Source organism: Amblyomma americanum, chromosome 1, assembly GCF_052857255.1.
Source record: "Amblyomma americanum isolate KBUSLIRL-KWMA chromosome 1, ASM5285725v1, whole genome shotgun sequence".
Lineage (NCBI taxonomy): Eukaryota > Metazoa > Arthropoda > Arachnida > Ixodida > Ixodidae > Amblyomma > Amblyomma americanum.
In genome coordinates, this window is record NC_135497.1 from 31,116,733 (window position 1) to 31,239,795 (window position 123,063).

At 46.8% G+C, this 123,063-nt stretch overlaps 2 long non-coding RNA genes and 1 pseudogene across 3 annotated transcripts; 2 read left to right on the plus strand and 1 right to left on the minus strand.

Annotated features, from left to right (window-relative positions):
* Positions 1-234: 234 nt before the first annotated feature.
* Positions 235-63,241, minus strand: LOC144112528 (carboxy-terminal domain RNA polymerase II polypeptide A small phosphatase 1-like; annotated as a pseudogene). The gene is made up of 8 exons (XR_013310299.1): positions 63,000-63,241; positions 62,203-62,327; positions 52,961-53,107; positions 48,422-48,523; positions 48,220-48,369; positions 38,882-38,980; positions 18,470-18,556; positions 235-786 (listed from the first exon to the last, which is right to left on the minus strand). The product of XR_013310299.1 is annotated as a carboxy-terminal domain RNA polymerase II polypeptide A small phosphatase 1-like (transcript).
* A 4,955-nt stretch (positions 63,242-68,196) lies between these two features.
* On the plus strand, positions 68,197-70,867 carry LOC144131980 (uncharacterized). The gene is made up of 3 exons (XR_013314716.1): positions 68,197-68,463; positions 69,214-69,307; positions 70,570-70,867. It is a non-coding gene; the product is annotated as an uncharacterized LOC144131980 (long non-coding RNA).
* A 4,837-nt stretch (positions 70,868-75,704) lies between these two features.
* LOC144112538 (uncharacterized) lies at positions 75,705-83,333 on the plus strand. Its single transcript, XR_013310301.1, has 3 exons — positions 75,705-76,145; positions 76,998-77,086; positions 78,997-83,333. It is a non-coding gene; the product is annotated as an uncharacterized LOC144112538 (long non-coding RNA).
* Positions 83,334-123,063: the final 39,730 nt, after the last annotated feature.

Here is a 123,063-nt window from a genome sequence, read left to right on the forward strand (position 1 = left end):
GTGCAGGGCCGCCACAAATACACAGCCACGGAGGAGATGGTAGGAGCAAATGGTAGAAATAGAGAAAATGGTAGGAGCATTCCTGGCTGGTGCATTCGTGGCCAACCATCGAGGCACAACGCGGCGCGTGCATTGGCTGACCAAAACGCTAGATGCTTTTGCTGTGTGCTGAAAATCGGCCACGAGCAGACAGACAATGCAGAGTCGTGGCAGTGAAGCAGACAAGGGCAGGTGTGCAAGCTGAAATAGTCCTCTTTAATCTATGATACAGGTGAGATTATGGAACACTGTTATTATACAAACTCTCCGGTGCGCACCGGGGAAGAAACAAGGCACAAAGGAGCAGCCGGCCTCCCCCCCTCCCACTTTAAGTAGGCTGCCCGAAAGCTCCCGGGCGGCAAGAGTCTTTCGACTAGCACGGGACCCGTAAGCGCTTTGTACTGCCGGCGGAGGAGGGGGGGCTATTGCACTGCTGCACAAGACAGGGAGCATCGCGCGTGCGTGTTTAATGGCGGGCCACTGCCCCACCATGGGGTCCTTTGTCTGGCGAAATGCTAGGAGCCACCACCAGCATGCAGCGCTGCACCGTTCATGAGCAGCGGTGCCGGGAAGGCTGGTGAGCCGCCGCCGCCGCCGCCACTGCCGCCGCCGCCACCGCCTGCAGCATTGTTGGAGTTTCGCAGCACCGTGTACACATCTTCGACACGGCTCAGTTTGTCGAAGAATGGCATCAGGTCCCGCAGCTCTGTGTCCGACATGTCGTCGAACCAGGACCCCCACAGGCACCTGCAAAGAACAGCAAGAAGTCATCAAAAACGCCACAAAACCAGCAAAAAACATGAAATGCTAGTGTGCACCAACAGCCTTTCCTGGTCTGCTTGGTGTTTTTTTTTTTTGTTAGGAATGGAAATGGCGCAGCAACTCTCACTTCTCGGTGGACACCTTAACCACTTCCTAAGAAAAGGGAAAAACGTGGGAGTGAAAAGAAGAGGTGCCGTGGTGGAGGGCTCCGGCATAATTTCGACCACCTGAGGATCTTTAGTGTGCACTGACATTGCACGGCACATGGGTGCCTTTTGAGTTTCGCCTCGATGGAAAACACAGCCCGCCACAGTCAGGTTCGAACCCGCATACTCCAGACTCATTACTTGCAGACTGTCCACTTGCAAGAGGGATTGCAGCTAGCAAAGGTGATCCAAGACGTGATGTTGTATCTCCGTTGCGGTTCACAGTGAGGCCAAGTGCAGTGCTTGCCATGGTGCATTTTAAACAGTTTATAGCCATACCACTTTGCCATGACTGCTTCCTTACATGTTGTTGTGTTAATAACAGCCACTGCAGCCTAAGTAAAATTTCAGTCAAGATGGCCTTAATACTTCAAAGGCCCATTGGAGCGTATTATGTGAGCGATGGGTTGCACAAAAAGTTGCTTTTTCAGCTGATTGTGTGAGTGTTTTATGGCCAGAGGGAAGTGTGACGTCGACTGAGGCAAACGATTCCAGCCTGTACTAAACCAAGCACGAAACAAGACCACTTACATAATAACTTAAGCTTCAATAATTCTCCTCTGTTCAAAGCCACTTGCCTGTAGTTTTTGACAACTCCATCAACAATTTCCTAGTTAACTTTGCCTGTAGTTTTTGACAACTCCATCAACAATTTCCTAGTTAACTTCAGCTCACACAACTGCTTACACCGTTGCATGCACCAACAAAGACTGTGAAATGTGAAATAAGGAATGCCTGTCATATTTACTCGCATAATTTGCACATCCCCAATTTATTACCCGGGTCTATCACATATTTTACACTCCCTGCTATGCCAGACCACCAGCATGCATGTGGTTGCACGCTTGGTAGTCTTGGGAAGACCGGCGTGGCCGTGTTTCCGTGTGCGGCTACAAAAATGAGAGGCGAGGGGACGCCACCACTCCATTCGAGGGAAGATGCCACTGCCAAAGCCAGGCCAAAGCGAAGTCATACCTTCGGAACAAAAGTGCTTTGTTTTGATTGTTAACTAGTTTGTAAACTGATTCCGGCAAAAAAAAATCTAATTGTGCGCCGTTTACTCCACTCACTTGCCCTGGCAGTCCACTTTCCCAATGAACAGCTGTGAGAGAAAACTTCCGGTAGCCTCCAGCACGCTAGGGAACCTTAAACTACTGAATCGTTTACTCTTCAGTTTACCGCTCGTCAGGCAGCCCGGGCAGCACGCGAGGGTGCCATTTTATCGCCTTTTATCGCCATTTGCCTCTGCCTGCTGGCTTTGCAATTTTAAAGTTGTGCGTTTGTTGCTTTGAGCTGCTCACGCACCGTCATGCCATCCCGTGGGGAACTACAAAATGTAGGGCAAGGCGGCAGAGAGGGGGTTATGTAGACTTACATTTGGAGTCAACTTTTTTGGTCCGCGAGGTAGAGGGGGAGGGGGGGTCGACGTATAGGCAGCAATATACAATTATGTTCTTTGTAGAGTTTTTTTTTTAGGACATGGTGGCAAAATCTAGGTGAAATTTTCGCACCCCCTTTTTGAAGCCTTATTTTAAAGGAAAAATAGAAAATGGGCGCAAATAAGCATTTTGTTTGAAGTGTTTATGCAACCAGCAGACAAACGCAGCATGGCACCCATGCAGCCAAACTTAAATCACTGCACATCTACAAATCCTTTTGCATATTCTAGGATGCTAACTAATGGTGTCGGTTGATGCTGAGCGGGGTATTAAAGCCGGTCCCATTGAAAATGTTGTGCAAATATATAGCACTAAAGTTCGCATTTATTCGTTCACAAGAATATTCTTCGTGGTGAAGGTGTGCCACGGCCCTACAAGTGGCGCTTCACATAAAAGGTGATCACTTGCCCGCGGAGACGGGTCATATGTGTTGGCTTGGAGACTTACAGGAAGCGCTAGCACAGTGAAACCGCATGACGAGGTGAACATAGGGTATGCGTGAGGGTAGCCTTCATTCCATGCGGGAAAGGCAGCATTCGGTGCTTAGCTTGTCGTGCGATGAAGCCAACCTAAATGACCGAAGCCTAGCGGCGCCCCTCACCTGGATTTCTTCGTTCACTTGGCTGCCAAAGGACTTAAACTGCACCTTAACTTTAATCGGAGATTGTTCTATTTTTAGCACGCTGGTATCATGATTCGACGTCTTATGATTGGCAGTGGCTAGTTTATAGCACGCTGGTATCATGATTTGACGTCTTATGATTGGCAGTGGCTAGTTTGAAAGCACTGTCCCCTGTGGCTTTGATGCAAAGCAGGCTAGGCCTAGAGACTCCTAGCGAGCAGTGCACTGTCAGCACACCGGTGGGCGCACATCACTGTAAGAAAGGTGCCACTAGCGTGGATGCACAGTATTCTTGATTCTAGGTTATATATAAGCATACATACTGCCGTCCCCTTTGAGTTCGATATACCCGGGATTGACTTTATATGCATGCAATAGAAACAGAATCCAGCAAAAGGCAACTGAACCTTGAAGAGGTCATGACACCATTTTTAGACCGTAGAAGCTGTTTATTCATTTTGTTCGCTATGCATCTCGGAACAACTGGAGCAAAATATGATCTCATTTGATGCAGCGAGTAATTCGTAATTGAATTTTTAAAAGTTCCCCTGAACCGTGTAGCAGTCGGGCAACACTGGCGCGCTCGCGACCCACGATGACATACAGACGGTACAGTTAACAAGTATTGGGAAGTGGAAAAAGTGGCGGCCCCTCACGAGGTGTGTGTACAAACTCATCAGATGGCGCACGTGGTCAATTCCCAAAAAACTGGCTTACCCGGGCAGCGGGCAAGGCGCGACGAGCGCCTCGGCATGTTTTTGGTGCGAAAGCGCTACTTAGTGATCATTAGCAAAACTGGAAAACCCGACATATGTGCAAAGCTTCAACCTTTGACGGAGCCCAAGCGCCAGAGGCCTTGCGCAGCTGCTCCGTCAATGCGGGGAATTGGCATCCCCCCTCCCCCCACAACCCCCGCGCATCGCAGCCGATAGTGGGTGCAAGTGTTTTCGTGCGTCCTACTCAGTTTAACTCTTTCCTTACCGCACCATAGGCAATGGGCCATATATAGCCCACAGTTTGAACCTGCCCCCCAAAATTCAAGATTGCGCTCCTTGACAAGCTGCACCATCTAGTTTGCTTCTATAACACCATCTTTTATTTCAGATTTTTTTCCTTTCCTAAGGCGAGGAGACGAGGGTAAAAAAAGAAAAAGACCGGATTTAAGTTGGGTTCACACTGGAGTCGCGGAGGTCGTGCGACAGGTTTAAGTCAATTTGCTGCGCTCCCTCCCCGCTTTACTACGGAAACCATAACTAACTGCACGAAATCGGTCCTAGTGTGCACGGTCCAGTGAATCTGCCTTTAGTCTGCGGTATCAAGGTGCGGTATCATGGTTTCGTGGCGCATTCCTGCAAGACCAAAGGCTACATTGAGCACACGGAGACTGGGGAGCGCTAGATTCTAGACAAGGGAACAACAGCACATAGGAACACCACGAGACACGAGAGTTTTTGCGCTCATGTCTCGTGGTGTTCCTATGTGGTGTTGTTCCCTTGTCATGAATCTAGCGCTCCCCAGTCTCAGTATGCACGACCAACTAGACCCCTACAAAGCTTTACACTGAGCACTCTTGTGGGTTCTTATGCTGTCTTTTTTTTTTAATGGGAGAGCATTAGTTGGCTCCTTGCAGGAAAACCCCCTCCTGGAGCAACAGGTCACAAGGAAGGAGTAGATGCAGAAATCCAGAAAGGAAGTTGACTTCGCCCCTCCTCCTCCTCCTTGGAGTGCTATACAATACAGAGTGCCCTCAAGATGGGGGGGGGGGGGGCAGAAGCATGGCCTGCCAAGGATTTCACCTCTCCTGGAGCAATAGGCCACCACAAGGGAAGGGTAGATGTTGGCAGTAACGCGTTGCAAGTAATGGCGCTACCGGTAATGGGTTACTTTTTTTGGTAACTTAGCAACGCACTTGTTATCATTTCTGAACTGTAACGGGTAACGTCCTTACGTTAACATTTTTACTAGTTACTTTTCGTTCCAGTTGTGACCTACTCCGCCCCCTTATTTAGAATAAAAAAAAAGTGCTGAGCAACTAAAGTGATGGTGTAAATAAACAAAATGAACAGGTGCTCTCGATGACCCTTGTTGCGGCTCGCATGCATGCCAGAAAACACCTGCCCTTGACAACGCACCCAACTAAAAGAAAAAGACAGAATAGCCATAAAACACGAAATGCTTGCACAAACACGCATTCACACACTTGCCTTCACCTACCTCCCCTTCCCAAACCACTCAAACAACTCTCTAAAGAGTGGAAGCATGTACAGCACTTTGGAACATCACATTTTTAATAATTACCTTAAATTTATTGAGAGTTCAGCAATGTTTTCTTCGTGAAGGTAGAATTGATGATGAAATGTCATTTTGTGTTTAATATCAAATTCAGAAAATGGCTTCACCATGTGCCACAGAGTCAGAAGCTATCACATGTAACTCTACCGGCAACTTTAGGCCACTATAACATTGCTTAGCTCCGGCACATTTGTGCAAAGTATTCTCGTTAAATCAGGATTTCGCGTAAAATCTTGTTTGGGGCACAAGTTTCATGTGAAATGTGAGCTTTATAAAATTGTTATCTGAAGTTCTTAATTCCAGGACTAATTAAAATGAATGGCCATAAAGTAACCGCACAGTAATGTGCACTACTTTTTTTCAGGGGCAACACTGGCTATAGACCTCCTGCATGTTTGTAAACAAACTAGGTGGCGCTGCAGTCGCTAGCGGGCTCGTGGTAGGCAAAAGGCCAGGGAGTGTCGTTGCGGAGAGGCGTTGAGCGCGGGTTTTCAAGGCTTGTAGGCGCGTTTTCAGTTTCTGCGAATCACAGCAATGGTTGATGTTTACAGCTTAGTAATTTCTTGAAGTACACCAGCTCGCGTTGGCCACGTGCGGCGTATTCAGAGAAATAGTTCGCCACTGTGTATTGTATATATGGTTAGTAGTAAACATAAAGCGTTTCTGGAGTTGATTTCTACGCTAGGCATTGAATAAAATAGAAAGTTTTTGACACTCTGCTCTAGCCAGAATAATTTACTTCGGGACAGTAGTGAGAGAATGTGCTGGCGTTCTTTCGGCGGAGCAGACGTGCGCTCACCGTCTGCTGACATACGTAGGAGTCGTGCTGTGCGAAAGTGGGGACAGCGTCCTGTCCCCATTCTCCTCTAGCTGCCCCGCTTAAGCGCTGTTTTTATCCGCAGGATCACGCAACAGCCAGGCCGACTTCTCCCCTTGTTAAACTGGTCGATTTGGTGAACATTTTTGATTTCTGGAATTACTTTTCTTAGCCCTGGGGTGTTTTGTTTCGTCACGAAAAATTATACCTTAATATTCAGTAGAAATTTATAAAGTACGCTTTCGAAATGCGTGGTCGTCGAAAATTGTGAGGTAATTTCTTTGAGGCTTTCTTTTAATTCAAGGCCGCATTTCTTTGACCAAAGCGCAAGCGAAGAGGCCAAAAACGAGGAAGTAAACGTTAAGGTTCGTTTTCTGGCCTTTCACATTTTCTGCGATTGGCATCACTCACATCTTCGTAATTTCGTAACGCATGAAAATAGAATGATTCTATTTGTCGCAAACGATTCTTGAGATGTTGAGGAGTGTAATTTATCTCTCGATTTTTTTTCCTACACGTGCAGTATTATGTTCGTTATTTTTGTAAGAAACATTTTCACGTAACTATCCATGCATAAGTACATGAACGTCTAAAAAAAGAAGTAATAGCGTCATATGCAGAACAGGGCTTTGGGAACATGCTGGCATAAAAAAATTGCACACTTTCTACTCAATTATTTAACACCTTGAGGTGACTTGACGAGGGTGTTAATTATAATTACCCAAGAACTGCACCAGGTATAGCTAAAAATAAAAGGCATTACAGAAACTAGCGTAGCAATTTCATATTTGCACCAAATTTAGTTTCATATCGCGTGCATAAATAACGAAAACACTTTTCATTGCCGCGCCCCCTCTCAATCTCCGCGCCCCCTCTCAATCTCGACACGTCTGTTCGTAGCACGCCTGCGGCTGCTTCTTTCCAAACAACCTTCGCGGTCATGGACTGCATCATGAAACATGACGCATGCATGATGCAATGAAAAAGCATGTGGCTTTTAGCACAGTTAATGTACGCTATTCTAAGCAAGCCAACGTGACCGCGCATGAACTTGTCAGATTTCTTTCTACTCGAATCAAATAATTACGTCTGTCATATTAAGAAACATTTTCAAGTAAATATCAAATGCCGTAAAACGTGCCATTAAAACATGCTGTGCTATTAAAAAAAGAACGCATTCCTTGGGGGCGAGTGAACCTGCCGGCAGGGGCACCGTGCACACCGGCTCAAGGTGATAAATGCGTGCGCAGCTACATACGTGCTTTTTTTCCTTCCGCAGTTATAAGCGTACTATGCTGATGTTCAGGTGAATGAATGCAGTAACTTATATGCTATTAAGTACATTGAGTGGCAGTGCCGATCGACTCCAGACTTCGTGCTTTAGTACCTGTAGTAGCTGTAGCAGCTGCGTTAGGCACCGGCTGGCGGTAGCTGTTTTGCCTACTATGCGAAAGTCGCTGCTGACATCAGCACCACCGCATCTTCGTGACGTCGCGGGGTGAAGGAGGTCCATACAATACCAAACAGACTGCCCTCAGGGGGGGGAGTCAACTTTTGCAGTGAATGGAAACAGGTCTGGAGGCACCTCTCCTCCTCCCAGCAGTGGCTATACAATACCGTATAAGCTGAATAAGAAAACAGACTACCCTCAAAATGGGGGTGGCTAGACCAACACCCTCTAGAGGAGTTAAGGCCTTCTGGCTGTCCCCCCCCCCTCCCCCGAGCTGTCAGGCAAAAAGAGGCCTGCACAGAAGTTCCCTGCATTGTAAATGAGGCAAGGAATACAATGCAGAGTCTAGGCCTATATGCATAACAAGTGCTGCGTGCCCATTTGCCGGACTAATTAAAAATCGCGCCTCAAAAATCATGTCTTCAAGTTTCCCCGGGATGAAGAATAGAATGCCTGGATTAGGGCAATACCACGAGCGAATTTCGTTGTGCCACTGCACTGGAGTGTCTTCAAATAAAGTCACTTCTGAAAGATAGGGTAGACTTAGCGCTGCATTTATGAGTGTCTTTAAACCAGGAACCTTGTTACAATTTTAAGCGGTGAATGTAGCATTTCAAGAGATAGCTCCCTTGCCAAGTTACAGCTGCTGTTTAAACGAAATTGAACTTCCCTCTAGGTTTAACTTCACTTTATTGAGATCGACATCGTGCAAGAGGCCTCCTACATCGCCGAGCTTACAGGGAGCACCACCACTGCACCACTTTCGCACAGGCGCAATCCCATCAGTTTCCAGTCTGGTCTTTCTCAGCCATGCACCTCAAGGGATGTCCCCGACTCAAAGTGAACGCCTCTCAAGTCTGCTGCTTTGAAGAAGCACTTGAAGAGTCTGCCGAAGTATTCCGTAAAAATCAGGAAGCGGATAAATTTCAAAACCTAAGACTTACCGGAATATGTAGCCAGCAAGAAGTCCACATTCTAGCATATTATGTAAGCAATTGAATGCCTCATTTACTGCACACATTGAAGACCAAGCTTCATGAATCAAATATCCAGTTGCAGTAAAAGCTGACTTTATTATGACAGTTTACTTTGTAAAGACACCGATAACAAAAATGGAAATCAATTCCTCCATTCCATATATAGGAAAACAGCAAGAAATTGGTGGCAGAGCTACTTGTGACCACTGAGAAGAGCTGCACCGACCTCAGTCGAAGTTCTAAATCTACAAATGAAGACACCTGCTAGCTATGTTGTAATTACGTGGACAGCGGAAATGTATATATTTGTCTTGAGAGCAAAACTATAATAAATACACAGATGGTGGAACGAGTGAAACTGATGCAGGACAAGAACAAGGAGGCACACACACAACACCGCCGTGTGCCTCCTTTGTCCTGCGTCAGTTTCACTGGTTCCACCTTCTGTGCATTATGAACCGACTAGCCCAGCAGTTTACCCTACTGAACTATAATAAATAGATGTGTCCCCAATAAAACTGTACATACGAAGCTGTGAAGCAAATCGAGTGTGTTTCATTTCGGATTAAAGGTGCGCTCCATAAAACTGTACATACAGAACTAAGGAAGGTAAAGATTTAGAACATAGGTAAATTTATTTAAGTAATGTATAAAGAAACATTTAATGAGAAACACAAGAACGCGCAATGCGACAAAGCTGCTGACATTGGTACCTATATACAACCTTTGCAAAGCTCGTTAATGGCTACTGCCTCTAAATAAATGTCCCATTAAGTGCCTGCTTTTTATTCTAGCATTTAGCTGAAGAAACAGTGTGGATTGACCAATAGAAGCTTATTGCTACTAGGTGATCCCAGCGGAGATTCCTCGAACTCCGCCGCTGGAGGAATCCGCCATTGCAGCGGCATTACTTGGCGAGATTAAAATTCTAGCTAGAAGCAAAGATAGATTAGCTCGGGAACTGGCCGAAGCCTTTTTTATCAAAGAGTGAGGTGGCATGTGCGTCAGCACCACTTCTATCTCCCTACGAGAAAGTGAGCATAGATTGCTAAAGAATATGCAATAATGAGTAGGTTTGGTTTGAGTGCTTTTTTGTTTTTATTTATTTATATATTTTTCCTTTTTTACCGTGTAAGAAGTGTGCATGCGTTCACCTTCTTCGGGCTATATATATGCAACATGTGGCTTTCAACAAACATAGTTTGAGTCAGCACCCATCCTGTCTGGTCTTTCTGTGTGGTTTGTGTAAAAATTAGCGCTGTTTTTACTTTTGTTACACATGAGCTCCCACGGAGATCGAGCATCTTAATCGGCAGCATTTGCCAAAAGAGACCAGTCTAGTCTGCACTGAAGACTGCAGCAGGCGAAAACTTTGCAGCGATTTTCGGCTACTCCTCTGAAACCCACTGCTGAATCTCCTGGCTGCTGACAGCCCCACTTTCGCCTGAAATGGCTTTTCGCCCAATGCTGTGGCAGTTTTTAAACCGTTGCAGCCACCCAGTGCTACCGAAAAAGTTCTCTTCACCAAGAGCCGTGGCAAACCAATTGGCCTTCTCCATTCACATGGGGCCATCCACAGGGATATTTTTCGCTTGGACTTCCGAGAAACCATGCATACAGCGCCTTCTGAACATTGTCAAAAGCAGCAGGGTGCACACGACGTGCTCCCGACCGACTTTGCTCACCTGCTTTGAGCGTGATGTCCTGCTTGTTTTTTAACAGCCTACTTAGAGTGCTCCGCGGAATGCCGAATGCGTGTGCTGCGGAGGACTTCTTTTCACCATTCTTGACGTGCCAGATCACCTCAAGCTTTGTTGCGTGTTGCGAACTCCAGATTCTTTCTCTTTTTTACGTCCGTGGGTGCCATAGCTCATTAGATGACAGCAGTCACGCACGCTACAATCGGAGCGTTGAAACAGACATGCACAAGAAAAATGCGACAGCCTCGCACTGGCCGATGGAGTCCACTGACGTCGGTCGAGTCGGGGAGTCAGCAAGAGTCAACGAAGGAATGACAAAGGCACAAAGGGAAATGAAGGAGAGAGAGGAAGAAAACTCAGCGGAAATAAGCCGTTGGTGCTAGTTGTGCCAGTCATAGGGCACCGCGGGCGCAACCACTACCTGGCTCTTTCCAGTTCTCATCTACCTCACCAGTGAGGAGGCACTGCCATCACTTATGACCAGTTTTCTCTCTTTCCCGAGGAAAAATGGCTTGCAAACGTCTCCGCTCGCCCTCCGTGCCACGCATTGAGCGACCGGAGATGCGAGTGTCTTTGGGGAGAGCGCACCTTGCAGGGGCCCGGCGCGGCGTTCGAAATATCAAACAGCCGGCGAAACTGGAGTTCGATATACTACGCAACTGTCCTACACTTTTACATAGTATTTTCAAGAGGATAATCTTTGTGTTCGATACAGACAATAATTCGAAATATGCGGGTATGATATATCCGGATTTGACTGTAGGCAGAATTCAAGCTGACTGAAAAATATTTATTTCCAGGTATCTACCACGCAGTACCTGTTCTATGCAACGTCCTGGTGCTCTTCCATGATGCGTGAATGGCCTTCATCACGCTTGCTCAAGTTCACCTTTGCAAGTTCACCTTTGCAATAGCTGTTCCACGCGCGTAGCGCAAGACAGTGGGAAACTTAACGAGCACTAAGGGACCTGCCACATTTGCTTCGTGAAATTAAGTGCCCGTGAAATATTCATAAAATGCTATTTTAACCATATTCAAGCTATGATAAGCTGCAGAAAATAAATTTACAGTATTTTGTACTTATATCAGTCATGACAATGTATCTAGAGTAACTACCACAGCATACAAACAACCACAGCCACCACACCTGCATCATCCCTTCTGAAACTTGGAATTGCGGCCCGGCGCACAACTGTTCATTTCTTTGGCATAAATGACAGCCATCTTGAATGTAGCCGTGAACGAGCACTGAACACTTACCAGCCTCAGAGCACAAATGACGACTGACGAAGCACTACATTAAAAACTGGTAAAACTTGGCCAGCAGTCAAGTCAAATGCATCAAACAGAGCCAAAGAGAAACCATGCGTAAGCGCAAAGGCTCTTCCATCAGCTAGAGACACTCCCCGGAAGCACTGCTGTACCGAGTGGCGGCGCCGCCGTGATTGGAACGGTGGCCCTTCCATCAACTATTGTTGACACTCCCATAAACGCAGAGTGTGCACTTAAAATAAAAAAAAAATAAAAATCCTTCTGAACAAGCACGCAGAACAGCTGAATGCTACTGGACAGAGCCGTAGAGCAAACATAAAAGTGAACCATGCTGTAGCACCCCTGACATCGTCTGTCTCACCTTTATTTATGGTACTATGCTTTGGCTTCGATTGTATGTTGACCCCTCCATTTCAGATTTAAAAAAAAAATAAAAGGTCAACTCAAAATCGTGTAAATATCGTATGTTTCTTATTTGGTTAGTATTCGGTTAGAGAAATTGACACTTGAGAATTTCTGAATATTCAGTAGCAATCGATTACCGCGTCAACTTTGATAAATCTGTCTGTGGCATAACCACAATACTGGGGCAAATTATCCCAAATTCGAGTTCAGAAAAACAGTACAGAGGCATCCGCTCCAATTTCTTTGTTGTTGTTTATTGTGTGGACTGATCACATTCGGATGCTTCTAGGCTTGGAACTCGTGTGAAATTCTGCAAGTGGGCTTTTACACATATCACACACGACGAGGAGGATGGCCGACCACCGGCGTCCAACAATCACAATGTGAAAGCAGTGCGGTGTTTTCTTGGGCCCTTCCATAATGTACTACAGTCGAACCTCGTTATAACGAACACTGATATAGCGAATTATCGGTTATAGCGAACTAATTACGAATTTTGGGTGGTCATGCTTCATTTCAGTGACATTTATTCTTTTATAACGAAACCGAAAACGCGAGATCCGCCGCGATATCGGCTGTAACGAAGAAATATTTGGTTTACACGAGGCTCAGAACTTGAAAGTAGCATAAAAAAAAACAAAAACCAAAATGAAAATCGAAGGCCGATACACAGCTGAATTTTTTTTTTTATCGTTTGAAAAAGTTTTGCCATCTGGCACAAAAATCGCGTTTGGATGGTCGCGCCACCTGTGAACAGAGCGCGAAAACTCTGAAAGCTCATGACATGACAGAGGGCCGAAAGGCGGCGCCACTTGTCCAGCGGTAAAGAAAGGCAAGCGCAGCAACATTGGCAACTTTGAGGCCGGCGTTCTGACATCAGCACAGCGGCCAGTCTTGTTGTTGCAGCGCTCGAAATGGCATCGAAGAGGAAAGCGATCTCGCTCCAGACAAAGCTGCAGATACTGAGAGCTGTGGACAGTGTCCGCAAGAAAAAGGATATTGCTTCGGAATTCGGCGTTCCTCCAAGTACGTTATCCACCATTTTGGCCACTAGAAAGAAGATTGAGGGCAACACCGAGGACGCCATAAAAGCCGACCGTAAACGAGTTAGGCCTTGCCATCACCCGGACGTGGAAGCGGCTTTGCTTTCTTGGTTTAAAGATGTGAGGGCGCGAAATTTGCCGGTGTCGGGAGCACTTCTTCAACAGAAGGCCCACAGCCTGGCCTGCGTACTGGGGCATGACGATTTCTGTGCAAGCAGCGGTTGGCTGCAACGTTTCAAAGATAGGCACGAGATCGCGTGCCACACTTTGTCTGGCGAAGGGTCCGCTGTCGACATGGAGACATGTCAAACGTGGCTGGAGAATTTTCGTCCTCTGCTCCAGGAGTACGACGAGTGCGACGTATACAACGTCGACGAAACCGGCGTGTTTTTCAAGTTGTTGCCAGAGCGGTCACTGGCGATGAAGAACGAGACCTGCCATGGGGGCAAGAAAAACAAAGACCGGGTGACTGTCGTCGTTGCCGTGAACATGGACGGCTCCGACAAAAGACGGCTCACCGTCATCGGCAAGTCGGCACATCCGAGGTGCCTGAAAGGCGTCCGGAATTTGCAGGTTCAATACACGTCGAACAAAAAAGCGTGGATGACGACCAAGCTTTTCGAGGACTGGCTGAGAGCGTTCGACCAGGACATGGAGAGGCAGCACAGGAAGGTCCTGTTGCTTTTGGACAACTGTTCGGCGCATAAAGTTTCGATCGTGCTGAAGGCAGTTCGCTTGCAGTTTTTGCCACCGAACGCAACTTCTGCTTTGCAGCCTTTAGACAAAGGCATTATTCGTTCTCTTAAGTGCAATTATAGGAAGCGTTTGGTGACGCAACTGGTGTTTGACATCGATCGACATAGATCGACAACAATAAACATCAAGACGACACTCGAAATGTTGTACGGGTCGTGGAATGAGGTGAGGCAGTCGACAATAAGGAACTGTTTCGCGGATGCCGGTTTTGTTCTGCCTGCCGACGAAGAAGTGCAGCCCGAAGACCAGGCAGAGCTGGACAGAACTTGGGATCGGCTGGCAGTCCCAGGCGTCGAATTCGACGATTTCGTTTCGGCCGATGAGAACTTGGCCGTGGCGCCCGAGCTGACGGATCAAGAAATTGTGGATCGCGTTTTGTTGCCCGAGGATGACAGCAGCAGCGACAGCGGTGAGAGTGAACGGGATGAACCAACGATGAGCAGTGCGGATGCCGCGGACATGGCCAGGAGGCTGAAAGGATATTTGGAAAAACTCCCGACGACGAAAACTGCTGACGTAGAAAAGGCCCTCTTGAGCATGGACAATGTAGAAAACTTCATTCTGCGCAGCGCTGTGAAAAGCCACCAGACGAAGATAACATCTTTCTTCAAATGAACGAATGCAAACCTGTTTGGCTGATCCCGGGCTGGCGTTGCATATGTCTCCTCGCCCAACGCCGCCTCTCCTCCTTCTCTTCTCGCCCAACGCCCCCTCTCCTCCTCCTCCTCTTCTCTCAAAGCTGCTTTGGCAGCTTTTTTTTTTCAACGGTCCCTCTCGGGGCCACCAATCGCGCTTCGGCAGAGCACGCAGGCGCGATGGTTCCCGCTGTGTCTCACTCGAGTTCCTCTCTCTACACCAAGTCGCCTATGCGCAGACACATGGTGCAGTCGTTTCGCGCCACGCACTTTCACGTGCGCGGCGACGTAAGAACAGTCGTGTCAACCTTCCCATATTCCGGCCTATTTTGATTGAATGCCACAAGGAGACAGGTAAGGATTACCACGTTTGTAGTGGGTTCAAAGCCAAGTATATAATGCATTTTAGTGTCTAGAATATTTGCGCGAGCCAAATTACGAATTTGTCACAGCCGATATTTATGTCTACTGTTACAACGAATATCGGATATAACGAACTGATTTACGGTCCCGATGCTACTTCGTTATAACGAGGTTCGACTGTACATGCTTAATGCTCACACCCATCGTACTCATCCTCTTGCCTACACAACTCTTGTAGAGTGAGCTCCACCACCTCGTTTTAGGCAACTACGATATGCAGAATAGCCCACTAGCAGAATTTCGCACTGGGCTCCCTACGGGAACCAGAGTAGAGGTGTCACGAAAGACCGCCTCCTGCAAGGTGCACTGAAAAATGTGTGCACCTGTGACGTGCACACAACGGCAGGCATGACAACAATAGGAGGGCACATGTCGCTACGCCAAAAAATCACCTGGCCACATAGTTTCGCCTAAAGCAACATTGGCTATCGGTCGCGCATTCGCTAGCCATCTAATCTAGCTGTGTGCTGCTTTCAAATGCCAACTGGCGTATCAGTGGTCATTTATTTTCTTCTAGAGCGCAGCTCTTATGCACCCGATCCTGGGTTGAGCCGCGTAACCGAACGAGTGCAGTGGAAGATGAAAGATGGCGACAGCAAAAACAATTGTGTTGTGTTGGGTTTAATGGCACATAAGCAACCAATGCTATCATGCGCCAAACAGCAAAAACAGCACTAAAAGGAAAGCGAAGGAGGAGGGTGCAGCGATAGCATGAAGGCAGGTTGGACAACGGCAACCCGCAACACCCGAGTAGCCTCACCGATCGCATCGTAGGTAAGGTATGTGTCGCTAGCTAGAGATGGCACAAGGATAGCACATGCTGTGAACGTGCTGGCCATTCGCCCAGAAGAGGTTCATCGGCAGCAGAACGCTATGCACGGTGCTCAAATCGAAACCCAGAGCAGCCTCCATTTGGCACTATGTGTTCCATGTGCAGTCGCCTATGGTTCGAGTGTCGCAGCAGCCACACTTAAAAATCGCATTACCAAGAAGCGTAATCGTCGGCTAATTTTTCTGAAGGAGTCCCGCCATTCTCATGCCAATGTGCATTCCCCTAATTAGGTCAGAGTTTTTCTTCCAGCACACCAAAACTGCACGCTCGTCACAAAGTTTTTGCCGTTTTGTGCAATCCAGCCCTCTCACACAAGGCATCACTGCATTTTCGGCATTTTCATTTTCTTGAGGGGGCCGGAGGGGCATTAATAACTTGACCTTTGGATAATTCGGGTATTTGCTGCAGTCCCTTGAAGTCCGTACAAATGAGGTCATGTTTTCTGTGGTCAATTGTTTTTTTTAAATATAGTGCTGAGCCAGTTTAGTTGTGCTCATTTCGATTGCAAAGACAATACACTATGTAAAAAGTGAAGGACAACATTTGCCCATTTACTTTTTCCTGAAATTTTATTCATACAGAACAGATATTCAATATTCGAAGGCATTTTTTCTTCATACTTGTGTCTGATTCATATTTGAGGATGTCAAAATTAGCACACCCCTATTTTTTGCGCTTCACTTGGTTTATGGTTTATGCGGTTTAACATCCCAAAGCGACTCGTATTATGAGGGATGCCGCAGTGGGGTACTCCGGAAGTTTCGACCACCTGGGGTTCTTTAACGTGCACTGACATCGCACAGTACACGGTCCTCTATAATTTTGCCTCCATCGAAATGAGACTGCCATGGCCGGAATCCACATCTTTCAGGTCAGCAACGACAGATGGCGTGTCGGACGTCCTGCGCATGCGTTTCTACAGACACAGCCAACTTGGCGTGACTCATCACCACCGGCGCATGCCTCTGCACCGAGAACATCCGAATACAATGCCCCTTTGTGGAATCTGATCGCAATTGCGTCTCCCACATGTGTCTGTTTTCAACCAGTAGCAGATGTATTTTTGCCACTCCCCAGAGAGCACCACATCTTTCAAAAAAGGCAGATTTGGCCACCTCACGTGCACTTGGTGTTCCTGGAACTTGTGTTCGTGGCTGGCAGAAACAGAGAGACAGGATTTTCGACAAGTCGACTCTGAAGGGTTTCAACGGACCAAAGTAGGGCCTCTTCCCAGAAATAGAAGTTTGCCGACTTCATGCAACAACTGCGAGCAGACCACAGGTCTGTGACTACAGAAGTGTTAAAAGTTAGGGCTATGCAGCTGGTGCAGCAGAAATGACTAATGCGGATGGAATTCCAAGTCAGAAGGTGCTGGATTATAAACTTTATGAAAAGGTGTGGATTTCCGCTCAAAAGGCAAACGGGAATATGCTAGAAATTGCGAACAGAACATGAACGCTTTTCAGTGTTATGTCCCGAGTCTGCATCATAAGCACAGCTACCAGCTCGTGCAAATTGAAAATGCTAACCAAACACCACTCTACTTCGACATGCCAGCCACCCCAACTGTGGAGACCAAGTGGGCAAAACAAGTGCACGTTTCATCTGTTGGTGAAGAGAAGATAAGCGTCACCGTAATGCTTTGCTGCATGCCTCCATTCCTAGTTTCCAAACGCAAGATGCTCCCTAAAGGCACAGTGTACCCAAGCGATGATATTGTGCCCACCAATCAGAAAGGGTGGATAGACGCGTACCTCATCCTGAACTGGACGAGCGCTCCATGTATGCAACACTGACCTTGATGCCATACTCTGACATGACACTACAGCTGCAGCAGCTGCATGTCTGCCTCAACAAGCCGGTGAAGGAGAGGTTTTGGGCACTCTACACAGAGTGGTTTGTAGATGGCTGCCACACATTTCACACCAACCAACAAGACGAAGCATGCCATGTTGCAGGAGACTTGGCGGGATGGGTAAATGTCCTATCACATCTGGCATGGTCAACAAGGCCTTCAAGATGTGCGAAAGTTCAAATGTCATGGACAGCACCAAGGATGAAATGCTTAGGGCCATTGAGAGCAACAAGGAGGCATTGACAGCGACGATAAGTGATGACCGTTTTGCCAGCCAGATGGGGAAAAGCGAGCGAGGTGGCAGCCCGGTTTACTTCTTCGTGACATTACAGTGGTTGCTATTGAGTAAAGGTTGTTCAAAGTGAGAATCAAAGTAAGAAGATTCATTTCTTTAAGCATGAAAATCTGACGCACATTGCAATCGTCAAAAATAGGCGCTCATAACAATCAAGGGCGTGTTAGAACCGGGTTAATACAGTACACTAGCTGCAAGTCAGCACTCGTCACTCGTGTGCCTTTTGGTTCTATGCCTTTTTGTGCTGTTCGTTAAAGTGCGAATCAGTACCAACTCCCCTAGCTCTCTGCCTTGCATACCTGTGTATGAACAGGTATGCAAGGTGGTTACAAACATGTTCAGAAGATATGAAGAGAAGTAAATGCATCCAGAAAACAGAATTAGCCACTTGTATGTGCACCTATTTCAGTGCACCCGTTGCACTATATGCGAAAGCCACAAAGCAATTTGTGTTGGCACAAAGTCGCCTGCACATATCTGAAACCAAAGCATGAACCTAAACAAATGCACACAGTGCTATGACCCAGCGATGCTAGCATGTTCTCATCTTTCCAACCTCTGTGCAATGCTTGCAAACAATGTGAGGCATAGCCATCACCAATACCTAATTCTTGCCAAAGATGGCATTTGTACAAGAGAAGCCACTCACTGCATTGTCCGGGTGGAAGATGTAAGAGGCAGGAGAGTTGTCGATGATCACCACCCGGTGCAGGTCCCGGCCCAGCCGGCCCAGGTCCTGCACACGAGAAATCAGTTCATTCACAGGGGGACACCAGCAAACAAAAAGAGCTGAAGCTGCTCTACAGAACATCTGTAAATGCCTAAATAACAATTTTACAAGTATTAAGGCTACTTGCACGTTCTTTTCCTGCAGCAATACAATAGGAGTGCACTTAACACAACAAGACTGCAACAGAGCTAAAAGCCATGGCATTACAGTGGCTGGCTTCCTCAAAACTTCACAAAGCAAGGCCACACAACTCTTCCGCTCTAGGTTCCTGGTAAACCTTGCAGCAATGTTTACCATGCATCTACACAGCACTGTGGCCGGTTAACAGTGATTGAATGTGGAATACAAGCAGCAGCAAAAGGCAGCAGTTTAACCACATAAGCAAAGCCATGTAAGCGAATATCAAATAATGCCGTGTAATTGCCACCTCCAATTAATTTTTGTGCAACCTCGCTACAGAGGATCAGGTTTTAACGGATAATCGGCCATAACATACTGATCTGTGAAGATGGCAGCTCCTCCTAGCTCTGTCACTGACTACACTTCATTTCCAGTAGATTCTGTTACAACACACATTCGGAGAGAATGGACCAAAAACAACACGGCAAACACTTCTTCACCACACACATTTCATCCGCAAACAACACAAGTATTCCTCAGCGTGTCCTGGCAACATATGACAGCAGCAGCAACAACGGTGGCTGGAACAGCGAGGAGCACCGCAGCATACACGGGGCAGAGAAGTTCACAGGGCAAGTGCACCACGGAGTGATGCAATTTGGTTTTCGAATTGTGTAAGGAACCGCCAAAATTTTTTCTGAGCCACAGAGACTAGGCTTTTTTTGGAAGTCTAAAAACAGGCATGGCTAGTATTACTAATGGTCGGCAACAAATCTGATTGCAACTAAGTGCCTATCTGTATAGTTGTACTGTTAACGACTACATTTTACTTTACAAGCTTACTAGTTAAAAGGGGATATAGCTTTCAACACCAACTTTTTATTTTTTGATTAATTTTAGTTAAATTTTTTTTTCATGTTAGCATAACTTTCAAACTTAAACGAACAAAATTTCAGCATTATATCTGAAGAACTTTTTTTTCCCACAAACTTTCTCTTTTACACCTTGTAGAAAGCCTGCAGGCTCAACAAAATGTATTAGAAGACTGGTTCAACATTCACTCCAATTCTGAATACATGCTATGCGAGAAGACAATCTTCAATTTTTTTTTTTACACCACAACTTTTTTTTTGGTTTTCATTTTTTATAATGCAGTTTGCACACAAATGTCCGAACTGTCTAAAACCGAGTCTTTCGGGTCAGCAGCCGAGTGCCATAACTACTGAGCCATCACCAGATTAAAAAAATTATCAAAAAAATTTTTGGCCACTATTCGCGACTTGACCATGATTCATGTGCTCTCTGATGCCCGCCAAAACTGGTATTACTTTACCCAAAAAGCCATCCTTCTACCTCAAAAAGCCTATTTTTAAAAATTAGTGGCAAGCTTCCCTGAAACACTTGGTATATACCCACACATATATTTACCTAGATTTTTTTTGTCAGTTATTGGATAATTTGTTTTCTTTTATACTCCTGTTCATTGATAGAAGCCTCTTCGCCTATGGGCAGTGCTCAAAATGCCCTCTGCCAATCCCTGTAGTAGCTCAACTATGGGTAAAGCTCAAGTACTTTTGCACCACAAGGCAGTTGTCACATCAGAAAAGAAAATATAATCCAGCTACCACCCTTCTTCCCGCACCTCACTCGTCCTTTTGTCTTTCTACAACCCCCTTGTCACTACCTCTTTATTCTCCGCCCTGGGCAAGTTCAGTTAAGTTCAGTTCAGTTTATTTATTTCTTGCTACAGAGAGCAGTGGGCCCCGGGAAAAAAAGCCGTAGCTTGACAAGCTCCCAAGGCCCACAACATCCAGCAACAGTGGCGCCATTGGTCACGTGCAAACAAGAAAGGCATACATCAACCTAAGGCATGATTCACAATCTGTGAATGAACAGCGGAAACACAAACTAAGCGCGCAATATAACATAAAGAACAAGTAATATATAAAATTCAAAGCATGCACTGAAAGCATTATTTAAACATTCTAGATGTGTAGAGATTATAGCACTTAATTTCACAGCAGTGAACACATTGACAACGCATAAAAGAACAATTTTCAACATACATGAATGAAGACAGCATGATATGGGCGTGCTGACGGGTTACGATAAGCATTCAACGAGCCTGCATATTTCTACCGTATACGTAAGAACCACAAACCATAAAAAAAGAGAATTATTTGTGAAAGAACGCCCGGAGGTCAGCATTGCTGCATTTATTATTGTCAATGCCTGCATCAAAGAGACGATTGAGTAGTGCGGGAAGATAATATCTAAGCATCTATATCCCATAGTTAGTTCGTGGTGTGTTAAGGGTGTAGTGCCGCAGACGGCGTAGCGGGTATGTAGGCACAAGGAGCTCAAGGTTAATAATTTGAGATATTGTTGAAATTTTGTCCCGTGTTTCCTGTTTGTAGCGCAAGGACAGACGTATATCATAGAGACTAAATATTCTCGGCACGTTACTATTGTGAAAAAGGGCTGAGGAACGATAATCGTAAGGTTGGTTAAAAATAATTCTTAAGGCCTTCTTTTGAAGGAGGTAAATATTTTGAAGAGTGGTCTTTGTAGCAGCTCCCCAAACTAGGTTGCAGTAATGCAAATGTAACATGAAGAGGGTTTTAAACAGAAGCAGTTTAATTGAGGTAGAGAAATGGCGATAACGTGACAGTACGCCAACTACACGAGCAACCTTAAGGCATATATGATCAATATGTGTATCCCAGAGCAGTTTTTCCGTAAACCAGATTCCTAATGTTTTAAAGGTGTTAACAATTTCTATACTACTCGAGGCACAGCAGAGTTGTCTGGAGAAACTTAATATTTTTCCTTTCGGACGAAAGAACATTGCTTTCATTTTCGAAACATTTATCTGTAGAGCATTACAGTTTACCCAGTGGACAAGCGCTGAAAGCGTCCTATTTGCAAGGATAATGAGATCATCGGGGTTGTAATCACTGAAGAATATACTTGTGTCGTCCGCGTATATTATAAAGTATGCATTCGTATTAATAGTGGTAATATCATTGATGTATAAATTAAACAGAAGTGGACCAAGATACTCCCTTGCGGGACGCCAGTTTTGATTTGAGTCATGCACGAGGAGCATCCATTGATGTCCACATATTGATATCTGTGCGAAAGATAAGAATGAATTAGCTCTAGCACATGGCCCCTGATACCATATCTCTGAATTTTCGCAAGAAGAGTGTCATGACTAATGCTGTCGAAGGCTTTTTTAAAGTCTATGAAAACCCCAAGTGTAATCTTTTTTTCTTCAAAGTTTTCTAAGATAAATTCTTTTTGGGCCACCAATGCAGTTTCAGTAGAAAATCCTTTCTGAAAACCGTGTTCAGATCGGGTAATAATAGTGTGGCGATCCAAAAATTGGTGCAGGCGATTAGCGACCACTTTTTCAAGACCTTTCGAAAACACTGGTAGAAGGGATATTGGTCTATAGTTGGCGATATTATTGCGATCACCTTTTTTAAATACAGGCAGTACTCTAGCAACTTCCATCTCCGTGGGAAACGTACCAGTGCTAAGACATAGATTAAAGATACGAGTCAGTGAGGGTGAAATAACGTCTATAACATACTTAACAGGAGAAAATTGAAGTCCGTCCGCATCAGGCGGTGGGCTATTGTGTAGTTCCCTGAAGATTGACTGAACTTCTTCGTTGTCAACTGCAGTAAGAAAAACACTCTGCGAGTTGTTCGTCTCTAGAAATTCGATCGCTTCCGGGTTATGTTGGGACCGCAAGTTATCAAAGAAGGAATCATTAAACGCATTAGCCAAGTCGAACCTACTCATCTCAACACCATTAACTGTTAAAATATCAAGGGCTTTGGTAATACTTGAAGGGTTAATGATGTTGGAAAGCTGTTTCCACAATACATCCGTGCGACCACCACTACTCTCAAAGATGTCACTGTAGTAACAGTCCTTAGCAGTTCTAATATCACGGTTTAATTGGTTGCGATAAGCTTTGTACTGTGTCCAGTCATCAGGCTCTCTCGTTTAGATAAATTTCCAGTAAAGTTTGTTTTTTACCTCGATGCGATGCAACAAAGACGATGAAATCCATGGCTTCCTAATTCTTCTTCGTTTTGTTACCTTCGTAAGGGGGACATTATTTTGATATAGAGCGATAAACTTGCGTAAAAAAATGTGGTTGGCGTTATTAGGACACATTATTGAACAAATGTCATGCCAGGTCTCATTTTCTACTTCTCTGCGGAAGGTGTTCAGTCTATGCTCGGAGATTATTTGGCGGTAATAAGGCTGATCAGATAGCCTCTTTGTACGATGTTTTTCTTTACACATATAAATTCCCATGTGGTCACTAATGTCACAGCAGACTACACCACTCTTAATAAGGGCTATATCAAAATTAGTAATAAAAAGATCAAGCAACGTTGCCATGTTGGAAGTAATGCGAGTGGGTTCTCTTATTATGTTTGAGCAGCCATTTGAAGAAAGAAGAATTTCAAAATTGTTCCGAATCAATGTTAAAATCATCGCCCCATAAAATGTTATACTTCTTATCATCAATGAAATGAAAGAGTTCCTTCACTCTCTCCCTTCTACCTCCCAACTTCTCCTTGGTGGTGACTTTAATGGCCCTCACACACTCTGGGGCTACCCCCAAACCCTCAAACCCGGCCGCCTCCTCCACTGTCTGGCCCGGGAACGCCACCTCACCCTTCTTAATACTCCTGACTCCCCTACACGAGCGGGCACTGTCTCGCAGCGCCCCACGACATCCGACCTCACCTTCTCTCGGGGCTCACTTTCCTTTCACTAACAGGTCACAGCCGTAACTCTTCTCAGTGACCACTTTCTCATCCATATTACCACCTCTTTTTCCCACAACCCTCGATGTCATCTGGTCACTCACATTGACTGGAACGCCTTTAGCACTAATCTCGCTTCCGACTCCTTTCAATCCTACGATGACTGGACGTCGCACATCTCCGCAGCGCTGATGTCCAGTAGCCATTGCGTTCACTATCGTCACCCAATCCCAAACCCGGACCATCACCTTCTCAGTTTATGGCGTCGCCATAAACGTCTTCAACGCTCCTTCCGTTCCCAACCCCAAAATACCCAACTTTCCTCTCGGATCACTGCTCTGCGAGCCGAGATCGCCGCCCACTGCGCCTCCCTTGAACACTCTCGTTGGAGTGCGCTTTGTGATGGTCTTGAATCTGCACTGCGCTCGCGATCCACATGGTCTCTCTTTAAATCCCTCCTTGGCACTAAGGATGTTTTTGATCAGCTCGCCTCTTTGTACCTCCCGCCCCCTCTTGCTCCTTCCTACCAGGCATACTTGGGCAGACCTAACCCCTATCTGGGCCACCCTTCACTTTCTGGGAGCTCAAAGCGGCTCTGGCTGCCAATGCTACTCACTCGGCTCCCGGTGAGGTCGCCATCACATACACCACACTTCGTGACCTTCCTGACCGCACCAAATAATTCCTCCTTGAGGCGTACAATGATGGCTGGGACAGCAGCTGCCTACAGAGCTCCTGGACCTCCTCTCTCATTTCTAGGATTGCAAAGCTGGGCAAACCTCCCTCTCTCTCTCTAACCTCCGCCCAATCTCCCTGACATCGTGCGTTGGTAAGACCCTTGAGCGAATGGCCCTGACTCGTCTCTCTAATTTTCTCGAGGAGAGGGAGTTCTTCCCCCATTTTCTTGTTGGCTTCCAACGCCGCGTCTGTGCACAGAACATGTTTGATTCTCCAGCACACCTTTCTCTCACCTACCCCCACCCAAATTCATGCACTTGCGACCGTCGATGTCCGCAAGGCCTTCGGCGGTGTGTGCCATGACCACATCCTTTCTCAACTCGTCTCCCTGGCCTGTGCCTCCCGCATGTACTCTTACATCCGGTCATTCCTCTCTAACAAAGTGGCTCGCTTTCGCGTAGACACCCATCTGTCCGATCCTCACCACCTCACCCGTGGCACTCCTCAAGGTGCTGTTCTCTCTCCTTCCCTTTTCAATCTAGCTATGGCCCCTCTCACCTCCCATCCAGCCCATCTTTTGCCATCCATCCATCCAGCCAGCCATCTTTTACGCCGACGACATCACTCTCTGGTGTTCGTCTGGCTCTCCCGGTCACGTACAGGACACCCTGCAACGTGGCCTTGATCTAAAAAACTCTTTTCTCATCACCGCCGGTCTCTGTCCTGCTGAGGAGAAATCCGAGCTTCTCCTTCCCAACCACTCCTCATATCAGCGCTCGCACAACCATTTCGTCTCTCTCCAACTTTCTGGCTGTCCCATTCCTGTCACCACCCAGTGTAAAGTTCTTGGCTTCCCTTTGCATGAAACAAAGAGCATGCAAGCCCTCTACCACACCGTCACCACCTGCCACTCTTACTCGCCACCTGCGGCGCGTGGTCAGTCGGCGCTCAGGTCTCCACAAGAGCCATGCAAGCTGCGTTGCCCACGTGCTCACCCTCAACGAAGTCCTGTACTTTGTACCCTATATTTCCTACACTCAGACTCAACTTAGCATTCGAGACTGCCCTTGTGGACCTTTACAAGGCAGCTCTCAACCTCCCTATCAATACCTCAACCGCTAAGCTCTTTGCCACAGGCCTCTTCCATCCTCTCCGTTCTCTTTTCACTCTCCACCGTGACTCGCAGCTTGCCCGGCTTTCCCTTACCCGTCAGGGTCAGTAGTTATTGGCTCAGGGGGATATCTGTCCCATTCCCATCTCCACCTTAACCTCTCCTATTCCCACCCCGGCTCCCAATCTTCACATCCTTCCCCTCCCGACCAACATGTCCCCCGCCCTGCATGCCGGCTGTCGTCATGCGACCGCGCAGCACCATTCCCCCGTCTTCGATACTCAGGGTGTGGCCTACAGGGATGCCTCTTTCGTGGATCCTCGAGGTTCCTGTCGCTACGCCCTATACCATCCCCACCTCCCTGCACCTGAAACCCACACCAGCGACCGTACCTGCGCCCTCTGGACGCATTGTCCCTAGAGATCCTTGCCATTGCGCATGCTCTCCAGTCATTTGCCCTCCTTCCCTCTCTCCCTGAGTACACACTGTATTCAGGCTGTTATACAGCTATCCGCCACATACAGAACCGCACCCTGCCCCCTTCACACACACACAGCCTTCCATCGTTTTCCTCCGCTGGGTCCCTGGGAACTCGGGGATTGACGGCAATGAGCTGGCCCATCAGCTCGCCCACGACACTCTTTACCGGGCGCCGTTGATCCCCTAGCCCAAGCCCTTGGAAGACTCACCCTGTGCCGCACCATAAAGGAGGTCTATCTCAAGCTCTGCCTCTACAAGCGCCTCTACCCTCCCTCTCATCCATCACGCACTGTGCCGGAGGCTCGCCTTCTTCGGCGCATCCAAATGAATGCTGTCATCACCTCCTCTCGCCTCTTTCTCTATCGCTACCAATCTGACCGTTCCTGTCCCAGCTGCCCCGGCTGCTCAGCAGTCGGGTTCCTATCCCCTCCTTTCTCTATCCATCACCACCTGGCTCGACTGGCTTGGCACTGAAGGGGAAGAACAGTGACGTCCGGTCGCCCAGACAGTCCACATGCTCGGCCTGTAAATTATGGCCGAATAAAGGTCTACTACTACTATTACTCCAGAGAAATATTGGAAAACTGTAAATTATCACCAGAAATTAAAAAAACCTCACGTGTAATGAACCTCAAGATGATTGCAAGAAGCGAAGGAAGTTTTGTTGAATGTATGCAATAGACATCTTTCGCTTTGCACCTCTCCCTTGATGTCGTGTCCACAGTCGTATACAACTTTATCCCTTTGAGGGTCAAATTTTAAAAAGCTTTCCCAGATGGTCAAATAAATTACTTTATTGCAGATTTTGAATGCACAAAATGCGTAAAGCCGTGAAGAAATTGTAAAAAAAAAATCAGGAATAGTATTTTGGTGTCAGCATCACTCAGAACTTCAAATTGTTCAATAGTATTTCACAGTGTGGTATTCCTTGAAACACTGGCCTACGCATAGTGCATTATCGCAGTCTGCACACATAAAACGCATGTCTGTTTTCCTCTTGGGGCGACGAGTTGTGTTGGCACACATGACATCTTCGCTGCGCGCGGCTGCCTTAGGCAGAGGTCTGAGGCACCCTCTCTGGGAAGTGGCCCGCCGACAGTCGTAGCGGGTTGTCTGCGGTACGTTTCCTGCGCCTTGTTCGTTGGATCTGGGTCTGGTACTGTTCCAATATTTGGGTCCACTCTTTCTAAACGCATCAAGCTTCATCGGGGTGCCAGTTCTCACGCGGCAGAGAATAAACGTCATGTCGAGCAGGTGAAAAAAGAACTTGTTCCACTTCAGTTTTCCTAGTGCTTTCACTGAAACTAAGATGCATGTCTACTTTGTCGATGAGTGCCATTTTCTTCATATATTCAAGTACACATGCAGGCCTTTTTTTTTCTTTTTCTCCGGTCGCTCTGTCCACCTTATCGGATTCTTGCATCTAGAGTCCATGCACTGATGTCAAAAGAGTGACCTCGTGCTTGTTAAACCATTTCAAGACAAGCAGACAGAGTGTTTGTGTGGAAGCTTTCTATTTCACCCTCCTTCGTTTTTTTTAAAGAGGGCAGGCCCTTCCTGTTGATTTGCACAGTTCCGCATGCATTTGTTCTGTTGCTCTGCAGAAATTCAAACAGCACTGGGCTCGTGTACCAATTGTCCACAAACAGAGAGTGTCCTTTTCCAAGGAAGTCTGGTAGAAGGTCAGCAACAACAGAGCTCGCATAACCAAGCTTTCTTTTGGCCAGGCTAACTGTTGCTCCTGTATAAACTAGAAACCTTAGTACATATGCAGTTTTCACGTCACACCATCATGAACATCTTCACTCCGAACCGGTGTCTTTTGGATGGTATGTACTGCCGGAATGAAAGGCGGATTCTCCGAGGCATCAGCCACTCATCTATGCATAAATTTTGGGATGGAAGGAAAAGTCGAAAATTTTTCCTGAATGGCCTCCATGACAACTCTGATGGCCCTTAGGCGATCGGATTGCTCTGTTATCGAACTGAAGTGCTGGACATACAGCAGAACAAAGTGGTTTACAGAAAAAAACTGGGTCAGCAGCATCGGGTCCATCGACCAATAGTCTCGCAGGGTGTCCGTCCACACCAGGCCCATAAGCAGCACTATTACCTAGAAGCAGTAAAGCTCCGGGAGGTCCACGGCTGCCCAGGCTTTTAGCCACAATGCGCCGGAGTGACATGCGCCTGTTTTTTAACTACCGTACTTGTTATGACAATGAGCAACACATTCTTCATAAAAAAAAAAGTTTTAAATAATCCAATTCGGGTGCTTCTGGCAGGAGCAAAGAGGCCGCAACCTGCCGTGATTGTGAGCCGTCGAAGGTGAAAACAGATGGCGAAAAATCACCTGCGTGATGAAGTATTGCGTGCCTCCACTGCGATCAAGCAGTGAAACCCAAACAACGAAGGGGGTTGCCGCAGCCGGCACGACATGCTGCAGCTAGAAATCGGTTCTGTTTATCTCCGCAAGAAGGTAGCACAATCAAATTTCACTCTTCTTTTAAGTCCTAGGAGGTGGCAGCACCTCCCGGTGAGCATACGTAATTATGGCGCAAAGTTTCAAATGGAGGGTTGAAACTGTTCCCGTACGGCAAAGACCTTGCGGGACGGAAAACCGCCCCCATACATGTACGGCATCAAAGGGTTAAGGGGCTCTGAAAGGGGCTCTCAATAAAGGCGCGGTGTTCCTGTTAAAGGATGCCGCTTAATGAATATCCTCAAGCAAGAATTTTTTTTTTAATGTGCTTTGTAGAAGCTGACTTATCTGAAGTCAGAATATGAATTTCAGCGTCTTCACACCCTTTCCCTCTCCTCTAGTCAGTTTTTGCAAGCTGAAATGTCAGCACTCGTAACCCGGCTTCAATGCTGGAGCAGACCTTCCTGCCCCGCAGGAGCTACGCGGCTTACTGGCCGTGGCCATGGTAGCTGCCTGTCGTCTGAAAGAGCCTAACCAATAGCCATCTCTGAACTTGTATACACAGGAGCGTGCAATGGGGGAGGGTGCGAGCATGAAAAAGTCGCTGAAAAGGGCTCGCCAACTTTGGCGTGTGATCATGGGTCTTCTGCTGCGAGTAGAAGTGTACTGCTTGGCTCAGGTGTTCGTGACACCATAATGCAGTGATTGAGCGAGTTGATGTGATCTTGAAAGGTGTTTCTGAGCCGCTTTAAAGGGGCTCTGAAACACCTTCTGAGGAGAGCACATGAACTCACTCAATCACTGCATTGTGTTGTCATGAACACCTGAGCCAAGCAGTACACTTCTACTCGCAGCAGAAGACCCACAATCACACGCGAAACTTGGCGAGCCCTTCCCGGCGACTTTTTCATGCTCGCAGCACCCTCCTCCGTCACTCGCATCTACGTAGACAAGGTTAGAGACGCCTATTGGTTAGATTCTTTGAGACGTCAGGCAGCGACCAAGGACGCGGCCAATAAGCCACGTAGCTCCGGCGGGTCGGGAAGCTCCGCTGCCAGAAGTGGGCCCGGTGGAGGAGCGCCGACCTTCCAGCGTGAAAAAAGTGACGAGAGGAGAGGGAAAGGCGCGAACATGCTGAAATTCAAATTTTGACTAAAGATAACTCAGTTTCTACAAAGCGCATTAAACAAATACTTGCCGGACAATATTCGTGAAGCAGCGTAATTTAACATCCCTGGCATACCACCCCTTTCAGAGCCCCTTTATGTCTGCAGTGAAGATGTGCCCACATTCAGGACTGCCGCACAGAATTCCTCCATGACAAAAAGTAGTCTTGTTAAAACTTTTCCTGTTGCCTAAACAAGAACCTAATCACAAGGCAAAAATTATAAGCTCTAGAATTTTGATGCCTGGTTTGTTTAATATAGTCAAACGTTAAAAAGCTGATTTCGTTTACTGTTGCGTTTGGCCAGCGGAGTAATACAGGACGCCAAGGACCATGGCCCAGTGTTACCAACTGCAGCTTTTTCGGCCTCGCCAATTTTGGCCTCTGCAGCTTTCTCACACATGTAGCAAATTTCACTTCCACCTCTCACAATTAGGGCCATCTCAGTACATGCAACACCTGCTTCACAATGCTTTCAGCAACCAACTGTTTTGCAGTGTTACAAGTTGGGAGAGGCTCATACTAAGGTTCCCCAAGAGAAAATTGATCATGGAGGTTTACTACTATATTTTTTGCCATTGGCACTGAAGAACACAACGGCAGTCAACTACTATGTGTGTGTTTTTTGGGGTTTTATGGCACATAGGCAACCAAGGCCACCATGCGCCAAGCGCGAAGTTTAATATGTTCGCTTGGTGGGAAGGAGTTGCCGTATTTACACAATTGTAATACCCCTGTCACATGGCGTTCCTTAAAGGCCTTTCCAGCAAAGGCACCTCTTTTAACCAAAGGAGCGAAAGCTCAAAGGAGCAGGGACACAGCAACATGGTGCAGCCCGAAGGTGGAACAGCCATTGAGGCTTAGCACCCGCTGCTCTGCTTGAGGCGGCTAACACGAGTTTTAAAATTAAAGTGGGGAATTATATTCACTCGTTGAGCTCAGGCAATTGTTTATTCTAACTGCTTCCTTAAAAGAACTGCAACAGCTACGCCCATCAGCAACAGCAGGTTTTGTGTATTGCCTTGTCCCCCAGGGGCAGTCGATGTTGATGCAACACTTTTACTGTCTTGAAATCTGGGGATAAAATATAAACACCCATAGAAAAAGCAAAGCCAGAAACAACATTCGTATTTTTTAAAGATGTTTTCAAACATTGTTGGCTGCATCTATTTTTTTTTCATCGCTTTTACTTTTTGGCATGCTGATCGCAGGTTCTTGAAGGCTGCATCTTTGGGCTCCAAAGGTCCCGGACGGGCGCCTTCACCTCCAAGGCCCTTAGCGGCAAAGACGCAAGTCGACCCCCCGCCTCCTTTCGCATGTCAGAAAAGAAAAAAAAAGCCCGGCGTGCCCGTGGGCACATTCCACAACGAAAATGTATTAGTCACTGGACTACTCATCCACATTTGCACCATTTTCCCCACTAGTACAGCCGTCGTCGTCACTGCTGCGGTTCCACAGCACGTCATCCTAACGCCGGCGTCCAGCCAAAACAAGTACTTCACTAACAACCACAGCGCGTTGTCGTCGCGCGAAATCCCGTGCATCGCAAACAACTGCACCCCGACATCGCGTGGAACAGCTGAAAATTTTACGTTGCTGCAGCCACCACACCTGCATCACCAGTCTCGAAACATTGAACTTAAGACCCTGCGCGTAGTTCATTTCTTCGGCGCAAACAATGACAGCCATCTTGAATATACCATATTTACTCGAATGTAACGCGACTACGAATGTAATGCGAGGGGTGCCTTTACAAGCCACCCAGCGGGAAAAAATAAAACCACGAATGTAACGCGAAGCGTAAGGATGCAAGACAAAGTACCTTTAATAGACATCGTGGCAAACATGTCCCCACTTTCGGAGTCCTCCTTTTCGCTATCGAAGTCTCCCGGTAACTTCTGTCGTATCGATGTTGTTCGCCGCAGAAAGAACCCATTCCTCTTCATGAACGTTTGGGCCCACCCATGAGATGCTCTGCACTTCCCACCTCCCGAGCAACGTCTCTAACTTTCCAATGGATCAGCTCGACACTGACCCCCATGAGATGGTTGCGCTACTCGATAATAAAGTCTGCCACTTTTTCTCCAGCTCGATGTGATGGCTGTGGCGAGGCCCACTAAATCCTTTGCGGTCGGGCTCACATTTAAAAAGCCCCTCCCACTGCAGCCGCCATCCGTGGATGGTTGACTCGTTGAGGTCAAGTCTTCGAGCTGCCGCAGAATTCCCAACCTCTTCAGCTAACATGTTCGCTTTTCTGTTAAAACGAACGTTGCCACAACACGACGCGACGACGCATTCAGTGCGAGGCCGCAACAAACACAAAAAAAATGACAGAACAACAATGCTTTCACTTTGCATGGATGAGGATTTGGCTTCCATGCTGATTGCTTTGAAATAGCTGCACCGCAGCTCTGCAATAGGCCAATCAAAGTGCGGTATTTGATCATAACGTGAGGGTGGACTTTAAGAGAAAAAAATAGTGGAAAAAAACTCGCGTTACATTTGAGTAAATACGGTAGCAATGAACAAGTGCCGAAAGCTTACTGGACCTGAGCACTAATGACAACTGAGAAATGTTCACTGATATCACAGTACATGGGCCTCTAAATTTCTCCTCCATCAAAATTTGTCCGCCACAGCTGAATTATTGTTAATATCACATTTCTAAGCACTGTAAAGCTACAACGTGAATGTATACGCCGTGCACATTATGATGGCTGTGCTACCTGTCAGGAAGCCTGCAAAGCATGGGTGGGCCAGGCCGCATGTGCAGCTTTCCCCATCCGTTTACGATGTGCTTGTGTTTTCATAGCTTACATCATCTGCAGTACTGATTAGCCGCAAATCTATTTTCATATACACCTTCAGTGACATAAAGGAATGTATTAAGAATAGTTGCCGGGCCAGTTGGTGCATGATCTCACCGATGTGTGTGTGTCTTTCGCTGTCCCGTGTAAGCGCACTGTTTTTCGGTGAGATAAAGGAATGTACTTCTGCACAGCTGGTTGCTCAAAAACTGATAAACTGCCCAGGAACACGCTCTTGTGACTTCTCCGCACCTTCCCTCAACAGCAGCAGATCGCGGCTGTTTAACAAGAAAAACAGAAATAAACACTCTAGCATGCAAACTGAACCCGGCACAAACTTTTGTTTTTGTACTTCTGTCCCCCAACCACCATTCAGTGATCGTTCTCACACGAAGTGTCCTCATTAAGGCTCGCAAAATGCAGAACAGGCGCACTGTTTGCAAATGCGACACATCGCCCTCCTTTCAATGTGTGCTTTTAAAGAAAAAAAAAAGTTGAAGTGAGAAGCTGAGATGGGGGATGCGGAGCCAAGTTGTGAGTGGCTCACTGTTTTCTGTATGCTTCTAACAATGATTTGGCTATATTGAGAAACAAGTGACTGCTTAAAAGAAAGCACCACACAAGACCGTGTACCCACGTTTATCGTGGCACTGACTGTCGCTCCATACTTAACACTTAAATGCAGCCTGTCACTTTAAAATTATCGATGGACGCTCTCCACTATATAAATGATGATAATCTGCCAGGCCGACTGCACTGTTTATTACCACGGCCACTCGATCTCAAGCGGCTGTATTATTGCACTTGCATTTGTGAGCGCTGTACTCTTTCTCGAGACATTCCATTGCTTGCGAGCGCTTTGTAATATGACTTCATGGCAGTCCAAGAAGCTTGAACTTCAGAGCTACGGTGCCAGTAGCTAACACACATACTAGTCATGCTGCCCTGCAAGTGTTTTACGTGCCATGCTCAATTTCACTAACTTAACAGACCTTCGTTTGCATTGTTACTGCTTGGAATGTTGCTGGCCTCTATTTATTATGTTTGTGCATGAGATGGAATAGACCGGACTGGACTGGACCACCTTGTCTGTACAACAGATACTGCACCTAGAAAGCCCCCTTGCCATGCGAAGCGAATGTACCCTCCCTTCAAATGCAAACTCAAAAAAAAAAAAAAACGGTTTGCCCTGGTCAGTAGGGACACCGTTTCAGCGATATGCCTTTCTGGTACAATCTCAATGGCTTGCCCCGAAAAGAGCATGCATTCACTCCGCACTTGTAACGAGCAAAACTTCAAATATGCATACAGCAAACCAATTGAAAAGAATTCTTTCGTCAGAAGGTCGATTTCTGTGCCTTATCAGGCTGACCGCACAATTCAACAGCGGCAATTAAATTAGACTCTTGTAAAGAATTTGAATATTTAGCTTTTGCACGTTAATTGCAGTATAACAAGCTACATAGCTATAAAATGTAATATGTCAGCATTCCTTCAAGTGATGAACACAGTGACGCACGTGAAAGCGAGGCTTGTTTCATCTCAGTTCAGCAACAAATACGTAGTTACCACCTAAAAAACGGCAATCAGTTTTACTTGCGAATTATTAAGTGCATTAGTTCTTCCCAGCTTTATTTTCACTGCCTTTACACAACCTCGCACCTGTGTCAATCAGAAGTCCATTGACACAGCCTCAAAACACGAGAAATCTACACTTTCAGTGTAAACAGGTGAAAATAGTTCACATGACAAACAAATGAGAAAGATTTCTCATTGGATAAATGCCTGTCAGCAGAGACGACATACTATGATCAGCTGCTCATCTAGCAAGGGCCAGCGATGCTCGCCCGTGGCAAACATTACCATCCCTCTGCGATGTAACGTCAGCAACATGTCCACTCTCATGCAGCGCGATTCCCTTGCGCATGCTTTCGCTGCAAAATTAACTGTACAGTATGCCCACGGGCAGCAAATGACGCATGCGCATCTCTGTCAAACTTGCAGTGGAAGCGGGAAGCCGCAGTGAGTGGCCCACCTACGGTTCCAACAACAGCCACTAGGAGAGAGAGAGAGAGAAAGACGAATGGAAAGGCAGGCATTTATCCAATGAGAAATCTTTCTCATTTGTTTATCATGTGAACTATTTTTGCCGTTTACACTGAAAGTGTAGATTTCCCGTGTTTTGAGGCATATAGCAAAATGTATGGCTATATCGTCCAAAAATTAGCAGTCACATGCGATAGATCGAACTTCGGGCGATACCGGGCGACTCAAGAAGCTGGCTCTCCCTCAGCACATCTCCGAAGGTTAGCTTTCCTGCATGGACTTGTGGGTGCTATTGGTGCTACGTAGCACGCGCAGACCAATGATGACGTGGATTTTCCGTGACGTAGGCACTGGGCGCGTACCCAGCCAACCAGGGTACATATTCAGAGTTTGTGTCATAATAAAAAGACTCATGATCTGCCGTAGCGGCTACACGATTGGTCGAAATGCCGGAAGCGGATGTGGTGGTTCGGATGCAGCGAAAAGGGTCGAAGAGGTCAGACACATAGCGTATGCTCTTCCAGCAGCAGATGCTCGAAGACAAACAACATGGCGGTGCGCTCTGAAGCGGAGCCTCTCGCTTCGAAGTGAACTCTTCGGAGTTACTGCGTTTTTCGGCCCTTGAACTGGCTATAAACTGGGTACGGAATTTTCGCTTCATCTTACCTTGCCCAAACAAATTGGATGGCCGATAAATTTGGCCTGTTTTTTATTTTGCTGGACGATTCGGTACCTTCTTGGCCTAACGAGCACCGGTTTGTTGTAGAAATTGTTCTCTTCATTCAAACCGGATGGCACCACTATCACTGGAGTTATCTCGCCTGCGTATATTGAGTGATGTAACATAAATCATATTGACCTGCAAAATACTTGCGTTTACTGCACGCAAATGTGCATTTCCTATTCTAGAACTCTCTATTAGCTGTTTAAGCATCCTGCATCATGCTCATGTGTAATGTCTGCAGCGTGAAACCACTGATGTGCGCGGATGGTCAGTCGCCAGCGACGTGCTGCTACACCGACGCATTTTACATGCGAGAGGTGGTTTTTCGGCAGCCGCGGTAGTGTGGCTCTGCATTGAGCTCACGAGTTAGCTTGCAAGTTAGTTATCAGGAGTCAGTCTGGGCATGCCTGCACTTCGTACCGTGGCGAACATATGAAAACTTCGTCTGCGAAGTCTCCCAACGCACCTATGAAAAGAAACACAGCAAGATTTTTTTTAGCTCATCCCTTTTATTTATTGGCAGCAGAAAAATTAAAAACCTATCAGTGGCATCTCACGGTTCTTGGAGTGCCTGCATAAAGGAATGAAAAGCGTAAATTACCGTCTGCAGCAACTCATGTTCAGCGATGTTGCAGGTGGCAATTCGTCACGGCATCTTGGTTCAGCACGGCACGGAGCGCGCATTCTGCAGAGAGTGAGTGCATGCCACAAATTTTCCTCTCTGTTCCCTTTTACCCTCAAGATAAATGTAAAACGCAGTGTTGTGTGAACAAGCTAGCTACCTTGTATTCACCATTGGCGATCGACGGCTGTAGCGGCCGCCTTCTTTCCCTGAAAAGCCATGCGTAGTTGTGTACAATATTTTCTTCTTTAAGTACACCTCCGGCCTTTACGGTGCAGAAAAAGGTATCTGAGCTATTATTTCTATTTGTTGAAGTCCACTGGGCAAATAAAGCACTTTCCATATTACCCCTTTACAGTGGAATCCGATGGGCAACACAACTTGTGGCTGCATGTTTCTTCTCTCGCATTGGTCTCATTCCATTTGTTGGCAAAGAGCAAAAGAGCCGTTGGACGTTTCCCTGCTGCAATCACAATGCAGTGACATCCTGCCGCTGCTCACAATCTCAAATGAACAGACATCCGCTTCTGGCGTTTTGACCAATCAGGTGCGGCCACTGTGACAGATTGTGACGCTTTTTATTCTGACACAAACTCTGAATACAGCCCTAGAATAAGTGTCTTCAGCACGTTGAGTCAGTTGTACCCGCGTTGTGATGCAGTTCACACGTTCGGTGCATTGTGTGCCAGTGGAAATTTCGCACGTTTTTTGTTGTCTGCGTGCATGCGCGATGGCAGCCACGAAACAGCAGAACTTCCCCTTTTCCATGAAACTAGAAATAATCAAGCGAGTTGAACAAGGTGAGAAGAAATCCAAAGTTGTTCGCCACCAACATGGATGGGTCAACGAAGTTTTGACCACTTGTGATCGGAAAAAACAAGTCTCTAGTCTCTACGATGCTTGAAGAATGTGCTTCCGGTGCTGGCAACCCACAGGTCCAATCAAAGAGCGTGGATAACCCGCGAACTTTTTCGCCAAATGGCTAAGACCTTGGAACGACGACTTGACAGGCCAAGGTCGCTATGAATCTGTTTCCACCGCTGCAGCGCTAAGCAACATTGCACTTCGCTTCCTGCCACCGAACGCAACATCGGTGCTTCAACCCTTGGACCAGGAGATAATCCACGTGATGAAGGTTGGTTTTAGAAAACATCTGACTGAACGGCCCCTGCAGAACCAGAGGACTAGAAGAGACCCAAAAATCGAAGTCTTAGGCGCCCCATCTGTTCTAAGTGGGCCGTGGAATGATGTAAAGGAAACTATACAGATCTGCTTCCAGCACTTTGCTCTCTGCTCTCCCGGAGAAGACGAAGCAAATTCTTTGTCCGGTGAACTTGATGAAGGTGTCGCAAGTCTCGATTTGTGGAACCACCTGTTGCTGGTGTTATTTGCGACGGGCAGCCGCAGGCGACATCGTCTCTACGGACGACGACAGAGACCGCGGGACAGCTTCCGGACAACGACATCATTGCAGACGTCGCGGATAACAAAAACACCACTGAAGCGAATTGTGATGAGGACTTAAAAGAACGTATGCCCCCGTGCTTTGACGTGCTCCGTGCGCTCAGCATGGTTCGTCGCTAATGTGCGTCGATAGAAAACTGCGGTCTCAGCTGTTCGGAGTCCACTGATAAACATTTAAAAATGTGTTCTCTCCGAGGCAATAAACATGAAGAAAAAAGAAATTCATGGCTATTTTGCTCAACAATCTGCGCATAACAAGTGGCTATCAAAGAAATTCATTTTTTTCATCTCACTATGCTTGTACGATGTTAAACTTACTGCCACTTTCATATCAAATTATATGTTATATCGAACTCGCATGCATATTTTTGCAAGTTCAATGTATGCAGGTTTGAGTGTATAACCAAATAAGGCGTAAAACAGGATAGTTAGCCACACAGGGTTAACCCTAGCCGCCAGGAAAAGAAAGGAAAGCCAAGAAGTGGGCACAAGACAGGAAAGTTAAGAGAAGGGATAAGAAAGTGAGACTGAGGGGAGGATGGGAAAACCAAAGACCAACCACTGTTTCAGATGAAAACAACCTGTTGCTCAGAGCCTCTCGGAGACCACTTTCTTTTTCCCAACAGTGCCCCAGACCAAAAATCTTTAGTATAAGCAAGACTGCGCTTTCCTTGACTTGAAGTTCCACCTGCAGTTCCTCCTTTTTGCGCTGTCCGCAGCACAGGTTTGGCAGCGCGCCAAGATGCTGTGGGCCAATAACATCAGGGAGTTTATCTATTGAAGGGTGCTCAGGCAGGGGTGGATCGCTTGGCAGGGTGCAAAGACACTGTGCATCCTTGACAGAAGCGCCAGTTGCGGTGGCTACATGCATGGCGTAACACTTACATCCATGGGGGAATATATGGGTGTGTTCTTTTTGCTTTTTTTTTATACCGGTCCAGATATAATAGGATCCAGATGTGATTGTTTTTTTGTTTTGTTTTGTTTTTTCAATTTCATTATAAGTGGATTGCACTGTAGCTACCAATAAAATTTTGGGCATCTAGAGTGTTCATCACAGACTGAACATGCAAGGCCAATTGGGCTGACGCTCACTTTATGCTCAGATGTCTAAGTGGCACCATCATGGTTCGCCAGTCTCTTGCATCCAGCAGCTTCAGCTCCCCAGGCATGCACTTGTCGAATCTGGCACTGCTGTCTCATCTTCCTGGCATCACAAGCTCGCTCGTCAGAATCCGCTCACCACGAAGATTTCATTCCATAACAAGACTGAGCTACTCTGAATCCTTACACAGCTGCTGCTAGCGCTCACATTCATGGCAACAAACACAAAATTCTCCTCCCCAGGACTGCTTCAGTGACCCATCTCTGAAATGGTAGCAAGTGAATGAGAGATTGGCACGTTCACAAGCTACACCCATGAGCCATGTGCTACCACATCTGTAAGTGGTGGAGGTGAAGCCACCCTCTTTGTACTATCAGCAATGAATGAAACACAAAAATAAAACTGAAGCGTCAACACAAAAACACCGACATATTAGCTCCTGGAGAGCAAATACAAGCGAGGTTGATTAACACTTCTGTTGAAGAGTCTTTGCACCTTCCAAGTGAGATCACCCTCCGCTAGAGTCTTCGAACCTTCGAAGTGAAATTACCCTCCGCTAGTAGTAAACTTCCCCCAGCTAAGAGCTTCTTATTTTGCTGTCTGTAGCTGAACTGTACTGTTCGCATTTCATTTCTTGCTGATAGTACATCCATATTCATTGCTTGGTTATACAGAAAGCTAAGTATCCACCACCAATTTTGCCTTCCCATGCCCAACTAAACCACATTAGAGGATAGCCACTGTCCGATGAGAGTCACGATAGAGAAAGCACAAAATTTCCAACAGGTTTGTACCTTGACGTAGTTTCCCCGGTAGAAGACGCATGACTCCCGGAATAACCGCGCCCGGAAGACACCCCACTTGTCCAGTAGGTCCGCCACAGGATCGGCATACTGTAAGCAAACATCAGAAGCAGCACCAGTCGGGTTACGCTCCCTACAGGACAAAGGCCTATCCCAATAACCTCCAATTTTCTGCATGACCACCCTCCCTCAAAACTTTCCTAATTGCACCTCCCCACGTCTCTCTGCTGCACCATTGTGGTTCCCTTTAAGGTACAGACACATTGACAAGCAAAACACGCGCAGCACGGCGGCGGCGGCAAGCTGCTTGCCGCAAAACCTGGCGCGCAAAGGATGGGGCGAGCAGCCTTTTTCAGTGGCTTGCCGCGTGCCGCGGAGTGGGGAGACCAATGATGGGTGCCCGAATTAGTCACAAGGGGAGCTTCAGTGCCGCCACCTCTTAGCTCCTAGCAAAGTTACAGGGCGTCACCTCTCTGTTTTCCACATTACATGTACCACCCAAGATTTGAGGTCGTTCTGCAACTTGCGCTGCTCACATTCTGTTCTTCAGTTTTACATGGTTTCAATTTCAACTGCTCAATGCAGTCCACCCAATAATGCCCAGTGCTGCTCAGAAGCAACAGCTGATATAGGCACTTTTTTCTCGCATACTACAACTGTGTTGACCAACCTGTTGCCATCTACTGTAAGGCAAGGCCACTTAAATTCAGCCTCAGTCTTCAAAAGATGCGCTGAATGAGGTCTGTTGAGCAACCGTCGCACATAGTGAGCGATATCAAGCTAGCATGACAGCCGGTCACTGCACGGCTACAAACATCTTATTTCAATCACATCAGAAAAGAGAAGCTGTGAATGGCATATAAATAGCCTAGCAATGCACTGTAAATGTGTTACCAAAGAGCAAGAAGGGGCGGGGCGTTCCTCAGGAGCAACATTGGGCACTTATAGCTGCTCAACTACTAGAAAGGTATGCAGCCTACGATTTATTGCATCGGACTCCAACGCAAAGCTACAAATTTTTAGTCTTTTATGTTACTTGTAAGCGCTGTGCATTACTCACTTCTAAATGAACCCATGAGACAAAGAAAATGCATCACAGATAAAGAAAGACATTTCAAACAGTGATTCCGGTGATTCTCAGTAAGATGCAACATACAAGCTTCACTCACAAACACGTATCGGAAGTTGAAATTTATGCTCATGTACAGTCGAACCCACTTATAACGACACCAGTTTTAACAATATATCGGTTACAACAATGAAAAGCTGCTGCCCCGTCCAATTTTTTGTTTTCTATGGTAAAATAACCCGCTTACTACAATGCCCCCACATGCCGCATTATCAGTTATAACGATGAACTCTGGCTCCTGAGTGCTCGTGCCAAAAGGTAATGAAATGCGAAATCCTTGAAAAGAAAAAAAATTCCAGCCACTGCACCCTCCCCGTGCGCTCACACAGTAGAACCTGTTTTCCTGCTTTCTCCGCATCACCAGCCTCGCGCACCTCACTCCCGTTGCCCTCTCGCCCCTCCGCTGCGCCCATAGCTCTACGCCGAGCCACCTTCCGAAACACAAATGGACCTTGCCAATGCGCCGACAGCGCTGATCTGCTCACTCGCCCCTCATTCTGCGCAGTTTTGCCAACGGATTTGGTAGTTAGTGTTAGTTGATTCGTCGTTCCTGGCCACGTGGTTTCTCCGTCTCGTTTGAATCACCACAGAAACGGAAGATGGCTGATCCACCCGCTGATTATCGGACGACGCTACCGGTGAAAAAAAAGCGCATAACTATCGATTTGGAGACTAAGTGCAGTACCGTGAATGGCTACAAAGACTAAGAAAGTGTGTGACTTGGTTAAGAACTACGTACTATCACAGCCGACGGTGTCGACGATCATCCGTCCGGCAGAGAAGTTAAAGTGCTGGCTGACGATGGGCGTAAACATGTTCAACAAGGTGCCTATAAGGAGGTGGAGGAGGCCCTCTACGAGTGGTTTCTTGGTGCCTGTGCCCAGAACTTGCCTATCACCGGGCCGATTCTGGCCACAAAGGCGAAGCAATTTGCCCTGCTGATTAACAATGTGGACCTCCAGACAGGTGGCGGCTGGATACAACGCTTCAAAGAGAGCGCCATGGAGAAGGATGTCTGCAAGCTTCGCATGAGGTAAGCAAGGCTTACGGACATGTGGTTTTCTCGTGCAAGCCAGTGATAAGTACATGGCGAGATGCTCGAGGCGATTTCACCCCAGCGTTTCTCCGCGATTTCTCAAGCTGAGAGGCAGCCGCGCCAACCTTCTCTTATTTTTTACAAGGCCCCTTTCGGGGCCATCAAAACGATGCCTCGGCGGAGCTCGCATGTCACTTGCCATCCGTGACCCCTCTTTGCAGTTATGCTTTTTTTTCGTGCAACCTGTTTAAAACAATTATTGGTTATAACAATGGAATTTTCGTGGCACTTGAATATTGTTATAAGTGGACTCGACTGTAGCAGTTGAAGGAAGAGCAGCTGCTCTGCAGATTGCGCTGTGTTCATGTGTGATGCGTGAGACAGGAAATTGAAAATAAACTTTGGAAAGAAAAGATTTCCCAAGAGACACAGCCTACAAACTTAAGCTATAAAAATATAATTTTGCCACTATTTTGGAAAGAGACCACTAATAAAGCATGCCTGACATCAGGAGCTGCATTCTGGAAGTGTCCACTAAGTATACGTATCTAAAAAATAGGTGTGGCTTTAAAAGGCCACATCGGAACGTATCAGTCGCGTAGAGGCTCCCACCAAATTTAAATCAAGCATAGCTGCCTGTTCCAGCTTTTAAATGCTTTAATATAAATCATAAGCAGTTACTGCACCTATAGCAACTTTTTTTTTAATATTCACTTTTCACTACAATCATTGATCTAATGGCAAGTGCAGCTTCAGCTGAGATAATGCAACAGGAAAGACTGGTCATAATATGTCACATGCAGAGGTGGGCAAATGCCTTCATATTTACTTTTCCTCCCTCACCCTCACTTTTGAATGCATGGCCGTCCCTCACCCTCACTCGCCCTCATTTTGAAAAGTTATCCAGCCCTCCCTCACCCTTACTTCGAAAAATTTGTTGGACCTCCCTCGCCCTCACATCGTCGGCCCTCCCTCACCCTCACTAACAGTCATTTTAAAATTCGAGTTATATTTTCTAGTCTGCAACTTCTAGAGATATTACTGAGTAATACACATACAAGACAAGCCCTGAAGGCACTATTGGACGAGAGGCTAGATGCTTATACTGTTGCGTGTGTGCATGTACGTGTCTGAGCTAATACGCGAAACAAAACCGAAACAGTTGAGCCTAAAATATCACTCTGCCTTTACTTCTGGCACGTACTGCATGCATACATGTGCACTGCACTTCTAACATTTCATTGTTATATATATTTATTTTCCTTCTACTGCAATCCCCACTGGGGAGTTAAGCAGGGTGGGATACAGATAAGTAAACAACGTAATAATGCAGGCAATGAACACAAGAACAAAGTGGAATAACTAGCTTGAAAGATTTGGAAAATAAGCATAGACAACACATTTTAAAAAATACTGGAAAGAAATGTCAACATACATGATTTTTAAACTTGGTCATTGGTTACGACATTCCACTCAATTACTGTTCGTGGAAAGAATACTTTGAACGGTTATTACGCGTAGTAAATGGCGTTACTGTGCGGCTATGCCTTTGCTCAGTGGCACAACCAGATGAAAAAGAAATTACTTTCGTGAGATCTATCTAATAGTGGCCGCTAATAGGTTGAAAGAGGAATTTTAGTCATGGCACACAGTTTGTTTGCATTAATAGTGGCAAGTCCGCTTTAGTAACGAGTTCTGTCACTGACGGACGTTGAAATCCATTTCTATCTTATTAGAGTAAGTTCTAGTGAAAGGATCCCAAATAAAGCATGCATAGTCTAGTATCGGCAGAATTACGGTTTCGTGTGCGAGCAGTCGGACAGGTCATTAGTGATCAAGAGTCCAAGATACTTATAATGTATCTCGAGATAAGCTCAAGAAAAGACTCGATAGGGTGAATATTTAGGTTTCTTATCTAAAGCAGCGTCTCCAGTGAGCAGTACAGCTTTGTGGTCCGATATTCCATCTACTATCTGGCAACTTGTTTTGACAGCAATTGATCCGCTAGAAAAAAAAGAGGCCGAGCATTGATTGAGAATTGCCCTGAAATATCGTATTTTTTTTTACAATTTGCAATAAGTAGAAGGAAAAAACCAATATCCAAAATAGCTTCACCTTGGGGGTCATGGTTTTTAATGGAAAAATTTGTCTACTTCAGGCAAATTAAAACATCCTGACAGCATAATACGATTATCGGGTTTTAACATTCGTGCACAAATATTGTTTCAGTTCGTCTAATACGGCAACGGTAGAGTTGGGGGGTCTGTACATTGCTCCAATAATATATCTAACGTTTCCATAGTACGTTATGCAAAAAATGCACTCTACATTGGGTACATCAGGCATCGATAAAAGTCGCAGGGATGATTTAAACCGAATGCTAACACCACTTCTACCATCACAATCCTTTCGGTACAAACTGTACTGTAGCCAGTGGTAACGAACTCACTGTCAAACACTGTATTGTTAAGCTAAGTTTGTCAAAACCGCTATTTCAGGATCATACAAAAGCAAAAGAGCCTCTAACTCAGTTGACTTGTTTAGGAAACTTCTGCAATTAACATTTAGTATTGTCAGTGTCTGAGATCTCTTAGTACGGAGTCAGTTTGATTCCTTTCTATCAACGCTTAGCTTATCAGAGATTAGCTTTAAAGCTTGGAGCCCTCTTTCCTCTCTTGTTTAGAGCTTTTCCACAGTTATTTCCGTATTTCCTTAACTCGTTTATAAAAATCCTCAGCTAATGGTCAAGATAAACCATGCACGATAACCATGCAACCATGCAAGATAAACCATGCACAGCAGGACTAATGGTGCTAGCACACAATAATTCATGGTTAACCCACAAGCTAAACCACCCATGATTTTTTTGCTCGCACGTCTACGTCTTACCCAAACGCTTAGTGTCAATTCCCTACCATGCTTGCTAGAAATTTGATTCATATAATCAGGCGCACGATTTTGTGGTCACACGTCTCACCAGAAACAGCAAATAAACCAAGAGATGATCCTGTTATTTAAAAACCAGTACAACTTTTCTTTTCTAGCACGCTGTACAATGCAAGACCGAGCGAGCGATGATTCAGACCAAGGTGATTAAGCTCCTGCTTTGTTTTCATGGTAAGACTACAGTGGTCGCCTTTACCTACCACACTGCAGCACCGCTTTCCTACACCGCAATTCCAGAGAAAATAGAAAATAGAAAGATGACATGACTCTACTGAACTACTCAAAGCGTGAATGAAAAACTGCACACCAAAGCTGCCAACAGGGTTTGATTTTACAGTGGAATTTCGTAAAAGCATTTATTGCACTGCAGCCAATTCTGTGAAATCTTACCGAGCTGAAATAAAGACTTCATTCCGGCAAAGAAGGCCAAGAACTCGGAAATTCAACAGCCTTACTAGGTATAATTTCTACGTGTTTTACTCTACACTCTGATCATCCGACAGACACTGGGCTGATAATGAAAATGTTGACTGCGGTACTATGGTTCCCGCTGGACTGGCGGCCACTCGCACGGCCCGGCCAGTGGCCCCTTGTTGGCACACTATACAAGGTGTTTCTCCGAATACTTTACACAGTTTTTAAATATAGGGTGTTTGAGTTAGAAGAGCACTTTTTTCGGCGGTGTAGTACATCGTGCCGACGGAGGTGTGCTGCACCTGCAATTCGTGCTCGCCACGTGTACCTCCAGAGCGCAGAAACTACGCCCTCCCCAGGAATCTTCACCTTAAGAATTCGCGCTTTTAAATGAGGATTCATAATGGGCAGCACAGACAAAAGCGTTAGCCCGGAGTACGGTTCGGGCCACCACCCTCGCCCTCAAATAGTGAATTTTGCCCTCCCTCGCCTCACCATGTCTTTCCTTCCTCACCCTTGTCCACAAGAATTTTCATCTATCCTTCCTCCATCACTCTCACCTCCCCGAGTGAAATCCTCATGAGGTGAGGGTGAGGACGCCCTCATGAGGGTTTGCCCTCGTGAGGATGCCCATCTCTGGGACTCACGCGCCATCACCTCTGTGTTTCATGTTCCAATCAACACGCGTAGACCAAAGTGGACATGTCCACTTAGTGGCCACTTCCAGAATAAGCCCTAAATAAATAGAAGAAACAAGCACTAAATAAATAGAAGAAACAATGGGACACGCAAAACTGATTTAGATGCAGCATGCTTTTTTTTTTATACACATGCATTCAGTTCACATGTATGTCAGTCATGGTGCTCAACATGTCTGTGCAGTTTTTGTACGCCCTGGCTGCTGCACTTAACAATATCGCCTGTAATGATCACATGAAATTAAATCTGCTAAGGTTTCTTTATGCTACATCAACATATTTTTGTATATAGGATTATTGATATATGAAACTATTCTGCTTGCACACATGACTCTGCTGTTTTGTTTCATTCAGAATAACTAATAAGCTACAATTTCATGTGTTGCAATATGCGCTGGGTTTGTTACTTCTTGTGAAAAAAAATTTTCTTTCAGTACACTCCAAATCGTCCATACTTCCGCGGTGGCGAAAGAGTTAACACCCCGAAGCGACACATGGGCTATGAGGGATACCGCAGTAGAGGACGCCAGACTAATTAAGACCACCTGGAATTCTTCATGCTGACATTGCACAGCACACAGGCGCCTTTTTGCTTTTCGTCTCCATTGGATAGTGCCTGCTGCAGCCAGGATTGAACCCAGGCCTTCCGGCTCAGCAGCCGAGTCACCGAGCCACTGAGCCACCGCATCACAAGGGAAAGCAGAATGAATGCAAGCAGGCTCCTGTTTGCATTGCATTCCTGTTTGCTGAAATTCACACTATCTATTGGCAACAACCCAGTTCAAACCATAGTACTGGCAATGGCAACAAAACAGAGTTGACAAGCTCAGACTGCAAACCTGCAAGCTTATGCTGAGCAGCAGAATGCTATAGCTATGATACGCCACCTAGGGAAGGTCATTATGATAGGTCACCTGGCTGTGCAACTTTATCAGCACAATTTTCCAACCTGAGCAAGTCTCTCTTTAGGTTGGATTAATCTTTCACTACACATAAAAGCAAAACTGACACTGCTCAAGACCCCTGCAAAGCCCGTGTAATCTGAATGTTGGCATAAGACCTCTATTCCAATGCCAGCCACATCATCCGCTTCACAATGGGAACCCTGTGAACGTCTTTGTTCGTTTACTCCTCACAATATGGCACCTCTAATGGGAAGCAGTGCCTTATATCACACCATGCGCTTCTGGCATGGCTGGCAAATGTTCCTCTATGAAGCATTGACTAGCAAAGGACAAGAGAACGAACCTCTAATCACTAATTTTCCGTGGTTCACTGCTACTTAAGGGGCACTCTCCTCCTCAGTGCATGTGCAGAGCATGTGCAGAGAGAGAGCATGTGCAGAGCAGGCACGAAGGCTGGAAGAAAGGGTAGGAAGACAGTACACAACATGCTGAAGCAGGCTTTTTTGGATGCGACCGAAATCTAGAAAGCATTGGTTGGTGCTGCCACTGCTCTGCACCAGCATTAGACAAAGATTAAAAACAGCTTGCTACCTACAGCACCTGGCATTTTTGAACAATAGCCTGCTTTCATGCACTTTTAGAAGCAAAATGCGGCTTTTTATAAAACATGGCAATAAGCGCTTGTCTGCGTCGTTCCCTTTCCGTCCCTCGTGTTCCTTTTGCGCTGTTTATTCATCATGACACTAAGAGACTTAGCAGTTCGAGCTAATGGCTCACACTCTCACTGCGATGTCACATGACGTGCTGCGATTGACCAAAGCCACTTTGGAGTCACATAGATACATGCCACTGTCTGGATGTATAAGCCACTTTTATTTTTCTGGATTTTTTGGCGGTGCAAGATATATATCACAAAAAATGACGCACCACCGTGGACCACCTTTTGTCATTCCCAGTAACTACGTTAGTCAAGAAAAAAGATGTGTAAAAGAGAAAAAGAACAAGTTATTAGAGAGTTTTAGCGCACCGTGATCCGTTTCTGCACAGCCCGGTTGCACCTGCACAGATTGTGCTATTCTAAAACTGTGCATTCAAAATTTAATCCTACAGGTAGAAAAACAATCTTGCAAACAACCAGACTGAATGTGGCAAAGGCAAAAAGCGCACACCACCACTGCATCTAGTCCACTCATATTCTTGAAAGTTTTGATTTCAGCATTGCATCTGTATCACTTCACACACACCGTGCATTGTTTTTGCTCAACATGACGCCGCCTGCAAGGGGAAGAAGCTACAACGCAAAATTCAAAATGCGTGCCGGTGAATATGCACTAGAGAACGGGAACAGAATAGCAAGGAGACAGCTCAATGTGAGAAAAAAATTTGTCTGGGACTCGTGCGCGGTAAGAACGCTCGAGTCGATGAAGACAACAAAAAAAGACAGGCTGCAGGAAGAAGGCACACTTTTCAGAGCTCGAGGACAGTCTGTATATGGCAGCTGCCAACACGCGTGTATTTCAACACCTTCTCCAACGAACAAATACTCAGAGCTTACACACTGGTGTCACTTATGCGCGACTTAGAGGCCAGAAAATACTATGTGCGTGTGTGCACATACACACACACACACACACTGAAGAAAGCTTGTTTTGTCACTGTACTGTTAATTATTGGGATGTTAAGTAGTCTAATAATTTTTTGAAGTGAAAGATAATTTAACAAAGTAGGAGAAAAGACAACCACATGCAGCCAGAAAGATCCCATGACCTCCGCAGCCATCGCGTCACTGCTTCTGCCAAAGATAAAACCTAAGTAAAGGCTTTTGGATCACGGTGGACATTACATACTGCGGGCAGCTTACCATAAGCCATGTCATAAGGGACCCTAAGCCCTAAGGGGGCTAATCACTGTGAGAGCACATTTTGCCAGAATCAATGCCTTATCCCAGACGCAGTCCCACTGCAATCACTTCTTCCTCATGCAATATTGGCACCTCACATTCACACGCCTGCAACAATGTTTGAATCACTAAAATTGTGCAGTTAATTTGCATGCCTAAGACTTTTGTAGTTCAGTAACAAAGCACACAGCCTTTACCCCATTCACCAAGACCTTCAAGCGTCAATGCAGACAATACTGCCAGCACGGACTCGGCAAAATCTTCTCCATTTAGCAACTAGAACATAGGTGTAAGGCCGTACCTTTGCAAGGCTGGCTGTGAATAAGACACATTCGTAGGCATCGCCGACTCGCTGCAAAAATTCGTCCACGTAAGGCCTCTTCAGGACATACACCTGGTGTACTGTGCCATCAATCTCCACTGGCACCACGAAGTCGGCATTGCTGATGGGCTGCGAAGGGGCACACTCAGGGCACAGCCAGCACAAAGCACGAGGGCCTCACCTTGAATGAGCTATGGACCAATGTCTCGTCTAAGTCGATGATGAGGCAGATCTTGTGCATGTCCTGATGCCGCACAGGGGGCAACAAGAACTTGCCCTGCAGCTGCAGCAACACAATCTTTCATCAAAATTCTACGGATCCTGTACAGAAATGAAATCATGCTTATGATTTTCAACTTTTCTTTACACAAACTTCCGTATTTAAACCCCTTACACAATTCTTCTCTTGAGGCCTGTAGGAATACATAAGCACAATGAGATAACGTTACCCTTACTGCATTTCTTGATGTCAAGAGAAACCAGTGGTATGCATTTCAGCAAGTTCCGTGCAGCAAAATTTGTTAAACGCTCTCTCCAAAAGACTTGCATAAAATAGTGCATAAGCACAAGGACCTGTTTTACATGAAATTAAATGACAATCAGAATCAGCACACAAAAATGCATGTTTGCTGAAGATTGCGTAACTCACTTCAATAATAAAATTTTTTTCAAAGAGCAGAGCCCTCCCCTAATATGAATAGCTTTGCACAGGTATTTCTCTATACTAGAACTTTCGCAGGGACTGCAAACCATGGCGACTACATGCGGATGTACTTGAAAGGTCTGTGCAGCATTCCATAAACAAAAAAAGAAGCAACAGTCAGAAATGCACGTTGGTGCTATCAGAGTATCCATGTGACAACATATATATTATATGATCTAGACACTAATAATTGCATCAAGGTTCTTCCAATGCTTTTATATTACAGAGTGTTCCACCAAAGACTTAACAATAGTATTTAACAGGTTTTCAGAGTTAAAAGAACATTTTCTTTGGCACAGTGCGGCCACCAACGGCAGACATCAGAAAAAGCTCAAACATATTAACTACCAAGTTGGTTAACTAAAATCTAAATATTAACTTTTAATAACTACAGTTTGGCACCTCATTGTAACTTGAGATCTGTAGCTCCATGTAAATATTTTAAAATGCAACTCTCGTCGGCACTTCAGTGCCAAACCAAAACTGAGCAGCTTAGTAGAGCACACAACCATGCCTACAGGTACATCACATGCACTCTCCCCGCTTGTCACTCCCCGCCCAAGTGTTGTGGAAAAGCAGCAGTCACAAAAAAATATATATATATATATATATACTGTACAGTGACTGAGGCAGCCTTGTTCACTCTGAAGCTGTTTCCTACAGTGAAACCTCGTTAATTCGGACTGCTGGCGAAGTGGGGGCCATGTCAAGATATGACGTGCTTGACAGACGATCGTCCAAATATTCATTCACAGGCCTGAACTATATATTACATTGTCACCCACCCCTTCTGGCGTGCACGCAAAGGCAGGTGTGCTGACGGTCGGCAGGTTCCCGTCAACAGGCTGAGAGTCCGGCAGTATAGTTTCATTTTTGGAGCTTCACCGCCAGCTCGTGGCAATGGCGGCTATAGGCTGCGAGAGAGCCAAGTCGCACACAGTCTGGTATGACGAATGCCTTGTTGATCTTTTTGTTTTTTGCCGTGACAGCACCAATGCGCGCTTCCCTCAGATCCATCTCCGTGGCATTTCCGTTTTCCAGCACACCAATACTCTGCACTCGTAACATGCTGTTTGTTAGTGCGCTAAAGCCCCCTCACATGCAACTCCACATGCGAAGAAGTTCCAATGCTACCGTTTTGTACACTGAGAGAAGGCGCAGAGATCTTTACCATTGTGGAGCTGTTCTGTTTCCGTCACTCTCGATAGAGTGCATGAACTAAAACATTTGACGGAACTGCGAGAAATCGCTGTCACATAGTTTTCATCTTAAAAGGTGATAATAATCACATTGGTTCTCACCAAATAAATTTCGCTTTCATGCAAATGGCTTTTGGCAGTTTTGGGGGGGGGGGGGCGTTCAGTAATTCAACATTCGGACATTTCGGACATTTTTTCCATTCCCTTAAGTCTGAACAACGAGGTTTTACTGTACTTTGGTACAGTATCTTCTTTTTTTTGCTGCACCTCTTGCTGCACTGGTGTATCTATGTGCACAATGGAGGCAAAGCTTTACTATTTGGGACACCATCATGGCACAGTTCAGTAGATTTGACTGGTTACTGGTCTTTACTTGTCAAAACACTGGTGTGTGGTACATGCACAGCATGCAACAATAAAGCAAGTTGTAGTCAACCCTGATGTACAAACAAAAACCCAATCAGGGAAGCCAAAAGTATGCCTCAACAGTGCAGCCGTCACACACAGATAAAATGGCAGTGCATGGCCCAGGTAGAAAGGGCACCATCGGGGCGGCTTCCCATACACAGCTTCCGCACAAGGTCAGATTGAGCTGCCAGCCACTATCCAGCTCGGAAGTGCACACTATCTAAATGAACAGCCACACTGAAATCCATCTACTCAGCATCAATCTGGGATTGCCAGGATAAATTACAGACAGAAAGCCTCCAGCTGGAGAGTGTGCACTATCTAAATGAACAGCCACAATGAATTCCATTCACTCGGATCAATCTGGGCATGCCAAGCTAAATTACAAACCGACAACCTTTACATTATATTCAGTGCTTCAAATTTCCAACACACTGTCTAAAAAAGAGAAGCCTCTCAAATTAACGAACAAAAATGTCCACACTGTAAAAAACAACACAACTACATCTGAATAAAAATGGCATAACAGTTGTTTCCTTACTCTCATAACAACAGACCTTTAAATAACATTGACGTTTAGATTTATGTGACATTTCACAATTATTAATCAATGACACTACCAGAAATCAGGCATTGCAAAGGGTGGTAACAGTCCACAACACACAAAAAAAAATCAACTGGCTTGTATTCACTCCAGCACACAAAGTTCAATATAACTTGAGAAAGCTGTACAGCTTTCAGCTATATGGCTGCACTGAGATGAATACTGCAACTTCTTTAAATGAGTTAGCATAAGAACCTCCACATTGGAAAGTTCTGCCCCTCCATCCATCTGAAGCCTCGGTCAGCAGGTGTCAAGGTGGAGAGAGGGTGGGAGGCGACAATCTGAACCGACAGCGGCTGCTCCATCCGGGGGGAACACTAATGCCCCTACACTGGCCTAACAAAAGTAAATATGGTTCAACAGCCCCCCCGACAGCTCTTTCACATACGAGCTAGAGCAATATAGAAAAGGATGCGCAACCGAACATTACACTACCTTTCAAGCTGTGTACAAGTTGTTGGTAGTGACCACTATCCAATGCTAGCTCAGCTCTTCAAACATTTGGCTAGGTGTTCATTGCCCAACAAACCCAGGCCACACCTTCACACATGAACAGGCTTAATCGAGATGTGGAAACACTGGACGAAAAGTAATGGATTTAAATCTGCTTACTTCACTGCACACCCACAAATATTCAAAGGCTGCAGTATGCAAGTGCAACGGGTCAAGTTCAGCGAGCAAGGCAAAACAAAAAAAAATCTTTTAGGTTAAAAAAGGCACGGGCTTCATGGTACAGTGAAGAAACAATAAAAGTATCCCTGCCTTAAGACCAGTGCATGATTGATCAAAGTGCTTTCCAGACATTTTGCTTCACTGTTTACGAGCAGCAAGTTTAGGCACTGCACTTTCCAAGAACACCACACAAGCAAAATCTTGATGCATTCACAGTCAAAGCGCTTCAAGTGAGAAAGTAATCCGAGACATAGAATAAAAGCGATGTGTGCGGTTTGGAGCCAGTACAGCCTGCATCACCCTTGTGTATAGTGCCTGTGTGCCACACTTCCCTGCACAAACTCCTACAGCTCATTGTGGTTTTTGGATTTTACAGCCTGTGGTTGCATGGAAGCAGAGCCACACAGACCTGCAAGTAAGATGGCTGTAAGCAGTTTGCCTAGAAACAAATGGCTTCTTTCTAATTTGCTTTTATTTTGTGATGCACACTGCTGGAGTGCTCTGCACAAGGATGATGCAGACTGCACATTACAACAAATGTGAGCTGTGTATGACTTATGAAGCCCACTTATTCCACTGAGGTCACACGCAAGGCACACAAAAAATGGCCAGAATAAACAAAGCTAAAGACACACTACACAAAGCATTTCCTTGAAGAAAGTTGCCCACAAGAAGGTAAAACAGCAACAATCGAGCCAGCAACACTGGCCTTCTGTGTGCATATTTCATTCAGTAGCTACCTGCGCTGCCACACAAGACTGCCGGCAGCAAAAGGACTAACTCAGCAGGTGCACACATTCTGCAGATATAGCCTGCATATACTCGTGACAGGTAATGCACACCACATTTTGCTTCAATAAACCTGCCTCAAGATATATTTTTACTGAATCTGCAGAAGCAAGCGTTCATACAACCAGCCTTGCCAGGTCACCCACTAATGCATGCTCCCTTCGTCACACAATATATTAGTTAATATGTGTTGCAGGCAGACAGAACTTTAAAAATGTTGCCGCATACACTAAAAATGTTGCCGCATACACTAAAAATGTTGCCGCATACACTGGGTTCTTTTAACACGGTACCAATGGCAGACTATCGACTCAAACGAAGGCTTCCAAGCACAATGGTAGTTACCAGGTTGCTACTACTGATCTTGGTGTACTCCTGGGCGGCGTACTCTCGAGCCAACACGGGTGCTGGTGCCTGGTTTTGCTGCACCTGGGCGATGGGCGACGTCGATGTGCCACTAGGTGGAGCTGACTGGCGTGAAGACTTGGACGCCTGCTGCAGCAGCCAGACACGTCACCGCTATCTGAAGGCCTCTAGCCTCATGCACAGCAATCCAAGCCCTGCTACACACGATCAGAAACACTGTTAAGTGCACAACACAAATACAGAGCACGTGGTGCCCCATGAACCTTCCTTCCCTCATGCTACACTTTTCAAAACCAAAAGCACACCAACACGCATCACCACCCAATGCAAAACAAAGGCACCACTCCTCATCCACAATGCATGAACTCTGTACAGTTGTGACCTGAATAATACAGAGCGCACTTCAGTGTTTCTCACGCATTACATGGGAGAGGAAAGGGGGAGGAAAAACGGTTTCTTATTTGTGTGCGAGTACACCAGTGGCATTTCCTAACACAACTGTAAGACGAATTTGATCACTGAAGCACACGCCAATTTATTACAGCTGCATGTACATTTGGGGAGCAATACCTGCCACTAAGTGCACACACCAAGCTTCCACACCCACCAGAAATCCTGCATGTGTTGGACATAACACATGCGAAGTGCTCTGTTCTAGTGCCTTCCACACTGCTGAACATGCCTGCACACTGTTCATCAGGAAGCATTTTTTCAAACAAAACAATGTCACTTGCTACTCATGTGATCAGAACTTTCACCTATGGAAAAAAGCTAGAACTAAACCGAAGCTGGCTTAAAACAAAAGATGCACCGCTCAAAGCCGATGTGCTTTGAGGCAACTGAAGTAACTGTCAAAGGGGCACCATAAGAATGTCAGAACAGGGCTCCAGTGAATTATATGCGAAAAGAAATACTAACATTCTCGTCAAAGGTTTGTCACAAAGACTAGCACAGACCAATATGCAACTGCTATGTAAAACCATGTGCACTTATCTCTGCATCTTATACCCCTGTCACACGGGACGTTGAATGTGATTCGCAGCGAATGACATTCACAACGAATGTCACTGCCTGCTGGCGTTCCCGTTCTACACGGGTACACAAAACGGCATTTGCAAATGATGGCGATGTCCATCGGCTAACTGCTATGACAGCAGAACGTTACAAATCATGTTTTTCATACACATATTTTATGTTTATTGCTTGTATCACACTGTTACACATTAATAGACTCTTTAAAAATTTTTTGCAACGCCTTGCGGCAGCAATAGACAACAAGCAATCCACTGAAATATCCAAAGCAAGACAGGCTCAAAGCCGCTCACGATCCCTCCCGTACATGCCGCCCGCACTTCCTCCCGCTGTCGGCACTATGGAGGGCTGCGAAATTGATGCCGAATTCTTGACAGTCGCTGATGAGCAACAGTGCAAGCAAACATTGCTTGTTCACACGCCTTCTGCTGGGCTGGCGAAGCTGCAGAGTTGTTTTCCATTGCGAGCACTGAAGGCAAATGGAGTGACGACCACGCTACTCAGGCAAGATGGAGGACGGTTTGTAAACAAACGCGGCCGTCTCTACAGTAACTGGCGGCGACTGGGAACAAGAGTGTAGTTGCGCAAATCGCTTCAAATACCTTATTTTACATCAAAAAATGATTCAAAAGTTCATTGCAGCAATTAAAATAAAGTTTTCTTTGAATACGTTTTGTTCTCACTAATCAGTTTTGTAATTTTTCGCCAAGCCGCTGTCGTCGAGATTACACAGGTCGCGCTTGCATGAGTTCGGGAAACTCATTCAATGGGCGAATGTCGTTAGCTGTGAATGTCATTGACTGTGCCCGTGTAGCAGCGAAAAAAACGCCATTCAAACGTAATGTCATTCGCTGCGAATGACATTCAACGTCCCGTGTGACAGGGGTATTATATCCCCCACCCGCCCCCCCTCAACGCCAACATTCGACTGAAAGTTAAACCTTATAGATATGTCATTTTAACCAAAAGTATTTCGCCTGTTTAGTGGTGGACAAAAAACTTGTGGGGTGCGGATTCATTATAAGCAATTTATTTACGTATAGTCAGGCAAGCTAGATTGCTAATAGAGTGGAAGCATGAGAGGACATGCATGCACCACTAGCTTGAACTATCAGCTGGTGGTGTAGAGAGGCAAAGCGGAAAGAAATGTCTTTCCGTGATCCTGCTGTTCTGAAATTTTATCTTAACTAAGACTTCCACACCTGGCAGCAATATGGTACCGTATCTTCGTGCGAACAGCTAAAGCTGCTGCCACCTACAGCAATATCGCAGCCCGATGAAACTGTCTGGGGAGCGAAATGACGTACGGTCAATGGCCGAAAATTCGGACCCAATTTTTCGGACATGCTTGATGATTCGGACTTTTTTGCGGCACCGCGACATGGCCCATAGCGCCAATGTATAAGAGCACCTAAAATTTCGGACACATTGCACCTGCTCGATTTTTCGGACTTCGTTCGCACTCACCACCAATGCCCAAGCTGCCATATAATGTGTACAGTATAACCTTGTTCCCAACAAACCGAAGTTTAAGCTAAAAGGGAGCCTCTTAAATTGCCGGGCTGACGGTCTCCGTGAGTCGGTACATTCCTTCCGCGTGGTTTCGAATTCGTACTGTTCTTGGACGTCGTCTGCCGCCTAACCTTGATTAGTAGTCGAAGTTCACAGAACTCATCTACGCCAAGTTTTTCGTCCCGAATACGGGAAGAGGTAGCAAAGATGCGCTTGGGAGGCGTACGGCTTCACAGAGACGAGCGTGGAAGAAAATGAGCGTACGCATAGCAAAGCATACCGCAGCCTCGACTTTTACATCATAACAGTCAACAATTGGTGTTTGGATGACAGACAAGATGCATCTGAATATACGCAAGCCACCGCTGAGTGCATACCGCCGGTTGCAATACCGATTTTGGCTTGAGCTGGTAGGCCTAATTACGAAGGCCAACACCAACAGAGCGCTTGCTGCAGCTGTTTGTTATTATCGTTTCACCATCGCCTTTTCGTTCCGGGACATTCGTACTGCGGACACAGCACAATGACTGCAGCAGCGGGTTCACTTTCCCGTTCAGACTTTGTCCCAAGCTGTGTGTTCACTGGCGACGTGCAGAAGGCAGTACAGCCATCAAATTCCAAGCTTGTGAAAGCGGTCGCCGTCTATCGCCTGTGTACGCAATGCGCGAAAAGATTTAGTCATGAGGGTCTTCAGAATGTGCACAAAGCTACTGCCCCCCCCCTGCGTAATGGCAATAGTAAAGTGATTTTTTTTTGGTGAAATCTGATTTTTCGGACTGCCCGATTTTTCAGAACTTTTCATGATCCCTACAGAGTCCAAAAAACCGGTCGTCGACTACAGTTGTCAAGCGTTTCCCTATGCCTTCTTTGATTTCGGTTAATCTGGGCTCCCTTCATTTGTGTGTCATAATGAGCACTCTCAATTCCCTACCCTTGTCTACTTAACAGCTTAACGAGGGCCTTGGTTCAGGCAGTCTTGATGTCATAGGTAGCATCAGAGGGTTCTTGCACAGCTTCAGCCCTCACTGTTCGGTCCCATTTCACAAGACACTCGCGATAATACAGGACACACTACATTAGCCGCTATGGACGAGGGCGGCACCGGTGAACACAAAGTTAGCTTAAGCGCAACATAGATACCCCCGAAAGCAGAAGATTGGACAGTTGTCGCCATGCCTTATTTGGTAGAGCACCAGACTTGAAATTCAGAGGTGATGGGTTCGGATCCCACCGGAGGTATGTGGTTATTTTTTCTGCTGCTTTCTACTAAATTATCTTTAATTAAGCAATAAAGTAATTACACATTTAATCTACCATTGATGAACACAAATTAAAAGGATAAAAACACTCCCTTGCGCTTTCCTTTGTTTCGGTGACTTGGCTTTCTTCATTTCCTAGCTGGCATAAGGTGCACATGCATCAGGGCACCATAGCATCAACAAACCAATGGGCAAGCTTAGATTCCAGACAATCACGAAAAATGGAAGGTGGAGGCCGAGAATGAATTCTTGCTTTAATTTTTTTCTGCACTACCACATTCCACAAAATTGTATCCATGACTGCACGAAAACATCTCTAAATTTGTGAGGAACAGGTCATGATTATCACAAAGAGCACAGGCAATGCTTGCACATCCCAACAGCTGTAACATAACAGGCATACATTTCCAGATTACATGCCAACAAGTAAAAGTGTACATACATATAGTCATGCTGGAAAAGCTCATGGTCACGCTATGGAAATACTCCCTTTCAACAAGTACTGCCTGCCACACGTGTTGCTCCAATGCAATACTTTCTATGCCAATGTAATGGAGAGGCAGGTTGGAGGATGCTGCATTGCCAGTCATGCAGAATGCTTAACTCTTTCCTTACCGTGCCCACTAAGCATCCTTAGCTCCTAATGATGACTTCTCGCTCTGATTTTGGAACCTTCCGTGTTCCTTACAGCCACACTGCGAATCTAGCCTGTAGTCAAAAGAACCGAAGTTTCGTATCTAATGTTTTTTTTTCCCCGCGAGTCAACAGTTGTTTTAACGAACTGCGAAGATGCAGTACCACGCTCATTCCCCGCTGACAACTTTGCCACTTGACTTCGGAGCCTTCCGCATTGCTTACGGGCATGGTGAGTCATTTGGCTTGTAAGTAGACAAATAAGACTATTTTTGATGCCATTCTTAAGGCAGCATTTTTTTAATGCGCTCAGAAGACACGGCAGAGTAAAAGTCGCTTAGCAGCCTCCGCATGCGCTCCACACGCTCTAAAATATCACAAATATCAGACTCCGCTTTGTTAGCCATTGATTTTATCAACGCCCCGAGCAGCAGCGAGTCTGAAGATCCAGACTTTTCGTCAGAATTCAGTTCCGACATCAGCCAGCAAGGACGGAAATCAGCCTGGAACACAGGCTCTCCAGTGCCAAACTACATGGTTTCCAGTAACTGTTTTGTAGCGAGAATAGTATTCAAGATAGAAGTTTGATTTCTTCACAGTTAGTGGCCAATAGAATACCAAACATTTTTCACATTTAAAAAAAATCACCACTTTTTTCTTTTTAGATACAAGCTTGTCTTTACAAGTGTTGTTCAATCTTTACCCAAAAACTTGGTTTTGAAAAATAAAATTTTCTGTTGTAAAGCACAATTCGTTACTCATTCTTATATGTCTAAAAAGCGCATTTATCTAGCTTTGTTTTCCTTACTGCATTAAATTTTAAATGCAATACTTTTTACAGAAAAAAAATGCTACTGAAATCTATAATAAAGAGTCAATGGCCAGATTTACCATGTCATTCGGAGCACCCTGCTGCCCTTTGGCCTGTCATATGCCACTACAACAATGGGTAAATATAGGTGATTGTCCCAAAGCGTCGGGTTATAAGCAGAGCATCTACAAATGAACGAGTGGAACTACAAATCATTTGGGGATGCATGCCTGTTAATGTTCACCTAGGTAATGGCTGCAGAGATATTTTCTAGTTAATACCATGTTAAGACGAAATTTCTGCAGCCCACTGGGAGAATTTTCTGCATAGACTTGTGACCCAGGGCAAAATGCAGCAACACCATTGATAGCTATGCGAAAGCAAAGAAGCTTCAGTGTGGCTAAATAGGCAACCAATGCAACGCCTATGAGAACCAATCTTGTACAAAGGCTGAATGGAAGGAAGAAGGTGCTTCATGCCTCGCACTGCCACATTTAGTTCCTTCAACATCCACTCCATTTGACCAACCTCCATACGCTGCTTTCCACTAACTCTGCCAGTGAAAAAGCTATAGTGGGCATCTAGGAGCAACCTTTTTGCTATGTGTTGGATAAACAGTGCAGGGAACCTATGCTGAACAGAACACAGAATACCACTTTCTGTCAGACAAGAATCTTTCCAACTACCGTCACATCACTAAAGCCATGTAAATAAAACTGACAAAAACACCAATATGAACAGGAGCACAAGTATGCTACTAGAAAACATACGATTTGTACCTCCTTCTAAACTCATCATCTATGTTTCCAACAATACAAGCAAACGCTTAAGCAACAACAGCATCTGAACACTTCAAGATAGTGATTTTTCCCTTTCAAAACACAACAATACCAAAAGCTACTGGTTGCATGGTATGCAGCTTGTACTCTCAAGCCCCAATGCCAGTCAAGATTATATACGCCAAACTCTGTCAATGGAATGTAGAAGCCACGATGCACACACATTTCTACTTAATGCCCACTTCTCAAAAGAGTAGGTATACTAAGTTTTCAGACTGCTTTTGCTGATAACTGTGCATGAAACTTAAGAATGACATAACTGGACACAGGATGTTCCCTGTGCTTTAAATTGTTCACTAGAGCACTGTCCTTTGCAGGGTCTTGTTTTCAGTTCCCGCGAGCTGCAACATCAGAAGAGGGTATAAAAAGAACCTCAACAAGTCATGTTTCTCACAGAACAGAGATGGATTCGCTGCTCCATCATCCACCATGAATCGCAGAACAGCCACGCATCCCAAGTGCTTGCAGCAGACAATGAAGCAGCAAATGAGATGCTGTTCTGCTAGTGACTAATGACAGTTTTGTGTATTCTCTCCAAATATTAGTTTGCAGGAACCAAAACCAACACTTAGTGAAAAACAGTGCAATAATTAACTTAAAGGATAATAGACCATATCCTGCGAGTTTTTTTCATTCCCAAGCCCCATCGCACCATTGCACACAGGAAAAAATTGCTGTCCATACTTCTTCACATAAAAATGCAAGTTCACGGTGCATTTCGTCACAGTATATTTCACAACCCTCAATGTGCTATAGATAGTTTTCACATGACGTCACGGATGCCATCTTTGGATAATGAGGCTAGCTTCCACAGCGTATGCGGGAACCGGCTAGTGATTAGCAGATCAGCAAAACGCCCAGGCTTTCAAAGCATTTTCTGGCACAAGAGCAAAAGATGGCAGCCACTATGTAGTCAGCGAAAACTGTATAAAGGCTTCACTGACAGCACAAGACAAATTCCCCTGTGCCAGCACAACACTAAATGTTGCAAGGAAAAGAAAGTGAACAAGTGTAAAGGTATAGTCACAGCCACAAGTTGGAAGACCACTCTAACCCCACTCTAATCCCTAAGTCTTAAGGCCTCCGCACAATCTATGCAGACATGAACCAGCATCAATAGGATGTGTTCCAAAGCAGCTTCACCACTACAGAAATAGCTTCGAGTAAGAAGCACTGATAGTCCTTCCATACATTAACAAGCGAATCAAGAATTCAACTAAAAAATGCAATTGCAGCACAAACTAACTCACATTTGCACAACACGTCCAGTTTGCCTATTCTTGGGTTCACCATGGCAAAATGAACAGGCGAGCTTCAATAGGCACAACATTGTTCAGCAGGGTCATGAAGTGAACATTAGAGTATGCCTTTGGAAGACTTAAGTTTGGATACCAATGCCATGCATAGGCATTGCAACCTAGGCAAGGTATTGAACAACGTATGCTGCAAGTGCATATACAGTTTGTTCCAAGAGTTTACTGACCACACATACAGGTGCCTACAAAAGTTTTCCGAACGCCGAAATCACGAAAAAGCTGAATTTTCTTGCTACGTAGAGGCACAGCCAGGCATTGAAAAGTGCATTGTTCCGGTCGTGTAGGAACACATTTATCAGTTCGCGGCTGCATGATTGGGCTGGCCAGAAATTAAGCCTTCATGTAATTTTCGTGTTCCGAAAACTTTTGTGAGCACCTGTACCTAAGCTAGCACGCACTGCTGTGCACTTTGTGCCCCAGAACTCTGATATTGCAACTGTATTGGCAGCCTTCCTTTCCTGCCTGTAAGGATGCTAGCTAATTGTGCCCACACGACGTCTTTGCATCATCACAAGGTTACATACAATGCACATGAAGTGTCACAATTGCAGTGTGCGGTGGCTTGTTGTCTTAACAAAAAAAAAGTGTTAAATACTGTAAACAGTGCAGCACTAGAATGTGCCACACATTGTGAGGCAAACAAGCTTCTTGGCGCATTGTGGCAAATACCGCCATCCCATCTTGTACGAACCCCAGGAAAAAGATGGTGCAGAGCTGACTTTTGGATGACTTCATAGCAGGAGTCATGTCGGAACCAACAGTGACGCAGATCACCCTACACTCACATATCCTAAACTGTTGGAGCCAACTACACAACCAGCTCAGTGCATCTCTCAATTTGAAGCTGGTAACCTAAAAACTCGCGTAGGTATCATACTCCACAGACAACTGCCTCTCCTCAGGGTTGACACTTGAGCAAATAAAGGGATTTCAAGCTGCTGAGTGACAACAGGCAACACAATGAATGAGCTAAATCTGACCCTCCAACTTTATCTGGAAATTAATTGTACAGTCATGAAATTTATGAGTGCACGGCAGCGCGTGCCCAATAGTCTCGAACAATACTCGTGGCAATACACGGCCGCTTTTGTAAACGAAGTTGAAAGGGAGGTGTGGCCTTCGGCTTGCCAGAAGCAGGCAAGGTGGCATAACCCTTTCCACCACGTTGCGGAAAACAGCTTGCCACGTATCAACACAAGTAAGAGACCAGGCTATCGGGCACGCGCTGCCGTGTTCACGCTCAATTTTCATGACACTATGTGAACATGCAAAATGCATCAGCAGAAACCAGGTTCTCAGCAAACAAATTAGCAGTTTCACACAGAGGACCACTTTCCATTGGTCAGTAATGAAAAGCAACAGTTCTTTGCGTGAAACACTGCATACATTTAATGCATATTAAGCAGACGCGCAGATGCCAGCCAAACCCTTCTCATGACTATGTGAGCAAGCTGTCAGGTGGTTCCAGCAGTAGTGCAATGTGCACAAAGTGTAACAAATCAAATCGTGGGGAGCAAATCCCAGAAAGAATGAACTGTCGGCCATATAACACTTTCCCCACAGGCCTCACTGTCGCCTGTGGAAGGGAGAAACGTCTTCGTAGAAGGGGCAGGGATGCAAAGCACTAGACACTTTCTGCAGCATTGTCGTGGCCCCAACAATAGTTTTGGGAGACCTCAGTGCATGCCACTGTGACATGCAGCTGCAAAACGGCAAGGGCGATGTAAACAGGCACAGCCTGCAACAGCACACCGTTACTGCAGCACCTGCGTAACCCGCAACCCTTCACCCAGCGGAGCATAGTCAAGGGGGGGCTCACCTTGGGCGAGTACTGGCCATTCTCCTCGGCAATCACGGGATTGCTAGCACCTTGGTTATTGCTCCCGAAGCAGCACAGCAGCGTGTTGAGGAAGCCGCGCTGCCGGGGCTTCTTGCTGGAGGGCACTGCGCGGGGGGAGGAGGGCGCTGTAGCCGCGGACCCCTGCCACTGGCCTGGGGCCCCGGACTCACCGCCGGCGGCCGCGCTCTTGCGGGGCGGCGGGCCCCGGGCGCCGCCGCCGGGGTAGGTCGAGCCGCCCGTCGACGGGGTGGGCGCCCCGCCCCCCTTGCTGCCTTTGCTGGGCCGCGCCGTGCCGCTCAGCGCCGCCCTGAGCGCCCACACAACACTGCTCGGAGTGGCGCCGACACGAGCGCACGCCGCTTACCTTGGGCCTGCGGGCGCATTACGACACTAGGGCCACATGGCTCTACGCGAGCACAGCAGCCGGCCGCCCCGGTGCTCCAAAGCGGCCGGCCAGACACGCATCGCTTGTTCGCTTTTCTTAACAAGAGCGGCTTCAAGAAGCACGTAACCGCGCCACCTTTCGCAGGCACGCGCCAGCCACCCCGTGAGCGCTCCCCCCAGCGGCCCGAGTTGCTGGCGGCGGCAGTCACCCCGCCCGACGAAACGCGCCGCCGCAAGCACGGCCGCGCACCGTAGGTCGCATGCGCTCGCGCCCATAGACCCCGTGTGCAGCCGGGCGCAGCGGTCCGAACGCTGTGCTCGTTCGATGTTTCGCGGCGACACTACCTCCCTCTCTACGAGCCCGCGATGGCGCCATATTGCAATGCACCTACCTCTATCTGGAGGAAAATTTGTTAGTTGTTCCTCTTCTCTGTTAACTTGAGTAATTATGGACGTACTGTCCATGGATCCCAAATTTGCTTCTAGGCGACTGCAGGTACCTTGCAACAACACTAAACGAATAAACTTTGCAATAAATTAAAAAGTTTCAGGATCTCTCACGGCTTCCTTCTGAGTCCATGTTAAAAAATACTAGGCCTACTGAAGAGGGCTGCGAGTATTTTACTGCGCATGCCCAGACGCGCCAGGTTATTTAAAGCAGCGGCGCTTTTAGAGCGCTGTTGTTTTGGTGTTCCTCTAAGTGAATTTTTTGCGCTCGATTTCGTCTGCAAACTTGTCATAATTGCCTTTAAAAATATGCAAGAGTTGCTCTAGTTGCGCATTTATCCATGCTGCGGGCGCTAGTTCACTCTCCCTTTTCCTTGCCCACCCTTCTCCCTCGCCGTTTTACTATTGTTGTTTTCTAATCTCGCCGCTTCATTCTCACAGCGGTCTATCATTCCAACGGCGGCAACAGCATCTATAGCTGTGGCATGTTGTAAGCGTCCAGTTGTAACAGGTTGCAGCGCGGGAGCTCTCGTGTCGTAGTCGCACGCGCGGTCTGCGTGGTGCCTCGACTGCCGCGGATATGAATCGTGTGCTCCACGCGCGCGCGTGCGTTTTCCCGTTTCGTATCTTAATTCCGTATTGCATCATCGCAATGATCGCATGTGCTCGTCTCACAACCACTGAGGTTCGCAGTCGACTATGGGCCTTGTTTGCGTCCCCTGTGAACGTAGAGTGAATGTGACTCCTAGTTTTCAGCAACGTTCTTGGTTTTCACGCACGCGCTCTCAACATTGACATTAGCTGCGCGTGCACTGAGTGTGCACCGAGGCATCGGCCCGCCGCCGACTGCTCTCGCTGCGCCGCCGCCGCAGACGTTTTCACTAGGCGCGCCCTACCTAGCACAACCACTGAGGTTCGTAGTCTACAATAGGCCTTGTTTGCGTCCCCTGTGAACGTATAGTGAATGTGACTCAATCCTTAGTATTCACCAACGTTCTTGGTTTTCACGCTCGCGCTCTCAATGCCGACATTAGCTGCGCGTGCACTGAGTGTGCGCTGAGGCATCGGCGCGCCGCCGACTGCTCTCGCTGCGCCGCCGCCGTCGACGCAAACTGATCAGCGCGCCGCCGCCGATGACGTTTTCACTCGGGCACAACCACTGAGTTTCGTCCCCTGTGAGCGTGTAGTGATTGTGACTCCTTAGTATTCACCAACGTTCTTGGTTTTCACGCACGCGCTCTCAACATCTACATGGTGATAGTGGTGGTTGTTGCTATGAAGGGGGGAGGGGGATACTGGTCCCGACGTACGTTGGCCCCTTGGGCATCACTCTTGGGGACCAGGGGAGGGGGGAAGGGGATGAAGGTGGGGGGGGGGGGGGGGGGGGGGGGTATCGTCATTAGCTGCGCGTGTACCGAGTGCGCCGGGGCATCGGCGCGCCGCCGACTGCTCTCGCTGTGCTGTCGCCGTCGACGCAAACTGATCAGCGCGCCGCCGCCACCGCCGCCGACGTTTTCACTCGGCGCGATGGCGCGCCCTAGCACAACTACAGTGGCTGTAATAGGAATTCTAACCACTGTAGCACAACCACTGTGGTTCGCAGTCTACTGTAGGCCTTGTTTGCGTCCCCTGCGAACGTATAGTGAATGTGACTCCTTAGTATTCACCAACGTGCAACTTGTCATCCCCAACGCGAGCAGTTGGCGATGGTGAACACCTATAGGGAACTTCGCGAGGCGCCTCTCGCTCAGGCCGTGTCCGGTCGCCGCCTCTTGGACCGGTTACATATCAGACATGGCCACCATACGATGGAACGGGTTCGAGTGCCCGAACTGTGGAGACGCGCCCTCTACGTTCGACCCCTTCCGACAAGGAGGACCATAATGGCCGGTGCCAGGCGCGGGCGGATGCCCAGCACCGCCACTATGGCTCAAAGAAACACGTCTTATACGTCGACATTGGAGGCCCCTACCAATCCAGGGGGGAATGGTACACGGCTGCAGTCATACACGAGGGAAAACAGGCGGACGGCCTCTCGTTCCGAGCGCCCAACTCAATTCATGCGGAGGAGGTAGCGATCGCCCTCGCAGCCTCACATCCCGACTCTAAATTCATCCTCATAGAATCTCGCGGAGTCTGTCGCAACTTTGAGTTCGGTTGGGTCACTCCACTTGCTCGCCAAATTCTTCACCAGAGTACTCGCGTCTGCGATCCAACTCATCTCTCAATCATATGGGTCCCCGGCCACCAAGGCATGCCAGGTAACGAAGCCGCCCATGAGGCAGCCCGCACACTCACTTACCGGGCACCAGGCGTTTCTTGGGCGGACCTTAAGCCAGATAACAGCCCTCTTCTTTCTTTTAAAGAGATTACTGAGCACTATCGTGCCGAACACCGGCGCTACCCAGTTCCTATGAAGGGACTGGGTAAAACTGGCGAACAAACTCTCCTTAGGCTCTATTACAAACACCCTGCTGTGCCCGGCGGTTCTCAAGCACTTTGACTCTTCTTTTGACGGCCGCTGCTCATTCTGTGGGGAGGTAGCCAACACCTTTCACATGGTTTGGGCATGCAGGCAAAATTCTTCTCTCCCCCTCATCACCCCTTCCCTTACCCGAGGGGACTGGGAGGCGGCTCTGTTCGCCTGCCAGGAACCATCGGCCCAACAGGCCCTGGTTCGGCGGACCTGCGCAGCGGTCAGGACCAACGGGGTCCCGGAATGAGGGACTCCGCCTTCTATTGTAAGGGGCGAGACCCACTAGGGGCCTCTCCCCGAGCACCTCTCTGCACATATATAGCAACCGAGCATTGCTCCTCTGCTGTACAATAGAAATACTTACAAGGCTGCACTGCACGACACATTGTTTTTCCATACTTTTCGGACCGCTTACTCCAAAGTCCTTAAATGTAATATGCATCAGCTCTGCACCATTGCTCTTATCATTTAGATTCTGCAAGCTGCCATGACCTGAAGATGCCACTGCACGTGGTTACTTTGACAATTAGAAAGATTTATATACATGCATGCGCATTACCAATAGTCATCATTTGTTTCTATAGCACTATTTTCGTCGATAACTTAATCAACTAGCCTTACAGCAAGCTTCAGACTACAGTATTACTCCACGTTATCTTGGCATGCAGCTCTTTTCTCAATAAAACACATTTACATGAAGACAATCATTTTATGCAGAAACTTGCAACAATTGTACAAAATAGCACACAGCCAATTTATCTGCTCAAGAACTGGAAGCACAGATAATGTCGACAGTTACTAAACATATTAGCATATCTTCAAAATGCACATGCCCTTCAAGTTATGTTTTACAAATATAAGACACTTTAGTAAGCTATCCAGTGCAGAAACTTGCAACAATATACAAAATAGCAGTACAGCCTATCATATACTCAACATTTACACAAACACATTTGCACAGCTTGAAAAATGTGCTACATGGGCTTACATGATTTATATTATTTACTTAATTTATAAAGAAACGTAACAAATCAACAAAACAGCACACAGCCTATTCGGCTACTCAGGAACAAGAACCAGAGCTCATGTTTTGAACAGTTACTAGGCACATTAGCACACACACCTCTCAGCTTGCATGCTTCAAATATAAAACACTTCAGCAAACTATTTACACAAACACAATAGCACACCTTGATATTTGCACCACCTGGGCTCGTACTTCACAAACATAGGACATTAATTTTGAGCAGAAACTTGCAACTAATATACAAAAGTATAGGAGTACAACCTAGTTGGCCATTCAGAAACAAGAAGCAGAGGTGTTATGAACAGTGAAGTTAATTGCATGCTTGTAAACATCATCGATTTAAGCAATCATGTCTAGGAGTGATCATACGATGTCAAGTGTGTTGCAATGAATCAACACAAAACAAACAAAAGCAACCCTGCTCTCCGCTCGTCTACGCATGCGCATCGTCACCAGACAACGCAACGTGGCATTCAGAAACTTGTTCAAAAGCGCAACATGGACCAACAAGAAGGAACAACTGTTTCGGAACGTCGGAATCACGACTTGAGGGTCGCGGGCACTCTGGCTGCGGGTGGACTTAGCGACATGTACCAAAACGGCATCAACGCATCGTAACATATCTCAGCTACAAAAATGGTCACCTGCTGCAAAAAAAGAAATATTTTATTTCTTTTCATTCCGGGAAAAGGCCCTTATAAGAACAGTTACTTCAAAAAATGGTGATTAATATTCAGAACAAGTTATTTCACTAACTGTCCAGTCGGAAATTTATGTTTTATAACATCTACTGATTGCTTGTCAGGTAAAGGGCCGAACCAAGCAAAAGTTGGTCTTACATGAGGTCTGTTTCTTTTTACGTAAAAAATAATGTAAAGAATAAGAACGCAATCTCATTTAGAACTAGTGGAAGTACGACTAACATATCGACTGTCCCGTGCGTCGGTGTCGGCTTAACATTTATAGACGAATTCACTGACTCTTCTCAATGGAAAAACACCTGTATAACCGAAGGATAGCAAAAAAGAAAACAATTAACTGCGACTACGACGCAGAAAACAATAAGGTTCTGCACATTCGTGAGCAAGAAATATATAAACACAATCAACATACGCGCTTGTGACATGTGCCTAATATTTTTATAGGGCGCCTAAAAAACAGTGTGGATGTACTAGAACCAGAATTTTTATTTTGAAGGCATACATGTTTTAATGATTCCTGCTTTCGCAGTCTTCAGGTTTCAGGAACGAATTATTTTAAGCAGTCTGCTATTACACGTTTCATTTTATTTTATGCATGCAATGCACGTACAGTACTAATTTTGAAGAAACTCCTCAAGTTAGACCGACCGCCACAAAAGCCGCGATTTCAAAACCAGAACCATAATTAGAACTCTCTTCACATTGGGCAGCCTAACAGCCCCGGGCATCGTCAACTCGCCGCTAGCGCCACCACGGCAGCGCTGTTTCCAAGGCGGATCTAGGGAGCCTACATGTCGCGCCCCCTCCCGGCTTAGGGTGGTGACTTCCTTTGACACAGCACATGCCGCCTCCCGCTGAGACCCATGTTGCCAGCGCGTGTGTTGTCATGGTTACGGGAAGACGCCGCGCCATCTTGTTCCCCGCCGTGCATAGGCATAGCCGCGCATTAGCTGCTGCAGCAGTTGCGTCTTCATCGCCGTTCATCGTTGAGTGGGACAGTCATATGTTGTCGGTTGTTGCACTAAGTGCGCCAGGAAGCTTACGCAGCAGCAATGCCCGGGTGTTGCGTTCCGCAGTGCTCGAACCACTGCAGGAAGGGCACACGGATGTTTCGTTTCCCGGCTGACTCCAACCGAAGAAAACGTTGGCTGGCACAAGTAAAGCGAGACTGCTGGGAACCCACTGCTGCTTCTCGCATATGTTCTGTGAGTACCGTACCTTTTTCTCTTTTGTTACCTGCTCGCTTGTTATGTTTGGTGTACTGTGCTTCACGTTTACGATAATTAAACCACGGCCGCCTCGAACGGCGTGCGCGGCGTGGGTTTGATAACAGGCTACGCATTGCGGGCGTGGGTGCAATCTTCTCGTTAGTTTTTAGATGCGCTGGCGGCGTGTCTCGAGCACCAAGGGCGAGAAGCAACGGTTCGCATTCGCCCTCGCTGACTAATTCTCACGCGAGTGCACTCACGATATATTGGCGCCCGCTTCCTTGTTTGCGCTGTAATACATGCGCCAAGACTCATGTCAGAGAACATGACTGAGGTAGTGAAAATAAATTTCTACATCTCTCTGACATTGTACGCGTTCGCTGTTTCGTGAGCGCTGTGGTCGGAGGAACTTATTTTCAGTCAGGTCTGGTTATCTAGGCACCGTTCTGCTGTACGACGCTATTCGGTAGAAAAAGATTGGAAACCCAAGATCAGACTAAAAGAACACATTTTGTATATGCCCGGTTACTGGCATGCATATGAAGCCTTTAGGAAGCCCTTATCCAGTTTTTTTAGCTTGGCACTATAGCCTGGTAAAAGACAGCATGTGAAAACATTACAGCAGGTAGAAACAGCTCTGTAGTTGTAACGCTAGTCATGTTCCGGTTTGCAGCATTTGTCACAGTTATGTGCAGGTATGAATATACTTCTTGATGCTTATGAAGTACTTGCTGCCATTCATTTCAGGCACATTTTGAAGAAACAAGTTTCGAGCAAAACAGACAGGATGGCTTAAAAAAGCTAAGGCCAGATGCGGTTCCCACACTTTTTACTTATCGAGGTAAGCTTCTAATTTTGATCCATCTCTTAAATACAACTCTGCCTCAATCATATGAAATGTTTGCAAAGAAATTTGTCTACACGTATACGGTAGTGCTGTGGTTGCTTTGTGCAAGCTCAAAAATGTGCGCTCATCTGCTTTTAGAAGGCTGCAAAGAAAGGTTCATCACCATCAGCATTTCAAGGTCCATAGCAGGACGAAGCCTATCCTACTGACTTCCCTTTAACCGGTTCCTGTGCCATCTGTGGCCACATTATCCACACAAACTTCTTGGTCTATTGATATGGCTTTTATATCCAAGCATTCCTACAGCGCATGTTTGCATCAGCATCTAGATCCCTAGCTAGAAATTTGTTGGGATCCATGCAATTCATTTCTTGTAAAACTAAATCGCGGGCATAAAAAAATATGTATATTGCACGTTATTGTAGGATCATGCATTCGAACAGCACCTTCAAACATAAAATCACCTTAAGCCGTGTTTTAACGGCTTCTGCATTACCTCTGGCTCATTTTTCACTGTAGATTGAAAAAAAAAATGAATGAATGACAATTGAAATCTTCCGTGTAAGCCATAAAGGTATAAAGTATGGAACTAAACAAAACTTTTGCCACCTAACTCTCTGCCTACCCCTACTATATTTGCTTTTCTTGAACACCCACTGCTTCCCTAAGGGACTACTGTTTATCTTCTCTACACATTGAATGCACTCATATATATGATACTAAGATCCAAAACGTAACACACAGATATAGCCTTGTATTCAAAGAGCACAAGGCCACCTATAGTGTGTTTATACTTTGTATAGCATCGTTTTTTCTTTATAATTCACCCGACGCCTGCGAGAAAGGGGGCGTCTAGAATCAAACAAATATCCTAAAGCAGACTGCATACTGTGCTGTCTCATTTGTTCTATGTCACCTGGCACAGAAGCTAAAATGGCAAAATTCAGGACGATTAGTAATTCTAGTTGCATCAATGGTACCTCAGCTGCTAACACAACCTGCTGTTGAGCACAATTTTGCACGACTGAATCATTGCCAGTTGTAGCATGCTTTCCGACGCTGTTAAATATGCACTGGCGGTAAGAAATCTAAAGCCCCCCAGTACAGCTTTGGGATCTTAAAACCCAACTGATATTACTACTCCTGAAGTTTATTTGGAAGTTTTATGCAGGTACTAGGTTGCTCTTCTGTAAATGCAGAATTTCTGCAGTTCTTGAGTGTAGTGCTACCCTATTGACTGAATTTTTTTATTTCAGCCATCCCGAAACACCGGAAGCCTCCGAAGAAGCGGTCTTGCTTTCGTCCGGCCACGCCAACGCAAAGCCCAGTACTTGACCCCACCGGAAATGAACCATGTGGTAGTGCTGCTCTAGAGCCTGTCTTCGCATCAACAGCCGAACAAACACAAGACTCGGCTGTGAGTGACAGCACGAGTTCCCAGGACACTGTCAGTCCACTACAATGTGCTCAGGTACCAGGGTATGATCTACCTTTAACAACCACCTTGCTGCCGCCCAAAGCTGTCGACACTGTTATCTATGCAGACAGCGTTGCCCATTCCTTTCTGAGAACAGATAAAGCCAGTGGGGAAGATTCCACTGATGCAAGTCGACTTCCTCTGCCCGCAGCTTCACCCATGGAGGCCGAATCCTTAAGCGCTGAAAGGTCACAGCATAGTAATGAGCGATCAAGTAAAGAAATACCTCAAGCTGCATTCACACTTGGTTCAAGTACGGCTTCAACTGACTTGTCTCTTCAAAGACAGAATGCTGAGCTGAGAAAGAGAAATAAGGACTTGGCCCAAAAGTACTGAAACCTACAGAGGCTTCACGAGCAAACAAAGAGAAAACTGCGCAGTCTTGTAAAGAAGTCACAGTCGCCACAACAAAAAATGATAACCTTGGAACAATTACCGTTCCTCAAACACGACCAGAGAAGGGCTTTGACGGTGAAAACTACGAAGGGCCTTAAGTGGTCTGAGAAGACTATTCGAGAGGCCCTTCAAATAAAGCACGCATGTGGAACAGCAGGCTATGAATTATTAAGATCATTATCATATCCACTGCCATGCAATAGGACATTAATACGAAGGCTTCAAAATATTAAATTTTTGCCTGGAGTTCTTCATGAAGTTTTTAATGTCCTGAAATCCAAAGTAGCCACAATGCAAGACATAGAAAAAGACTGTGTGCTCTTCATGGATGAGATGGAAATCTCCCAAGGATTTGACCACGATCGCTCGCTTGATTGCTTTTTTGGGAGCACTACATTGCCGGAGTCCGCTACAGATGTTGCCAACCATGCTCTTGTGTTCATGGTTGGTGGCGTGAACACGAGATGGAAACAGGTTATCGCCTATCACTTCACTGGAAGGTCGATAGATGGCTCTATTTTGAAGGACATTGTGTTCCACTTGATTGAGCTTTGTTTTCAAATCTCGCTTAGAGTGCTTGTTGTCACAAGTGACATGGGAGCTGCCAACCGTGCAGTTTGGCGCCTGCTTGGCTTGTCCAACCACAGAAACTCACAGACTGTCTGCTGTATTCCGCACCCGCACCTCCGTGGCAGGCAACTATTCTTTATGGCTGACCCCGCCCACGTCTTGAAGAACATCCGTGCCCAACTACTCCGAGTGGGAGAATTCACTCTGGGTGAAGAAACTGTTAAGGAACAAAGTCTTCCTTCTGGCACTGTCAAGGTGGAGCATGTTGAAGCAGTGTTGAAGTACGACTGTCAAAGTGAGCTGAAGATTGCAAATAGGCTGTCGGAAATCCACATCAGCAGTGGACATTTCACTACCATGAAAGTGAACATTGCTGTGCAATTGTTCCGTGAGGCTCCTGCTGCTATCCGATATTTAATCCAACAAAAAATTTTGCCCCCCGAAGCAGAGGCTACAGCGTGGTTTTTTAACCTCGTGAGCAGGTGGTACACCCTTATGTCGGCCAGACATCCGGTTGTTGCTCTGAGCGATATAGATCCTTCAAAGCATAAAGAGGCCACTGCGCTTTTGGAACTGACGTGCAGCACTTTCCGTCAAATGAAAATGGGAGCAACGGCACATTGGAAGCCTTCACAAGCTGGCCTTCTGGCATCGACCACTGTTGCTCTCAGCCTGTCGCAAGACCTCTTGGACAACCAAAGCTACAAGTATGTGCTTCTTGGCCGGCTCGTACAAGATTGTCTCGAAAACATATTCTCTGTGTTGAGACTCAAGAAGCCGGTCCCTAGTGCATACGACGTTAAGTGTGCACTGAAGCTGATTTGTGTTGGACAGTTCATGCACACACCTACAAATTCTAGCTACGAGGTTGATGACAGCTTGCATCTAGCTGACCTCCTTGACCCAACTATCCAGAGACATGAAGGACAAAACCAAGAGCCTGAAGAGCTAGAAAACCTGTTTGTGTGTGCTCTCACAGAAGCAGAATGTGACATTCTTGCTTATCTAGGAGGATTCCTGGTCAAGTCTGTCATGAAGTCCATTGGTAACTGTAGTGACTGCAAAAATGCCCTTGTTGGAGATGCTACAAATCAGTATAGCAATCTTATTAAGCTTAAAGAGTACGTGAAAAATTCTGAGAACCTCATTTATCCAACGCAAGCAGTGATTAATGTCCTTATAGAATGTGAGGAGCAGTTTAAGACTTTTGCAGATATGAAGGAAATCATGGTGCTCAAAACCCCATTTGCTAGCATTCTGAATGCCCTGTGCAAGGCTGTCAAGTTGAACTTAGGTTGCTGTGAAACACATCATGCTCAGGCAGGGAAGGTCCTCCTGACAAAATATGTGAGGACAAGACTGAGGATCCATCTACGACAGCAGCATGCACAGAGGGTGGATGGAATGTCTAGCAAAACATGTGCCGCAACAAACCTGGTCTGAACTCTGAGAAGGATGGTAACATCATATGCTTAGATGCTTGCAGTCAGCTAGTTAATGATTTGGCCTTGCTTTCGTTGTTTTTCTATAGTTTGACACAACTCAAGAAAATAGGGGAGATGTCCTTAAAGAATTCTATCCAGCCAATGGCGCCAACCGATTTTCATGACACCATGTTTAATGCTGGGAAGTTGCATCGCTGGGAGTGGCAGATGAACGGCAGTTAACCGTGGCTTAATCGGATTGACCGCGTTGTCATGAAAATCGGTCACTGCTATTGGCTGGAGGGAAACGGTCGGGGGGCATCTGCCACTACTTCCTTGGGTTGTACCCGAATATAGCACTCTGACACTTTCACTGTGTATGTCGTGTGTACTTTGCTCGCCTGTAAATTGTTCACGTCTTTCAGCATATTTTTATGTCACCTCTCTGTAGCAAGCTGTTGCTTGCAGATTGTGTGCACTAACCAATGAAGCTGCTTTGCTTCAGTCAGCATTTGGAAATAGCAAACTGATTTACAGTGCGTGCCACTAGTGTGTTCATCAAAGGTGAAGTTTTTAGGAGCAAGTGTTGGAACTAGATGCAAATGTGTAAACCACTGTTTCAAGTCTTTTGTGAAGTGCGTAACAGTCTTATTTTTGTGGCTGGAGCATCACTACCATGCCTTGCATTATTTAGGGGCTGTAAAACATACGCTCCCACAGAGTTGCCGTGGTGTTTCTCATTATCATTTGAGTTGTTTGCATTACTAGTCCTGCTAATTTAGCCCATTTATTGTGTCCTCTGTACTGCACTCATGCAATTTGTTCATGGCTATCAGTATATTTTGTTTTATGTATAAGTGTTCATTGAGCAACGAAGCTGCTTTACTTCGGTCAATGTTTAAAAATAATAAGCCTGTTTGCAATTACACCATCAGTGTGCGCACCAGATATGTTTTACAGGAGTGACTGATATGTGTACAAAAATTTCACTGGTTTCACAGATGCTGATAATGGAAGAATGTAATTTCATATGCACTTTAGCTGGCTGCGGATGCTTATATATTCTGTCAGTTTGCTTGAGAAAGAATATGAGCACCTCCCCTTTAATTGACAGTTGCCAGAAGTGTGTCGGCAATAAAAGAAGCTTCTTGAATGTTTACACGAAGGCGTCTGAAAATGTCATTTGGTTTCTTGATTTTAGGTTTTCTCACTTGTCCCATTGTTTGTATTGCTCCTCTTTCTCTGATTCCATTCCAGCAAGTCTCATGTTACACTCTGAACATTTGAGCCTCCTACTGAACACCCTGTGTAAGTTAGTTTCTCAGCACACGTGGAAAAATGGTAGGCAATGTGAAATGAAGCACTGCTTTAATGTTAACTCAATGGCAATCTGTACAAAACTAAGACGCTTACAACACTCGATCTTAATTTGTTAACATCAGCCTCAAGATTCCCTAAATTTTTTTAAGTATGTTTATACCTTTTGCTGAAGCTACAGTGTGCTAGTATGGGGTTGCATAGCTCATTGCGTAGAGCATGTGTAATTGCTCACAGAAGAGCAAAATGCACAAACTAATGGTACATTGCACACGCAAATGCCATTGTGATGTCGGTAATAGAACTACTGGGGCACTTAAGTCTCTTCCCGTGCTGTGAATGCATAAGCATTAGGTGCTACTGTTTTGCTTCTGTTGCGTGGTTTTATTTTGAACCTACATAGACCAGCGTTAGCTCGGTTTACCGTTACATTTTCGATTCTACTCATCGAGACCTTTCAACGATATATGACGATGCTATAGCATTAGGTTCAATTTTAAATCAAATAAATAATTAATGGTAATTAAGACCTGCGATTACTCCGGTGGAATTATACTCGACATAAGCTATCCAAAGATATATAGCTTGATGATGGAGCATAACGATTGATTTTTAATCACGGTTATCTAATTAATTGATTTTTAATCACGGTTATCTAATTAATGGTCGGTAAGACAAGATTAGTTCAGTGCAATTGTACTCAACATAAGCTATCCAGCGACTTAGTGATGTAGCCTAAATTTCAATTACATTACAATTAACTAATTACCGGTAATTAATTGAGACCTACAATTAGTCCGGTGCAATTATACTCGACATAAGCTATCCAACGATAGAACACTTGCGGCGATTATGACCGACATAAGCTACACAGCCACTACGGCCACATTCTGTACAGGCCGCGCATGAACCAAGTAATTGATAAGCATTAAAAAGTGGGCCTGCGTAATCTTTTGATTACCATCATAACATTAAATTCTGAACGCCCAACACCTAAGCTCGGTTAGTGCTCATCGTGAGGAGGAACCCTTTTTACGTAATTGATAAGCGCTGCCTTTTGGCGCGATGACGCGCGCAGAGGAGAGACCCGTTCGGAGTGTAATGCACCGTCGCTGAGAACTGCTCTATGCCGTCGGAACGGCGTCATCTGTTGGTACTAACTTCGAAAGAAACGCCGATAAACTAGAATATAAACTAATGTTGTAGATCGCCCCAGCGACCACGCCACTGAAAGCCGGGGATGCTCTCTTCAAGGGGAACAACATGGCTGCCCGTCATGTTTAGCGGCCGTTTTCGGCAACACTGGGAGAGATGTCACCACCCTAAGCCAGGCGGCAGGCGGCATGTATGTAGGCTCCCTAGGCGGATCTACCTTGCTGTTTCCGTGATTCCTTTCAACTGCAGCGCGCGCGCGCTCTTCTGAAGAAAAGCGCGCTCTCCCCTCGAAACCGGCCGTGGGTGCAGTGGTTCACTACTTTGAGCGCTTCGTATACGTGTTCGTATCGCGTGTTCGCATTTTCTTCGTTGTGGCGGCAAGCTTATGCATGTTGCATAAAGTCCTGAGCCCGCATTGCGCGAAGTACTGGGGGACTACGTGGAGAACAGCGGTAGTGGCGAGTTTTTACGACACTATTCTGTCAAACAAGGGGTTGGTATTCGTTTGTGGCATTGTGCAATTTTCGTGCTGGCGATTTCACCAGCCGGTTTATCGGTTCACGGACTACATGGTGTTTAGCACGACTGGCTTTGGTGTTCAGTTAGCTCGATTTGTCCCCGAAGCGTAGACACGTTACAGTAGTGGCGCGGGAATGGCCACTTCTCTGACTCTAAATAGCGACCTGCACGCATGGGACTTCAGTGCCGAGTTGTAAGGCCAAGTGTCGGTGGCAGTTAGCTGTGCTTTCTAACAACTGTGCTTTCTAACAACTGTTGTAATAGCCTGCAGTTTGATGGAATACCTTCCGTAGCACATTCCGGCCGCTTGGCATGCTATGACCCTTACTACAAAGTTGGGCATTTTCCAGTCTCTGGTGGCTCGAGAAGACAGTTTTGGCAGATCTTGTGTTGGTGTAAAATTTGTTAACAGTTCCTCATTCGTTGCTGCCCTTCTCTGAAACACTAAGTGGGCTGCCTTAGTCACACTCTTGTGTTTAAATTTGCCTTTTTGGGAACCGGCATTGTTTTTTCCATCTTTGTGCTTTTAAACCTCTTTGTGAACTTGGTCCATTATCATTTCATGTAATTTCCTATTATTTCAGTTGTTGCACATTTCACGATATTTGGTCCTTGAATATTTTTCTTTCAGCTTATCGTTTCTATAACTTTTGCTGAAATTTTCTATTTTATTGCAGTGTGTACACTTAAAGTTGTGCTGTGAAAATCCTTGCTACTGTTTTTGTGCCCCAGCAGGGGTTTACATGGTGTATAAAATGAGTTGTTGGTTGTAAACCTCATATAATGCAGCTGGGCGTGACCGTTCTTCTCTCCTGTTCCTTCACAGGTACTTTGAAGAACATGTTCAGAGAAGCGACAGTCTCATGCATCTTGTCACTCACCAGCTGCATTCTGCTGCATCAAGACAAACAGCTGGTATGAAACTGTTTTTCATACTTCATATTTAGGTACTTATAGTCATGAACTAAGGAAAGCAAATAGCTTTCACCAAATATTTTCTACTTCTTCATTAACAACATGCTAATCACCAACTACTGCCACATCTTTCTTCCTCACTTAACACATAAAATATTCAAGCAATCTCGTTTCACTGGCCTCATTAACTCGCTTAAGTTACAACCCCCGCACAGGACGTCTAGCCGCCTAAGCCATGACCGTAGCATTGCACGCATCAACTGTCACACCTTAGCACTGAAGTCATCATTTTTCCGAACGCGATAGCACTATGGAATGGCCTGCCAAATATCATCACATCATGCACTGACCGTAAATCATTCCAGGAAAAACTAAACGACCATTTTTCATGAGGACAGTCTTTTCTGCCATATTCATCTCGGCACTTTACAGAGCTTATTGTTACTACTTTTCTTTTTGATGTCATGCCTTTTGCACTGTGTTGCTCTTTTATTGCTCGAGTGTTTCATGTATAAATTTTGTTTTTGTTCCGATCCCGTGCATTCCACTTGGCATTGTATACCCCTCACAAGCAGTGGCATAAAGCTCGAAGGGGGGGTCAGTCTGTGATTGAGAGATGTTAAAGGGTAGTCCTGTGCGTTCAAGGGTTAGCACAGCGCAACCCCTCGAAGCTTTCTTTGGGGTCTTTCTTTTGTTCGGACTCTGTAAGTGTTTTAAAAGTGCGCAAGACAAGCGCTGATAGACACGATTCTTGCCTTGGCGGCATGCATAAAACTGCTTCATATCAGCTGGCAATCTTTATTAAAAAAAGAAAATAAGTAAAACAAATTGAGCAATGTCTACCGCCGTCACTTGCAGTTTTTTAAAACTTCCCTTCCAATTAGAAAATTGCAAATTTTCCTTTCATTATCTCGTGCCCACGCGTCCTATGCGCCAAAAATAGAGGAACATGGAGGCTGTGATTGTAGCGCGAGAAAGCGATGCTGGTTAAATGATGTAGAAATGGCACACCTGTTGAACTCGAATGCTTAAATAGTACAACGCAGGCTTTAGATGCGAGGGAAGCTACAGAATATAACTTTATGATCGGCGCTAGAGGTCTGCATGGGCCAGTATCTAGACCAGGCCTGGACCTACTTGTCACTACTTTGGTCCAGATTCCGAACCCGACCGCGGACCGCTATCAATCTCAATGACCTGTCCGGCCCTGCGCTCATTCAGTCTTGCCCGTGCAGGCCCGTTTGCTTTTGCATGATGAAACTTCACTCTTAAAAAAAGAGAAATACATTAACGAGCAGTAAACAGACATCTGTGCAGCAGCTGAAAAAGTTGCAGAAAGCAAGAAGCGCTACATCGGGTTCATACCACCGATGAGTGCCTACCCAAGCTGGGCACAACCAAAAAATATTGTGTTAATAAAAGAGCACTGCATGCCATCTTTTTCAGTGGCTCATGAGGCAACTCTTTAGGAGTGAAATTTCTAAACACAACGGCTATATAGTGCAAGTGTTACCTGTTCCCCTCGTAAGCGCACTCCGTCCTAACGCACTGTGAGCGCATTGTTATGGACTTAGCTTTACTTACATGGTGAGGAGACTTCATGTAGCAGTGAAGAATATGGAATCATACCATTTTCAGATAAGGAGAGAGTTCCCCTTCGAGCACAGCTAGCAGCTTTACAAAGTCCGAACACTCTCCAGATCCCAAGAGAGGGATCTGCAACCCTAAGGACCACATCCACATGGGTTACACAAAGGTTGTCCAAAAATGCAAAGCGTCTTCAATTAGTCAGCTTTCCATAAGTCAGGAACACAAGCGAGGATACCATTGTACTCAAATGGAAAGCATCCACCTTTAAACATTACGGCACACTGTGCTGCATTTAACTGTGCGCATGGGGCACTATGCAGGCTTTGTAGCTGGACGGTGATGGCCTTTCACTACGGGGCATTTTGGAGCCTTCTCTCGTCAACACCTCTGCATAGGGCTCCGGTCAGATGGGCTTCTGCTGACGGCGGCGGCTCTGTCTATAACCACATCTAGGACTTGTTAGGTCAAGTGGGGGGAGGCTGGACAGCCATGTACCTCCCTGAAATTTGCGTGGATTTACGCCACTGCTCACAAAATCATTTAACTGCTGCATATTGTTATTGTTTCTTTGTTTTCCTTTATCCAATTATTCTTTCTCTGTTTTGATGTGTTCTTGTTAAAAAATGTTGATTTTGCTCCCTTATGTAATGTCTTCAGGCCATTAAGGGAAAAATAAATGCAATGAAAAACCTGTTTTCCCACTCGTCCCAGCTTTGATTCCACAAGTGCTTTCATGAAAAAAGTGAATCAGAAGAGAATAGGCTAGGGTGTGTTGGTGATACATTGTAACTAAAGAACCATAGTGCAGGAGCACAAAGACGACGACGAGACAGGACGAACGCTTGTCCTGTCTCGTCGTCATTTTGTTCCTGCTCTATGTTTAGCTACTTTCATGAGACACAATTTCTAATGTTTTAATTTATAGCTTCTGGGTTGGAAAAAGCTTTGTTTTTAGATGTCTCCAAGGCATTTCTCCATGTTTGTACAATCCAGGTTAGCTCCAGGTTTATACAATAAAACTAAGGCACCTCAACATTGACTACTTGGTTTTCTGCAGAATCACTGATTTCCTTTCTAACAACGCGTCATGTGACTGCTAATGCAACCAACTCATGGTGTTCCCATACTTTCGGCCATGCCTCAAGGATGTTCCTTAGCATGTTTATTCTTTCTGACCTGTATTAGCAGTTCATTCAGTTTTGTTTCTAGTTCTATTTTTTGCTGCTTATTGTGTCATCTACTGCAAAATAACTGATGGTTCTGACATTACATCACTTTGTACTGAATTCAGTAACACTCTGTAATGATATCTCTATAATCTTTAATTTGTGTTACAAATTTATGACCATATCTAATAACCATTCACCCTGTCTATATTATATTTTAAGAATAGTTGCCTTGACTTCTTTCTTTACAACCTTAAAAAAATTCATATAAGTCCAACTAATATTGACTACATAACATCAAAATCTAGCTGCATGCTGATGCATATAGAACACAATTTTTGTAATGGAACCGAAAAAGCATTTGTACCCTACCTATGTCTGACTTAATCTACAATATCCTCATTCTATGTGGGCTCTGGCTGGTCTGCTAATAAATGCCCTCAAGAATGTGCACACTTGCTCAGTGCATGTCATCCTGCTTGCTTAGCATACTGCAAGTACCATGGACATGAAAAAACCCTAATATCCCCCCCCCCTTACTCTTTGCCATAAGGTGTCCTCTTGTCATTTTCATAAGACCACAACTGGCTCTTTTTGCACTTTTGTCACACCTGCCACTTCATATCTGTGTGCATCAGTTAACCACCCTCACGAAGTCAACATACCTCACCAAATTTGGTGATATATGAGTCACGACCTGAGGAGCCGTGCAGGTAGGCATCGGGGAGAACCTAAGACTGAGAGCTTTTAATTAGAGAGCCAGAGCACTTCGAGAGCCAACCACCGCTTTGTCGCTGTTTTCGACTAAGTGTGGAGGCCGCGCGGCGTGCTAGGCACGTGGCATTATTCCCCCCGCGAAAGCAAACATAGTCTCAATGTGGAATGGGTTATGTACAGGGAGAGAAGGAAAAAAAACAAAAAATAGGGGTGAGGTGAACTGTACATCTGGCGCCAATGGCGTGGATCGATTTTCATGACGCAGTGGTTAATCCCTTTTCATCTGCGATGTCACGCTAGCTGGTGCAAGTGGATTGACCAGCATGTGATGAGAACCTGTTGATGCCATTGTATGGAGGGCCTGCTTTGAGCGGCATTTGCCGCTTCATTCTTGAGTTTTATCCGACTGTAGTCGCCAACCGACATTATTCATTATTGCACTGCACATGCTAACTTCTTTTAATCTCTGCAAAAGTGCCGTTGCATATATGTACTTGAAATTCTTGGTTATTGTCCTTGTGTTTCAGTTTGCTGTGGCTTGGTCTTCTTTTTCATGTTGAGCATTCAGACTGTTGCATTTGATCTTTGTACACTAACACCTTTGTTGGGATTTTGGTCTGCTTTTATCTAAGGATTCCCTTTTATTTGAACTGCTCCAAACCTAACGAAATATTTGTGTTTTTGACTAACGGTCTCTGTTTTCTTTCCTCTTGTGCCATATCTATTTTTTCACTAGTGCCACTTTTTTCCTTGATGCTTCTAGCTGACTTAGAGGGTAAACTAATAAACTTGTGCTACTGTTGCATTACAGCTACTTCAGTCTTACTCTGTAAGGTGGTGGATGCACAATTGTGTACTTGGCTTTTATCGCATGCTTTTTGCTCTTGTTACTTTTCAGTAAAGATACCCAAGTCATGTGGGCAAAACATTAACTTTAGCATATTCTTGTGCACCCATTTTGTTTTGTCCATATTTCCTGCTGCTTCATCACTACTGTTCAACACGATGTACTGTTATATTCACAGGCCTCCTAGGACCTGGAGTAAAAGAATAGGTGGCAAGAGATGCTGATCATTATGGCTACTGGGCAATAAATATGGCTGAGGGCAAAACACAAGTGACTGTATTCCTTGATGTTCTTCCATACTTGAAGCCTGTGCCTATGCATATTCCTTGCCCATGTAATCCCATTTGGTGGAATATTCTGAATAAACGAGAACTGCTGCTGTTAGATTATACTTGTTTATTTTAAGCATTGTACGGCTTACTAGAACAGAATGAGTATGATGCAAGATCATATAGGGTGCCAACTAACAACTTCATTACACATATATGTTCATTCTGTCTTGCATGAGCTGGAAATGACATTTCAGGTAACGTGCATACCAGGAAAATGACACTTTGTGACATGTTTATGCAATCGCATTGATCAGGGACCAATGTGTACTTTTCTTGCTATGCATGCATTCTTTGAAATGTGATTCCCAGATTATGTACAAAAGATGGAAGTTTCCTGGGTAATGAACAATTGTTGGTTTTTGCTCAGTCTCTCTTTGTCATATTTTGCATCATATTTGTTTTGTTGTGAGCTGTACAGTGCATAAAATAAATGGGACAGCAGCCCACCCCCAACCTGAAAATAGACTGGCTGAATATCTGGTGAACATCCTCTGAATGTCTAGGAATGCCATATATGGGCATGATATGAATGCTATATGGACGTCCACTATCGTCAGCCTGAAGATATATGGACGTAGTATGTGCTTTTGTGAACATCATGTGGACATTGACATCTTGTGGATTGGTGAATATCCACTGGATATAACTTGGTTGGCTGCGAGCCATGCCTAGGGCATAACCGGTGGTGTTCTTAGGCCGCAAGTTACGATGCATTAGAATTAACTCGTTTTCTTTGTGCCATTTCAATTCATGGCTACTGGTGCAACAGTCGCAACATTATGTTGTGCAATTTTCACTACACTGAAAAACTCGATTGTCACATACCTCGTCTCGAAACGTTCGGCGATTTGCCCAGTGTTTTGTTAGCAGGGGTATAGTTAGTATAGTGCTTAGCAGAAGCTTGACTAGGGAGTAAGCCAACTGTGGTCTTCTAGTACACTTTATTTTTGCTACATCTTGGCATGAATGGAATTGCCATGTTTAATTAAGCGTAGCACAGTGCACGTTACTGCCTACCGCTCGCTGCCAGCCATAGTTTCTTACTATCGACTAGAACGAAAGCTGGTGGCCCTGCACTTCATCTACCATGGCCGCCCGAGGCATGCCGGAAAGATTGCCTCAGATTGACATCTGGTAGATTGTGTGTGCTATGGATTGGATTTTTTGGCTGTTAAGTTTCATTTTCACTGATGTTTTGTGTGCTTTTTTGTGATGTCATATGGTGTAGTTATCCAGCTATGCACGCAATTAATTTGAGATCCGATCTCCGAAGGTTCGGACTGCTGAAAGAGCATGGCTCTCTTAACTGCACCAGCTCTTATCATGTGCTGCTGCTGCTGGCCCGGAGTGCCTATGCACACTCGAGATGTGCTTTGGATTTATTCGCATATGTATTACGGACCTCAAAGTTTTATTGCAGAAGCATGCTCCGTATTGTTATGACCGTGACTGTGCTGCTCGAATTCACCATGTCCGCTTGAAAAGCACTTTGTGCTTCATCGAAAAGTACATGTTCTATACAAAGGTGACAGGAAATTTTCTTCGCATATTTGCAATTAAACATGCAGAATACTACTGCTTGAAATAGGAAACAATCTCATGTTGCCCGATGTGTTTTTCTTTAACACAGAACTATGCGGCTCTGCCCGAATAAACCGACCATAAAAGCAAAGCAGTAAAGTTGGGACAGCACAGAGCACTTGTTTTTTTTTTTCTTACAATTCTGGTAGGTGGACCATATCCTTGCTGCAGACTCGGCTGGAGATTAAGTATACTATAGGAAAATTGTGTTTTAAGATGCGCTCGAAGTGCAAGAAAAAATACGGAGGGCACTTAGGACTACTTGCGTGCCGTGAATGTGAAAGCATGCACGCGGGGTGTTGTGCTGCGGCCCCTCCCCTACCTCCGCCGGCTGCGGCGCGCGCGGAGTGACCGCGGTAGCGCGTGACGTCTGCAAGAATTTGGCGCTGTGAACCAATGATAACCCCCGACTGCTGACGTCATTTGCACGACGTGACGTCGTCTGCCAGATTTTCGCGTAAAAGCCCGGCACCGCGCGTCGCCGCGAGGTGCGAAAGCGGGCAATTTTAAAAATGTATTGTAAATTTCCCGCTCGCTTTTGAGGTCTCGTACGCGGCATGGACGCTCGGTGGCCTGTATTCTACGCTGTGCAAGCATTTTAAAGCCAAGCTCAAACACCCCTTTCTGCGGCCCTTTAAGTGCAATCCTGTATTTTTTTCTTTGCTACCGATCCCCTTATGAAGAAAGCTGTGTGAGCACCAGAGCACCACGAACGCGCAGACGCGGGGAATAGTGAGATAGCTGTCGCTGTAATATATATATATATATATATATATATATATATATATATATATATATATATATATATATATATATATATATATATATATATATATATATATATATATATATATATATATATATATATATATATATATAGTTGCGGGAAAGAATATATTTACAGTTATTTACAAAAACGAATGAACAGCTACGGGCGGCACTCAGAACACAGCCAGAGATGAGTTCTCGTCTTCTTCCTCGTTCACTCGCTCAATGTCGTCGTCGTCTACCCGCTGCAGGACCCCCGCCTGATGAAACGCCGTCTCGGCGTTAGAGTGGTGGCGTAGGAGCGTCGTGATAAGGTTTGAGGCGGCATACATGGACGACGTCGGTAGAGGGGCCAGAGGACGATGGCGAGGACGCAAGGGGAGCAATTTCAAAGTTCACGTCGGTGACTCGGCGCACCACACGGTAAGGGCCACGGTAGTGAGAATGGAGCTTCTCGGAGAGACCGACGCTGCGCGACGGCGTCCAGAGAAGGACGAGTGATCCGGGGTGATATTCGACGGCCCGGTGCGGGCGGTCGTAGGCGGACTTCTGGGAAGCTTGAGAGGCACGGAGCCGACTACGGGCTATTTGGCGAGCCAGCGTGGCCTGGGCGATGGCGTCCTGAGCGTAAGCAGTGGTGGGGACTGAAGAAGGCGGCATGAGTGTGTCCAAAGGCAATAGGGGGTGCCTACCAAACAAAAGGTAGAAAGGGGAGTAGCCTGTTGTGTCATGCCGTGAAGAGTTTTTTTTTTCAAAACAAAGAGACGCCGACCAGTAAAACGAAAAAATTTGTATTTTTACGTTTCGGCGCCCAGAACGGGGGCCTTGTTCACAATGGAAACACACCAAGAGGGTTCGTCTTTTTAAAAGCTATAGTAATCGCCGTAAAGATCGCGCGTAAATCGGGTTAAGATTGCCCTCGTTACGATTAAGCGTGTGAGCCGTTGTCTGTATCACCAGGGACTCGAGATGAAGCCGTGATGTTGTCAGTTTCTCTTTTTCGATGATTCTTGCTTTTTCCCAATCTATTCTGTGATTTGCCGTCACCGCGTGCTCTGCCAAGGCGTTATTGCGGGTATCTTCTTTCTGCACATCACGAGCATGTTGCTGTAGGCGCTTCTTGTAACTTCCGGTTTCGCCGATGTAAACACCGTTGCAATCTGCACAAGGGATGGCGTAGACAACTCCTGGGAACTTCTCTTTTGGCAACTGATCTTTGACGTTCATCAGTTGTTGTCGCATTTTCTTGACAGGGACATGGGCAACTTGCACGTCATACTCTCGTAATACACGGGCGAGGCACTCACTTGTTTTCGGCACATAAGGAATAGCCGCACGTTTTTTGGGCGGAAGAGGGGCGTCCGGATGACGAGGCCGTGACAGCCGTCGTTCTGTGGACCTGATGAAATGGCTTGGGTAACCACAACTAGTGAGATCTTTTCGTACCCTTGACGCGTCCGCAGCGGCGTCAGTGGTGTTTGTGCATATCTTCTTGGCCCGCTGCATTAAACTGCTCACAACGGCTCTTTTTTGGGCGGCAGGATGGACGGAACTGAAATGTAGGTAGCGGCCTGTATGTGTAGCCTTTCTATACACGCTAAACGACAACTTCTGGCCTTTCCTTGAGACGAGGACGTCCAGAAAAGGCAGACTGCCGTCCACCTCTTCTTCCAACGTAAACTGAATGGCGTCTTCCTGGCTGTTCAGGTGTGTCAGAAACTGGCTCACCGCGTCCTTGTGCAGAATGCAAAAGCAGTCGTCGATGTAACGGAAGAAGACCTTGGGGGCAGGGTGAAAGGAGGTTAACGCGCGTCGCTCCAATGACTCCATGGTGAGGTTAGCGGCCGTCACCGAAACAGAAGCTCCCATGGGGGTCCCATGGACTTGCTTGTAGTAGTTTCCCCTAAAAACAAAGTAGGTATTGCTCAGGCAGAAAGCAAGCAGCCGGCGCAGGTCCCGTGCTTCTATTGGCGATCTTTCCGGTAGAGAGGCATCGCTATCGAGCGCAGCGGTGCATACGTCGACAGCAAGGTCAGTCGGTACACTCGTGAACAGGGACTTCACGTCGAAAGACACCATCAATTCACTGTCTTCGATCAGGGTGTTGCGGGTCTTCTCAACAAAGTCGTATGAGTTGCGAACGTGGCAAGTCCCATGGCCAACAAGCGGGGAAAGAACACGGTGCAAGAATTTGGAGAGGCTGTGCAGAGGGGAGCGGGTAAAATCCACGATAGGTCGCATTGAAACTCCTGGTTTATGTATCTTTGGCAAGCCATAAAACGCTGGCGCGGAACCATTGTGGCATAGTAACTTGTAGTAGAGCGGTTTTTGGCTCGGCGGGACGAACTGAAATACGTCGGCGAGAAGCTTCTGTAGTTCCCTCTCCAACTTGAGTGTAGGGTCCTTCTTGAGGCGGACGTACGTGTCACCGTCTTCCAGGAGAGACAGTATCTTGCGGTCATAGTCAGACTTGTCCAAAAGGACTGTCGCGTTGCCTTTGTCTGCTGGCAAAATTACAATATCTTTGTTGTCACGGAGGCTCTTCATAGCGGATTGTTCCTCGCGAGACAAAGCAGAACGGGAAGGCCCGCGATGAATGGCGTTGAGAACGCCCACCACCCGTGTGCGGGCCTCTTCGCGGCGAGGCCCGCGAAGGCAATCTTTTCGTTTTACTGGTCGGCGTCTCTTTGTTTTGAAATGTATCCCCCCGGCCAGACGGGATTCCGTCACACTCTCGACTTCATCAGCCGTGAAGAGTTGTACGCAAATGTCACATAAGGCAAGGCTGCGTCCCAATCGCGGTGGTCCGGTGAGACGTACATTGCTAACATATCGGTGAGCGTGCGGTTGAACCGTTCCGTAAGCCCGTTGGTTTGTGGATGGTAAGCTATCGCGAGCTGGTGCTGCGTGGCACACGAACGAAGAATGTCATCAATCACTCTGGACAGAAAATAACGACCGCGGTCGGTGAGCAGTTGACGAGGGGCGCCATGGTGAAGAATTACGTCTTGGAGAAGAACATCGGCAGCGCAGCTGGTGGGCAAAGCACGCGTGATGGCGTACCGAGTCGTATAATCAGTTGCGACAGCGATCCACTTGTTACCGGAGAGGGACGTGGGAAAAGGGCCAAGAAGGTCGAGGCCAACACGATGAAAAGGTTCCGGAGGTACGTCGATGGGTTGTAGAAGACCGGCAGGCAAAGTGGAGGGCCTTTTCAGGCGTTGACACAGGTCGCAAGCGGCAACGTAAAGCTTGACGGAACGATACAGACCAGGCCAAAAGAAGCGGTGCCGCACTCGAGCGTACGTGCGGGACACGCCAAGGTGGCCGGCTGTCGGCAGATCGTGCAATTCCTCAAGGACAGAAGAACGTAGATGTTAGAGTATGACGAGGAGCAGCGGAGGACCGTCGGAGCGTAGGTTGCGGCGATACAAAATGCCATTCTGGAGCACATAAAGTTGCAGAGACGGAGATCGGTTTGCAGAGCGGAGGCCATCAAAGATAGGTTGTAAAGATGAGTCGTTGCGCTGTTCGTTGGCGATATCGGTGAGAGCAGTGATAGCTAAGAGGCAGGGTAGGGTCTCAGCGTCTTCGAGGTCAGGTGGCTCCACAGGGTATCGGGATAAACAGTCAGCATCCTGGTGGTGACGACCGGACTTGTACACGACTGAGTATGAATACTTTTGAAGGCGCAAAGCCCAGCGACCAAGGCGACCGGTGGGATCTTTTAGTGAAGACAGCCAACAGAGAGCGTGGTGATCAGTGACGACAGTGAATGAGCGGCCGAACAGGTACGGGCGGAATTCAGCGACAGCCCAGACAAGGGCGAGACACTCGCGCTCAGTAATGGAGTAATTTTGCTCTGCGGCGGAAAGTAGGCGGCTGGCATAAGCGATGACGCGATCTTGGCCCTGTTGACGTTGGGCTAGCACGGCACCGATCCCATATCCGGAGGCGTCGGTGCGAATCTCTGTGGGAGACGACGGGTCAAAATGGGCTAAGATGGGCGGAGAGGTTAGCAAATGAACGAGGGAGGAAAATGAGTTTTCTTGAGCAGGGCCCCAGATAAAGGGGGTGTCGTTCTTAAGAAGGTCGGTGAGGGGGCGAGCGATGCCGGCGAAATCTGATAAAACGTCGAAAATACGAGCACAAGCCGACAAAGCTGCACACATCTTTTGACGACCTAGGAAGAGGAAACTCCTTCACGGCTTGAATTTTGACTGGATCTGGGCGTACACCAGAAGCATCAACCAGGTGTCCGAGAATAGTGAGTTGGCGGCGACCGAATTTGCATTTCGATGAGTTCAGCTGGAGTCCGGCGTTACGAAACACTGTCAAAATACTGGAGAGGCGTTCGAGGTGCGTGGCAAAAGTAGGCGAGAAAACCACAACATCGTCTAGGTAGCAGAGGCAGGTAGACCACTTAAAGCCGCGAAGAAGGGAGTCCATCATTCGTTCAAAGGTAGCCGGCGCGTTACAGAGTCCGAATGGCATGACTTTAAATTGGTATAAGCCATCAGGCGTCACGAAGGCGGTCTTTTCACGGTCCTTTTCATCTACGGCAATTTGCCAGTACCCCGATCGAAGATCAATTGAAGAGAAATATTTGGCGCCGTGGAGGCAATCTAATGCATCATCGATCCTCGGGAGAGGATATACGTCTTTTTTTGTGATGCGGGTTAGGTGCCGGTAATCAACGCAGAAGCGCCAGCTGCCGTCCTTCTTTTTTACCAGGACAACTGGAGAAGCCCAAGGGCTTGACGAGGGCTCGATGATGTCTTTTACGAGCATCTTATCGACCTCTTGATTTATGACGGTGCGTTCAGCGCTGGACACGCGGTACGGACGTCTGTGGAGAGGAGCGGCATCACCGGTGTTTATCCGATGCGTCACCACAGAGGTACGAGTCAAAACACGGGCATCAAAGTCGAAGATGTCGCGAAAAGATGATAAGAGGCACCTAAGATCGTGAGCTTGCATCGCTGGTAGGTCAGAACAGATCATGTCGGCGTAGTCATCCGTTGGTTTCTCTGGTGATGTTGCCGCAGGCAACAGGCATTGATGAGTGGAAGGTAAGCAGCTGTCCACCACTGATATGACACATTCGGCAGCAGGGCACAGCGTGGCGAGTGAGATGCCTTGCGGGAGCGGTCGGATAGACGAGCCAAAGTTCAGAACCGGAAGGTACGCACGGTTTGCCGACATTGTAAAGACAGTGTGCGCAAGCGCAATACTTCGCGTGAGGGCAACGTCAAGGTCCGGAGTGACTACGTAGGGGCCATCTGGGACAGGGGGAACAGATGAGAAAGAAATGTAAGTTGCGGCTTGAGGCGGTAGACGGACAAAGTCGACAGCACAAAGACGAGGTACAACTGGGGACGGCGACTCAGCAGAAAGAGGAAGGTCAAGCTGGACAACACTGGTGGCGCAGTTGATGAGGGCTGAATGCTCAGACAGGAAATCGAGGCCAAGAATGACGTCATGAGGGCACTGGTTCAGAACAGAGAATAGAACGGATGTATGGCGGCCGGATATGGTCACACGGGCTGTGCATAGTCCAACCACAGGAGGCGTTCCGCCGTCGGCAACGCGGAGAACGGCTGTGGGTGCAGGGGTCAGTACCTTTCTGAGGCGGCGTCGGAGGGTGGAACTCATGACGGACACGTGCGCGCCCGTGTCGATCAGGGCTCTCACAGGGACTCCATCGACATGAATAGCGAGCAAATTTTGGTGTGAGCGAAGGGCTAAGCGAGGATTTTGGGACTGGGGTTGTACTGCAGCATCACCTCCAGACACTGCAGCGTCTAGTTTTCCGCTTGCGAGCGTCCGTAGGGGCCAGGAGAGGAGCGACGGCGTAGGGGCGAACGAGACTGCCTACGCAGGGGGGACGAGGAGCGGCTGGAACGGGAAATCTGGCCGTCAACGGTAGCACTCTGCTGGGCTGGAGGGGGCGTGAAGTGGCGGGGCTGGTCATCGTTGCGGTGAGAGCTTAGATGACTGTATGTGCTACGACGAGACCAATAATTGCGACAGTGACGGGAGATGTGGCCAATGCGGTGGCAGAGGAAACAAATGGGTCTGTCGTCGGGTGTCCGCCAGTCGTTAGGGTTACGGCGACGTGGAGCGAAGTAGGAAGGTCGTTCAGGAGCAATAGCAGTGATGTCGGGTGGTGATGAAGGACGCACAGGGTTGACGGGCTGGAGACCAAGGTTTGCAAGCTCTTGACGGACGACGGCTTGTACCATCGAGATGGTGGGCAAGTGGTTGTCGCCATCACGGAGAGGCAGGGAGGCAGGGGACATAGCTTCGAGCTCGCGTCGAATGATGCGGGTCACATTTTCTGGAGGCGCAGGAGTTTTCCGGTGCAGCAGGTCTTCACATGAGGAAGTCGCAGCCGTGTTGGGGAGGCGTGTGTACGGCTGACTAATACGTCTGCTTTTAGCTTCCTCGAAGCGGCGACATTCCTTAATAATGCCGTCGACTGTAGTGCAGTTCTTGCAGACGAGCAGGTTGAAGGCGTCGTCGGCGATCCCCTTCAACACGTGACCCACTTTGTCAGATTCGGGCATGTTATTGTCAACTTTGTGGCAGAGGGCCAACACGTCCTGAATGTAGGAAACATAGGATTCCGTAGACGTTTGTGCTCTGGACGCAAGCTCCCTCTTAGCGGCGAGTGTTCGGCCGAGCGGCCATCCAAACAGCTCGCGCAGTTTCTGCTTGCAGACGTCCCAGCTGGTCAAATCATCTTCGTGAGTCTCGTACCAGACGCGGGCGGTGTCTTTTAGATAGAAGATGACATTCGCGAGCATAAGAGTCGGATCCCAGCGGTTGTACGTACTCACGCGTTCATACATGTTGATCCAGTCGTCCACGTCAACGTTGTCGGTGCCAGAAAATGTCCCAGGGTCACGAGGGGAAGAAAGAACGAGCGATGGCATTGCCGATTGTGAGGTTTGCTGGGAGGCGTCGTGGGTCATGGTGAGCGAAGTCAGCTGGCGGCCGCTGCGGAGCTCCGTCTTCGGTAGGCGTAGAGGAAAGCCGCACCTCCACCAAATATGTTGCGGGAAAGAATATATTTACAGTTATTTACAAAAACGAATGAACAGCTACGGGCGGCACTCAGAACACAGCCAGAGATGAGTTCTCGTCTTCTTCCTCGTCCACTCGTTCACTCGCTCAATGTCGTCGTCGTCGTCTACCCGCTGCAATATATATATATATATATATATATATATATATATATATATATATATATATATATATATATATATATATATATATATATATATATATATATATTTTTTGGGGGGTACATATATACAATAGGTGAAAATCATTATTGAGGAACTTGTGCATCTTCTGGATGGTCCTTCCACAGTCTGACGCTTCTATATTCAGTATGACCTTTCGCCGGTGCATACTGCATGTACCGTGAAAGAAGACGCAAGTACCTGCAAGAACTGCATTATGACGCTGCTTTATTAGGTTCCCAGTTGGGACCGATGCGACTTGTTCCAAATGGTTAGATTTTTTCCTGAGCAAGCATATACGTGGAACTAATGGACTACTTTGGATTATCCAATAGGATTTGGATTATCCAATAGGAACCAATTGCATTCGATTTGAATTCATGTGGAACCAGTTGAAAACCTGTTTTTTTTTTATTTTGCGACTAAGAGGCAGGCGGCACAGCATGTATCCTCACGAAAGAAACAGCGTAGCACATGATGCTCCCATGGAGAGTAATTTGTGCACTTGCGCGAAATCTCGCAGACTTCCCTGCTTCTCGCCTGTATATAAGACGCTGACATGCCGCGCGGTCGTTGGTCGTCGCGCGATAATAAATGAACACGGTGAACACCGATATCTTTCGCTTTGTATATCCTGGATTAGCTGAGCTAATCCACATTAATTCTTTTCGCTCACGGCCGACGACACCGGCTTTTCTGCGACACGCGCTCCTTAACGCTATCGCGTTAAAATCCCTCTTCCTCCCCGTGAACGAAAAATCCTCTAAGGCGCCCGTGTGCTGTGCGATGTCAGTGCACGTTAAAGATTCCCAGGTGGTCGAAATTATTCCGGAGCCCTCCACTACGCCACCTCTCTCTTCCTTTTTTCTTTCACTCCCTCGATCCCTTCCCTAGCGGCGCGATTCAGGTATCCAACGATATACGAGACAGATACTGCGCCGTTTTCTTTCCCCCCAAAAAAACAATTTTTATTACTACTCCTCCTCGCAATGTACGCCACTGCCCCAACTGATAGCGCGCGACGGCAGCGCAAAGAAATAAATAATAATAATAATAATTGGTTTTTGAGGAAAGGAAATGGCGCAGTATCTGTCTCCTATATCGTTGGACACCTGAACCGCGCCGTGAGGGAAGGGATAAAGGAGGGAGTGAAAGAAGAAAGAGGTGCCGTAGTGGAGGGCTCCGGAATAATTTCGACCACCTGGGGATCTTTAACGTGCACTGACATCGCACAGCACACGGGCGCGCCTTAGCGTTTTTCCTCCATAAAAACGCAGCCGCCGCGGTCGGGTTCGAACCCGGGAACTCCGGATCAGTAGTCGAGCGCCCTAACCACTGAGCCACCGCGGCGGGTCGCAGGGAAAGGAAGGGAAATTGATTTTTGAAAAAAAGTTTTTTTTTTGTGGAAAGGAAATGGCGCAGTATCTGTCTCATATATCGGCGGGCACATGAACCGCGCCGTAAGGGAAGGAATAAAGCAGGGAGTGAAAGAAGAAAGAGGTGGCCTCCGGAGTAATTTCGACCAGCTGGGGATCCCAAACATGCACTTACATTGCACAGCACAAACACGCCTTAGCGTTTGGCCTGCATCGCAACGCTGCCGTGTTGCAATACTATCTTTTCGCTTGCTCACCCATGCTCCGGCTCCCTCCTTTGTCTCCTCTTTGTAGACGCAGAGAGCGAATAACTTTTATCGAAGAAAAAAAGTGTGGTGGGGGCCTAAGCCCTACAAGGGAGGGAGACAAAGCTGACTGGTCGAGTGGTAGACGAAAGAACGCTTATTAGGCGAAGACACCCATATTTATACCATTTAGTCTCATGAAACCTAAGTGCACACCTAAATAGACAAAACAATCCACTCAACTGAATCAAGAATGAAAACATATAAACCACACATACTAATTTGGTTGCAGTTCTTTTGGCTTGGCTATGTCCGTTGCCTCGTCGCCAGACGCACTTCTGATGCGGACGGTGCGGCATATGTCCTCTCAAGTTGCACTACTGCGTCAAAACCCCCTATCGTCTGCCACTATTTGTTTATACAGCGTCGCAATGCGGACACCCGTCTATAACATCACTGATCATCCCAGTACCAATAGTCTTTCACGGACTCTCTCAAACGCCCGTCCCATTATGAACTGGTCGCAAGGCCTCTCTTCAGACGCGCTATAGTAGCACGCGTTCACCAAGTCCCGCAGAGCTGTAACATACTCGGAAATTGTCCCCCCCCCCCCCCCCTGATCTTGCCATCTGCGTTGAAAACGGTGGCGCTCGATGATGACATGTGACGATAGGGAACATATCTGCTTCAGAATGTAGCTCTTCGTCTGGTTGCGTTCGTCGTCGTTACAGGTGGCTGAGTAGCTTTTAGTGCATAATAATTGACACCATAATCCTAATCATCGAGGGGATAAATGAGGAGTGCACCTTTGTGCTCTGCTGGCAGTCGCGACGCTTCTTACAGCGACCTTTGGTACCAACTAATGAGAAACCGGGACCCAAGGCCGGCCCGGCTTCAGTATGAACGCCGGTGGCGGCTGCATGTTCAATTTCGGTATAACCGCGTACTGAGGCATTTCTAGAAAACTCTGGAGTCTTCCTCGAAGAAAAAAAGAAAAGTGAAAGTCACTGTTTTTTTTTTATGAACGGTGACCTTCCATGTCTACTACGCAGCGTGTAACTCTCTCGGCTCCGTTAGGCCTCGCGTCTGACTGTTGCCGCCTTGCGCTATTCCCACGTGTTGGGGAAGTGGACGCCGCCGTCGTACACTTGCGATTCGTTACAAAAGATTATTTTTTGGTTCCCCACAAAACTACTATGTACTTGGCCCTGTCCTTCTACTTGTCCCTCCATTACGCCTTGGATTAAGGCCGCTTGGCTGTATTTTCTGTCGATGCGAATGGATTGTAGAACTGGGGTCTCGCATGCCCGTTCTAATGAGACGCCATATTGTGCGCTGTGAAGAAAACGTGTCCACGGACGCCAGCTATTGAGACGAAGCACTCAACATTAATTTCGGGGTTTCCATTGAAAATACTTGCAGCTAGACAGTGTAGGCTTTCTATACACTCAGTAGATTATTCGATCTATGCTGTAATCAGGATCTACTTCCCGATGTTCATGGATTTCGAAGTGATGCCTTCGCACCGTGGTTACCACCGACTACGAACGGTGCTTACGAAGGCAACCTTTGAAACTTGAAAAAATAAAAATAAAAACTCCATCAAAAAGAACAATGCAGATGAACAAGCCACATGAAACGGAACATCGCTGTAATGAATCATTTTGATCCCGTGCTAGTTAATGAACCCCAGGTGGTCGAAATTTCCGGAGCCCTTCACTACGGCGTCTCTCATGGCCTGAGTCGCTTTGGGCGTTAACCCCCTTAAACCAAACCAAACTATTATGATCCCTGCTGGAGGGCGACTCTCAGTGCAGTCGAACAGACGAAAATGACGTGAAGGACTCACATTTTCTGTAGGTGCTGTGCCGACGAACATTGCAGTGGGACAAGAAGAAAACAGATCCATCGAAGAATAAGTTGCCATTAGACACTGAGTTGTGTTCGTGCGTCACCAAATCGAAAGGCGTGCCGTAGGCTCGCGGACTGGACAACCAAGACAACCAAGGAAGTTCAAGTGCCTCTCCCCTCGCGGGAATTAGCGGCGGCCCGCGAAGATGCGCGCGCCAGCTCTGGCAACCACCGCTTTTGCCAGTATTTCGGCTGCCGCATTTCGCTGAGTGGCGTTGAGCTGGCGCGGTGTTTTGACAAGCTGCACTGCGTTCGCTACCATGACAAATTGATCGACTCGGCTAGCACGACGACCCAGGCCATTGAGGAATTGGACAAAGGGCCGCACCTGCATCATTCAATCGCAGTCATGGGTCGGGAGGAAAAACCAGTTTGACCAGCGTTGCCAAACGCTTTAAAATAATCTGGCAACAGTGGTGCATCCAGCGCGTCGTCTGCTCTTTTGGTCCGTCGCATCCGCTTGACGTAATCGGATCGCAGGCCACTTTTTAGTGGCGCATGAAGACGTGATGCGTGGGTCGCGGGCGAACGGACCGTCGTGTGAATCGGCCATAAGCAATCCCTCCTGAAGAACATGCCTGAAGCGTCAGAGGTTATTCTGCCCGCCGTAGAGCGCGCGTCCGCCGTATGGCGGCGCTGTCAGATAACCCTCTAGCAGACGACACACATGCAGCACAGCATTTTCTTGTTTTCTCATTCTCATTTTATTTGTGTGGTGCGTTTAGTGTTACCGTTTGACAAGTGACGTGTCGATGACTGCAGTTTCTGGAGGGAGTAGCGAGCGAAAACGCAGTACTGTTGCGTTCCGTTTTGCATGTCCAGTCAGCGAAACAAGAAGGCTGGCGTTTCGTTCCATATGTCGACGGTGGTTGTGACGCCCGCGCGAGCCAGGCTGCAAGCGTGACGATGGAACCACCGTCGACATATCGGCCTGCCGGAGCAATGGGATCGTCGCGCCACGCCTGCAGCTGATTTCATTCACTTAAGCCATGATTGAGAGCAGCACAATCGTGGCGCGTGAATGCGCTAGTTATGTGACTTTTTTTGTATTTCGCTGGCTTTCTTTGGAGCTCGGAAAAAAAGATACACGTGAGGCTTTCTTTATCGCAAATAAATGGAATGGGGGTTTCTGAAAGTGCTCTCCAACTTTGCTAATCATATTTTCTGTCTAAAGTCAATATTTACGCATTTAGAAAAATTATCTTAGTTGCTGATTAATTAATTGCAAAACAAAATATTGCCTATGATGCGCAAGCCGGTTGGTAGGCGTATGTAATTTCCCTGGCCTACCTAAATACCTTATATATTTAACCCTTGGCTAAAGTTAGCCTGGACACCTTGTATAGCTCGCAACCAATGCCGGTGAAATTGTGAAAGCGGGCCTTAATAATAATAATTGGTTTTTAGGTAAAGGAAATGGCGCAGTATCTGTCTCATATATCGTTGGACACCTGAACCGCTCCGTAAGGGAAGGGATAAAGGAGGGAGTGAAAGAAGAAAGGGAGAGGTGCCGTAGTGGAGGGCTCCGGAATATTTTCGACCACCTTTAACGTGCACTGACATCGCACAGCACACGGGCGCCTTAGCGTTTTTCCTCCATAAAAACGCAGCCGCCGCGGTCGGGTTCGAACCCGGGAACTCCGGATCAGTAGTCGAGCGCCCTAACCACTGAGCGGGCCTTCGAGGTGAACGCGTTTTGGGTGTGATCTGCGCTGTTCGCCGCTCACCGCGTGATTCCTGCGTGCCCGCACGGCCCTAGACAAAAGAAGGGACGCCTGTCCCATATATTTCGGTGGGCAACCCGGACCGCGCCGCAAGGGAAGAAAAATAATAATTGGTTTTTGGGGAAAGGAAATAGCGCAGTATCTGCCTCATATATCGTTGAACACCTGAACCGAACCGAACCGTAAGGGAAGGGATAAAGGAGGGAGTGAAAGAAGAAAGGAAGAGAGGTGCCGTAGTGGAGGGCTCCGGAATAATTTCGACCACCTGAGGACATGCCGACATGCCGAGTGAAACTGAGTTTTAACACTTGCGCCCCGCCTTTTAATGCCCCGCCGCGGTGGCTCAGTGGTTAGGGCGCTCGACTACTGATCCGGAGTTCCCGGGTTCGAACCCGCGACCGCGGCGGCTGCGTTTTTATGGAGGAAAAACGCTAAGGCGCCCGTATGCTGTGCGATGTCAGTGCACGTTAAAGATCCCCAGGAGGTCGAAATTATTCCGGAGCCCTCCACTACGGCCCCTATTCTTCCTTTCTTCTGTCACTCCCTCCTTTATCCCTTCCCTTACGGCGCGGTTCAGGTGTCCAACGATACATGAGACAGATACTGCGCTATTTCCTTTCCCCAAAAACCAATTATTATTATTATTATCACCGCGCGATTCCTGCGTGCCCGCACGGGCCCACTGCGGCCGAACGAGACGAGCGGGAGGCACTGCCGTCGCGCGCTATCTGTTGGGGCGGAGGGGTACATTGCGAGGAGGAGGAAGAGAAAGTGGAGAAGGAGGATTTTTCGCTCGCGGCCAATGCCTCCTACGTGACACCGACTTTTCCGCTACACGAGCTCCTTAAGGCTTTTGCGTTAAAAAGTCATCCGTCTGGCCCTGGACACCGCTGACAGCCTGCAGAAAGGGGAGGAAGATGACAGCGGTCAAGACTTCACCGCCGTCTGATTCCTTAGCGGGTGCAATTAAAGTTATTTTATCAGCATTTCCTTACAGCGCGGTTCGGGTGTCCACCGAGATATGTGAGACAGGCCTCATTTCGTTTCCTTAAAACCAATTTTCATTTCATTTTCCTTCCTTAAGGTGCGGTTTGGGTGTCCACCGGTATATGGGAACCTTTCCTCAAAAACCAATTTTCAATTTCAGTTTCTGTTCTCCGTCAGGCAGTTACACGGAGTGACACAGTCCCGTAGGCCAGCTCCCCACGAATATACACAAAAAGCTCTATATTAATCCAATCCCCCAAAACATGCACCCTGAACACCACGCCGCAAGGCGGAAAGCGCGGGCAAAAGCACTACACAAGAACTATTCTCAGTTACAGGAGACAGACTACGTCGATGTCGCGGAGTATTCTGACCAGGAAGCGGCTTTCGCGATAGGGGTAGTCGGCAAATAGGGCAACCCCCTTGCAGAGCCACTGTTAAGGTGAATCACGCGGAGGAGGCCGAGGAGGCGGCTATCGCCCTGGCCACCGCCTCAACGGAAGCTGAATATATTCTCAGCGACTCCAAGACAGCCGTGCGAAATTTTGCGAAAAGTAGAATCCACGCTGCCACCGCGTCTATTCTTGACAGTCCAATCTACCACCTAACCACCAGATTCAAATTATCTGGGTGCCTGCGCACTCGTCCCACCTGGGGAACAAGGCAGCCCACGATTTTGGCTGAGGATTCTTCAACCGGGCTGTGGCCTGCCGAACCTGAGGTCGGCCAGGGAGCGCATGGTCACGTATAATGACATAACTATGCACTATCGTAATAATACACTTAAATACCCCCCCCCCCCTTAAGTCTTTGACCAAACCTCAGCAGGAGGCTTGGAGACAACTCCGGACAAACACTTTCCCCAACCCCTATGAAAATTCCATTATGTATCCGGGAGTATTCTCGCCCCAGTGTAAGCTATGTGGTCAAGCTAGGGCCGACTTAGCCCATATACTGCATGAATGTCCACGGGACACACCGCCGATGGACCTGCAGCTCTCGAACCGCGAAGAGTGGGAGGTTGCGGTGCTCAGCTCCGACCCGAGGATCCAATTCTGGGCCGTGAGCCGAGCTTTGGAAGTCGCCGAGCGCCAAGGGCTCCTGGCCACATCACGCGACCACCAGTGAAGCAGGGAAAGAAGAAAAGCGCAATGGAGACCCCACTCGATCTACGAAAGAGCACCTCTGAATGAATTTTGACGAAAATAAAGTTTTTACCATCACTTGAGCCACGTAGCCAGTTATGCGCTGTTCATTTCCCAAAAAATCATCGGTGTCTAGAACGTTGTCAACGCCAACGGCAATGAACAAAAAGTAGATAGGGACAAAAAGTATGGTGGGGCAGCCACGGCAATGAACAGAACGAACTACGACAACTTTCGCTTTATATTATGAATTAGCTGAGCTAATCCACGCTTTTTTTGAGACTGAAATGGGATGAGAGCGCCGCTGGGTTTACGCTGCTTGTGTAAAACGCTCTTCAAAGCTAACAATGAGGAAGCGAAGGACAAATTTTGGAAGGCAAAACTGCCCCACTCGCGTGGTTGTCCATCAACAGCACGAGCCAAAACAGAAAAATCTCTTGTCAGCACACGTGTTATGTCAAGGGGCGGTTTTTACAATGTGACAATGGTACAAAAGGCATCCAAACATGACGGACTGAACCAGGTAGCAAACACTTAAGCGCTATCTAGGTCGTGCGGGGGCCAAGGGGCCTGCGGCTCTGAATTCTTCTGTTATAATTTTATTTATTTATTTACAAATACCGCAGGCCCTATTCGGGCCCAAGCAGGAGTGGGTACATACAACAACGTAAATTACCACTACCAATAATAGTTTCCCCTTTGAAGCAAATGCGCTATTCGCGCACGCACCATAGCACGGACTGTCATCCATGGGCACACACAAGGAGTTGTAAAACATTTGTAAAACACTTGGACGTGGCTGTAAAAACATTTGGACTGTAAAACATTTGGACGTGGCTGCAAAAATTTTATTTACATATGTACACATTCACAAGTAGACATGACGCTAAGCATGTAAGGCGAGCCAATTAAAGAGGTACCATAAGAAGCTTTGAGAAACTAACAGGAATTGCTTGTGAGCAATTTAAGACGGGATAGCATACCTATTCACAGAAGAGTGAAACAGCAACGATCTGGCACGGGGGAAAAAAAGGGCCTTAGCGCCAGTTTGGTCTAAATACCAGAAGAAGACGATCGTTGTTAACAGAAATGAATGGGAAGACCACTGCCGGAGAAACCCTTACTCCCCAAGAAAAAGAGTTGCTCTGGCAAGAAACTGATCAGCTCCCTTCGAAGACGGCCAAGTATTGGCCACACTGCGCGGCGTCGAAAGCCACCAGCGACCGCGATGCATCGATTGCACCATAAACTAAAAAGACCCGCAACAATTAACTGGCGAGCAAAACGTCCGCTGGGGTAGCGGCCGCGGGAGACAAAGCTCGAAATGCCCTGCCCACAGAATCCCGGATGAACCACGCGCCAAAAGACACGCGCTACCACGCAGGTAACTATAGCGTGGCGATTACATTACGGAAGCGGGCAATGTCGGACAGGTACTGGAGCGTAAAGTACCCCACCGCTCTAGCCGATCGCAAGTAGCCAGCACGGCCCAACCAAGTTACCAAAGTCGCGTAGATGGTCTGGGAGAGGCGTCGACGCTATACGCGCCCATTGGACGCGGCGCATCGGTGAGCGGCGAGCCGCCGGCACAACAGGCAACAACAGCGAGCCCATAATTACATCAAGTGCTACGGCGCTTACATGTCGGAAAAAGGCCTCTGACGTAGCATAGAAAGCGGTAGGCTGCTCTGATTGAGGTTCATGATTAACAGGGGCTGAGGGATTCAAAAAGCGCATATAAGGGCCCAAAAAGTACCGCTCTAGGGTTCGCGCCGGAAACGCGTCCTTCAGCAGTATACGCAAAATGCACTACAAAGGTAACAACGAGGACATGATGGACAAAGTTGGAAAGGCAAAACCGCCTATCTCCCGTGGTTGTCCAGGAACAGCACGAGCCACAAGCTCGGTTCCGCGTGACCAAAAAAAAAAAGAGAAGAAACTAGTCTGCACCCGCCTTATGACGCGCAGGGGTGGCTTAACAATGTGGCAAACGTATCAAAAGGCACCCAGCACGACCGACTGAACAAGGTAGAGCCTCTCAAGCAGAGGCAGGTCAAATGTCTGGGCCCACCGCACACGAGCTACGACCGAAGACCACATACCATCCCATATTGCAGCATAGTCGTATGTCACGCCTAGAATGCGCCTCTGCGCACACCACTGCAAAATGGTATCGCACATGTAATACGTCTCCGAGGAGACCCCACAAAAAAGTAATGACTCTTCGAATAATTAAGAGCATCCCCTGAGAAGGAGGCATACTCACGAAAAACGCTTAAAGCTTTGAGCAGGCTGCGTTCATCAGCTAAGTGGTGTGTGAGATGTCATCTGCATAAGCAGTGACGCGTACTGCCTCACTGCCTGGCAACGCCAGACCTCTAGTGAGAGAATGGTGATTAACTGCCAGGAGGAAAGGCTCTAATGCTAAGACAAACAATAGGGGGGAGGACAGCGGACAACCTTGACGGACGCCGCGGAAAACATATTATGCGATACTTTCCCAGCCGTCGAGGAACAGAGTGCTTGAAATGTCTCTGTACATATCTCGTTAATGAGAAGCACGAATGAAGGTGGGAGACCGAAAGCATCCAGTGTACCGTAAATATAATCATGCTCTAAAAAGTCGAACACCTTCTCTTGATCGAGGGAAACAAGAAGACCCTGTGCTTGCCGCCGTATAGTATACTGTAGGATATGTCGCGTCACGGAAGATAAACTATGTATTTCACGACCCGGGATGGAACAAACCTGGTGGCAGGAAATGAGGGACGGGAGAAGAGACCGTAGACGGCGGGCGAGTAATTTTGCTGATACTTTATAATCTGAATTTAGTAAGGTGATAGGGCGCCAGTCTGCTGGACATCTCGAGAAAGTACTCTTTAGGGATCAGGACAATGCGGCCTTTTTTTGAATGAATCGGGAAAGACATGCCGAGTGAAACAGTTTTAACACTTGCGAGAAAATGGGGCCTGCAATGTAATAATAATAATAATAATAATAATAATAATAATAATAATAATAATAATAATAATAATAATAATAATAATAATAATTGGTTTTTGGGGAAAGGAAATGGCGCAGTATCTGTCTCATATCGTTGGACACCTGAGCCGCGCCGTAAGGGAAGGGATAAAGGAGGGAGTAAAGAAGAAAGGAGAGAGGTGCCGTAGTGGAGGGCTCCGGAATGCTTTCGACCACCCGGGGATCTTTAACGTGCCCTGACATCGCACAGCACACGGGCGCCTTAGCGTTTTGACTCCATAAAAACGCAGCAGCCGCGGTCGGGTTCGAACCCGGGAACTCCGGATCAGTAGCCGAGCGCTGTAACCACTGAGCCACCGCGGCGGGTGGGCCTGCAATATGCCAGAACTGTAAACAGAACTCCGCAGGAAGACCATCTGGTTGTTTAAGAGAATTTTATTTTTCCGAAAATATCTATAGTGCTAAGGACTCTCTACACAAGTGGTCTGGTTTTTAAGGACATCAGAATGAATCATCATTGTACAGGTATCACATATATGCAAATGACATTTCAGTGGACAATTCATGGTTTCATTTCATTTCATTTTTTTACCTTAAAGGCCCCAAAAGAGGGGTGTTACATAAGGGGTGGCAACAATTAAAAGCACAGATTCACAATAAAAGGAAAGTTTTTACATTTTCAGCGAAAAGACTTGGGCAAGTGATGATGGCAACGTTGTTTGTAAGGCCGTTCCAGTCTGCGGCTGCACGAGGAAAGAGGTAAGTAGAAAAAGTGACGGTGCGTGAGCGTGGACGGGCAACTTGTAGGTGATGGCTGGTGCGATGAGATATGCGTGCTGGGGGAAGAATATAAGGTGCGATGTGCATACGGCTGTGGAAGAAGTGAAATAAAGACAGGCTGGCAATGCGACGGCGGAGCGACAAGGGTGATAATCCGGATGCTGTTTTTAAGGAGGAAACGCTGATGTCATAAGAGTACGATGAATGAATGAAGCGAGCACCGCGATTTTGAACAGATTCGAGTGCACAAATGGGCGATGCAAATCGAGCTGGCTTAAAGCAGCTTCTTTATGAACTTAAGACCATCTGGCCCACGCACTATTTGCGTATGCTTTAGTGCAACGAAAGCCGCCTTGTTAAAACTGCTCGCAGTTCGTCTTCCTTCTGAACAACCTTTCAGAGGCTGGTCTGGTTATTAAGCTCTGCCTAAATTCATCTGTGTAGTCGCGTAAAATAACTCGACCACACACAGGTAACATGTAATTGCTCTACTTGCATATAGATTTTAATTAATTGATCTTATTTATCATGCACCTAGAAAATAACAACAAAACGACACACATAACCGTGAGCTGTCAGACAGCGTCCCTTCTTGTTGGTGTGCGCTAAGTAATTGTTTTTTTTTGGGAAAGGAAATAGCGCAGTATCTGTCTCGTATATCGTTGGACACCTGGACCGCGCCGTAAGGGGAGATATAAAGGTGGGAGTGAAAGAAGAAAGGAAGAAGGAGGTGCCGTAGTGGAGGGCTCCGGAATAATTTCGACCACCTGCGGATGTTTAACGTGCACTGACATCTCACTGCATACGGGCGCCTATATATCTCGGTAGACACCCTAACCGCGCCCGTAAGAGAAGGAAAGTGAGAAAATTAATGTGGATTAGCTCAGCTAATCCAGGATATACAAAGCGAAAGATGTCGGCGTTCACTGTGTTCATTGGCGTTGGCGTTCAACAATGTTCTAGACGCCGATGGCTTTGAGCAAGGAAAGGGCGCATGACTGGCTCCCTAAATATGCGGACGCCTCATTCGTGCTTTGATACATGTGGCGGTGGTGAGAGAGAGAGATTGATGCCGCAAACAAATAAGTTCAGTTTAACAAGCACAGAATAAATTCGTCACAGCGCGGATGGCCCCAAGAAAGACTGCTTCGTGTTCATGCTCGTTGCCGGCGCTGACGTCATGGCTCTTGCTTTCAGTCGAATAAAGGGGATCCTTCTGTCCACATAGAGAAATTTAGTATTCCACGTTTGTACACTAATTAAGTAAAGGGAACCCGCGCATTTCACGTACCTTCATGCTTCAACACCTTCACCTCTGTTCGAAAAATTAAGGCATTTATACGGTCATTTGTGCAGTCAAATGAATGACACCGGGTGCTTTTCGTATGCTGCCTTTATTAGGTAATTCATTTGGAACAATGCTCTTCCTTTATATGTAGTGCTCAAAAGATAATTCAGTTAGGGCGCTCGACTACTGATCCGGAGTTCCCGGGTTCGAACCCGACCGCGGCGGCTGCGTTTTTATGGAGGAAAAACGCTAAGGCGCCCGTGTGCTGTGCGATGTCAGTGCACGTTAAAGACCCCCAGGTGGTCGAAATTATTCCGAAGCCCTCCACTACGGCACCTCTTTTCCCTTTCTTCTTTCACTCCCTCCTTTATCCCTTCCCTTACGGCGCGGTTCAGGTGTCCAACGATATATGAGACAGATACTGCGCCATTTCCTTTCCCCCAAAACCAATTATTATTATTGCAAAATGACCTGCCTGGTTTTTTTTTATGTGCATTGAGGAAAATACAATCTTGTTCATATACTATGCCAGTACTAATACCTTGTTTTGAGCCTCGTTACTTTGCGATATGCATGTGTTTGTTTATTTTTTTGGAACATTTATGTGCTTCCAATATTATGTTTTCTTTTTTTGTTTTTGAGCAAGGCTTTGTCCTCATGCAGTCATGCTGTACTGCCCAGCCGCGCTCAAAGCAGAAATGCTTAAGGGGATTAATTGTTACTATCATGTGCAATTGCCTGGAAATAAACTATTATTATTATTATTACTATTATTATTATTATTATTATTATTATTATTACAAGCTGACTTAAAAGAAACTGGAGGAGTCAGCACAGGTGAGAGAATATGATTCATGCTGTTCCTAACGACATCTACTGATTTGATTAAAAAAGCACGAAGCCAGAAAAACCTGTATAACACAATCGAAGCTTTTGATCGGTGACTTCCCCTTCGAATCTCACACTAATTCCGTATATTCCCGTTCCGTAATGGAAGCAGATGCAAATATAATTTCACTTTTTATCCTTCCGAATAACCGCTCTTTTGGTCTCCGGTTCCTTGTTCCTTCTCGGAAATTCGCTTATTATGCCGAAACACCGCAACACGAGATGAACGCGCCAGCATAGCGGTGTTACAGCGGAGAAAAAGTGCAAAACTATAATGAATGCATGGCGATGTGGTAGCTGATTCCTTTTCTTTTTTTTTTTAAATGAAGATGTGTGAATAGAATTGATTACATGCTCGCGCTGTGCTGCTAAGTCGCTCTTTCCAACCTTCTAATATGACATTTAATGGGGCACACTGTTGTTCACTTCTGTGTTCAGTGTGTGATTTTTGTTTGTATGTTTCTAATCATTCTCTTTTTTTCTCGTATGGGATCAGTCAGATTGGCGGCCTGCCTCGCAGATGGCCAGGCACTACACGTTATCTTTCCTTTAACTATTTTGCAGAGACCCATCGTTAACTTTAAAAGGCTTCGCAGAATGCTCACGCGGGGCTCGCGGTGGCGTACCATTGATTAGTTCAGTTTTGAAGGAAAACAAGTGATTGACTTAAAGCAGCTTGTCTCAGAATTCTGTTGAGGCCTATGAGTTGTTAGGCGGTTTTTTTACCGGGGGCGGAGGAGGGCTCGAAAAAAGATTTCGCTGCTGGGAAATTTGAGCGGAGAGCCATAGTGCTCTTGACAGAGAGAGCGGTTCACGCTGCCCACTCTTGGCCACTTGTTTCAACCCGTGTGATTTTAATAGTTGGCACAGTGTTCGAAGACGTAATCTAACCCTTTCTTTCAAAATGCCGCAGTATCACCGAGTCATCGGAGAATTCCCAGGATTGCGAAACCATTACCATCGCCACCTGCAGGGAAGTGGCGGAAACGGGGGCGGGTCTTGCCCTCACAGGAACATCAATATCATCATCCCTATTTATTAGCTGCAGGTATTCCTATTTTCCCGCCCAATAATTTTCTTCGGTTTCCGGGTAATGTGCAATATTTAATCAATATTCTGGCAACATTTAATTTGGTAGATGTATATCAGACTTCCCCGGGCTCATAAGGATACACTATTAGCACCATCATCATCGCCATCATCTGGAGGGTCAAAGGCATGTGTCGTTGCATGATCTTTGCAGTATGTCGTACCTGAGAACTGGCGCGTTTACCTGCTGGACAATCCGAATGTCATTAATGTGGATCGGGTTTTGGGCACTCTGTAATGCGTCATGCGCGTATGTGTAGTCATGTGGGATCCATATTGGTCTTGAAATGGGGGTGGAAGGGGGTGGATGGGGGCCTGGTATGACGAGAAATTATATCGTCACGTGAGTAGGTGTGATGTCATATTACAGCGTCGTCACGTGACTATGTATGATGGCACATTACATCGCTGTCACGTGACCTGGTATGACGTCACACTCACAGGGTGCCATAGCTAATTAGACTAATTAGTCTTAGCATTTTAACGTGAAAGCTTTATTGGCCGCAAATTCTCGATTTCGCCGTGGCGGTACTCCATGGTGGCACGTGACGTCACAACGCGCGCCTCGCCGCGGAAGGTTACTGTGCTTCGCGTGCTCGCCGCGCCATCTGGCACGACGTGACACTGCGTTCCTCGTCGTTGCGCTCGCTTCGACAGCTGCGTCGCATGTGTGATAAGATGTCACAGGATTAAAAAGGAGAGCTGGCGTGCACCGCAACCACAGTTGAGGCGACAGTATGGACAGCGACAATTCTGATAAGCTGGAGGAGGCCTGGAATCGACAGCGGAACGAGATGAAGAGGAAACGAATCGCCCAGGAAACAGACGAACAGCGCGCCGAACGACTGGCTAAACGCCGCCGTGAATATGCCGCCTAGAGACAGGCAAGTTTAACGTCCGGTGTCTCTATTGCTAGCAGCAGCGACAGCAGCCGGAGGAGAGACCTGAGTCCTGCTTCACTGAAGACGGCCCGTGATGAACGATGGAATGCGACTAAGAGACTTCAGCGGAAAGCTCAAGAAACAACGTGCCGTTAGCCTAGAGAATAGGCGTAAGAGTGAAGCGGCCCCTTCAATCCTTGGATAGCCTCGGTGCTGAAATCAAACATGGACCTACTGGTCATACTTAACGTTTATGCCTGTGCTTCATGCGTTGTGGAATATGTGAACAATGCTAACCGGGGAGTTTCACACTTGCTTTCGTTACATATATCCTGGCATAGCCTAGCTAAGCCACTGCCATTTTTTCGCTCACGGCCGACGCCGCCGACACCGGCTTTTTTGCGACACGAGCTCCTTAACGCTGTCGCGTTAAAATCCCTCCTCCTCCCCGTGAACGAAAAGCCCTCCTCCTCTAAGGCGCCCGTGTGCTGTGCGATGTCATTGCACATTAAATATCCTCAGGTGGTAGAAATTATTCCGGAGCCCTCCACTACGGCACAGCTCTCTTCCTTTCTTTCACTCCCTTTTTTATCCCTTCCCTTACGGCGCGGTTCAGGTGTCCAAAGATATACGAGACAGATACTGCGCCGTTTCCTTTCCCCCCAAAAAACAATTATTACTCGTCCTCTTCCTCGCAATGTACGCAGCACTACACCTACCCCTAAATACCTCAACCGAAAAACTCCTCCGCCCCGCAGCGGTGGCTCAGTGGTTAGGGCGCTCGACTACTGATCCGGAGTTCCCGGGCTCGAACCCGACCGCGGCGGCTGCATTTTTATGGAGGAGAAACGCTAAGGCGCCCGTGTGCTGTGCGATGTCAGTGCACGTTAAAGATCCCCAGGTGGTCGAAATTATTCCGGAGCCCTCCACTACGTCACCTATTCTTCCCTTCTTCTTTCACTCCCTCCTTTATCCCTTCCCTTACGGCGCGGTTCAGGTGTCCAAAGATATATGAGACAGATACTGCGCCATTTCCTTTCCGCAAAAACCAATTATTATTATTAAAACTCCTCCAGCTAGGCATACACAACGCGATAGGTGAGCTTATCGAGGCCCACCGACAGACACAATACATACGTCTCGCGAGAACCACCACCGGCAGACACATCCTACACACCCTCGGCATCAGGATACCAGCCCCAGATCCCACACAGCTCCCGGTCCCCCACGACATTCACCGCGAACTACTTATTAAACCTCTCCCTAAAAACATGCACCCCACCTACCACGAACCCCGCCGCAGAGCTCGCGCACGGGCGCTCCACAAAAACTATGGCATGGAACCGGATGGCGTTTGGGTGGATGCCGCATGCACAGGCGAGGACGCGGTTGTGGCCATCACGAACCCCTCCCTACAACCGATTGCTACCCTTCACATATCCCCCACTTCCACTTCGGAGGAGGCTGAAGAGGCCGCTATTGCCCTAGCCATCACGCGCACGGAGGCCCGGTATATACTATCGGACTCTAAAACTGCCATACTAAATTTCGCCCGTGGGAGAGTTCACGTCCCTGCATTTCGCATATTGAACTCCCTCTCCGCACACCCGCCCCGCCACATGGAGCTCATATGGGTGCCTGCCCACTCCGGGAATCCCGGAAACGAGGCTGCCAACGCTTTAGCCCGAGGTTCTCTCAACCGGGCACCGGCGGCCTCCGATCTGGGGTTCTCGCGGGAGCGCATGCATTCCTTCAGCGAACTGACGCAGGCCTGCAAAGCCGAGCGTCGGCTGTACCCCCCACCCCATCCCTCCCTCGACTATTATCACCAGACACTTTGGAGGCGGCTCCAAACACGCACCTTACCCTCCCCTTATATACTCTTGCGCTATCACCAAGTCCACACAAACCCCTCCTGTACCCTCTGCCACCACCCCAAAGCCACTCTCGATCATATCCTTTTCCTCTGCCCGGCGGATCCTCCCCTGCGGGGCCTGGAGCACCTTACCACTTGGGAGGCTTGGGAGACCCTACTGCGCTCCGAAAACCCGGCCAAGCAAGCCATCGCCACAGGCCGGGCTGCCAGCGTCATGAGCCTCCGGGACATGAACGTTTGAGCGCAGTGGGGCCGTGCGGGGGCCCAAGGACCTGTGCGTCCTAAACTCCCCTGTATGTAATAAAGTTTACACCACCACCACCACTGCCCCAACAGATAGCGCACGACGGGAGCGCAAGGAAAGGAAGGGAAATTGGTTTTTGAAAATTGTGTTTTTTGGGGAAAGGAATTGGCGCAGTATGTCTCTCACATATAGGCGGACACCTGAACCGAGCCATAAGGGAAGGGATAAAGGAGGGAGTGAAATAATAAAGGAAGAAAGAGGTAGGAGTAATTTCGACCAGCTGGGGATCCCCAACATATGCACTGACATTGCACAGCACAAACACGCCTTAGCGTTTGGCCTGCATCGAAACGCTGCCGTGTTCCACTACTATCTTTTCGCTTGCTCACCCATGCTCCGGCTCCCTTCTTAATAATAATTGGTTTTTGGGGAAAGGAAATGGCGCAGTATCTGTCTCATACATCGGCGGACACCTGAACCGCGCCGTAAGTGAAGGGATAAGAGAGGGAGTGACAGAAGAAAGGAAGAATGAGGTGCCGTAGTGGAGGGCTCCGGAATAATTTCGACCACCTGGGGATCTTTAACGTGCACTGACATCGCACAGCACACGGGCGCCTTAACGTTTTTCCTCTGTCTCCTCTTTGTAGACGGAGAGAGCGAATAACTTTTATCGAAGAAAAAAAAGTGTGGTGGGGGCCTAAGCTCTATAAGGGAAGGAGACAAAGCTGACTGGTCGAATGGTAAACGAAAGAACGCTTATTAGGCGAAGATGCCCATATTTATACCATTTAGTCTCATGGCAAAGTGCACACCTAAAAAGACAAAACAATCTACTCAACTGAACCAAGAATGAAAACGATCTAAACCACACATACTAATTTCGTTGTAGTTGTTCTGTTGGCTTGACTATCTATATCTGGACGCGTCCACATATACTGTATTTTCTTTGACCGCCAGTTTCTCTTCTATGTATTTTCTCTCGCCTTTCTCGTAGCCGGGTGTAGGTTTGGGTCCATGTTTTTGGGGAGCGAGCAGACTTTGATAGTGGCTCTAATGTCAGGGATGTCTGCTTCCTTTTCTAGTATTTTTTCCAAGTTGTATCCGAACTTTTCTTCGATTCTTGTGCCGCTTCTTGTTTGCACCAGCCTTTCCTATTGCGTCTCTAGCTGTGGCTCTTCCAGCTCTTCAAATGTATTGTAAATGCCGAGTGCTAGTAACTTCTCGTTTGCTGTGTGCATCTGCAGATGAAGGGCCGTTTTATACGCCTTCCGAATGATTGCGTTGATTTGGTCCATTTCCCCTTGAATTGTTTGGAAGTATGGCAGGGAGTAGGTCACCCTACTTATGATCAAACTTCTTACGAGTTTCAGTGTCGCCTTCTTTTATGCCACGTCTTCTTTGCGATACTCTGGTTATCATGCTTGCCACTTGCGTCGCAGGCAGCTTAAGCCGGTTTATTGCGAATCCGCATCGCCTGTTTGTTTGGATCCACATTCCCAGGATTCTGGCCTGTTCCCTCTCCGGAATGTGGCTTCCTTCGAGCAGGATTTATGCCTTCTCCGGGTTTTTCTTCCCTCTCTGAATTCTGAGGATCTCCGACATTTCAGTGGAGCACGCCAGTCCTCTTTCTTTCACACACTCTTCCACACACGTCGCCGCTTCTTTTTGTCCTAGCGTTTCCCGGTTGGCCCATATCGTGATGTCGTCCGCATAGATTTCGAAGCCGATGTCCTCGATTGTCTTCTTGCTAGCTCTATCGTCGCTACGTTGAAGAGTACCGGTGATATGACCAGCCTTGGCGTGTTGACTTTTTCTCCTCTGAGCTCCCCGATTCCCGCCGTGGCTGTCCTGTCGCTTAGGAAGGCCCTGGTGTAATGGTGGATCTTCTTTCCGCAGTTGGCGTTGAGTCCCTCCATGATGGCGGCGTGGCCTACATTATCAAAGGCGCCTTTGACGTCTAGGGACATGATGACGTTTTGGCCATTGTACGGGACTTGCGTTAGGACTTCTAGTCCTTCCTTCCTTCATGTATTCTTTCATGGCTTCCTTCATATATATATATATATATATATATATATATATATATATATATATATATATATATATATATATATATATATATAGGCAAATGAAATGAGGGGCTCGTTTGACAGACATATTAAGGAAGCCAACAGTCACCGCATTCAAGGTGCATAGGGGAATGTTTCTAATTTGTTTTTTTTAAATCTGCAGTGCGAATCCGTTGGTTTAAAGAAAATTACTTAGAAAGCAGCAGAAAAACAACCATGCCGCCGGTGGGATCCGAACCCACGACCTCCGAATATCGCGTCCGGTGCTCTACCAACTGAGCTACGGCGACGGCTGTCCAATCTGCTGCTCTCGTGGGTATTTATGTTTATTGCGTGTAAGCGAACCTTAGGTGTTCACCAACGCCCCCTCGTCCATAGCGGCGAACGTAGCACGTCCTGTATTACCGCGAGTGTGACGTGGAACGTCATCTAACGGTGAGGGCGGACACTGTGCGAGAGCCCTCTTATGCTACCTCTGGCATCAAAACTGCCAGAACCGAGACCCTCGTTAAGCTATTAGCAGACACGTTAGGGGAAATGAGGGGCTCGTTTGACAAATACACGAAGGAAGCCAACAGTCTCCGAAACCAAGGTGCATTGGGGAATGTTTTTTTATTTATAGTGCGGATTAGTGGGAGAAAAATACTTCAATTAATCTTTGATTTAAAGAAAACTACTTATAAAGCCGCAGAAAAACAACCATGCCGCCGGTGGGATCCGAACCCACGACCTCCGAATATCGCGTCCGGTGCTCTACCAACTGAGCTACGGCGACGGCTGTCCAATCTGCTGCTCTCGTGGGTATTTATGTTTATTGCGTGTAAGCGAACCTTAGGTGTTCACCAGCGCCCCCTCGTCCATAGCGGCGAACGTAGCACGTCCTGTATTACCGCGAGTGTGACGTGGAACGTCATCTAACGGTGAGGGCGGACACTGTGCGAGAGCCCTCTTATGCTACCTCTGGCATCAAAACTGCCAGAACCGAGACCCTCGTTAAGCTATTAGCAGACAAGTTAGGGGAAATGAGGGGCTCGTTTGACAAATACACGAAGGAAGCCAACCGTCTCCGAAACCAAGGTGCATTGGGGAATGTTTTTTTATTTATAGTGCGGATTAGTGGGAGAAAAATACTTCAATTAATCTTTGATTTAAAGAAAACTACTTATAAAGCCGCAGAAAAACATTCATGCCGCCGGTGGGATCCGAACCCACGACCTCCGAATATCGCGTCCGGTGCTCTACCAACTGAGCTACGGCGACGGCTGTCCAATCTGCTGCTCTCGTGGGTATTTATGTTTATTGCGTGTAAGCGAACCTTAGGTGTTCACCAGCGCCCCCTCGTCCATAGCGGCGAACGTAGCACGTCCTGTATTACCGCGAGTGTGACGTGGAACGTCATCTAACGGTGAGGGCGGACACTGTGCGAGAGCCCTCTTATGCTACCTCTGGCATCAAAACTGCCAGAACCGAGACCCTCGTTAAGCTATTAGCAGACAAGTTAGGGGAAATGAGGGGCTCGTTTGACAAATACACGAAGGAAGCCAACAGTCTCCGAAACCAAGGTGCATTGGGGAATGTTTTTTTATTTATAGTGCGGATTAGTGGGAGAAAAATACTTCAATTAATCTTTGATTTAAAGAAAACTACTTATAAAGCCGCAGAAAAACAACCATGCCGCCGGTGGGATCCGAACCCACGACCTCCGAATATCGCGTGCGTCCGGTGCTCTAACAACTGAGCTACAGTGACGGCTGTGCAATCTGCTGCTCTCGTGGGTATTATTTATGTTTATTGCGTGTAAGCGAACCTTGAGAGTGTTCACCAGCGCCACCCTCGTCCATAGCGGCGAACGTAGCCCGTCCTGTATTACCGCATGTGACGTGGAACGTCATCTAACGGTGAGGGCGGACACTGTGCGAGAGCCCTCTTATGCTATCTGTGGCATCAAAACTGCCAGAACCGAGACCCTCGTTAAGCTATTAGCAGACAAGTTAAGGGAAATGAGGGGCTCGTTTGACAAATACACGAAGGAAGCCAACAGTCACCGAAACCAAGGTGCATTGGGGAATGTTTTTATTTATAGTGCGGATTAGTGGGAGAAAAATACTTCAATCAATCTTTGCTTTAAAGAAAACTACTTATAAAGCAGCAGAAAAAACAACCATGTCGCCGGTGGGATCCGATCCCACGACCTCCGAATATCGCGTCCGGTGCTCTACCAACTGAGCTACGGCGACGGCTGTCCAATCTGCTGCTCTCGTGGGTATTTATGTTTATTGCGTGTAAGCGAACCTTGAGAGTGTTCACCAGCGCCACACTCAGACCCGTTGACAGAAGTCCGGGCCACTGAGTGGGCTACCTCCTCAGCCGCTGCTACGTCCCTCTGTCGGATGCTGCAGCGAGCCTCGGTTCCCGCCCTCCCTGGTTGCTAGGGCTACGAAACTCGTTCTGCGTTCGTATTCCGCCGCGTCCGTGTTAACCACGTCCTGTCTGTCAGCTAGTTTTTTTCTGTACAGCTTTCGCTCTGTCGTTTCGTCTACCCTCATGGTGCATGTTCCTTGAGAGTGGCGAGATTCTGATTTTGTTCTTTATGTCTGTTGGGATATTCTCCGCGTGTTTGAGCCTCGCTCAAGGTTCGAAGCCTAGCTTTTCTATTTTTAGCCCCGATCGGCAGCGTAGGAATCGTTGCTGTTGCGCTACTCTGGTAGCCTCAATGAGCTCGTCTAGCGTGTTTGAAATCCCGATGTTCAGAATGCTGGGGGATATGTATGGGAGGAGATCCAGGGCGGTTTTGACTCCTTTCCTTATTAGGATTTCAATCGTTCTTCTCTGCTTTGGCTAGCCGTAGGTATGGTGCCACGCATGTGTTTCTACTGATTACGAATGATTGGACTAGTCTCAAGAGGTTCATCTCCTTCATTGCCACGCGTTTGTTTGCTGTTCTTTTGAGTAGCCTACACGTCTGGCCTACACTCAATTCGAGTTTTTGTATCGTTTCGGTGTTCTCACCGTTTGACTGTATCCCAAGACCCAGTAGTCTAATCACCTCAACCGAGGATATTTTCCCTCCTTTACCATTAGCGTTGTCCCATGTTCATGGGGCTTTCTGTCTCTTTTGTGGGCCGAGGTGGCTTCTTTAACTGCTGCGAGAATGTCTGTGCCCCAAGATTCTATGTCCCTGATTTCGTCCGGGGGATGAAGGTTCTCCCTGAGTAGATCCCAGTTGACAGCTGCGACCTTTTTGTGTTTCGGCGCGGGCGGTACGTCTTCTACCATGATCTCAATAATTTTGTGGTCGTTTCCTAGGTCCTCCCCGTGTTACACCACCTGGCCGTGATTTGGCCTCTGGTTAGTGTCCCTACTCACGCTATTACCCTGTCTTGTTGGTTTGATGGGGTCAGTGATTAAGATTAGCTCATTCTGTAGAATGCTGTCCCAGAGTTGTTTGCCCTTGATGTGCGTAATTTTGTACCCCCATGCGGGGTGATGCGCGTTACAGTCGCCTACAATGACGATGGGGTGTTCGCCAGCGATATGTTTCGTTTTTGCGAATAGCCTATCGAAGCCGCAATCCTTTCTCTATTTTGGAGAGCTGCATACGTTGAAGACGTATAGGCTCTTCTCTTTCCGCCTTTGCGGTATCATTTCAATTAGAGGGTGATCTAATTGGATGTGTCCGGTCTTGTGCTGCGGTGCCTTAACATTCCGTTTGACGATGGTGGCAACTTGAGTGAGGGTACGATTGGTAACCGGGCAGCTTCGAATTTTTCCCGCACTCTTGTAAGGCTATAATTTCGGGTTTGTCTCCGTTTGAAAGGGACGATTGTAAAACGGCTGATTTACGCAGAAATCCCCTACAGTTCCACAGTCAGATAGTATTACTGTTTTGGTCGGCCAAGGCATTTTTGGTTTAGAACTCCGTGCACATCCACTGGTCCCTTTTCTCAAATTCCGCCTCGAGAGCAGTGTCTCGGTTCTCAAATTCTACTCTGATCGTGTCTGTGACTTGTTTCATGAATTGCATTACTGTTCCGTTCACCTACCTACCCCCCTTCACCACAAACACCTGCAGCCGATGTGGATTGCTGTGAACGCTCCACGCATACCGTCGCCAAAGCATTCTAAGAACACCAACAAGCGTAAGCGTCTCGTCTCGAGACACCAAGAACCCAAAGTGCGACAGCGAGATACAGATATCAGCCGCCTGTCAGAGAATTCAAGATCTGGTAGCCTAAGAACAGCGTGACGAAGTCGCCCACTAGCGACTGGCATGTTTTTTTAAAGCGGAATCAATTTCAGCGCACAACACAAATTAATTTCATCGGAGTTACATTTATTGGAGTAGCTCCTTTAAGGGCATGATCAATATCCCATGCCAGCGAGCGCATACATTTCCGCATTGCCCCTTTGTGTAAACGCTATTTATTTTTTCATAAAGGAGTATAGACATAACTTTTAGGTGCGTGTTTTTTGTTTGTAATGATGCGTAAGACATTATTATACATGAATTACTACCTAGTATTCTCCTGTGGGTGCTAAATAATTTATAATCGAACTTCTCGTGCTGTTTCGGTTTCAACAGCCGAAGGAAGACTGCGACGTCAAAGAGTGGTTTTATGCCACGTACGTGAGGCATGGAAGAACTGCAGTATAATCACTTAATCCACATTCGTTGTCATTCTGGCTCTAAGGAAGGCTGGCGTCAGCAATGTACTGAATTAAAACGATGAAGCAGCTATTATATTGACGTTTTTCTATGCCTCACGTGACATAAAACCACTCTGACGTCACAGCCATCGTTCGGCTGTTGAAACCGAAACAGCATGACAGAAAAAAATGATTAATTATTTAGTAGTCGTAGGTAAATACCACACGGCGATTCATGGGCAGCAATGTCTTCCATATCATTGTACAGAAAACATGCCACCAAAATTAAGCGTCAATACTGAAAAAAAAAAAGAAAATGGATGGGACACTTTAGCTCCGCCTTCCTCTTGGTTGCATAGAATGAGTTATAGTGATATTAGCATTGGTCATGCCGCCCATACTACGGCTTTTAATATTTTAATTAGCTCGCAAAAACAAATTCATGGCGCTGACGGTGTCACCATACAGTGGCGGTTTTTAGCAGTGGATATGACATCACTTGGTGGGAGCTTGATGATTGGACAAAGAGTAAATATACTGCAAACTGTGTTAATAACTAGTTACGTTTTGTCAAGTTTTTGTGTTTTAATTTAAATCAACAAAACCAACTTGTTTGCCTTAGATAAAAACACTGTAAAGAAAGTAAAACAAAACTACACCACCAGAGGCTCTGGCTACTTTTGCATCGGACTTCGCGCATCTCTAAACATCCTACCACCTAGCACTTATGGCTACTATGTATCTAAGAGCGGCTCTGCGGAATCGATTCGATCGAGCCATTGCACTCTATAAGCGTTCGTTTCAGTCTCATGGAAGGATGCAAAGAAAAAAGCAGTTTGTTTAACATTTAGCAGAGCGCATCAAGGGTCACCGAGCGGCGCCAGATGGCGCCACATTCCCGTCCACAGCGCCGTGTACTGTTAGCAGATAGCCAGGACGATTTGCAAACTTTGGTTAATTACTGTGGAGACGAAGGAGACAGTCTAGGTTTCAGTTTTAGCGCAACTAAATCAGGTGTGATGGTTTTCAACGGTACAACTGATCAGGAGCTTGCAAGGCCACGAAATACCCCGAGAGGCCGAATACAAATATCTCGGGGTATGGGTAAACAAAGGGCAGATGTACATGGAAAAGCACGAACAGTCTCTCATAACCAAAGGGCGAAGAGATGCCGGGATAATGAAACAGGGCATTATCAGGGTACAACACATATGAGGTACTGAGTTATTTGGAAAGGAGTAATGGTGCTGGGGCTTACTTTCGGGAATGCGGTTCTGTGCTTAAAGGCGGAAGTTCAGTCGAGATCAGATGTAAATCAGAGAGCTGTTGGAAGATTAGCACCAGGTGCCAACGGGAAAACCACAAACGAGGCAGTACATGGGGATATGGGCTGGGCATCGTTCGAAGCACGGGAAGCTGAGTAAAATACTATACGAAGAACGCTTGAGGAAGTTGGACGATAACAGGTGGGCAGCTAAGGCATTTAAATACCTGTACAGAAAGAGCGTTGACACACAGTGGCGGAAATGAACTAGAAAACCGGCCAGTAAGTTTGCCAGAGACGAGGAAGGAGAAAGAAAAAGCATTAAACGACAGGTTAAAAACGTCGAAGGTAAAAATTGGATGGATTCAATGGAAAAGAAACAGTGTAGAACTATATCGATACTGGAAAAGGCAGATCAGGAAGGAAACGTTTTATGATAACTCAAGAGGCCGTGCCCTCTTTGAAGCTAGGTCAGGGTGTCTTAGAACTCGCAGCTACTTTAAAAAGAAATTTAACAAAGATGACATATGTGCTGTGTGGTAAATCTGTAGAAACAATAGAACACCTCATTCTAAAATGTGATGGTATCCATCGATGCAGGCATAGTCACTCTTCCCGAGGCCCTAGGGTTTAGAGAACAATAGTCATGCAAAGAAATCTGTGGTGAAAATTAGCAAAAAGAGATTGGAGGATTGGTGGCTCAAAAGCAGAGGTGACGTAAGTTTAAACGTGTAGGAAGACGTATTTTAAACAAAATGGCAAATGCTAACTTACAGCAGAGTTAAACAAAAATAAATGAAAAAAAAAAGCATGGTGGCAACTACCACCGCCCAGTTTCAAAGTGGACGCTCCTTCCATCCGTCCGTCCGTCCGTCCGTCCATCCATCCATCCATCCCATCCAGGGCGCACTCCTTGCTCGCCGTGACCAACCAGCGCGCTAGGAGCGACGGGCCATGGTAGGCGGTGAGCAGAGGTACGCGCTATGCTAAATGATGCTGTGCTATCTTGCGCAGGCCGTCACACCGTCGCAGTATCTCGCGATCGAGTTCGGATCCATAAGGGAACGCTACTTATCAGTGTACCCTTCTGCGCCGTTGACGTGACGATGAAGCATCGCTGGGTCAGCTAGGCGTTCACATGGTTGTTGTAACCATGCAAACGGCGTTGCCAGCCTTGGAAAGAATGAGTTGCAGAGAACAGGCAACCATGGAGTTCAAACTTCCGCGACGTGCTCAGATAGGCTGTTTTGGTTGGTCCCCCAAGTGTCGTCATTGGGAGAGTGAAATGGGAACGGGAGGTGGGCGAAAATCGAGTTGAGGGGAGCATTTTCTTTGCTTGTATTTTGAAATTTCGTAATTGAATAACTCCCGTTCCTATGCATCGATTCTTATAATTACTTTTGAGTCAGCACCTGCGTGACAAAGAATCTATCTGAAGTGTAACCGGCATTCGTTCAAGCAGTGTTTCGCAGCCCCTTTAAGGGTGTGACGCGACAGAGTTAATGCCTATATATGTAGAGTTGGTCATTCCAGACTTTACATTGATAGATCTCTGGGAGCTCTGCTGCCTGTGGGGGGCTTGTGTGACACAGGTTAATCTTCCCAAGCAACCTCTCATGACCAATGATTAATTTAACCGCCACCTGCCACGGTGGACAGTTTGCTCACAATCCGGTGGGCAGGCTGTGCTGACGCCACAAGGTCAGGTGACCTAGGTGGGTTACATCTCCGGGGATATTTCACTCACAATGCCGCCACCGGCGCCTGATTTTCTGTAAAATGGAAGCCTTAACGATATTGCACTATAGACTGCACAAATTTATACTTGCTTTACTTTGTAATAGTAGTGGTAACCTCTGGGGTTTAACTTGTCGAAGCGGCACTGGGGCCATCGGGGATGCTGCAAAGGAGGACTCCAGAGTAATGCAGATCAGCTGGGGTTCCTCAACGTGCGTTCACATCGTACAGCACACGTGCATTTTTGCATTGCGCCGCCTTCGAAAAGAGGCCCCAGCTACCGGAATCGAGCCCGCAACCTTTGGATCACCAGATGAGCGCCAAAGCCGCTGAGCCATCATGAGCAGCCATATTTAGTCTCTACTGTCTGAGACAATGAACGTCTCCAAAAGGAAATGTTGCATAACGTTGTTGGGTCGTTAGATGCCAGTACATTATAGGCACTATAGTGTATGTATTAGGTGCATATTTCTTTACCTGTATGGAAAAATATAAATTGTTTCAGTATATCTGGATTAGTTCCCATATTACAGAAAAATAACTAGCTTAATTGCATCATTTCTTACGGGATATTAACAAACTTTCTTTCAATATCTTTGGTTCCAATTGAAATAAAGCTGTAACCAATGACCTGCAAAGTGGAGCTATGCTATTTATATTGTTATTGTGGTATATTATAAAATAAAAATGTTTAATTATGTAAAAGCACCATAATTATGAACTATAATTAGGTGACATTATTATCCACAAAATTTGATATGCTTGGCTCAGCCATAAAAATATAGTGTAGCTCCACAGGTTAGTTCTTTCTCGGTTTAACGGTATAAGATTAATTGAAATTGCTGCATAACAAACATAACAAAAACTTCCATAAGGCTAGTCATGCTGGCAAAAAAGATGAAACTGAGAAAATTGCATTTGAAGTGCACACGTTCCTTTCCACAACAATTTAATTGAGTGCGCACATTCCATCCATTCAAAGGTTGTTGTAGGGGCCTCAGAAAACGGCTTAATAGGGATGTTCTGAGAGGATTTCACAATAGTGAGTAATAAATAGTGCAAAGTCAGGAAGAATGCCAGCTTTCGAACAGGACCAAGAAGGTGGCCACCGGGAATGTGGTTGTGGGAGGCTACTTTCGCTATGTTCTGCTGCATTTTGACCAGGCATCAAATATAACGGCATTTTAATAGTTAGAGGTCCAATCAAACCTTGCGAATTTATAAGTAGGTATTTTAGAGTACATTGAACCTGAATAAGCAACTTCTGAAAAATCGAAATTTTCGCAATTTTTTTACCATTTCAAGACCCGCGTCTCCTCTTACTGCCTTTATACTGCAGTTGCATGTATAAAGGATGGTGTGTTGTTCGAATAAATCAGTTGGAGCTCTGCGTCTGTCATCTTACTTGTTCCTCACCCTTTGTTTTTTTGCGGGTGAAAAAGCAGTGATCTGTGTATGTGTGAAGCTTCTGCTCCCAGTGCCCCTACCAGATTGGGGAACCTTCCTGGTGTCTAGCAGGGCCGGAAGATGCCTGCTCTTCGGCACCCTTTGGTGGGCGCACATTCAGGGAGCCCATCGGTAGAAATGCATCTCCCACCCATGCACCTACATGACTACATGACGAAGTTGAACCTAGTCCCTGAGCTCCGTGGAAAGTGCTCTGCGAACACAGTAGATTTCCATTGTTAAGTAGCAGTTAAATATGCCTGTATAATAGGGAAACCTTTCATGCTTTAACAGCTGCAATTTATAAGGTTTTGCTATATAAGCAATCTTTTTTTCCAGCAAAGGTAGCTTTATAGGGGTTTTAGCGTCCCAAAGCGACTCAGGCTATGAAGGACGCCGTAGAGGAGGGCTCCGGAAATTTTGACCACCAGGGGTTCTTTCACGTGCACTGACATCGCACAGTACTCTAACTTGCCTCCATCGAAATTCAACCGCAGCGACCGGGATCAAACCAGTGTCTTTCAGGTCAGCAGATGAGCGCCATAACCACTGAGCCAATGCGGCGGTTGTTATAGCTTTGGTTCAGCCATCTAGCCCTGCATTCAACCGTGGAATCTACAGCATCAGCCGTAAGAGCTTAATTAGTGAATTATTTACTGGAATTTAATTAAATTGCCAACTGCTACCGTTGGAGGGCGCCAGTGGAGAGAGAGAAATCACCTCATTTAGGGGAGACGAGGAAGCAGGCAAGTACGAGAGGACAGAGAAAGAAGGTGGGAGATCAGATTTCGCTGATTCGCAGTGGCATGGCTAGACTGCCTATTATGGCTGAAGATGTAGATTCCACGGCCAAATGCAGGGCTAAATGGCTAAACCAAAGCTGTAACAGCCGTTGCTGATTAATCTGCCAAGCCAGTAAGCTTAGCTCTACAATTTTGTTGTGGAGCTAAATCTTCAACTTCATCTTTGGGTGTTTAGATAGACCAGGGGTTCTCAAACTGTTTTGTCCAAGGAACCCCAACAGCCTTCAACGTGTCCCAGAGAACTCCCCTCTCCTCAAAGTCCCAATCTGTCGTCACAAGTGTCACAAACGGTTGGTGCTGCTTCTGAAATGACCCTTTTTGCTTTTTTTCTGTTGTTCACTTTTGTACATATTTATTCGTTTTCTTGCATTCAGCAATCAGTTTTTTATTCAATGCCCATTTCTCACTTATGTTCAGACCTTTAGAGGGCAACTGCATAGGTTTTAGAAATCGACGAGCTTAAAGGGCTTGTCGTGAAGCCTGCACGTAAAGCATGAGAAGTGTTTTCAGGCTAGCGTTTGAAATGGTGATGTAATCATGGATTTAAATTGAGACGGCCATCAAGCTTCTCCGTAGCGCACAGCCCCAAGTGAGGGGGGGCATCATGATGTCATCGAAGGTAACCGTACATTTCCAACGCATAAATGTTTGCTTCCAAGGAAAAAAAACCAACGCCACCAAAGGCAAATGCCTATGAGTGTTTATTGGCAGAATCCACCTAGGCACAGCAGGGTTTGGTTGACGGCGGTGCAAATTTGAAATCAGCTTCCATGACATCACATCAAATTTCTTCGCATTCCTCCAGTGATGTGAGGAGAAGCGTAAATTTTAATCGTTGATTACGTCACTACTTTAAATGCTAGCGCTGAAGCACTTTGCATGTTTTACATGCAGCCTATACAGATTTGAATCCTTGACTAGCACGGAAGTCTCGAAAAGTGACGCAGTTACCCTTTAACTCCAGAATACAGAAAAGTATAGTCAGAAGACAAACACTCCACATTCACACACACACTCAACTGGCCAGGCTGTGCACTGAATCACATAACGCCTCGTAAGGCTTTCATTGGCTGTCTGCCACTCCTGGCTCCGGCATCAATGCGGCGAAGGCGTTTCTTTTTTAAAATTTAGACAGATATGGCGAGATACTGCTCACCCGTGGCAAAACCTTTCCCTAGTGCCACCGACGCCGTTGAATTGCCCCAGACAAACACCTAATGAGGCGTGCATATCTTTTTTTTTGTCTTGTCTGGGCTCAGCTTGGTAGTGCAGCCCACACTTTTAGTCATGACGCATGGAAGCGAAATGTATTTGATACGAACTTTGGCAATTGTTACCTGTTTTTAAGATTAAAACTGCTTGACAGCAGCGGTTTCACGCAGTTCCGTAAAATGTTTCAATTCATGCATGCTACCGGGAGTGGCGGAAGCAGTACTGCTCCTCAGTAAAGTGCTAACTACATGAGGCAAATCTCGGCGACACGCCGCGCAATGCTATCGCGCGTTGGGCCGGTGGGCTGAGGGCTGCCGAAGCACTGTTGCACATCGCGTTGCCCAGGTTCTGGGTTTGCAGAAAATTTCGCCCATCGCCCGGAAGATGCCGTGCGAGTCTAGTCAATGACGGTAGGCCCTGCGGGTGTGTAACTTCCGATCCGTTTTGGCGCGCGAAAGTAGTTTTTTTTTTTTCCAGCGGGCTTTCAGCAGAGCAGCAGCCGACGCATCCCTCACCATGGCAGCTATGCAAGAATTTAATGAAAGGCTCATTAACGAAGTTCAAGAAGAAAGAGTGTTGTGGGGTATCTCCTACACGCATTATAAGTCACAGCAGCGCAGGAATGTCACCTGGCGCCACATCGCAGCATCCCTCGGGCGCGCTTTTCTGCGTCACGTGACTTTGTGTAGTAGACAAAATAAAATTATTACCTAAATATATTTTTTCAATGTTTTTAGTGTTCTATCTTGTATGATGCCTGAAGAGCGTTGTTCTACGTGTTAATTAATGCAAAATGACAGAACACTGAGGCTGCCGTAATCGAGCAACACGGAAAAGGTGCCGCTTCGACGCCAGAGTCCCGTCGCTTCGTGCTGTATGCGCCAGTGGCAGTGATGGGCGACGGCGGCATCTGTCATCGCGCGACGTATCGCGAAAGAATATTGCCTCATGCGATTACTGCTTAAGGGTCTCTGCGGCTACTTTCAGTGTCCGAAACGGGTGCGCTGGGCTCCTTTGCATGTGGCTTCGCATGTACGGAGGCTTCACCACACAAACAGCGAACACCACGTTGGACAAACGGAAAATACGACGCGGACGGAAGTAGGGAAGCGCGCAATAGTGCTGGAGCGGC